The following is a 144,179-nucleotide window of genomic DNA, read 5'->3' as shown; positions in this document are numbered from 1 at the left end:
GCACAGTTTTGAGGTAGGGCTCGGATGCATGGGTAAATACATCCCACACCCCTGACACGCACACATCACCCACAGGGTACTCCTCTGTGCCAGGGTAATTTAATGATACACCTACACGTTCTGTTGCTTGCAACATTCCAGCGGCCTGTCACTTTGCATTGCTCAACAGATATATGTGATAGATGTTGATCAATCACATGATTTGATGCAGAGTTGCATGTTCAAATTACCACCTGCTCCCATGGGATGTCTTGTCATGATGCATATCACAGCTGTCTGTTATGACACCCTGTGGTGTGACCAGACTGACAGTAAATCATGGTCCACAGACCACTGCCCTGAGTAGCAGGTGTGATAGAGATGCAATTAAACTTGTATGGTATAAGGGGTTCCACTGTACTCTACATGGTGAACAACAGCGCATGTTGGGTCATCATGTAGAGTTTGTCATTCTGGAAATCTGAAAATGATATGTCCGTAGCCACCCCATGTGAACAGTTATGGGCATATGTTAATGCCAATGAGTGTGCCTGTCTGCATACCATGTCATGTATGTGCATGGTAGTTGTTTAACATGTTTATCCAAAGCACCAATCTGACCTGAAAGGCTTATAATTGTCCATTTGTTGATACATGAAAGACACACACCATGTTACGCGCAGCATTGTGCTGAATACTGGCACAGACTTTATCCTGTCTGTGTACTTGAGACATGTATACTTGTCTACACTTGCGCCATCTGTTTTATGAGGAAAGACATGCCAGCTACATCGTCCACTCAGATGTGGCATGATGGCTCTGTTGCTCCTTGTGTCATACGAGATTTAGTTTAGGATGTACAGGTTCTCAGTCCACACATGCATGGTCATGACCTATGACCCATCATTATGGGATAATGTTCATAGAGAGGGACTTATTCACAAACAATGACACCTATCCTCGAGGCATTACTGTAGGGAATGATTGTTACATCTACATGCTACTCCTGAACCTTGTACAACCTTCATAAGTAGGAAATGTTGTATGGGCTCCACATTTGCACAGAGAGCCTCCTAGGCATCATTGGTGAAGCGTCACATTACTGGCATCTGTGTCTCTACTCAGTTCTGGCCTGCAACCAGTGAACCCCATGTAGTGGTGGTGTAGCAAGGGTATGTGTTACAGTGGAGTATTGCATATGTGGATACATCTGTGATTGATCCATGCCATAGATAATGTGTACAGTATGGCACACTCATGGTAGATGCATATGTCAATGTTCCCTCTTCACTATTTAAGGCACTATTGGTGTGGTGCTGGTGCAAGGGGAAACCAAGGTGTGTGGCCACACATGGCAAGGACAAATATGGTGCTCAACATACACCCATGAAGTGCAGTAGCAGTTTTCATTGTATGAGATGACAGTGGCCATTGCCTGACAGTGTCAAACAAAACCACAGTCATTGAATGTTTGTCACTCACTCATGGCCAGTCATCGACTGACACGTCATATGACAATGTCATGTGAATGGTACTGTCATCACAGACAATGGGCCTCATTACACGTAGGGTTTACCGTACCAGTATTTTACCGCTATCGGTAAACCCTTACCGCCTTACTACGAGGTCCCTTTGCGGGTTGGTGAATTTAACGCCTGCTTTTGCAATTTGCGGTGCCGTAATTAGCACCTTCCCCATTCCCATTATGCGCTATGGGGCAAAAATGGGAATGGGGAAGGGCAATGGGGGAAGGGTGAATTACTGCCCCACCAACCTTGGAATAGGGCGGTAATTCCCCTTCCCCTTAGCACCTTGGTCCACCGCCGTCCATGTAATGAAGCCCAATGTCAATTTACAATGCATATTCCTGACTTCTGCTATGCATACAGCAGGAATCCCACATTGATGTGGAGCCCCATTCATGTGACACAGCACATGTTAACAGTCATACGTGTGGTCACTTTACTGCCAAACACAGTGAGACCTACACTGAGAGGTTTGTGATTTTGACAGCACAAACATCTTTGCTGCATACATATCATGTTGTTCTTTGTACATAGACTACGCTCCGCACAGTGATGCAATGGGCCATACAGCCGTGGTCAGGGTACATGATTGCATTAAGGTGATATGTGGCAGTGGTTGTCATGTTGGCTGGATGGAGTGCATGTCAAGGGTGATGGAATGCATGTATGTCGTGTCCCAATGCTGCCACGGGAGCACTTTTCAAAGGATTTGAGCGTTTACCATCTGAGGCATGTAGCATATGTAGTGATGGTGCTAAATGGTTGAACAGTCGACATGTGTGTATCACCAGGACATGTTTTTCCAGTTCTCAGTTGAAATCATGTTTTGTGTGTCATGTTTTATTGTGGTAGTATCTGTGGATTTGCATGGCTGACTGATGGCATGTGATGGACTTCAGCATTACACTGCCCTGTGTGCATTACTTGTCCTCTGGATGCGTGCTGACATGACAGTTGCATGGACCATCAGTCAATGTGAAAACCACTTTTGTACGTCAATGTGCCCACTGACTGCATGGACAGGACCAGGGGGGAGGCAGGGTGCCGCATGTCAGCAAAAACTATACATCCATGGCTTAACGCTCATAGTGTGAGAAGTCACAATAGCAGATGCTTGCATGTCCTGCCATGTTGTGTCTGTCTGCACTTCAATGCACTTGTGCAATTTTTGTCACGAGGCACATGACTCAAAATGTCATTCTCTGTCCATGTGCAGGTGAGGATGCACCAGATGAAGCGGAGGAGGAGAAGGAGGAAGAAGAGGCATTGGTACGTCAGACCACCAGTGGAGGCCATGGTGTTGTTCCCCATGAAACCCCACTGGTGCCATAGATTTGGATGCGGAACCAGATGTGTTTGCCTCACAGAGGGAGAAAGTGAGTGCCCCAATTGGCAGATCAGATGGGGCCATTGAGCCTGCGGCTGTGCAGCTGGCTTCACAAGGCCAGTTACGGCTGGCTGGCCATGGCCAATGAAAACCAGGCTTTGGCACTGCATGGATTGGATTACCACCACAACCGATAGCAGATCAACTGCAGGATGGGGCGCCCAGCACACCCACACCTCTTGAACAACTGTGATGTCTATGAACCCATGCCAGGAATTTTTCTTTTTTTTTCTTTTTTCGCTCATGTGGATCTTGACTAGCACTCTCCCCTTCCCCCTCCAGGTTGGACTTTTTTTCCCCCCATTCCAGGATGGAAATATATATATTCATTTTTACGTGAATGGTGTTATGCTCACCTGGTCTCTGCGGAGGCATTGGGGCATGGTTGCAGTCCTCCCGGGGGTGAGGTCGCTCAGGTCCGACTTTGCCCTCTGTGCTTATGTGGTGACTGGTGGTAATAGGTAATGCTGCTCGGGATTGCTCCTGTATGGAGAATATGGGGCGTGAGTATGCCAGCTTGTGCGCCTGATCCCCTTCCAGACACCTTCTCCCAAACCGTGATACCCATGGGATGCGCTGTCCCTGGAAAGCTCACCAGTTGATCAGTTTTGGCGAGCACTCGGTCCTGCTGCTTCTGGCAGGGTCGCTTGTTTGATCTGGCCATGTTCCTTCACTGGTCGCTTGCACGTGGTAGTCCATTCCTGCTGCGACTAAGCCTCTATAATTCAGGTGAGTGTTCCTGTTTGCCTTTCTCTTTCCTCGTCTGTTTTTGTTGTATTGTAAAGTGTGTTGTCTTGGATTGCTGTCCGTTCCATTTTTGATGTTTGCTTTTTTGCTTTCTTCGCTTGCATGTGATGTTACTGGCCCGGCAGAAGCTGCGGAGCTCGAGGCGACATACGCAGCAAATGAGGAACGAAGCTGCACTGGTACAGTAGCTGGTAAGTTGCTAACTGGGGGGCACGCAGGGTTCAAATGCGCCCCAACCCTAGGACAGATGTTCTAACCTTGTCTTTCTTCTTCTTCAGAGGGTCCGAGTTTGAGGATGCGGAGTGCGTTGCTGCAGCGTCGGGATCAAGATCACTGGATGTCAGCAGATGAGTCTGCAGATGAAGCGATGAAGCACCGGTTTCCTGGAGGGGAGTATGTAGGAGAACACCTAGTTTCAAAGGTAAGTAAACTGTTCCAAGCGGCGGTGAGCGTCACATTGCACACAAGTGCACAGTAACGCAAAGCACTGGCCTTAAGGATGGAGCAGCTAATATTGCTGAGCTTCTGAAGCCACACCCACCAGGTTCAGCCTGCTTGCCACACTCTGCCACACCCGATGAGTCACACATGAAGACCAGGCCTAGGGAGCCACACCGGAGGAGTCAGCTCATGAGGATGTTCTCTGGAATAAAGGCTTTCAGCTCCTGGAAAGTTCTTGGAAAATAAAAGCACTCCTGCACTGAAATAAAGTAAAAGCACTCCTGCATTGAAATAAAGTGTTCCTGCTCACATCTCTATATGAGCCTGGCATAAAAGGCACCAGGACTGAGCCCAACCAGGGCCCCTGTATTTATAGGTCCCAAAGGGACTTAAGTGAGTCAAGTGACCCCTTGCCCCCATCACTAGATGGTGCTTTGTGTTCTGGGGCCTGTGGCCATGGCAAACGGTGTGATCTGATGTTTTTTTTTTTTACCCCTTGATCGGGATAGACCCTATTTTCATATTTTCTAAACCCCTGTCCATGATGGAGGCATGTGTTGCTTTGTCACCCAATCCAAGGCAGACTCATGTTCGTTTAGTTGTTATTTGCTTAAGAAGGGTGCTGTTGCCTTCTCAGGAGGACAACAGGATGGCATGTGGAGGTAACAGTGAGTTGATGAAATATTGACACATATGTGCTGTATGCATAATTAGCAACTGTGGCTGGTGAAATACAATGTCCCATGTTGTTGCAGTGATCCTGATTCATCCGGGGACTCCACTCCATGGGAGGTCCACCCTGCGCCCTTTTACGTCACTAGGCCCTATGCCCTCTGCAGACACTTGCCCTCCTTTTACAAATTTGGAGTTACAGTTTCCGGTGGAAGTGGTGATGGAATCTCATCAGGCCAGCTCTGCCAGCAGATAAGGATGTGCACTGTCTCTTGTGTTGTGTCTGTATTATTAGTCACTACAGTCGTTGCATGCTTTCCACATATTAGCTAGCTGAGGGTGTAATCATTGATGCACTTTTGTGACCTGAAACACGTGTATAGGAGCGTTGGAAATGTCATATCATATCATATCACTTACACAACTGATGAAAAAAATTGAAAGGAATTGTGCATCACATGTCACACTTTAGCAAATGGCAGTATTTCCCACATACTGAATGTACATGCTAATTAACAACATGCCTTCTCTGTGCATCTGTACTCTGTGTTTTGGTTCTCCAACACTTGCATCACAGACTCTGATGATGTCTCCTTACTGCCACCCTTCTACTCACCCAGCCCCATGATTCCTACAGGTACTGCATGTGTACTACCTGCCACTCTACTCTTTGACATGTGCCACTGCGCACTCCACTCACTTATTGGCTCACATGACCCGCCATGCTTCTATTCCACATGTAAAACACTGTCCATTGTCAGGGATACACATGCTCGGCTGGTCTGCTTAATGGCATTGCCTATGGGGACACAGTTCTGGTTATTTGTGTACATCGATGCCACAGGACAGGTTTGTCACACTTGCATAGTGTACCACTGACAGACTGCTCCTGTGTTCCCCAATCAGATCACGTGTTGTACATTGTTCATTTCTGTATGTTCTCTATACCTGGATGTATTGTTTGACATTTTTTCACATTACTTGTTGATCTAATCTAGCACTGTGAGTGACTTAACAGTATGTGTGCACATTGTGGGCCCATGCTTGTGGTACATTGTCCACTCCCCTCAGCTTGTGTTCATCTGTTCTCCCTGTAGGTGTTCCAGTGCACCCTGGGATCCATGCACTCTTAATGGGACAGTCTCGCACAGGGTGTGTGTTCTGTTGAAGGGTGAGTAGACCTCTTCATATTGTCCTGAGGTCCATTTACAGTGGTGTCCAATGGGGGCGGGGGTGGTGGTTGGTGTAGGGTATGGGTATGTGGTTGTAGGCAATTCTTTTCTGGGATGTTGCAGACATGGGTCTCTTTCTGCTTTGCATGCCATGGTAGGTTGTGCATGTTTTTTTCTTTGATGTGAAGCTACTGTTTGACCTTTCACAGGTGGCCTAACTTTGCCAGCCGTCCCTTCTCCATCACCCACTTTTGCCCTTCCTCGCCCACTACATTTGCTATTTTTCCATATATGTGCCTTCCAGGATCTCTGACTAGGCTGCTTCTTTTACAAGTGGGCATTAACAGAAGAAAACACATATCACAACACAGAAGAGAAGCACACGTTCTAGCAGTACAAGCAAGAATACTGCACAAAACACCCACCATCACTCACAATGCCACGATCTATCACTGCCAAAACCTCTCACACAAAAACACTGCCAGAACACTCAGATCCAGTACCAACACACACTTCACCATCCCACGCTTCACTTCTGCTAGATCAGGGAGCTCCAGCTTCCCCAGAGCAGCCCCACAAATCTGGAATTCACTACCCACCAATTTATGCAACGAAACTTCTTACCTAAAATTTAAGAAACTACTAAAAACCTGGCTATTCAACAAATACTAATACTTCATGGCCTGCACACCCACACCACCTACCCTACTGTGTCTTCTGCCTTTTACTCTTGTAACGTCTCTCTAAGTCTATAAGTAACCAACCAGTTATGTAAACAGTAGTTTTTTTTTCTGTTGATAAAACTAAATGTGTAACTAAATGTGTAACTGTCTGCATGAAAATGTCAAGATGCCAAATATACTTGTAACCTATGCCATGATACCTAATGTTTTGGGGGTAAAATTAAATGAAATAAATAAAAATACATACATAAATAAGTGTTCATGTCTCTGTCTTCCTCTCTTGGCCACCATCTCTCTGCCCTCACCCACTGTGATGTCAGACATATTCATCCTCATCTCCCCACCAGCCAGTCTCCTCATTGCACTGCTTTTCCCCCCTAGCCCTCTCTCATGTTCTCTCCTCTCCACTGCTATACATTCATCACTCTGTGTTCTGTATCCCTCTTGTCCCCTGTCATCCTTCTCATCAGTTACCACACTTGTACTTCCACTCCTAGGACATCACCTTCTCACTTGGTGTCCTTTTCCTACCCTGCATCCATGGTTGACAGAAAAGGCACACATGAGACCTGATGGTGTGTGTGTGCAGAATGTATATGCTTGCAATAAGTGTCCCACTTGGGCCCACATACCAGGGCTGAGTGACACCTGTTTCCAGGGTGCATCTCGTGCTGTTCTTGTAATGTGTTTGCTTTGCTGCCAGTGATTTCTCTGTTGGTCAGTTTTGCTGTTGTGATGTTGATGGTTGCTCACAATTCGTTGTTTGAACTTCCACAGGTTGACACTGGGTGGTGTATGACTATTTCCTTGTTCCCTAAGGATTTGTCAAGGCTACATTGATGTAATGCATGTCTTTACAAGTTCAAAATGTTCCTTCAGGAGGGATGGAGTGCAGGAAAGGCAGGTAGGTAACTTGTGCGGGTGAGTTGAGGGCACTCAGGGTGGAATGTGTCATGTTGTTGGTGGCAGAGAGTCTGGCACTGTGTGGGATTATTTGTCATTTCCTTGTACTGAGGTGAGCGGGTCCAGCTTCATGGGTGCACATGACAGGTGGTGATGGTAAACTGGAGTGTCTATGCATGCTGTTTTATCAAAACAATCAGGATGGCACTGGTTAGGGTGATTGTTGTGAGGGAGGCTGTCACTGTAGGGTGTTTTTTGATGTGTTGTCATGAGGGTGGCAGGTCTGGCTGTATGTCTGCTGGGACAAATGGTGATGGGAGTGCTGACAAGTGTTTTCTTGGAGTTTCCGCATGTGCCTTACCTGCAATGTGTCATCCCGTTAACTGAGCTTTTCCAGTCATGTTTACCCACACGAACAGTCCACTCTTTGTTCCTCTGCCCCTTCTGGGGTTCTGTTACGTGGCAAATCCACACACAGCATACCACTGATGTCAATTTGGGAGATGTCAAGTTCACCACAGACACCAGGCAAACTCCATTGGCAAGGGGTTGTTGTTTGCCACAGTGCACATGTACCATGCACAGTACACAAGCAGATATTTTGCAGCCTGTTGAAAGCTGCTCAGTGCATCTCAATGCTCCCTTCCATTCCAAGCACATTGGTCCCCATTCAATCTTGTCACTGTGAAGTCTGCCTTCCCTTCCTCTTGCCTTTTGCTTACTTCCTTTTGAGTGGCAGAGTCATTAGCCTCTGTTTCTCATTCCTTTCTCACATCTGAGTGTCTCTTTCATGCCAGTTGTGTTTACGCCATGCATTCCTGTATGTCTACTGCCTCTGCCTGCCTCTGTGAACAACTGCCTTCTGCCTTCAAGGCAATAGCTGATATGTTTGCATCACATCATCCTGGGCTTTACATCATCGGCTCCTCTGCAATTGTTTACTGCACTGTCCCACTGCAACATCATTAATAGGCAGAAGAATCTACTCAGCACCCTACTAGTAAATCCATCAGTCAAAATGACACAACACTCACTGAGAAGGACATCAAAAAGATTGTATTAGAACTCAAACCTACATCATGTATCTTAGAAAATGTTGAATTCATTGCCGGAGTTGAGGTATCCGAAGGGAGTCCGGGTCCATGTGTACTGCTGGCCCCCAAAGGTAAAAGCCAGCTTGTATTGGTCCTCCCTACTGACAGGCACAGTCCAGTATCTATTGGTCAGGTCTATTGCAGTGAATACCTGTGACCCCTGGATCTGGGCAAGCCCTTGGTAAATGTAGGGAAGAGGCCATCGGGAAGAATGGACCCGTTTGTTGAGCTCCCTAAGGTCAGCGCAGAGTCTCCACTGGCCGTTTGGCTTCAATATTCCCAGCACCGGATTATTGAAGGTGCTATGGACTGGACGGATTATTCCCCGGGACTCAAGGTTCTTAATTATTTCAGTAAGGGACTCCATGGATGCGAGAGGCAAGCAATATTGCTTCACGAACACTGGAGTTATGCCAGGGTCCGTGGGAATTGTTGTTGTGTGGATGTCGGTGTGACCACAGTCATATGAGTCTACGGCAAAGAGTTCTTGGAACTCTCTCTTCCACCATCTGCCTGAAGCCTGGAAAGACTTCTGGTTTTGCTATCTCAGCGGCCTCCTCCAGCTGGGTGGAGAAGTCCCTGGTCAGAGTGCTGATTTGGACTGGAGGCTTCAGGTGGGAAAGGCAGCCCTCATGGGCCTGGAAAATCACCTCATCCCTTCTGAAGTCACAAGTCACATCTTCCTTACCATAAGGGCAGGAAGTGTACACCAGGAAGTTCCCCCCATGCCGGGTAAAGATCCTGTCTGGTGTTGTGTTGTCATCACTGTCACTGTCAAAACAGTCCTTGGGGATTGGTCCTAACAGTTAATTTCCTAAATTAATGGAAAAATGTCGGTATCAACCGCCATTCCAATAATGGTGCCTGCGGCTAGAGTAATACTCTTTAGGTCGCTGTTATCCGCCTCTATTCCAATGGTGTCATGTTCTTTGTTGACTAATGGTGTTGGGTTTACCCCCAACCCTTGCTGTTGGAGAAAAGCATTTAGATGAATATAAGCATCAGGGTTTTTCAACTTTTGTCCTCTTTTAACTTTCACTTTCATTGAGAATTGTCAGGTCCTTTCTAGGATGGTGACTTCCTCTTTAATCTGAATTTCAACTGCATAAGGTATCAATTGAGCTGACCTAAATGCTTTTTCTTGATCAACAAAGCCCATGGGATTATCCGCTAATCGGGACCAAGCTTTGAAGTTTATTAGGTCCAAACTAATGGCAAAGCGATTGAGAGTGTCACTGCCTAAGTAAAAGGCGGCAGTGATGTCTCACACGAACCAACAATTATGGACTATGCTCTTGTTGCCAATGGAGATTTTGAGCATACACCTGCTTGGTAGGAGATGTTTGGATTGGGTGTTTCCATATCCATTTCCCATTTGTCTATCAGTTTGAATGTGGGAATGGCTGGATCTTTTGGGAGTTGGCGGAACATGGCTTCGCTGATGAAGCTCTTACCGTTGTTCACACACACTCGCGCGAGAACAGGGTCCTTCCCATAATTGAACTGAACAGGGATGAACAACTGCTCTCCAATTTGCTGAATATCAGCCAGGCTCTGAGCTGATTTCACATCTTTCTGGACTATCGGAGTGGGAATGTCGGATTGTGGATTAGTAAAGAATTTCAGAGTGTTTCCTTCCAGTGTGGAATACCACCTTAAACTGGAAGGAAGGTTGATTTTCAAAAATAGAGAGGACCCCCCGTCACCAGTCTGTTGTCCTACTGCTATCACTGTCACGTCTGGAATTTGGTTGTTCTGGAAGTGAAATTCTACTTGGTCAGATTTTTGTTCAACCATGTGGCAGGTGCCATTTAAACTAACATGGTTGACTCTCTGTTTTAATTTTATTGGTCGGCTAGTCTGGGTCCAGAGGACCTTGTTTATGCAATCTATTTGGGGTGACAACCTTCCAAGGAGGTCATTCCCTAGTAAACAAGGGGTGCCCTCTGGAGTCACTACTATGACCGGGTGTTTCACCTTGTGTCGCCCAATTTTGATGTCCAAATCTGCAGTACCCTCGATGAGAATTTCCTTCCTGTCAAAGTTCTGAAGTTGTCCAGGAAGAGAGGTGAGAGGAATACGGTAATTCTCCCCCCTTCCTGTGCATTTAGTTCATCAAAGGACCTTCTGGAGAGAAGAGTAGCTTGGGATCCAGTGTCCACCAGTGCCAAAATTGTACCCTGCCCCTGTACTTGTACCAGGGCATAGTATCTTCCCTCCTTCTCCTCAAGGGGGCATAGATAATGCACATGTTTGGACAACTGGTGGGCTAATTTTCTGGTTTTGGACATTGAGAGAGAAGAGATTTGGGCAGAGTTCGTCAGGGAGTTTTGGGAATCTGAAAGAAAAAGTTGGCAATTGGATATTGATGCGGTTTTGGGTTCCCCTGGTTCCGTTTCTGGGCCACCCCCCGCCCCTTTTTGGAGGCAGTCACCAGGATGGGTTTGAACCAGTGGATTTCGGTATTGTTGGTTCTGGGATAGAAGGATGGGCGGCGACAGTTAAATCCCCACATCTACCCAGTCTGGATTGGAATCCCTTGGGACCCATTTTTCCTTGGGAGGAGTTCCCCCATCTCTGAAGGAGAAGATCCTTTTCCCAGGATCCTCTGAGGATACCTCTCCATCAAATTGGAAGACCTGTACCTCCTCCACAAAATGGGTCTGTTTGGGTCATTTGTTTCTCCTACCTCCTCTCTGCTCCTTGGGTGGCAGACTTTCAGGGGTCGGAGATTTTGTTTCTGGTTCCTGGGTTTCCAGGGGCTGGTTACAAGTGGGGAAGGAAGCTTCCTCCAAGGCTTTACACCCCCCTTCCCCTTGTGCCTCCTCCCTTGGAACTGGTGGGTTATCGGGGTGCTACCCCCGTCATTGCTCTGGAGCACCAGGCCCAGAGTTTGGGGCATTCTGCGCCGGCATGCTCATCTGAGGGTTCTGTTGAGCCCTCAGCATGTGACCCAGATCCCGTGCCATATTTTGGACCTGGCGCTCTAGCTGTGAAACCCGCTCAGGCTGATACGGGGTTCGGTTTTCTCCCCTGGGGTGATCCCGGGAAGGGTAGCTATCCCTTCTCTGGTAGTACCCCGGGTTGGGAAGATTCGGGTACCCCTCCACGCTTGGCCTCCCCTCTCCCGGATTAGGTGTTCTGGGCTCAGGGAATTGGGGAAAGAAGGATGGATGATTTTGGGGTTGGAAATTGGGTGGATACCTGGGAAAACATTTCTGCCCAGGGTTTGGTGAATTTCTGCCCTCGTGTGGGAAGTTAGGAGGGAAGTTCCCTGGGTTGGGTGCCTGGTTGTATCCCCCCCTTCTTGGGCTGGAGGAGTCCACACATACCCCAGGATGGTCAGTTTCCCTTGTAGCAGGGACTTACATAGTCAGGGGAGCGAGGGACCCCATTTGTGGGACTACCTATTTGACTCCCTGTCTGTGACTGGCCCGAGGGCCTACTGGGCTGAGAATTATTCGGTGCAGGCAGGTTATTAGGCCCCCCATCTCCAAATCTAAAATGGGGGCAACCTTTACCTCTGCCACATTGGCAGCAGCAGGGGTGCTGGTCGGTTTGGGACTTTTCTGGGTGTTATTTTTATTTTCTATGGGCTTCTGCACCTCATAGATTTGGGGAGCCTGTTCAATGACCCAGTCTAGTGATCTTTTATCGTGAAAATCTCTTACTAGCTGGGACATGATGTATTTGGGCAAAGCATGGAAAAATGTATTTACAAACTCTTTACTGTCCCTGTGCACCTTTCTGGTAGTTTGCGCAAAGGCACGCTTCAATTCCTGCACAAATTCTTGTTGGGCCTGATCCTCCCCACATTGCAAATTGTAGGCTGCCTTGCAAGACTCTTGGGGATTCCGGTGAACAGAAAAATGTTTCAAGATGGCCGCCCTATATGTGGACCATCTTGAATGGTTTTGATCCTCCAGCCCCGCAAAGAAAGTGGAGTATTCTGGGGAGAATGTCCATTTTACATACTGAATGCAGCTACTGCTGTCCTTCAAATGAAAAGTCTCCATCATTTGCTTGTAAAGCTCCAAGTGTTCCCAAACAGAATACTTGGCGTTCTTGTGATAAGGGGTGATGACACTCCTTATTGCCTTAATCTGTTTTAAGGGGTCCTTAAGCAAGGCCCTTTTTGCCTTATTGGCCTTTTTTGGTTCGGGTAACCCTGGTCCATTCATCCTCTGACTCAGAAGCACTGCTCCCAGAGGTCTGGGAATGGCTGGCAGAATGTGGGGACCTGGTCTCCTGTGTCCTGTGATGCTCAGAGGAGTCTTCAGATTCCTCTTCGCTGCCAGGATTTGATGAGTACCCCCCCCACTGACCTAACTGGGCAGAGGTTTTTAGGATGCCCTTAGTGGGCCTACTCTCCTGGGGTTCCCCACTAAATTGCACTGTACTTAGGTGCCCATACCCGGATGCCCGCCCATCTGTTCCTGGGTGGTACTGGCCTATGAGCCCCATACTTTTGGCTGGATAGTAATCTGCCAACCCTGTGGCCCTGTGCTCATGTGTGCCAGGGGACATGGGGGTGGCAGAGTGCAGGGACTGGGGGAGGTGCAGGGACTGGGGGAGGTGAAGGCCTCTGGTACTAGGGCTCCTGAGGTTATGCTCAGGTGTTTCCCTTTCCCAGCAAACCTCATCTCTATCAGCCCGTGCTCCCTGTTGCCATGCAAGAGCCTGTGCTTTCAGTCCCTCAGTTAAGGCCTTACTAGACTCTATCAGTCTCTCCTGCATGGCTACCTGTTGCTGGAGCCTATCATTGTGCTGACAGAGAGCCTCATTTTCTCTCTGTGCTTCCTGGTTGGTCCTGGAGTACTGGGCCAGTCTTTGCTTCAGGAGGGTTACCTCCTGAGTCCCATCCCTACTGGCATGTTCCTTTCTTGCCAGAGCATCTTCCACCCTCCTGGTGTGCTCTAACAAGTTCTGATGCTCTTTTTGGAGATCGCCCAGTCTCTGGAGGGCCAAGTGATTTTCTTCAATTTTTCCTTTTAATTGGCAGACTTCCTGGCCTAAGGTGTCCCTTTCCTGACTAAGAGCCTGCATCCGTGCCGCCATGTCGTCCCTCTGCCTTTTAAGGGCACCAGCTTTCTGGCGCTCTTCCTCAAATTCTGTCTGGGTATCCAGGTCTTTCAGAATCAGTTTGTTGCTCTCTGTCTTCTCCCTATCTAGGTGGCTTTGCAGGGTGACTACCTGCTCTGCGCATGCCCTATTGAAGTCCAGTTGTTGCTCCAGCTTTTTCTGGCTCTGCAGTAGGGCGCCCAAACCTTCGTGGTACTCCTTCTGCAAGGCCAGAAATCTGGTATCCTGTTCAGACTTTTCCTGTTGCAGGATACCCATACCCTCTTTTATTTTAATGATATACTGCCTACTCTAACTTTCTGACACCTTGCTCCTCTGCAGCCTCTGCTCGGAGGAGACCAGGTCAGATTGGGCCTTCTCTAATGCCATCAGTTGCCTATTTGCCAGATCTTGGCCTTCAGCACATTTGTCCTGTATGGCTCCCATATATAAATATAAATATGCCGCTATCCTGGCATTCTTGTTGTGCTCATCCTTAGCCTTAGGGGCCATATATAGTTCACTCAGGGCCTCATATAAGGGACCCTGATCTCTCTATGTATCTGACCAAGTTACAGTGACCTGTTGCGCGATTGCCTGCAGCCACACATTCTGGTCCTGTTCAGACCATTCACCTCTCACAAACAGTTTATGTAAGAGCTGCTCTCTAGCTATCTTCATATCTACCAATGTCGTCATTCTGGAAATTGATTTCCTTCCTGACTTAGAGAAGTTTGTATTTTATTTTGCAAAACAGACCGTCTCCTTAGAGCGTCCTTCTTTTGAGGGGTGGTTTTACAGTGTAACTCAGCGTGGTGATCCAACAGGATTTATGCATCCTGTCAGTTAGCACACTGTATTAAGCTGCACAAGTGGTAGATCTAATCCAGAGTCCCGGCTCGAGCCCCACTCTGTTAAGCGACTTCAATTCAGTAGTCCAACTAAGTCAGTGCCTAATCTGGGATGCCCAAGGGAAGCCCTTATTTATATATTTTTATGACAAGTTCATAGCTCTGGATGATAAACCCTTGTATAACGCCCCTCTCTTTGAATCCCCCTGACCTCACTGAGCCAAGAAGTAGGTTTGTTTTGCAAATTAAAAGATTTATTTTACAAATTAAACAATATATATATATATATATATATATATATATCACACTTTTATAAATAAATTAATATTTGATAGCACACTTATGAATATTACAGTGATCAACAATGGATATATTACACTAGCACAATTTTTTAATTACTTAGGAGTTGGTATAGAGAGAATAAAGTAGCTGAGAATGCTTTTATGGGTTCAAGGAAAGCCAATGATGGAAAAGAATGCAGCACAGAAATAACTGAGATGGTTTCCACAAGAGATAATATGATCACTTTTTCTTTTTAATGATTCAGTCCCCCCCTATGCAACATAAGGAGATGGAAGGAGAGCACATCATTTTCAGGAATACAATCAAATGCAATACCAATTCAGTTCCCCCCTAGCAAGCTTAGAACACAGGGATGATTTTTAAACACAGGCAAAAATACTTTAAATGTGATTTGCAAAGAAAAGAAAATATGCTAAAAATGATTTTAATTCCCTATAGGCGATTCAGGGTAGGTGACAGCTACTTTGAATTAGTTCAGGTCAACACTAACAATGATTCATGAGGGATTATCAGGTTAAAAACGAATTTGAGCAATGCAAGCAAAAGACAGCTATTTTTGACAGGTGAAGAAGTTTGAGCTAGTTTTCAATTCGCGGCACTTTTTCCGAGTGCGTCGAGCGTGAATATGGAAAAAACTATAAGGAATAGAAAGTCATTTCTGCGGTTCCAAAGATACAGACAATTTTGTGGAGGTAGATTTTCAGAAATGAAATAATGATTCAGAATGGCAAATGACACTTTCGCAGCTTTAAAATCACAGAATGGACACACAATTTCTATGATGCAGTTTTAAATAGGTGGAAATGGTTTGAATTAGATTATTTTTAAACTAAGAGATTGGTTTGCACAGCTCTGGCTGGCTACTCACACTATAAAATTGAAATAGGCCGTCAAGATCTGATCAACAGGTTTAGCTGCAGTTCTCTCTGATCTGCTGGGTCTCTCTGGATACAGCACTGCTTTCTGGGTTCTGGCACAGGGCTCTAGCCAGAATCAAACAGCTCGCCCGGCTGTTGAATAGTTTGGTTAGGTGGCTGGATCTGAGGCCTGCTGAGAAGGATTCCGCTTTTGGTCTAGGCTTCTCTGCTGCAAGTTCTGAAGTCTGGATTCTAAGTTCTGATTCTGGAGTCTTCTGGATATTGTCTGGTCCGAAAGAAATCAGTTTGAAGTGGAAAGCGAATCCTTCTACCTGGGTCTCAATGACTCCTTTTATGTCTTTTGAAAATGGGTGTGCGTGGGCATAACTAAGCCTGCCCCTCACAACTTATCATTGCCAAGTTCATTGCCAAGTTCTCCTCTCTCCCGTGATTGAATCTATGTTTGATCCAAGTGCATATTTATCTATGTACAATTTTTCTAATATTATATGTCCAGTTAACATATTTTCTGTAGCACCAAACCATCCGATCCCTGTCTTTGTAAGATGTCGTGTCCACTTCTGACAGAATTCTGCCCTTTTCATCAAGAACACAACTCTAAACCTTTCCAGAATTTACACAAGTTTGCGCAAGGAATATGGGCATCAAATGATAAAGTGTCAGATTTGTAACATACAGACATTTGGAGTAAGGCCCTATTTTCCGCTACTACCCCCCAGAACATACCACAGAGTCCTAACACCTCTTAACATGTGCACAGAAAAATCACAGAAATAATGATCTGATTGATATAATTTTGACACCTCCGTACTATGAATTATCCATCTTTTTAAAATTATGCTCTGACCCAGATGGGTGTGGTTTAGGTTCCAAAGCACATGGGGGAATTTCTGTCTGTCCCCGCCTCCAGCTCTGCTGGCTCACAGAGGCATTGCTCCTCCAGGTTTCTTCCAAGAGGAAGCTATTTACGAACCCCCTAATTTAACATTTGCCTGAGCCAAGGAAAGTTCATTGTTCTGTTTCCCTTGCAGTCCCAGGTGCCCCTCCTCTGATTCAATCAGAGAGGTGTGATCTCCTTTTGGTGGTGCAGCAGAAGGGAGGCCAGGCCTGGGAATGCAGTTGCTGGGCAAGTTTCCACTCCTGTCGGGGGTAGTTGCCAGGCAGAATTCAGTCCCCTTAAGCCAGGCTTTAGCCAAATGTCACTTTTGGTTCCAATTTTTCTTCATTCAAATCAAACTTACAATTTTTACACATGCAGCTAGAACGCTGATTCTAAGTTCAAAACTATGACATTTAAGCAGTTGCAACCTATGTTACACTCAAAAGTAGGTCACTCATTTATTTTAAACATTTCGATTTTAGTGGCTTTAAATCCCATTTCACTTAAGCTGCTGACATCCACAGCTCAGTCAGTTTTGTTATGAACATTATTTTAGGCTCTTCATCTTTCCAGATTTGGTATGCACACAAGACTTCATTGTACCAGACGTCTGCTGGTGTTCAGTAAGATTTTTGAATATCTTGCAATGTTTGAAATAGGCATTTTATGCTTGCACTCAGAGAAACAAAGGTGATTTCAAAGTGCTTTTTTGAGCTAACAGGCACTGCTGTTTTTCCTTTGGCACCACGTTTCACTCATTGCACTTCTGGCCCATCACGCTCGCACTGGTGGGTGGCAGGTTAGGTGACTATCTTGGTGTGCGCAAACTGCGTGGTTTTCCTGGATTCTGGCGCAAATGTGGACTTTTCAGCCATCTTGGATTTTCTAAGCCCACAGCACCAAATGTTGCAGCATAATAACTTGAACGTTGGTCAAGAAACCTGTCATAGTTGTGGTTAATTTACACCTGGATCATTTTAAAAGCCTTTTGAAAGGCACTTAAAAAAAAGAAATTGCAGCCTACAGGTAGTCCAAAATAATGTAGTCAGAACAATCTGCAATCTGGGTCTGTCAGATCATGTCACTGAGTCAAGACGGGAATTACCCCGACTGCCTATCTGCCACCACACTTCTCTTAAAATGTTGACCTTGCCATATAAAATGCCCTATCAAACAAGAACCCAGCTAACTGGTTAATAGATTAAGAATTCGTTTTTCTATTTGCACCCTTAGGTCCAGTGAGCAACTTTAACTTTCTGTACTCTGGCATAAGAAACTTTGGTGGCCGGTGCTTCTCCGTTCAGGCCCCTATTCTTCGGAACTTCATAGGTGTCAGCATCCAGAGCGCATCCAGTCATGCAGGCTTCAAAAAAGCTGTGAAGACATTCTTTTTTAATTCCAATGATTAGACTAAGAATTCAATAACATAACATAACATAACATAACATAACATAACATTAATCAGGGGATGTCATATTGTGGGAGTATTTACATGGTGATCCTGGGCTTTTAACCGTTCAGAGACCTCTTTTTGGGAGTCCTCTCAGTGTCATACTGACTCTGCCCAGATCAAAGTGTTCACACTGTCCCATCACTATGACAAGGGATAAGTGGTACCTGATTCTTCACTGCATGACACTCTGGGGGGGTATAGTGTAAGTGTGCGGGTTGCTTTCATTGCATTGTCGTGAGGTGGGCGGTACTGGCTGCATGGGTGAAGGGACACATGGTGATGAGTGGCTGGTAATTTCTTGTTTTCATTTGTTGCATGGCACACAGGGGAGTTCATAGTGCAGTGTAATTGGGTGCATGGATGTGTTGCCTATCCTAACCTTGTATTGTTTTAATCTACAGAGGCATTCTGCTGGGGGAAAATGGTTGCTGTGAATGTACAGGACTTTGCTATTGCATGTGTGTACAGGACACATCAATAGAGCTGGGTGGTTTGCAGGCCTACCGAAGGGGACATTTGTGCATTCCACGGTACAGCTGGTGCAGACTCACAAAGTAAAAGGTGTGAGGTGAGATGTGCATCTTTATTGCAGTGCACTTGCATTTCTCAAAGTCTGCATACCTATTTTGATGTGAGTGTGTATTGTAAGCATACTTGGAAATAGGTTGGCCACCCCACATGTATATTCTTGTGGAACACGCATACGGGGTCCAGAGCACTCCTCACATGTCTTAGTTGCTCATTTACATTTTGTACTGTGCCTTCCTACTTGTGTTTGCGTGTATGTAGTTTGGGGGTTACGTGTAGAATAGTGGTTGTTGTCCATATTACCGTGGTCAGGTACTTTGTTGCTTGTGTTGTGTGCTTTTGGGTGGACTGCTTGGACACTGTTGGTTCTAAGTGCAACAAATGTGTTTGTGATTTGTGCACAGCCCTGCAGATAAGGAGTGTATCATTCACTTTTACTCCCTAAAATAGGCACATACTCACAAAACAAATAATAATAGGGAGTAGAAATACTCTGAACAGAAAATATGAAAAAGACAAAAGGAATATTGTGCCCCTGCTTTCACTCTCACAGCTACATGGGTATGTTTGGCCCAGTGGTTCACGTAGCACCACATGTGTACAATACTATTTTAACTGCCTGATTGGAAGGAGTAAACATGTATATTGTGATGAGCATATATGACTAGGTGTAAAGGAATACATATTACCAAATGCATGCAGTTTTTCAGTTGAATGTATAATTGTACTCGCTTTTTCATGCCAAAGACCTGTTAGTAGGTAGGTGGAATAATGGGGAACACATTTTAACTGATGCAAAATCTCCAATTGCGTGTGACAGTGCTGAACAAACCAGGAAGTGCAGGATCTTCAGTGGTAACTGGCGCTTCACCTCACAGGAAGATAAAACGACTTTGCTCATCACTTGCTATCACCAGAAACTTTCTACCAAAGTTAGAACCAGGCAAATGCCTGCTTTGGCCCCAATGGCCATACCCAAGTTCATTGAGGAATGTGTTTGATTGAACGCTTCCTGCATTGTTTATTGATGTCCTGAATATGCTTCCCTCAGGTTTTGGTAGAGTATGAATATAGCAAAGTTCCTTGGGGGTGGCAAGAGCCTGTGATGAACAGAGTTTATTGGGAGTACCCTGAGTACGGTGCCTTGAGACGTAAGTGTATGCCTTCTCTTCCTGATTCGGCAAGGGACTGTCTGATGTTTGGCATAACAGTCAGAAAGTGTCTTCCTGTAGTCTTCACGCGCCCTGTGTGACAGGAGAATTTGAGTCAAGTCAAGTGATCTAGCGACCAGCAGAGGTTCTTTGTTTTCTGGCGATGTATTGCTATAAGAACATCATTCGAACCCTAAAGGGGTTACCCCAGATTTGAAACAAGAACCAAGAGTAATGAATTAAATTTTAAGTCGGCGCTTAAAAGTCTGAAATAAATCTATAATCAGCTCTTATTTTTTCTTATTTATCTTGTAGTTGGAAGTACACGTTGCTTAACTTTTCAATGATGCTAGGAAGACCTAGCACTTGATTTATGGAGCATTTTTAGAAGGTAAATTGTTTTAGCAGTGAACCCGCACACACTTTTGTCCAACCCAACTGGCCTGCGGGAAGAGCATGTCATGTTGTGGTCCACTGCTGGACAGTTAGATATGTTGCCGAACATTGTGATTATTAGTCCTCTATTTGTTTTCATGTTGACTGTTTTGATTGAGACAGTGTGATGATTTTTCACTTCACATATACAGCATTCAATGCCCTCGATACTTTGTTTCCATGTCTGCATTAATGTTTAGTGTTAATTGAGGTTTTTAAGCCTGCCGCTATCTCCCACTCCAGACCTACCTGTGGGCTTCTTACTTTCCTTGTTTCAGTTGTATGGCAAATTCTGTCAGGTGTCTCAAAGAACAGCAGCTCTCCCAGGAATATATTGATTTCAAGAAAATCTACCTCAGGGTCTAGAAATCAACCTCTGTCAAAATGAACGAACAACAGAACATCTATACAAATAATGCAAGAGAGAAACATGCTTTGATAGAACAGCTTCCAGCGAAATATCTTTCTATCAGTTGGCTTTCTTAATAGGTGGTAAAGGGGAGATGGGCAAGGGGTTGATTGTGTTGTTTCAATATATCATGCAGCATTGGTATAGAAGAACTGTTCTTATGTTGCATAAGTATAAGAGGAGGACAGTCATCAATACTACACAGGTGACCCGATCTATAGAGTAAGGAAAATGTAGCTCCCCCTGATCTTTTCAGGGGTCGGGGGTTGGAATTGCATCCCTCAGCAGCCTAGGCCCTTCGGAGACTGGGCATTCTACAACATACACAAAGCAAAGTGTTTGTTTCCAGTAGTACAGAGGCCAAAATGGAAGTCACATAAAGCAGCACAAGCACTTTATACTTCATGTTTATGGGGTAGGCTACCCCCAAAATGCCATAGTTTTTCCACCAACAAAAGGTGGAGTTAAAATATCACCCAGCTTAAAACCGTTTTGCTCTGTAAGGGAAGACATATATAAGTGGATCCCTGCTTTTACACTTTCCGTACCTACCTTGGCCCTGTGTTTTTCACCACCCTAAGCATGTTTTATCACAACCTGACTATTAGTCCATCCCCCTATTTGCCCAAACCTCAATCCTATGCACACTTTCTGCTCCACTTCCCTTCCCAACAGCCCAAACCTTTCATCCCCCTCTCCTTGCCTATCTTAGCACTGTGTCCTTGCCTGCTTCAACCCGCTTCTCTGCTTCACTTACCGATCCCCACCTCTGGGTCCAATACCCTTCCTACATATAGCTGCCTCTGTCTGCTCCACTCACACTCTGAAATCCCTGCTGCCTCTTGCCCTTCCCATTCCCCTTCTCTCGTGAGTCTCGCTCTGACTCTCGTACCTGGCTTTTGCAGAGTGCATATGCATCCAGTTTTCCAGAATTCAGAATGCAGCACCAAACAGGTGACTGCCCAAAAGGCTGTGCAATAGCACCTGGAGCGTTCCAAGTACCAAATGGTATTACCACAATACATTATCTCATTCCCAATAATCCAGAGAGACGCAAAGAATATTGCAAAATACTACTTTATTATCAGTTCTATAAAGTAGGGACACTTGGTGAGCAAACAGTTTGCAGTTCACATATTCTCAATGCATTTCAGTTACACAAAAAGTTGTATACCTCGACATACGTCAGCTATGATGTCATCCTATGTGGCTAACAGTAAAACCTACTGGGTAAAGGGATTGGTTAGGGGAAATGTATACCTATAGTTTATATTAATGTTAGTATCATTATGTAGTGCCCCTCAACTGTTAGGCACGCCTTGCACTACCTCTATGTAAAATAAAGATAACAAAATAAGAGCAGTGGATAGGCCCGTGCAACAATGCATGGTCCACCACTACATAGGCCCTCATGATCGGCTGCCACTCTCTTGCCAACCTTGGACATTTGGCTCGTTAGCAGCACATAAACAAACAAAACCCAGGTGCAAGAGAACAACATCAGAGTACTGCCTTCCTTAGCTAATTAGCCTATCATCTTTCTTCATTTAGGCCCTAAACCAAGACTTATTCTGTTGTCACTTACTTGTACAGCATATGTTTTTTCTTTTCTTTTGCATTTATGTTTACTTCATTGCTTCAATTACATATTCATTATTTTTATTATGTTCAGTGTGTCCCCATATCTTCTCTCTTTAGTGATGTCCCTTTTCATCTGTCAGAATTTACTTATAATTGTTCTATACCCAATGGGGTCTGCAGGCCAAAATGTACTGCATCAGTTTGAGGGTACATACGATACAGTTGTCTGAGCGCATAACGTCTCTCACCTCTTCGATGTGGTATTGGGATAATACCAGGTGTCTTGCACAATGTTTTTTTGCTGTTCTTCCAGAATGACAGCAGTGAGGGGGCGGGCTCTATAAATGATGTGCACATTTGCCTCTCTACAAGGCAATGCATCCTTCATGACAATGGAAAGGCAAAGCGAGTGAAGAGGGAATACCCAGAAATGATTGAGTGGAGACCACTGTGAAAACAGAGTGGGGACCACTTTGAAAACAGTGTTATGCATTCACTCTGTCAGTGTGCAGGACTCTGGATGACACGTTTCACTAAATATTTATCATACTTAAAAGTTATATCTAAATTCCTTTGGTGCTACACCTTTACCAATATGTTTATTATAGATTAATTCTGCAGTCCTCTTATCAGATGCAGTATCACACATTTAATGCTAACAGGAGCCTGACATAAACGATCCTGTAGCACCCCTTTCCAAAATGCTTGTTCCCATGTTTGACCCTTTGTCTTTGATCCTTCCCGCTCTCTGTCACCATCCCTCTCTGCTATCTTTTTCTCTACCTGTGGTGTCCCCCAGGGGTTTAACCTCTCTCCCTGGTTGTTCAACCAATACCTTGCACTCCTTGCACATTGCATCACTGCTCTCTGCCCCAACATTACGTGCTATGCGGATAACATCTAGCTCATTTTCAGGCTACCCTCTGCCTCCTCCTCACCTTCCCTCATCTCTGACTGTCTGTCTGCTATCCAGTAGTGGTGCGCCACCAACGACCTCTGCCTTAATGCCAGTAAGACTGAGATTCTCCTCAAAGGCACACCCGCTCCCTCCTTTCCTGTAACCTTTCCTCTCTTGGCCCTCTTGCTGCTCCCACCTGCAAGGATAAAAACCTTGGGGTCATCTTCGACTCCACACTCTCCTTCTCTCCTAACATCTCGGACATCTCTAAGAAGTCACACTACCAGCTGCACCTCCTCAGAGGTATTCTCCCTTTCCTCACCTTCCCCCAGAAGCTCACTGTCTCCAGAGTTCTGGTTCTCTCTAGGTTGGACTATTATAACAGCCTCTTTCTAAATCTGCCTGCTTCTACTCTCCACCTTCTGCAACTTGTCCAGAACAGGACTGCGAGAGTTGTCCTTGGCCTCAAGCCCAGGGATCGTATCTCTCCAGGACAGACATCTCTGCACTGGCTCCCAGTGGCTGCGAGGATTAAGTTCAAAACCCTCTGCATCAATACTTTCAACTCTCTCTCCCTAAATATCTTCCCTCTCGAGCTCTTCGCTCATTCGCCTCCAACTCCCTCAGGGTCAGTCGCTTCTCTAAGCAACGAGTTGGTGGTAGATCTCTTCCTTGGGCTAGTGCCTCCCTCTGGAACAGCCTCTATTGCTCCCTCAAACTTGAGGAGAACCATCTCCGGTTCTGGAAACACCTCGAAACCTTTCTCTTTGCTTCTGCTTTTTCTCCTGCTCTCCTCTGACCTCCTGGCTATAACCTGAACTGCATTGGCTACCTGGACACCCTCTGATCTCGGACACTGGTCCTTCCCCTGCCAGCATCACACACCTGAACTGGCCACCTAGCACCCCCACACTTGGGACTGTTTCTGTATCCCTACACTCCCCCTTCCAACCCTTGAAACCTGATGTCAGCACTTACCTTGCACTTGCCACTTGTTGGCTGTTACAAAATTATTGTTATCATCTTCCCATGTACAGCACTGTCCCTTCCCCCTTCCCATGCACTTGCGCGATCTGAATGACACCTGGCCTAGCAGGATCATTGTCCGTCCTCCCACTGTTCCCCTCCCTTGCCTCGTCGCGCCTCAAAACACTTGTGTATAGGTGCATTATAAATACCATATCATATCATAATATATCTTACCAATCTACTACTACTACTACTGTATTGTCATATGAGAGCAAAATTCAATACCTAGCCCCAGATCGCCTACCCTAATGTGACTTTACATCTTTTTTTGTTTTTCGGTGAATTCTTGTGGCACTTACGACACAAAATTGCTGAAACCATTGTTACAAAAGAGAGGGGGAATGGGTTTTCTGAACTGAGAATATCTGGTTGCAATAGCAACGGGAAATGCCATGACATGAACTGTAAAATCGCTGAATTCACTTTTTCCAAACTCCTCCGCCAATGACAAGTTTCATAACAATTTTCTCTCCAAAAATGCAGCTTGTAAGTAGCAAGTCGTGTGTTGGCCTATCCATTTTCCATCTGCAATGTGATTACATATTGGGTGTTTTTGGGCTAATTGTGAGAACAGATCTGTTTTGGTTGTCCTCCTGAGGCTGCCTTTCTATTCCCACCAACCCACCCGATGTTCACTCTTTATGCCCCCCAAAGCCACTCTCTCTACCCCCAACCACCTCACTATTACCCTCTCTAACCCCACCCACCCCCATTACCATTATATATGTGTGCAGGGTGGGTTTTGTTTGGGCTATTTTGGGCTATATTTGACAATTCCTGCTGACGTTGCTTTCTTCTTCGTGTTTTTGTCCCCAACCAACTACCATCACCACCCACAACCCCACCCACTCACCCTTCCCTACACATCATACCCACGCCCTCTCATTCTAGAACTACCTCTCTACCCCCAACCAATCATCACCCTCTCTACCCTCGCCCACCTATTCAGCACTCTTGCTACCCCCTACCCACCCACATGAACCACATCCTATCTACCACCACCCACCCACACCACCCTCACCCTGTCTAACCCCACCCACATACCTTACCCACACTCTCTCTACCCACACCCACCAACCTTACTCCCACCATCTCTATCCCCACCCACCCGACCTACCCCCACTTTCTCAACAAACAATTGCCCACCCTACTCTCAAATCTCTCTACCACTATCCACCCAACCACCCTACCCCCACTGTCCTTACCACAACCACCCACTCTACCCCCACTCTCTCTACAAACCTGCATTCTCTCTATCCCACCCAATCACTCCACACCTACTCTCTCTACCGCCAAACACCCAAAATACCCCAACTCTCTACACTTCCACCCAGCCTTCCCACATGCTTTCTACCCTCATTCACCCACTCGTTCTACCCTTGCCCACCCACCCATCACCAGCTCTGTCTGCCCCCACCCATCCTGCCGCCACCCTATCTTCCCCCAACCACCCAATCCACAACCTCTTTACCCCATCCACCCACCTATCCCCCGCTCTCTCTACCCCAATACACCCAGTCTACCCCCACTCTCTCTACAAACCCCCACTCTCTCTAGAACAACCCACCCACCCTAGAACCACCCCTAATTTTTCTTCCCAAAAAAAACATCTCCCACTCTCTCTAACCCACTCGCCCACCCTCCCCAGAATCTCTCTAATTCCTCCACCCTTAACCTCTGTGATAACTTAGCGGTTGGGGGAGGTATTCTATTTTCACCTCCCATTCCTAATCTCCCTTTGACCCTGACCATTGAAGGAGTTACCCTTCCACTTCCCCCTCTATTTAATTTTTCAGAAACTGCAGCTAATGGAGGCATTACCTGTGTCTGTATCATAACCACTAGAGTGGCCGCAGAAGAAAATTGGGGTTCGAACTCAGGGTTAGTATACCCTTCTGCGGGTGACAAAGGATAGCACCCATATTGTTGTGGTATAGAAGGAATCTCTTCACCCTCCTTTCTCGGCCCCTTCTCCTCAATTTTAACATTGTGTAACTATCTGCCCTTCTCATACATCCTACACAATTCTATTCTTCGAGCCATATTAGTTGAGATTTCAAATATTTACCTTATACATGAGAAACACCTTACACAAGTGATCAAGAGGAGTCTCCATTGTCCAAACCAGCCTAACTCTAACAAACATATTCCAAGGATCAACAATTTGAACATGAAAGCCGAACCGCAGCAAAAAAGTTTCTAACTAAATACTCCCATGTTTCTCCAGTTTCTTAAAATTCCCCACAATCACTCACCATTTTCAGTTTCACTACGATCACCTCCCTTAGCTGTTCACTGGTGATTATACTTCCCACTCTTACACAAAAGACAGCTTACTATCAAAAAACACAATTCCGGGACAACCCCTCTTTACCTCTTCTTCATCTCTTTTACAGCATTTTCAACTACAATCAGTGGAGTAACTTTGCTGAAAATGTTGGGAGGGACATGACATCTGAAGAAAAGCTGCCCCAGCCAAATGAATGGGGACAAAATGGTGTGCCATTAAAGTTGGGGAGGACAAACACTCCTGCCCCCCCCCTAAATGTATGCCCATGACTACAATGTTGTCTTTTTCCAACTGCAGAAATATACCCTTCACTACTTTGACTAAACAAGGAAAGAAAATAACAAACTAGGTACAAATAATGCTTTGGCGGGGTGATGGCTCGCACCGCACAGAGAAGCAGAATGAAGGGTGCCAAGGGTATACTCCAGAAAGCTATCTACGGGTTGACTCACCATAAAGATGCCACATCACACCTCGGTGAGGGCTCCACCCAACCAGAAAAGCACACTGAAGGGTATCAGGACAAACTCCACTAATTAAGGGCTATTAAGATACCAACTCACCCCTCCTTGTAAAATTACACACTAGGCAAGAGATATGCACAAAATGTCTGCCAACACAGAACAGTTCACACGTTCACCCTGTCAATCCACCAAACATCACCTGACTCCACACATACACACCTAATTTACTCTGCCATTAAACCATGGAACAAAGAAAATCCCCCTTTTTTCCCCTATCACCCTCTTGCTTTACCCTTCAAGGCACACTTCCTATAAATGTTCTCAGAAGTTCTCTGAGGCTGTGCTCAGTCAATTCACCCTTGCACAGATGAACCTCGGAACCACATATTTGGGGAGCAGACAGGCCTTTAACCAATATGGTGCCTGTAAACCTCTCCTTTTAACGTGCAAGGAAGACTGGTCCCCGCAGGGAAGCACCACATACGATTTATGTGGACAGGAAACTCCTGGCATCTCAGAAAGCCTGTAGATCACGTCTGGGTCACCAAATGTGGGGTGGACCTCCGAGCTCCTTACCCAAAACAAGCCCACCTCTTAAGTAGCGAGTGCACGTTTGTCTGTAATGCACATTTATTGTACAAACAGCCAGAAGGGTCTAGATGACTCTTCAGAGACCAAACTAACCAAATTCTCTTCAAACAACACAAAGGTTAAATGTTATATACATTTTGCAACATTTAACACACTCCCACATATTTTGTTACAAAGTCATCCCCTCAATCACGATTGGTAAGCCCTAAACAAAGAACCTGATTACCACCCATAAACCATTGAACAACTCTGTCATTAAGCATCTTTTGCACCAGGTTTATTACCTGACCCCACGTCGACCCTACCAGGTGGGCAGAGTTCCCTGGTCACTGAATAGCAACTCCCATGTACTTAGAAAGATTACATTTCCTCTTGACAATAGCACAAAGTCATAAAACCCTTGCCTGGCCACGATTGACCATCAGATGTTATCACAGCTACCTGAATGCAGTTAGCTGCCTTCCCCCAGCCTTCTCACTGGATCCACTAGCTTCCCAGGTCGCACAGAATTTGACTCGCCACACCAGGTTTCTGCGGCCCACACAAACCCCAACTCTGAGGGACCACGGTATACAGATTTGTGTATCCGCCATGTACCCCTTGTTCCCCACCTTTCCTAAACACATTTCCCTGAAAAACCCCATGCATGTCTGTGTATGTATGTTCAAGTTTACTGTGTCCTCTCAGAGTGGCTTCTCCATCCACGGATCTCCTTTCTCATGTGCGCATATGAAGCTCCTCGCTACACAACTGCATTGTGTTCATATTGTATTGGCAGACTTGTTAATATGTTGCTACACATGTCCAGATCTAAAATGTATGAACTATACACAAAGTAACAGTAATAGTAATGGACTACACTGGATACATGCAAAATCGCAGCATCGCACCAAAATCGGCATCACCCCAGTCGCCAATAAGGTACCCGGAACACAAACCCCTCTTTCCCATTGAAACCGTGATCAACCGCCCCACAAATGCAAAAGTTTTTTTTAAATGTTTTTTTTTTTTTATGGACAGGGCACTCAATGCACAGGTTGTCCACCCAGTCAGGATAACAGCCAGTGCGGCATTAGATATGGAAATATGAAAACGCAAATCCACCCCAATTCATTAATTGTCAGTGCTGCTTATTGTTTTATAAATGTTTCTTAGTTCTGATAATCATTAACCATGTTACTTATGACATTTAATAAAACAAGATACAACTAACCAGAAAGAACAAGAGAATCGCAAAACCGAGGCAACAGAATTAGCTCTACATACTAGATTATAAATCCTCGTGAAAATTAATATATGGTTCACACGTAAAAAACCATGTCCTATAAAATTTCCAATTAAGTCCAATAAATTGCCCTTTTCCAAAACATCATCATATTCATAAAACAGTTTGCATGCGTTCACTATCTTCAACGCAATGTGAAACCAAAGAATCTAAGGGCGAGACAAGAAGGGACCATAATGAGGTTTTCCATTCCCATACTTCCTCATCTACCCATTATCCTTCATTATTAAGACAGTAAACCTTACTCTCTCCTCTCACATATTAATGGCAGAGGAATGTGCTCGATTAGCAGGAGCACCAATGAGAACCTTTATAGTAGTTTTGGCCATCAAGTTACGATATTCCTCCAGCACATGCCTCAAACAATAAACACTTGCAATTAAAATAGATGCACGTGCATGTCCTATTTACTCTGACATAGCATGCTATTGTCTGTAGAACATTTATGTTTGGCATTCTCTACTCTACGTTATAAGGGGGCTGTAAGTCACCAACAGTTTTTATGACCAAGTAGATCAATGAGGCCAAAGGCACGTTCCTTAATAGGGTCATGTAATTCTGAGATGCTTTCCAATATCCTTTTTACATATGGTAGTGAATATCTTATTCCTTATTGTAGGTTGACAAACACTTTCATCTCCTTTAATGCCTGGCCTCTTGCTTAATGTGATGCAATAGATCATCCAGTTTACTATACACGTACTTAATATATAATTGGATTTGACTAATAAAACGCAACTAATATGCACCCTTTAATATGTTGCAGAAAAATAATTTTAGCAGTTTAATACAATGCATTAAAACATTGATTTTATTTGCACCCAAGGCTACAGATCTTCCTTATGCATCCTTATGGCTATTTACATTTGCATGTATCTATGCTCACATTTGGCCTCAGATCTGGTTTTCTTGCTGGAAACCTGAACAACACGTCATTTTAAGATTGATGGTTTTACTATATTACTCACTTTAGCTAAGCCGTCTATCAGAGGGCACGCCAGCGGTGGTCTGGCGATTGTGTCCAAGTCCAGATTTCAACTCAATCCTTATATAGAACATTTAATTAATCTTACATTCTTTTTGCCACATTTTGTTCATGTGGAGATTAATTGCCGAAAACTGTCATTATAAATGTATATGATCCCCCCACAGGTCTCTATACCACACAAACACAGAAGATAATCACTGAAGTACTTCTTCACTGGTATGAAAAATATCCAAAGAGTGACATACTGATAGTTGGCCACTTAAACGTAAAGGGTCTACATCTTTAACAGAGTTATTTTGGCAGCATTGACCGTCAGTGGTGGCAATATTTAGCTTACCACAGGTTGCTATGTCTACCTTTGGATTCATCTACTGCAATGACCTCACTTTTTCTTGATCTAATGGGAAAACATACTCCCACATTGACTATGTTATTACTGACCGAATGATGTGTAATCAGTGCAATTCAGTTAGAATACAATCTAATAATTATGGCAAGTGAACATAGCTGAGACGCAATGCTAGAATAATATTAGAATAAAGATCACATCCCAGGACAACCTAATAATCTGGACTGGTGCCAAGACAAAAGATATCAATAACCATATATTTACGAACCAAGAGAAATTTGATATCTGGATGACCCAGGAAGGATGGGCTATGGATGCTCTGATTGAAGAAAAAAAAAATCACTCACTGCACTCAGCTCAATAAAGTTAAGCCACTGGGTAAATCCCACAACTCATCTTTTTCCCCTTTTGATGTTTTGATTCACCAACAGAAATTGGATTATCGTAAAGCTAGGGCTAACATTAGACACAACCCTACTATGAATAATCAAGAGAAGAAATGGCATTAATTTAATGTGACAACTCGGTATAAGAACTGGTTGCGTTCACACAAACATTCCCTAAGAAATGTGAATTGGCTATTACTATTTGATCTATTAAAAACTAATTATAAACGTGAATTCTGGGCACACTTTAATGACAGAAAAACAGGGCTTCCTACTCTGGGATTAAGCCCAGTTTCTGCTTAAACCTGGAGTTCCTATGTCACTGAATTATTAAACGATCCTGAGAGTTACAATCATGTGATGATCACTCCTTGCATAAGACGCTGGGCCTCATTACGAGCTTGCCGGTCCGCATACAACGGTACCGGTAAGCATGCTGGTACCGTTGTATACGGACCGGCAAACTCCAAGTTGTGCTCATGGGTGCCCTTCATTCCGCCAGGACTGACCTGGCGGAAAGAAAGGCACCCGCGAGCACAGCATGTCGGATGCACCGGCACCGTTATAAACGGTGCCGGTGCATCCGACCTCCCCATTCCCATTGAGCCCTATGGGGCTCAAATGGGAATTAGGAAGACATTTTTTCAGCTCCAGGAATGGGCAAATACCGGATCCAGCAAGGCCATAATGACCTGGTAATTGCCCATTTCTGGGTGCTGGAAAAGTATGAATACCGGCGGCAGCCATGCCTGTATTACATGGCTACTGCCAGCCTCTTAATGAGGCCTATTGTGTTACCCTCTTTGACCTTGACCTTGATGACCTTAACTTGACAGTGAGTTATCTGGCTATTGCAAGACCAACCGTGGCTTTAAACAAGGATGCATATTGGTACCTATGTTATATAACTTACTGCTGAACTGCCTGATACCATCAATGCGGCGCACAACTTTCCACCTAAAATTAATGGAGGACCGATTAGTTGGCTCGCATATGGCGATGACACCATTTTATTTGACCAGACACTGATTGGTTCACAGCAGTCAATTGATGTTCTTTCAGCTTATGAAACAAACAATTCCATGATCATCAACCCCTCTAAAACTAAAATCATGTGTCTTGGTGGTTCTCTCTCCAAAAAAATGTTCTTTATCTGGAGACTAAACAACAGCACTTTTACTGTAGTGGAAGCATATTACTATTTGGGTTTCCGTATTAAAGTGAATCCCACTTTAAAATATGATGGGGCTTTGATGATCCCTAGAATCTGGAGAAAATGGAACACAGTGAAACAATACACAGTTAAGCAGGCAGGACATAACATTGTGGCGTTGCTGGCGATCCAATGAGTCAGCATCATTCCCAGTCTGCTTTACGGTCTCTCTGTATTGACTCCTACCCATGTTTCTAGGCTAGATGAGATTGAGGGAAAGATGTTACGATCATTTATTAAACCTCCTCTAATTGTGTGGAGACTTTAAGATAGGCATATATGATATGATATGATATTTTATTTATATTGCGCTCATACACAGGTGTTTCAGAGCACGACAAGGCAAGGGAGGGGAACGGGGAGAACGAAACAACAATCTTACTAGGCCCAGCGACATTGAGAACGTGCAAGTGCATGGAAGAGGGGAAGGGGGAAAAGTGCGTGGAGTGGAAGGAGAAAGTGGAATGTGCAGAGCAAAGGAGAAACAGGATAAATAATCATAACAAAAATAAATAAATAATAAAATCAGCACAACGTGGTAGTGCAGCCAAGTGGCAAGTGCTAGGTTTGAGGCAGCAGATCAGGTGGGTCTGATAAGTGCAGGAGGGGAAAAGAAAAGGGAGGGGGCTGTATTGGTACAGATGCAAACCCCAGTGCAAGGGGTGGGCCGGAGGCAGTGTGGCAGGGTGACAGGATGAGGAGCAGGAACCTGGGACCAGAGACAGAGGGTGTCCCAGTGCAAGGTGTCAAGAGAGCAGATCAGCAGGGGAGAGGGGGGAAGGCAGAAGCAAAGAGGAAGGTCTTGAGGTGCTTCCGGAACCTGAGATGGTTTTCCTCAAGTTTTAGAGTGCCCTTTTGATGTATAAGGCCTGACTTCGTTATTATCATTATGGTCAATCAATGCACTTTGCGTTATTTAAAGACAGTTTCAAGTGACATAAACTTAAATTGAGTTACAGAGCTTGATTGGTAAAATCCACAATGTGAAGGTAAAAAACAAGTTTCTTTTCTTGATTCACTAAAGTTCGCCTTAAACAATTTGACCTTCGTAGATATCCCTTTGGAAATGGATCTGACAACTCCCAATATTGACGTGACCTTGAATAAAAAGTGGGACGAAGTCTGTAACATATACAAGCCCTCTGATATACTGTGGTATAAGGAATATTCAAGTCAACGATTGGTGCTTGATTCCCTCGATCATATCTGACCAAATTCTGTTTTTTTCGAGTTGAAGCGCTTTATTTTGCAATTGTACCTAAACCTCCTTCAAACAGGAGAGTGACTTGGTGTTTGGAAGAGAATACTATTTTATTCTCGTCTATGCTGCCTTTGCGGGGAAAAAATAAAGCCCATTCGTCATATTCTCTCTCGACTTTAATGGGTATAGTAATGTTGTCGTTCATATCGATCAGATTGAAATAGATATATTCAGGAATATTCTGTAAATAGATTAATCAGTGATTATGACGGCCACAGATTATCATATCTGCAAATAATTGTTTAAATTGCTATGAACATTATTTAGTATTATATCTGGATTATTAGTATATCAAGGTGTTAACAGAGCACACACGATTTTACGACATTTATGATCTATGGTTTTATCCTGATTTTAATTCATTCTTTTGAAAGCCTGCATTGTATGTCATATTGTTTTTCCTTGTTATTACACGTGCTTAAAGCTTGCTGAATAGCCAAACACAATAAAGAATAACACAATTAAGTAAAAAAAAATAAAAATAACCAATAACATGGCGATTCTTGTTCTTAAGTATTAAACTCCAGCAGCAAAATAAACATACTCACATACACATTTCTACGTCAGAAAATGGTTGTAAGGTATCATAAAAAGTTTATTTTACAAGGAAGGAATTCGAAAAGTGTTGCATGTTAGCTAGGATTCGGCTCTATGCTAGCCTAAACTGCAGGCAATGTGACGTTACACATGAAGCACACACATCCCATTAGCAGTAGTGATGCCATTGTCTATTACAGGTCAGTAGTGAAGTCACAAATAGCCTGCAATAAGAGCATTATTTGCAGACTTGTATATTGGTATTGTCGCCGGAGGTATATTATAGACACCTGCCTAATCATTTCACAAACGAGAAGGCACGCCTGGTGGCATCTTGGATTGAGAGGGAACGTCCTGATTCCAAACAAATCAGTTGCACGAGACTTTTGTGTAATGGGCAGGGAGTGTCCAAACATGTCCTCTATTTTGGCTAGGTTGCCAGGACTGCCGTTTGACTCCCTCTGATCCCGTGACTGGATAAATAGGTGTGTAGTCTCAAAGCTGGACAAATATCTATTTGACAGAAGCGTGAACCTTCTGACGCCTTAATAGAGTTAGCTGTGGGTTACTCAGGCCACACACTTCGCTTCAAAATTGGTCTTACAGGACGCTGGACACTGACTTATCACTCATCTGTCAGGGGCCATCATTCTGTGTTGGGCTCCCTTTAGTGAATGTACTCAAGTGTGATTGATGCCAACACATGAGGATATATGCGCGTGGGCCACAAAATGAAACAAGATTCGACGTGGAAAAATATATTTTTTAAAAATCCCAACTCACAAATACATGCATTCGCAGTAATCTATACATGCAATAGAACAGCGATATTAAGATGGTGCCACCACTAACATGTGAACTAGTTAGTCTCGTCTATTAATACGAATTTAAATACAACATGGGATCCTAGGGGTGTCATGATGCTATTTTTTTTTGCACAAGGCTCTTCCGTGTCAACGTGATGCATACGTGAAATAGGTAAAATGTGCGCCGTGTAGCTCTCAAATAGTTACAATTCTTAGAGAGACATCGTTAACCCAGTTGTTCTCAATCTTGGTTTAGTGTAAAAAGAGACTTCAGAGGAGACCTGCATTCCATACTAAGAAGCACGTGGCAGTTGAGCACTACCTGCTGAGCTAACCTGTGAGTGGGACACATGCAGGATGTAGAGAAACAGGACAATGAGAGCGTCATGTGGAGCGAGACCTCCGAACAGAGTGCCTTGCATTTTCAAGAGAAAGAGAAACAGGCCCTCATTACGACCCTGGTGGAAAGGGGTTTACGCCGGCGTAAACCATGGCGCCCCTTTCCGCCTGAGTACGAGTTCCCGTAGCGCCATGGTGATTTTTACGCCTGCTTTTTGCAGGCGGTAAAAACCATGGCGCTAAGGGACCTTGTTGTTAATTACGCCACCGTAATTTACGGTGGCGTAATTAACGCCTTCCCCACTCCCATTATACCCTATGGGGCAAAAATGGGAATGGGGAAGGGTAAATGGGGATTGGGGACTTACCGCCCCGCCAAGGTCGGAATGGGGCGGTAAGTCCCCCAACCACCATGGCGGAGTTGGCAGCTTAGCGCCATGGACCATGGTGCAAATTGCACCATGGTTCTCCGCCAAGGTCGTAATGAGGGCCACACTCTTCCTTGCACTGAGTGCAAATCTTTAATGGCTGACATACATGGCGTTATATCTCCAATCACGAGGTCCAGAATCTATCACAGCTACCTCGGCAGGTTCTCGAAATCTCACCGACCTATGGTTTTCATTCTTATTTAACCCTAATCACAGTTGCTTTTCTATTTTAAACCCTGTCGTTTTACTTCACCCCCCTTTTTGAACCTCAGTCACCTGCATTATTCCCAGCAGTCGTCCCATATACTCCATGCAGAGGTCGTCCAGCAAATGCGTGCTCTTGAATTTCAGGTATGCGCCAGGACATCCCTTCACATTAAGCAAAACATTTCTTTCGACTGCTGTGTCCCTCAACTGTTTAATTCTCCGTTTAGGGTAGTGGTAAAATTGGAGGATGTTGTAAGGTAACTTGTGTCTAAATCATGTTCTCTTCGTCCCTTGTAATAGTCCACTGGAATACCACACAAGCTAAGTCGCTCCTGGCTCATAATCAGACAGTCATTAAAAACAAATGGTGTTTGGAAATTACATTGAATTTTACAATTTCAACCTTATTCCTAATGACAGTTCTGGAGTTCAAAACATTACAATGCTTTTTAGGGTTTTTGTGTGAATTTTGACGCAAAGCATTTGATTTAAAAGCTTGAATCTACTAACGCCATACAAGACATAATGAACATTTTAAAAATCGAGAATGGAGACATAGCAAAACTGATAACCCCTTTCCATAGCAATGGAAACGAGAAGACAAGCAGGCTACAGAAGAACCCTCGAGAAGAATGGTCCAGAATGGATCACCACATAAATTCAACACGAGTGACTTGTAGGGGGTTACCCATTAAAAAAAGGTAATATTGGAGATCACTGCCAGGATTATCTATAGTAATTCCCATGACCTAGAGCCGCTCCTGCATCAGCTGCCACACTCATTGGTGGTTTCCCGAGCCTATGGTGATGAGCGATGGCATTGTTGGCTAATACCGAATTAAAGCCTCACGCGCAGCCACTACGTTCCTCCCCACATCAAGGTTCTGTGTGTCCTACTTCTGTTCTTGTAAGGAAGCTCTCGACTGCGTCCACCCAACAGTAGATGGAACGGTCCAGTCCACAATGTGGAGGCGCCCCATGGACGTCACCAAAGGCCATTATCCTGCCTCACGTGATGGGACACGCGTTGTCCTAGTGCTGGTATCCATTTGACAGTCACCACTATTGATACATCATGCAATTCAGCAACAACAGGTACATACATTATTCAGACAATTTCCAGCTGGTGCTTAATGCAGTGCCCACAACACCCACTGTGTGTTATGCAACATACAGAGTTTCAATAATGGCAAAATCTACCATGCAGCAATATGCCCAAATGTCAGGTACAGATAACTACCAGGTATATGCATGCTGCATTTCTTTCTTTCAATTGATAACGCACTTACACTTAAACGCGATATAACGTTGAATACAATTAGTAAACGTGCAATGTATCTACTTCTTCCGAATATCACAACATCAGAGCACTTGAGGCTGTGTTCTGTATACTTCAGTGACAGTGACAATCGCGCCAAGCTTTTCATGTGTGTTGTTAGTGCTCAGCAGAGCTCTTTTCCTAGAGTTGGCCCCCATAAGTCTGTGCTTGCGCGCTCTTTGCTCTGTACGTCTCTCTCCAGTCCCCATTTCACAGGCAGGGACATTTTATTATGTGCATCTAACAGCATTTTCCAGGGTAAACGAGGTGGGTAATTCAGTGCTGCAGATGCATAGGCCCGTTTCCAGGAAAAACAATTTCCACAGTTTGTTACATGACTCATTGGGATTTCACGATACCCATTGTATATCAGTGTCTCCACTCGCTGCCCCGAGCACTCCTGCCACCATTACAAGTCTCATAAACCAAAGCATGCTCTCTGGTGCCTACAGAAACACATGACCAGGACAAACGCACACAAACCCAACGACTGCAGAAACACACGTCCCATGCATACAACCACAGCTGAAACAAACAATCCTCTATTTCCATCCACCCTCTTCTAGCGACTGGTAACCGTGGCGGGGCAGGTTCTGGTGCCACGGGATTACCCAGGGGCACATGTTAAAACTATAACACTATTTTCCGAGATGGCTAGTTTTGGCTAGCTACTGTTCTCTGTGGTGAAGCATGATTTCTGTTCTTAGGGGGCCGATTCATGGAATTGTTTCGCTCAGAAAATAGGCTACATGCGCCCAATCTGCATGCGCAACTCGGTTTGGTGATTCATGTTATCAAATGCGCTAGACTTTTCCTGGACTTGTGTGGATTTCACGCTAGCCTGGCACGCCTGTGCGAGCCGTCGAGGGCCTTGCGCGAGACTCGGAGCAGAGAGTGGGCATGGCCTGCGCAGAGGGCTGGTAAGGGGGCTGAACACCAGAAATGGGGAATAACTTGCAACAAAGTGGGTGTTCCCAGGGACGGCCTGCAGGCAGTCCCTCACACATCCACTATTCATGGACCTCATTTGGAGGTAGCCAGGGGTAGCAGCCGCTACCCTTAGCATTCCCCTTGCTTCCCCTGCCCCTGCCTATTCTACCACTGGATTTAGAGGCAGCGCTGGCAACATCAAGCCCAGTGCAAAATGAGCTTCAGAGGGGTGTTCATGTAGGGCTCAGTGATGCAAGCACAGCACATGCAGAAGCCTTGCACTTTCATGGTTGCTTTTACTCTATCGCTTTCTGCTCGCATTATATTTACCAATGTCAAAACACAAGACGTTTATTTCAGATCATACACCCATAAAACGAACATAGAAAACATTTCATACAATCTGAAAACAAAGACATGCATGTGCTCATCCAATCAAAATAGTGAAATCCAAAAATGATTTGTAGATTTGTTATAATGACATCATAGGGATAAAAAGAAACACTAATTGATATAAAGCAATGATTGTATTGAGATATTGCTCGCGATAATGCATGGGTACAGGAATAATAATTCACCTTTTTCTTGACACAGGATTCTGTTGCTCTGGTAACAATAATCAAGCTCCCTTAGCCCATGCTTTCCCCTGGAAGCTGCCTAAGGCAAACGCCACCCTGCGCTCTAGACACGGCTCAGTCCACTGTTTCTCAAAATCGCCAGTAGCAATGTTTTTCAAATGTCTGCATAGATGGGACAGAAAATGACGAAATGGGCTGATGTCTCCTTTTCCCAACAAAGGCAGACAGCAGTAGCTCCAACTGGACATCACGACCCTCAGTGGTAACATGATAAACCTTGCCTTAGTGGGGAAGGATTTGTGATGTAAATCCATAACAGACAGGTACCCAGCTGCCCCTCATTAGGAGAGAGAGGCAGACAGAGTGTTACTTGGGTTTGTTGAATGATTTCTTCCCCCTGAATACCAGCACAAAATAAAATGCATAACCTTAAAATTCAAAGTATTTTTTAGAAGCGTGTCCAGCATTTCAGTCTTCTCAAAGCACATCTCTAGATATGGGTTCTGATTAATGTAAGTCATCCTATACCAACTTGTGAACGAAAACACGTTTTTTAATTATAACCTTTGTCAAATTCTTTTCTTTATCCATCCGAACAAATATATAAAGACATGTTGTGTTGAACAACAAACAGCTTAGAATAGGTGTTGTTTTATTTAAATGACAGGAAGACGAGTTAAAATACAAGACTTTACCAAGCATTACTGTTCAGTTAATTATCCTACTTGGTAATCAGTTTCTTTGTTACTTAAACAGGGGGCCACAGCTGTGGTGGGAAGACTCTGTCTTTCATGGTGGCACAGCCAAGCATGTGGTTGTTGTGGTGGAATGGGATTTACATGGGCATGAGACTGCAAACGGTGTGAGATGGCTGCACCTGGGCAAATAAAAGTACCATGCAAACGATAATAACAAACTTACGATGCACTAGCCAATGTAAGGATTTACTTGGGGATTTGAACCTGCACTTTCCACATGATGGTAGCACCTGGTCATGTCAACCTTTGCCCTATTATGACTGTGTCTGAATTATGAGGATTTATCTGGCATAGCTACCAGGATAAGCACTTTCCACTAACATGGGGCATGCCCGCACCTTGCAGGAAAACCTGCAAGATCAAGGCATGCCTGTCTTTCTGAGGTTGATAAGTGGAGTTTTATTAGGTTGGAGAATAGTACTCAGAAACAGATAGGCTGACTGACTATCTGGCCTTTGAGGCTACCCTTTGCATATAGTGGAGACACCTGGGCATATACAGCTTTACCTGGCATGTGAGGCTATAACGGGTAAACCCTACTTTGCCGAAAGGGGCTGCACTTAGATTACGTTCGAAGCACCTTGGAAAGTGAGGTTGACTATGATGGCTATCTCGTCTGAGGCAAAACAGCTGTAATTCACTGGCAGTAAGAAGGTACATGAGGCTCGTATGAATGGCATATACAAGCAGTGTAACTGGTTTATGATGACACAGTTGTGTGTGCATCTTTGTAATAATGGCTGCACTGTGGCACATCACAACAAGACAATTTGCTTAATTAGTTGTTTATTATTGTATCTATTTTACAAAAATTGTAGATTGTATTTCCATCAGTGATGCAACTTCCTAGAATGTCAATGGGGTCAAAAAAGGTCTTGTGATGCCTCCTCATGTGATGTCACCAGGTGTGTGATGTCACTTCCGCCACCCCTGGCTTTTTAAAAAAATGATGTCCCTGCCACTACAGCGCAGCAAGGGAGGTATTCATGAAATCGATCGTGCAATGTCTTGGCTGGGAAATGCCCACGCAAGTCCTTCATAGGATCCACCACCCAAAGGCTGGCATACGCACATCTGTGCATAGGATTTTCAACGGGGAGGTGGGATCACATGTCATATTTCAGTGTGTGTGTACTCAATCGGGGTTACGATGTAACTTAGGGGTGCGCATATGCTGTGTCGTGGTGTGCAGGAATGTGTGTTTCTATGCACTTTTTCCAAGTTTTTGCTGAGTTACAATATTTTCTAGGCATGTTGTTGGTATGCCGGATACAGTTACGGGGGACAGAATTGTAAATGGTAGCATGTCCCATAAAGTTCAATATAGAAGGTATTCCCAACATCACTGAATGTCCCCTAATAGCGTCTCTGTGTTAAAGTTGAATCTAGAAAGTGTGCCAAATATCATCAGTGTGCTAAAGTTGAATCTAGAAAGTTTGCCTAATAGTGTCACTGTGCTAAATATGGATCTAAAAAATGTGCCTAATAGCGTAACTGTGGTATAGTTGATTTTTAGAAAGTGTGCCTAATAGTGTCACTGGAGTATAGTTGAATTTAGAAAGTGTGCCTAATAGCGTAACTGTGGTATAGTTGAATCTAGAAAGTCTAATAGTGTCACTGTGCTAAATTTGAATCTAGAAAATGTGCCTAATAGCGTCACTGTGCCAAAGTTTGAACTTAGAAAGTATGCCTAATAGCGTAACTGTGCTAAAGTTGAATCTAAAAATGTGCCTAATAGCGTAACTGTGGTATAGTTGAATTTAGAAAATGTGCCTAATAGTGTCTCTGTAGTATAGTCACTGTGGTAAAGTTGAATCTAGAAAGTGTGCCTAATAACATCAATGTGCTAAAGTTGGATCTAGAAAATGTGCCCAATAGCGTAACTGGTATGGTTGAATCTAGAAAGTGTGCCTAATAGCATCAATGTGCTAAAGTTGGATCTAGAAAATGTGCCTAATAGCGAAACTGGTATAGTTGAATTTAGAAAATGTGCCTAATAGCGTCTCTGTAATATAGTCACTGTGGTAAAGTTGAATCTAGAAAGTGTTCCTAGTAGCATCACTGTGGTAAAGTTGAATCTAGAAAATGTGCCTAATAGTGTAACTGTGGTATTGATGAACTTAGAAATTGTGCCTAAATGTACGCCCCCTGTCTTGCTCTTGTGCTTGATCACAGGCGCTTTACTGATAATCACCATATCAAACTACTACGCTTACTCTCCCATATGCACCATCATTCAACTAGAACACAGCTGTACTATGACACATTCGGTCTAGCTGTTCTCATAATTAATATGACCCCACAAACTCCACATCATCCTAATAAAACACAGCTAGCTGAGCACATTCCGGCTCGCTTAAGCGTCTCTTCAGGCCTAGCGCAGCCAGAACTCAGTCTGGGTGTCCACCCTCCAGACTGAACACATCCAACGGATTTCCTCAGCACCACACCTACCGCTAAGAAGCAGCTTTCATTCAACAACGACACCAGCTGCACACATATCCGGTGTGCCCACGCACCATACCACATGCTCTCTCAACTGTCTGAACTGGGGTTCCTGAGGGCGTTCAACCTACCAACACTTTGAGATCATACCAATGATACATAAGGCACTATATAAATGCCAAGTAACATAACATAACATAACATAACCTCACGCACTATTTGAAGGGTATGTGTATTTGTGCCTGGGGGACAGTGCAAAGGTAGCTGATCTGGCAATTTCCTGCTCTGTGTGTGGTCATGTTGGGGGCATTCCAGCTAAGGTTACTTTGCGCAAACAATCCATGAATATGTCTTGCACGCAGTTTTTCTTAATCGCACAGGCTCGAGCATTTTCCTTTTCGGTGCTCAGTATTGCATGATTTCTGTGCATCATTCCATGAGTCAGGCCTTTAATGTAAATGTGCACTCATAGTAATTAATGTTTTTGGAGTTATAGTAAGGTCCAATTCATTATTTACACATGAGTCTTTTTTGGAAAGTTCAAGATACAGGTTATCTGAATCACATCTGGGTCCTCCCAATTTTGCAAAAAGCATAGGGCACACATACAAACAATTATGCGTACCGGTTTACACAATTTGGTCAAGAAGGGCAATGAAATTTGAGCCCCGATTATATTTGAAGCAGAAAAAACACAATCCAAGTTTTACTGCGGTACTGGTAAGCATGCCGGTACCGTAGTTCCAGGACCGCCATTTTGCGAGCTCTGCTCGCGGGTGCCGTCTCACCCGCCAGGTTTTTCCTGGCGAGTGTAACAGCACCCGCGAGCAGAGCACGTCGGATACACTGGAACAACTCTGAATGTGCCGGTGCATCTGATGTCTCCATCCCCATTCAGCCCTATGGGGCAGAATAGGGATCGGGAGGCCCTTGATTCCGGCACCCGCAAATGGGCAATTACCGGCTCCGCCGAGCTCGGCATGACCCAGTTCTTGCCCATTCGGGGGTGCTGGAAAAAATGCAACTCCGGTGGCAGCCTTGCTGTTTAGGCTACCGCCAGAGTTGTAACGAGGCCCTATGTCTTTTGCATAGTTATCTTTAAAAAGATACAATAACTTAGTTGGCTATTTTTAATAGCCAATCTGTGTTTTGATGAGTGAGAGACTCGGAGGCGGCCTTTGTTATGTTGAGTACGAGCGTAGGAGGTGCGGCTTGAGTCTGCGAGTGCGCGAGCCCGTGAGCACAGCGCTCAGCGTTGCTGAAGGAAGCAGAAGGGAAGTGCTGCCGTAGCTCCGATGCCCCCCACTAGCTCCAGTGTACTGATTATCAGTGTACTGATTATTTACATCAGCATCAGCGGCCCCCCTGCACGTTGCCTAGTAGTTGGCAATCGGCGGTGAGCAGAAAAACGGAGGGCGGCTCGGAGAAGTGAAATCTCCTTATCAGCAGAAGCGTCCAGGCGAGGACTTGGCACTTGGTAAGATCCATTTTAAGGAAACCCGGCTACTCTTTTCCTTTCGCCTCTGGGCCGTTTTTTTTTTTTTTTTTTTTGGCCTCTGCAAGGCCTTAGGTCCTCTTTCGGAAAGGACCATTCTGTATTTTTATTAACCATATTAGGAGACTGTGGGTCACCCTTAAAATCTGGTCTCATACACTACACATAATCTGCTCCCTGTGACTACTTGAACTCCATCTGTCTATTGAACTCTCATTCTTTATAAAACTGTGTCTTGTCGTCCTGATGTTTTGAGAGCTGAGAGCCAGAGTCGGAGCTGCGAGAAAGAGGGAGTTGTGAGCCGCAAGTGAACTGCTGTACCACGGCGGGCTGGTGCGACGCGGTGCAATCCTTGCATCGCCTGATGGCTGTAGCTGCGGATTGAGCGAGCGTGGTGTCCTGAGTGTACCAGTCTCCAGGGTGGGCGAGTGATTTAGACACGGTCGACAATCACGCAAGTGCAACCACGCAATAATCGTGACACCTTTGTGCTAAAGCTGCTCGCTTTGTGGCCGGCCCCGTGGCGGATCCTTTCTACAACTGCACTGCAACACTCAGATCAAGGTGTTCGCTAGTACTGTTTATATGCCAGTATAGCTGTGACACTTATTGAGACCTTGTTCGAGCTAGACCGGGGTCACCTACGTGACTAAGTGGGGCGGTAAAGCCACTGAAGAGGGCCCCTTTTTACTGTCAGACTCACAGTGGAACATAACAACACTAGTCACTATCCCTTTAGCTGAGAGCTCCAGGGTCACCTCAGAGAATCGGGTCTGAACTTTTGAGACTGTGAGTACTGTAAGGCAATTGCATCTACTGCGACCTTGAAGCTATTGTTATACAGCTGAGCCTACAGAGTCCATAGAGGAACAATACCAGACAGCTCAGTTTTACATATTGATAACGAATTAGAGTGGAATAATCCTATGCCCTCACGCAAGAAGCTCCAAGCACGCTATAATCTGCGGCAGCGGAAAATAAGGAGTAGCCCAACGAACAATGAGAGAGCAATGGACAACGAAAAGCAAACAAAGCCAACACCAGTTATTAAAGGTGCAATAACAGATTTTTTTACAGTGAATTCGCACCCCGAAAACAATTCTACCACCATGGATGAGGGGGAGGCGATAAATATTGACCTACAGGATCAAGAGAACTATGGAGATATTGACAACAACTCTCTACTGGAGTTATGCCTCTCCATGCAAAAATCGATGACACCAGCGGTGATCAAAGTATTACAACCGGCTCCGAGAGATCTAACAGAGGAAGCTACTCAATCCTCGAGTGCTGGCTCTATGAGGTTATCAACAACACCAAATCTAAAAATCCACAACGACTCTGAGCTGGAACTTAGAGAGATGGACGCAAGAAGCATCACATCTTCCAACCCCACAGACTTGGCTGAATTACAATCGTCGGTCGCTTCTGTACAGTTTGCACTCAAGATCCTGCTAAAAATGTGTGGACGCATATTGGAAACCACATTAAGTCTGCATACACAAAACCCTGCTGCAGAAACAACTACTGTCAGACCCTCGAGGGAGAGTTCGGTTCCAAATCCAGCGGCAACCGAGACAGTGGAAAACCTGGAAAAGTCCCCCAACACAGTTAACACATTTGAAATATTTCAATCTCGTAAACAGAGGAGACTAGCCAAAAGAGCAGCAACGAGAAAGAAGGATCGTGAGGTGATACCTCTTGTATTAGAGAATGATACATTAGGGAAGAACAATAAAAAAACCAAGGAAACCAACCTCAGGCGGGGGTACACGCAAGAAGAAGCAAGCAGGTTATTTAACAAGCTGGGTACTGTCAGATGATGATGGGGACTATGAAATAGAAGGTGGAACCGCACCTATATCTGTTATAGCTGATACAGAGCAGCCTGAGGAGTCTTATGTAACTGGTGGTGAAGGCAACATACCAGCCGACAGAAATCTAGGCAGAATGGAACCTGTGGTCAACTCTAAGAACAAGGAGGTGCCTCCTAAAGAGAACAGGATATGCCTCATTAAAAATCTGTACCAGCAAAGCGAGAACAGCTGGCTTTCCAGATCTGAGTTAATGACTAGATTTCATGCAGTCCCTCAACTACGGGTACTAAGATCAGATGACTTCGAATTTGTTGAGCCTCTGCAAGTTGTCAATGCTAATGTCTCCGCCATTCATTGTAAGTTTATTTCCTCCGCCCAATTGATACGCAATTATAAAGAAAGCCTTTGAGATGTCGACATTGAAGTGGATGCCGATCCAGACAAGGAGGATCCTAAGTGGCCACGTAAAACCCCCTCAGTGATAAAAGAAACTACCGACGGACTACCCAAACTGAAAAGTGATCAGGTAGCGATAGCTGATGTCCAGAATGTGCTAACCTGGCTAGCATCAACACTACCGAAGGTGGGGAACTCAAATTGAATCCCCTCACTAGTATCATGGAACTGCAGAGGATTCAAACATCTATTAGCCCCGGCAGGTTCTCTTCAGCTCCTAACCGAAAATATTTGTATATGCCTACAAGAGACCTAGTTAAGGGCACCTATAATACTTAATGGCTATTCAATTTACCAGTCCCTTGCGATGAAAGGAAGGAGAGGGAGACCTTATGGAGGACTGATTATAGGTATCAGAAATACGGTTAAATCTAGACAGCTGGAGACAGTAGCCAGCGACAAAGTGATTGCAGTGGAAATAGAGAGCATAAGTGATGGATGTAAAGAAAATATGCTCATCATTAACCTTTATAGTCCACCTTATGGAAATAGAGTTGAACCCCTCCAAGAAGCAATTCATGAATTAATAGCGGCGTGGGTAACTGTTCCGACTAACAACTCGGTAATTATTGTTGGGGACTTTAACTGTCATATATCAGGCACAGTAGGTACTACAACCAATCCCTTTTTGAATCCAATTAATAATATGAAACACAAAATCAAAGATCCAATTGGTGCCTCTTGGCAGACCTTTTTCAATGAATGGGAAATGGAGATGATCAATGGCAGAACTCCTAGCGACAACCCAGGAAATTACACCTGGCATAGTGGGAAAGCAAAAAGTACCCTGGACTATATATTTGTGAGCCCCCAGATGGCCCTGAAAGTAAGAGATTTGAAGATCGCCTCAAACGATTGGAGCAATCATTCTACCTTGATGTTAAAGTGCACTATTGGCTCGCCAACCATACATACTAAACCCCTGGGGGATATGTCAACTAACCACTCGGGTACCCGAATATGCTGGTCTGATAAAAACATAAACGCGGCTGGAAGCATGGTGCAAACTGTGGATGATAACATACTGTCCCAGCTCCAAAACATGTCCATAAATGAGATGGAACATTGGGCCGCCACATTTTCCTCTATACACGCGACATCTGCCACAAACCAAATAGCGACAGATGTTAAAACATCAGTAATATACGACAAAAGCATAAGAGATGCTAAACGCAGGTTAAGAGCAGAAATTCGACAAGCTAAATGTACCAGTAAATCCTTTGGAGATTTCCACGATGTATGCAGAACTCTAAAAAATAAATATAGAGCGTGGATTAAAGCCAAAAAACACGAGCAAAAACTTAAGCGATGGCAATTTATGGTTCAAACCATATGCTCTAAAAACTCGAGAAGCATATGGTCTTTACTCGGCCAAGCAAGGGGTAGCGGTAGTAGGGATCTGATTAACCCGATAAGTGCAAATAAATGGACAGATTTCCTTATGTGCCGAAATATCCCCAACGATGAGGTGGGCAAGCAGGTAGAAAAAGTGACACCAAGTTCTGTCCCTTTCAGCATAACAAGTGAACACCTAATCTATAAAATTAAAAAGCTTAAGTCATCTAGGGCTCCTGGGCCTAATGGCCTTTCAAACGCTGTGCTGAGGAGCCAGCCGGAATTCTGGGCTAAATTTGCAAGCATATTATTTGGCAAAGTATTGGCGGTTGGGAGAATTCCTGAATCATGGCAACATGCCTATTTAATACCAATCTTCAAGAAAGGTGACAAGAAAGATCCCTGTAATTTTAGACTACTTTCAATGCTAGACTGCACAGGGAAGCTTTTTGCATCACTTTTATTGAAGAAATTGGAAGAATGGGCGACCAAAACTGAAATACTTAATACATTTCAAAGTGGCTTCCGAAGAGGCTATTCTACAATCCACAATATCATCATTTTGGACACTCTGCGCTCAAAAGCCATGAGGAAAGGAAATCCACCATTATATGCCTTGTTTGTAGACTTTAAAGCCGCCTTTGACTCGGTCCGCCGAGAAAAATTGTGGGCAAAACTCGAGCTATTAGGCTGCCCTGAGATCCTTCTGTATTACTTAAAATTATTGCATGAGGATAACACAGTGGCCTGCAGACTTAGTACTCAGGGGGATTTGACAGCTAGGATTCCACAGAATTGTGGCGTCAAGCAGGGATGCGTGACGGCCCCATTTCTGTACAACCTGTTTACATATGATCTACCAGGTGCAATCTTAAGTGAAAATAACTGTTCTCCTGTAGTCGGCACTATCCACTGCGCAGTGTTAGCGTATGCATATGATTTGATAATTATGGATCATACATTCAGCGGTTTACGGAGGTCCGCTCCGAATCTATGGGAAAATGCTGCAAATAACGACCTAATTATCAATCAGGAGAAAACTCAGGTGATGGTCTTTTCAAATAAGAAGATTGCATGACCCAGACTAACACTGCATGGAACAGAAATTAAATATACCCAGCAATACAAATATCTTGGGGTCGAAATAGATGCCAAGCTGGGCTATAACACCTGCATCCAAATGAGAAAAAATCGGGCAGCTCAAGTAACGTCGTTGATCAGCCAATTTGCACGACAGAACTGTGGAATGTCACTATGTGGAATCCGTCAAATCTATACACAGGTATTAACTCCTATGGTCGTTTACGGGCTGGAAGCGCTACTGCAAATGGACCTAAGCTGGCTGCAAGTGATAGAGGGGAAGTTCTGGAAAAGAATTCTAGGTCTCCCTCAATCTATCCCAATGGCATTGCTAAAATTGGAAGTTGGGGTTTCCTCGCTAAGGTCCATCGTCCTGAAAAGGAGAGCAGAACTTTATTTAAAGATATCTAATCAACCAGAATCTCGGCTATTAAAAGAATTTGGCATGGAAATTACAAAGGAAAGCACCAAATGCCACCTGAAAAAGGAGACTGAAGCCCTCCTGAGGACAATATGTTGGACCATGAGTGGAGAGAAGTTCACTGATCCCCAAAAAAAAGCTCTATCCAAAAAAATTGATCTTTGGGATTGGCTAGAAAACTACGCACATCTTGACAAGCTTCCAAAATACAAATTTATTCATTACATGCTCTACTCATTCAAACAAATGCAGCCATATTTAACCCTTAGTCCTTCTAGCAGACCCAGGCGATTTCTACTCTTACTGAGGGTTGATAATCTGCCGCTGCTGACTAACAAAAGCAAATATAATGGTCTATCTTCCACAGAGAGATATTGTAGACTCTGTAAGGTCAAGGGATGCAAAGAAACAGCTAAACATGTACTAACTAGTTGTGTAAATATGATGGACATTTACTTAGTAAATTTTGGCAACTTTGTCCACGATATGGAGTTTGTAGGGGAAGTTGATTTCTGGCATCGCCTCACAAACACTCAAAGTAAGCAGCTGCAGATTGCCACCTTTAGAGTATGGTTGGATATTGAAAGAACTCTGAATATCTTTGTATGAACCTGTTAAACACTATGGCATTGACTTCTGCAGAGACTTATGATCCTTTGTTCCATGTACCTCAGTATGGGTAATCGTTATTAATGTCTAATGATCAGAAGAACAGTAAGAGCAATAAGTTTTAAACTAAGATGAGCCTAATGGTAACTTAACTCTACTTTAGTTAGTCAGTATTAATATGTAATATGTAATAGGTTTTTCTTCTTTTTTTTTCTCCTTATGCAGTATTCTTTTATTAGTTTTATATTCTATAATGTATTTATATTTGATCTTATATAATTTATCAGTATGTGAAAAGTTTAAATATAAACTGTAACACATTATTAATAAATAAATAATAATAATAACGCTGACTTGCAAACTCCACAAATCCTGCAAGGAAGCATTCTGAAATGTGATAAGAAGTCTGTATAGAAACTTGGCAAACAAGTCTGTATAGAAACTTTTGATGCACAGAAGAGCATAACGTTAATGATATTAATGTATATTTGCAAAAGAATTATGCAATGTCATGAAGTACATGGATTAAGAAAGTGCTTCTGTCCCTCTCGGTGTATTTTAATATCAGTGGGTTTCTGAGATAGATGAAAACATGGCTTATTGTACAAGCAGAACACATTTCTGGGGCTCCATGTAATTTCAACGCTGATTTTTATAAATATATTTTTTTAATTATGCCCCCCAATTTCCCTTTCCCCTTCACTACTACCCCTGTCTCAAGCCCCTCCATACCCCATTTTTACCAGGTAACCCGCAACTCCTTCTACTTTTTGAAATATTTTTGAAGTAAATACATCAAAGTAAATTACTTTGAAGTAATTGCTTGCGTTGAAACCATGGTATCCCATTTCTAGCCAGGTGGTGATTCCAAGCAGCGACAATACTTCAAATAAGTAAAAAGAGCTGATTCAGAGACTGATTGACGGAACATCTTTCTGAACCATCCAGTGTCAGGCTTCAGAATACAAGAGTACATATCTCCATACCTCATCTTGTCTGACAGGCATCAGTGTTTTCACATGTTTGAACAGCTTTAGGGCCTGATTTACAGATACATGTTTTAATGATGCAATCCTGTTCACAAGTGGTGCTGCAGGAGAGCACTAGAAGCCAAAGCCACCCCAGTGGGATCTATGTGATTATTGTGAAAATAAAATTAAGAATCCCAAAATACAATGTTTTTTTTTTTTTCCCCTCCACCCTGCTACCCCACCAATACCCATAAACCTTTTTTATTAACTTTACTCACCACCCACATTACACGGTCCACAGTAGCAGCGTTTAGTTATGGTTAAGTTGTTATACTCATAGGAAGAGCACTTTTTCAGCGGTTTATAACTTCGCTCCCCCTGGAAAAAAGTATATGGTCGAGTCTGAATGGGGAAAAACTTTGTGCACGGCTACAGGCCGAATGGCTGGACAGATTTTCACCAAATTTATGGCAGGAGCGGGGGCTTGGGTCAGAAAGCTTGCTTTTGTGTGTTCTGTGGAAATCCAACCAGTAAATTTGTCTCAAAGAACTGAAATGTACGTCCCAAAAAAGTAGTGATATCTGGGTCTGCTCCGCGGACCCATTTCTTTGTTTGATCCACAGACAGAAGTGTCATTGACTCGCGGTACGGAATGCTGTCGGAGATTGGACGCAGCTGGTGGTTGGCTGGCGGGATGCGTGATGTACGTCAACATTTTTTGGGAAAGCTGCCATGGTATATCAGAGGACAGTGCGGCGACGGAAGGGTCTGGAAAATGTACTGTATGTAATGCGTTGGCTGCAATAAGGGAGGGAAGGGGTTGGGGAGCGAGAGGTGGTTAATGTGACATATATAGTTGAGAACTGTGTGCGGTGTTTGGAGGCAGCTGTCGAAATGGCCAGATAGCTTCTGCCGCAACCTGTTTGCGGCAAACTCTTTTCATGTTGGTTAGGAGTGCTGGTGCCAGTGGTGCGTATGTGCATAGTGGTAGTTGGTGACATGCTGACATGCATGATTGCATTACGTTGCAGGGAATGTGTGCAAGGAGCACACCCACTGGAACAGGTTTGATAGTGCATGAGGCATCTGGTGATCTTTGGAGAATGGGTGTGGAGCACATTGTCGATGTGCTAGAGCACTACAAGTGAGTTGCAAAGCATGTATTGTGCATTCCATGGTTGTTGTGATAGTTGCAACATGCTACCGGATTTGGTGTGCAGCAGGAGATGGTGCAGTGAGAAGTTGTGCAGTGTGGCCACAGGGTGCAGTGTGTATGTAATGTGAGTATGGAAGTGGGTATGGTTGCATCTTATATGTGGTTGGTTACTCTGCTGTGTGCAGATTTATTGAAGTAGGCCCAATATTGTGCAACTGTTGTGCATAGGTTGCCAGCAACAAAATACTTTGTAAATGGCAGTGCCTAGGGGTGATGCAGGCTGTGGTATGTTTGTGGATTCTGCTAAGTGTGACATGTTTTCGTGAATGGGTGTTTTATCGTGTGGGGCAGTTGGGTAGAAGTGCTGCTACGTATGTTACTTTTGCGCATAATGTTAGGTGTCCACATGGTTGCTTGCTTGGATGTATAGTGTTTTCGTGGGTGTGGAAAGGGCTGCATTGTTGTGTGCATGGCCAAAGGTGTGCTAGGTGCCTCTTAGGATCTTTTTGGATGCTGCAATTGTGCATTATTTAGCAGATGTTTCTGGTGGAGGGGCTTTGCAATGCAACAAAACGTGTACTGAGAGTGTTCAACAGTAAATATGGAGTGGTGCATAGAAATGACAGTGTGCAATGCAGAGGTTTTGTATGTAATTGCTGCATGCGTATTTCAAAATTTGACAGCACGGCTTTACTGGGCCGTGGCCATCACTGCAGATGGGAAAGTGCACGTGCACATTCTGCCATAGTGAGCCGGGTGGAAAGGGAAATTGAATTGTGGGAAATAGGCAAGTAGGAATTTAGGGTGTTGTTCAGAGGAAGGGGTGGTAACATTTCCTCCAAAAACTGTGTGAGGGTAGTTGAGATGGAGAGATGCACAGTGCTTATCGTCAGTGATACCTTTGTGCACCATCTGCACAGGTGTTGTGTGCAAAGTGATGTTGCTAGTAATTTTGGGTTGTAAGGAGTGGATGCTCTCTGGGCCTGTCAGGGTGACTGCAGTTTCGAGGGAATGGGTCACCTTTGCAGATATGTGGCATCCGTCACGAATGTTGACTTTGTCGTGCTGCGCTATGGAAGTCTACATTTGGGTTACATGTCATGTGGACAAATTATTTGTCACCTGAAGAAGTTGCTGACCGTAGTGATGCATATTTTTCCTATTGCAAAGATTGTTTATTTATGCATAAGACCAAGAAAAGTTTGGGTCCATGACGGTGTAATTTGTCCACAGCCAGAGGTCCGAAGGTGTGCTATAAAAAGAATTATGCATGGGTTTATGCAGACTGCTGGCATGTTCTCCACCGACTATAAGATCATGAGGTCGCAAAATACGAAGTGGTTCCGTAGAAATGGCATTTATTTGAGCACCATTGGCAAGCCTTTTTCTTTTACACTGTGCAAAAGCATTGACCAGAATGTGGTAAAAATGTGACGAGAGGCAAACAGAAATGCATATAAAGAGAACATTTAAAAAAAGATGCTGGCACGCACGTCACCACATCCAGGTTGACTATGTGGATGTATGTGGATGGAGAAATTGTGCACACTTTCATTGAACTTTGTAGTGGACATGCTTTGGAATGACACATTTGTACTGTAAATGTGTAACAGTACATTTCAAGTGTTGTACAAGAGTGACAGTGTTGGATGATGGAGACTTTGATGCAACTAGTGGATGCATGTGTGCCTATTTACACGTAACCCAATGAAGTAGAGCTGCAGAGAAGATATTACAAAGGGAAGGACTGCTCCAGCTTTACAAGGGTGCAGCCCTCGCAAATCTTTGGGAGGCACACGTGCCCAAATCTGCCCTTTACACCACCTTGCCCAATTTCCATGGCAGTCTGGGATTAGCCAATCAGGTAGTGTGGATGTGGTTAACAGGAAGGGGAGGTGTAACTGTTGTACATTATATTCTGTGTACTGATGGCAGCTGACATGGCGAAACGCATTGTGTTGACTGTAGGTGATCCCTTTGTCATAGATCTGCACAACTATGCCCTGCAAAGCTTTGGAAGGAATGGACGCATTGTGGAACGCTGTGTATGAGTGTGGTTTTGCCTATATGCATGCACTTTGCAAAGACCTCACCACTTTTCCAGTAGCAGATGTCATTGTCATCCATTATGGCGGCCTGCATATGGGTTACCTGCCTTGCTTACATTTGTTCCGTAGACTGAGCAGATTTCTGAATGTTGTGATGATGCTTTTTTCCCACCGCCAAGGTGCTTTTCTTATCCATAATACCACGAATAGTATGGCCTACTGCTCATGGATGTTGTTCCGAGCCAGACGCAGGAAGGTGTCATCAACAGAAGCATGTATACTTTTTTGTCTGCTCATCAAATGTTCTTCTGCAACAATGACCTCATTAGTTGTGGAACTGTGGAGTGTTTCCAAGAAAATGCATTTTGTTGTCACCCATTTGCAATGCATTTTTGTTTGCTCGTCTACAGGCTGCGGTGAATAGTTTAGTGTACTAATGTGAGCAGAAGAAATCATAAAAGCTAATTAAAACCAAAAAAAGGTGTTTCCGTAGAAGCAACTAAACAAAAAAAAAGCAACCGTCTCTTTTAAGAGTCGCCCTTTGCCACGACCTACCCCTACCCGGGTTGCAAGTCATTCCCCCATGCCTGCACGCAGTACGAAAGCTACATCTGGGTTTTTGCGAGTGGTGGCCACGAAAGAGGAACTGTGAGGATGGTCCAATCACATGGACATACCGCGACAGACTTGGGAACCCGCACATGCCACATTGGGCACTTCTCACCATGCTGGCCTATGGAAATGGGACTGCACCAATTGTCCTATCAGGTGGTGCTCAGGGTGTGCATCACAGGAAAGCACACCAATAGGAAGAAGAACTTCTCCTGCTGTGCTGGGCTTCGGCCCACGTGATACTTGGAAAAAGGCATGTTCCACATTCTGCGCTTCTCAGCAGTTGGCCAATGGAAATGGGACCATGGCCTTTGACCAATCAGATGCTCAGGGTGTACGTCCAGGAAAGCGCTCCAATAGGGAGAAGGAGTCCTCCTGCCTCACCGGGTCGCAGCCCTCACGCTCATTGTGGAAAGGCATGTGGCACATTGCGCTTCTCACCAGGGTGGCCAATGGAAATGGGACTATGGGTTTTGGCCAATCAGGTGCTCTGATTGTGCGTCACAGGAAAGGGCGGCATTCAGTTTCCAAATTACTTTGTGTAATGCGGCTGGCGAACATGGCAAGATGCACAGTTTCCATCATAGGTGATGGCTTTGTGGAAGATCTGTGCATGTATGCCCTCCAAGAAGACTTTTCTGGCAATTCGGTTTGGAGGGAGTGGACGCTTTGTGGTGTAGTGCCGAATCATGCTGTTTCGGTGGACTGCTTGTAGAATGTCGACGCGTGGCCCATAAGGCAACTGTACATTTTGTGATCATGCACTTTGGAGCCTTCTTTTTGGGTTACATGCCTTGTTCCCGTGTTTTTAGTCAACTGAAGATTATGATGAAAGCAGTGCAGCACATTTTTCCTACTGCTAAGGTGCTTTTCTCATGTATATCCCCCGAGAATAGTGTGCAAGTATTCCAATGATTCCTGTCACCAGCCAGAGGTTGGAAGGGGTCTCATCAACAGAAGCATGTGTGACTTCTTGAGTGCTGCTGGAATGTTCTCTTGTGAGAATGAGAAAATTGGTTTGCGATACATACACCATTTCAAGGCAAATGGCATGTCTTTCTCACACAGTGGCAATGGAATGTTATTTCACAATCTACCCACTGCAGTGAAGTCCCTATTATAAGAATGCAAGCTGATGTTGAAAACACACATTTACGTATGAAGACCGCAAAAACAGTGATTCTACGGAAGCACCTTTACAAAAAAAAACCCAAAAAACAAAGGTTCTTTTAAGAGCCACCACACCTAACGATGTCCGCTCCCCTGGTTGAAAGTTTTTCCCCACTCCTGCGTGTGCTCTGCAGAAAAAGTCTGCAAATATTGCAATAGTTGCAGGGTGCATGTGTTACATATGCCCCTTTTGCAGAAGCCGGCCATAGAAATGGGCCTGCAGAGAATACGGGATTGGCCAATAAAGTTTGTGGGTGTGGTATGTACCGACAGACTGTGGTACATGGTGTTTCTTGACAGAAATGCAGAGGGTGCAGTTATGGCTGTATGTTTCATGAGGCACAGTGTGCCGGATTTAGGGGATTCCAACATACATTGAGTGAAAGTGAATGGAAAACACTGTGCTGTGGCTACTCATTTTGCAATCTATCATGTGCATGTGTAGTGCTATGGAGTAGCTATAATGAATTGCCAGATTTAGGTTTCTCTTTGTGACACTTTGGTGACAAGCAATCATGCCGATGTAATTGCTCTTCATTGTGCAGGGAAAATGGTGCAGAATGTTACACAACCTTAAGTGCCGTTTGCGATGAAGGAGGCACTTGCCCAGTTCATGTGTTTGTTTCAGATCTCTTGCATACGTTTCTATCGCATTATGCAGCCACTGATGTGGCAGCATCATTGTCTATTTGGTCCGTGAATGCAAACAGCATGTTACATTGCAAAGAAGAGTATTTGTGGCTTTGATTGACATGTGCCAATAGCATCCTTCGCCCATGAGACTATGACGTTTCACAGCACAAATATTTTTCCCCAGCTATAACGTTTATCTTACTATGCCAGCCATCCATATTTTTGCACACCCCATCTAAATTGGCTTGGTGCCCTTCTTGAAAGTAGTGACATTCGTTGGTACTTAGTGTTGCACTGTGACTCTCTTGAAAATGCCCTGGAACACTGAAAAAACTCTTTGTACAGCAACCCCTTTGTAACCGATTGAACTACAGTGTTCATCACACTGCCACGCCTCCCGCCCTGCATGCGTGCATCAGCAATTCTGTTGTTGATCTGTGAAAGGTGCTTTCTTTATTTACCTTTTTCCCATTCACAGATCATTTTCATTTATTATGGTGTTCTCACACACGCCACAGAAGGAACGTCAGGAAAGGTCTGGTACAGAAGGAGAAACACCTACCTGGATACTATAGGGGACGTGCAGGGAGACAGAATTATTGGGTGGTCTTCACCTACATAGGTGCCAGTCATTGTAATGCTCCCGTAAGGACTGTTCCCACGCCCTTCCAAGTACCTTCCCTCTGTACAGTAGCGCGTTGCAGTACATGCACAATACAATGCCCTTTGCCGGGTAAGGATCTGTAGCACGGCATATGGTTTGCAAATGTTGTTTTACAGCCCTACTGCCCTACAGGAGTGCCCCTCTTGTTGCCCCCAGCTGTACATGAAAGAACACTGCGTAGTTGCTGGAAGGGCAGTAGCTTGCCCACTGGTCCATTGTGCTTTAATTGCTGTTGTCGGCACATGCAGTAGAAACTCTTTATGCTACGCCATTAGTGTTAGGGGCAACATTCACGGAAAGACATACATTGTGGAATACAAGAATGTTTACAAGGACGGGAAACACAGCTTCATTAAGTGCATCAGGAAGCCATTTATTCTGTAAGACCCTTGCAGCTACAGTGCTTTTCTAACCAGCACTAAGGTGGTTGTGCTCGGAATATTTTGCTGTTTCCTTACTTGCCTTTACATGCACTAGTATGTGTGTGAGGAAGGTGCAACAGCTTTGCCATTTTGCAGACTTAGTACAATAGTACAAACTGTCCCACCTGCAGTAACTTGTTTTCTTCAAATGTATGACCGGCAGGCAACCTCTTGATACTTTCTGTCACACCGTTGAGTGCAGACACAATGGGCCTCATGACGACCCTTGCGGTCCGGAAATAACGGTGGCGGTAAACCCGCCGCCACCGTTGTTTCCGGACCGCCTGATCCCGACCCCTGCAGGCGGGAGGTGATGTTGCCGCCAGGTCTGACCTGGCGGGTTTAACACCGCCCGCCTGCAGGCGGACGAGGAAGCACCGGCAGCATTACAAGATGCTGCCGGTGTTTCCATGATCCCGATTCCCATTGAGTCCCATAGGACTCAATGGGAATGGGGATTTACACCATTCCGCCTCCGTGATTCCCGGAAAGCCGGGGTTGTGATGCCCCGGTAATTCCGGGAATCACGGAGGCGGAATGGTAATACGAGTCCGGCGTTAACCAGGCGGTTTTACCGCCTCGGTTAACGCCGGACTCGTAATGAGGCCCAATGTATTTGTTTCACGGGAAATGGAAAGGCAAACAGCAGATATATGAAAGTAATGCGACATTTAACACAACCACGTGACAATGCAGGTTGCTGTTCCTTGTTTACCAGTTGCTTTTAAACACTTAGGAGTACTATAGCCACACATTGGTAGGTTTGCAGAGCCACCCAGATAGTCAGCAGCAGAACTTTAAATATGGTAGCCTACTGCATGAATCTGTAGGGCTAGCAACGGGGTCAGTGTTACCAGCATACAGTGGATGACCTATGCATGGGTCTAGGTGTGGAACGGAAACACGTGCACTTCCACACTACTTAAAAGTGCATTTGAAGGTGCGGCCATGCGTCCACTAATGAAGTCCTACGGACACTTGCAGTGTGATTGCACATACGCCAACCAGGTGCAGTGTTCCTAGGAAACGTCCATATTGCTCATTTGTAGTCATCTCTGTCAGTACTGGGCGGCACAGATTTATCATGCCCTGTTAACACAAAAAGAGAGCCTACTGCCACACTAAACCAAATTTACTATGTATATCTATAATTGGTACGATACACCAACACTATTCGGAAAAGTAAGGGGTAGCGCAAATGGATACATACACCAGACAATTTTCCCTTTCCACACGTTTATCATGAGGGCAGCCAAGGAATGAGTAACAAACCTTTTTTAACTGGACGTTATGGTTATGTTGCCGTACAAAATACCTATCCTCTTTACAGAAAACGCTATGCTAAAGCAATGTTCCGCTTACAGTGCCCAACTGAAAATATATGAAATTCACTAATAAAAACTTTGTTAAAGGGACATTATGGTTAAGTTGCTCTAGCAAAAACCTATGACATTCTATGTAAAAACATTGTTAAAGGGATGTTATGGTTACAGGAAAAAAATAAAACAAACAAAATTCAACAGTATGGCAAGCTAAACAACCATAATTCGTGACACCACTGTGCACTGCTAAAACTAACAACCATAATATCAAAGATGACATCACAGATGTCATTGATGACATCACTGATGACATCACATGTGAAATTAATTTTGATTTTAAGTCCCCACAAGGGGTCGTGTTTATAATGTTGGTAACATGATGTCAGGGGGAATTGTATAATGTGAAAGATTTAATAACTAGCTAACAATTCAAGACTTCCTACACACTTGTGCTAGTACAAAGAATACATATGAAGACTCACAATGCATACAAATCAGAGGCACATAAAGGTAAACTAAAGTAAGAAAGAAAGAAATGGTGGTCAGTCAAAATGTGGGAAAAAAAAGTTGAATGACAAAAATGTCGAAAACAAAATATCGAAAAAAAAGTCGAATGTATTATTTTTTTATTTATGTGTATTTTTTGGGTTCGGTAAGTAAAAAAAAGGGGTCAAATAAAAAATAGAAAAAAGGGGGGTTGGGGGGAAACCCCCATTGAGGAAAAAAAACGTATTGAAAAAGAAATTCGACTTTTTTTTCGACATTTTTGTTTTCGACCAAATGACTATAAACCGAAAGAAACAGCATCTTCAGAAAATGTTAATAGCATTAAAGTTTATTTTCATGTATACAAATGAATTGAGTGTTTGAGGCCTGACTATTGCCCCATGTATGTGCACCATGAGCTGATACCAAACCCTAAAATATGAAAAGGCTAACGTCTAGATATACAGCACCTTTTGAATTTTAATATTCTGACTCTCAGTGACCAAAACCACCAGGCCTAGATATTCCAGTGACCAAAAATAAGTGAGCCACATATTTGATGTCATCAGTGATGTCATCAATGACATTTGTGATGTCAGCTTTGATATTATAGGTGTTAATCTTAGCAGTGCACGGTGGTGGAGCGAGTTATGAGTGCTTAGTTTACCATAACTGTCGAATTTCGGGGAGGTTTTGGTTTTACCTGTAACCATAACGTCCCTGTAACAACGTTTTTCCATAGAATTTCATAGTTTTTTGCTAGTGCAACTTAACCATAATGTCCCTTTAACAGTATTTTTGTTAGTGAATATATGTATAAATATAGATATATTCACTGAAAAAGAGCGTTGGTACAGGGACGTTATGGTTCCAAGTAAAACCGGAAAACCCCTGAAATTCGCCAGTTATGGTAAGCTAAGTAATCATAATTTGCGCTACCGCTGTGCACTGCAAGGACTAAAACCCAGGACATCAAAGATGACATCACAAATGTCATTGATGACATCACTGATGACATCACATGTCCGGCTCCCTCTTTTTTCCTTTACTGACATATATAGGTCAGTAACAGAAGCTAAAAATTCAAAAAGTACTATATTTATAGACTTATACTTCAAATGTCTTCTTATGGTAATTCACTTGGAGTTCACTCACAGCATATGAAACATATACATAGGGGAAAACACAGACTTGGAAGACAGCAATGCTTTCTATGTATGAAGATGATCAGTAAGGTTATTAACACTTTTTTTATAGTTCTGCTGTTTTTTCTATTACTGTACATTCCCTGGATATGCTCATACTTGTATACATTGTACTCACACTACTTTCCTTAGGATCTAATCACATTATGTGATACGCATACATAGGCAAGTAGTAGCTTTGAAGCAGAGCAATCATTTCTGTGCATGAAGATAATCAGTTAGGTTATGAAGATTGTCTTGTAATACTGCTGTTTTTTGTTTACTTCATTTTCTCTGTATATGCTCATATTTGTATGTGTTGTTGTCTGTGTTATGTTTGCAATAATGCAATTGTGCTATAAGTGGGTTTTATTAGGTACTTATTAAATGTTTCACAGAAAGCAGTTATCATTTTACTATTGAACATGGCAAGATTATTAATATTGCACCTCCATCATGTATGCTGCACACAATGCCTATATTTCTACAAGAGTAGCTTAGTAAACTGGAAAGAACTTCAAAATAGAATGCTATTTGTATCAATGCATTGCTGAATGCACTACGTACCTCATGATATTTATTCCAATGATCTTTGACACTTTTTTATCAACATTACAATAAGAATCCCTGGTACAGACTTTTCGTGAAAAGTAAATGCACATGTCATGTCATCAATGACATTTGTGATGTCATCTTTGATGTCCTGGGTGTTATTCCTTGCAGTGCATGGTGGTAGCGCGAGTTATGGTTGCTTAGCTGACCATAACTGGGGAATTTCACGGGTTATTACCATAACGTCCCTGTAGCAAAGTTTTTTCACTGAATTTCATAGGTTTTTAATAGCACAACTTAACCATAATGTCCCTTTAACAAAGTTTTTTTCACTGAATTTCATAGGTTTTTAGTAGCGCAACTTAACCATAACAGCACACCTACGCAGCAGTAACAGCAAAACTTAGCAAGAATCTACTGATTACACTACATTTATTTTATATATTTATAAGCTTTCTGTATTAGATACACTAACATTTTCTTTTTTTTTTTTTTTTTACACAGAAATGTCTACTACTTCGGCCATGTACCCAAGACTATAGGCCCTGGCCACAACCACTGCAGCATAACACACCCATACAAACAAACACTTAACAAATAACCACAACCCAAAAACCACAACCCAAAAACATAATACATCCACCTCAAAACCTACCCACTTCAGTTAACATTCTAAAATATAATTACAACCATTGTAGAAACTCTTCAATATATACCCTTTTCACCCAATGCTCTTCTAACGACCCAAAACCAACATCATAGTAAACTAAAATAGCCAGTAGTGCGCCTAGTGTTCATTATGTCTGTGGACACTGTGAACACATCATAGCCTTCTCCCACCTAAACAAATACAGCATTTGACTCATCTCTTACTCACCCACCCTCTCCAAGCACTCATACACAACGACACACTTCCTAAAATTGGATTTATGCTCACTTCAGAGCATATCCGCACATTCAATATGGCGGGCGCATCGAAACAATTTGACGCACCTCACACCCCATCCTAGCCAATCAGAGAATACGCCGAGTTTCCGCGGACACGATGTAAGCTGATTATCCAATCGGTGTCCTGTCCACGGAGCGAACAGGGAAGTGTGTCTGTGGAGCGGACATAGATATCACTAATTTTTGTTGCCTTCCATTTTGGTCATTTAAATAAAAACTACTGGATGGACTTACACCAAATTAACAAAAGCACACCTTTGGGACCAAGCCTACGCTCCTGCCCTCAGATTTGGTGAAGAGTCATGCTTCAGGCTTGCTGAAAAGCGTTAAGTGGAGCAAATGTAGCACATGTGACTCCTGCATTTAAATGGGTGATAATCAGGGCTTGTACAACTGTTTGAAACCAGGGGCATGGATGAAAGGTTTGTCTTTTCGGAAGAGCACAAGCTGGTGCGCTGCTTCTTCAGTTTGTTTGGCGATGTGTGCTTTGAAATACAAGTCAGCGTTATATCTTTCTGCCCTCATTTTGGCCACACTAATATAATGCTCAATAGACTGCCTGACAATGCCCATTCATGGAATTCTCAATCCCTGTCTCCGTGACTACCTGCCTGCTTTACTACATCAATTTCCTTGGACCAAGCCATTTAATGAGCATTGCGTACCTACAGCGGCAGGTAACTAACACTTAGCTCCCGATTCATGGAAAAGTGTGCATTAACCCCGCAAAGGTAGCGCGGCAAGAACGAGACTGCACGAGACTGCGCACCCAATTTTTCTGCACACTATGGAGGTAATTCATAGAATTCGGAGCACAAGTGGCGCACGTGGCTGGTGCACAGTATGCGCGTGCAGAAGTCTGCGCCAGCCGTGTGCGCCAAAAGCCATTTCAGCGCACAGCGTATTCATGGATTTCAACATCCATTACCAGCCGTGGTGCAGAGTGGCGCAGCGACTCTGCAGCAGCGCCAGTTAAGCCCCCAACCCCGCCCCGTGCGCCATGAACAGCGCACAAATCCAGGACATGGCGCAAAGGCCAGTGGACCAGTATACAGTCCCCCAACCACGAAAACGCTTGTAAAACTTCCCGCGCACGCCCCAGAATACACGTACCCCTCCCGCGGCAGCAAAAACACATGTAAAACTCCCCGTGCACCCCTCTGAATACACGTACCCCGCTCGCGCCAGGTAAATACCATAGAAAAAGCACCCCCCCTGTGGCATGGGCTGCCTGTGGGACATGCCCAGAGTGGATGGGGTGCATGCGTGTATTTGGGGGGTGCGCGGGAAGAATCACACGCGATAGGCCTTGTGCGAGCGGGGTACATGTATTTCAGGGGTGTGCGGGGTGTTGCACAAGCGATAGGGCTTGTGCGAGTGGGGTACATGTATCTTGGGGGTGTGCAGGAAGTTTTACACGCGATAGGCTTTGTACGAGCGGGGTACATGTATCCTGAGGGTGTGCAGGAAGTTTTACTCGCGATAGGCCTTGTGCGAGCAGGGTACGTGTATTTCAGGGGTATGCGGGGTGTTGCACACGCGATAGGCCTTGTCCGAGCGGGGTACGTGTATTCTGGGGGTGCGCGGGAAGTCTTACACGCGATAGGCCTTGGCCGAGCGGGGTATGTGTATTCTGACAGGTGCGCAGGGAGTTTCACACGCGATAGGCCTTGTGCGAGTGGGGTACGTGTAACTGGGGGTGCGCAGGAAGTTTTACATGCGATAGGCCTTGTGCGAGCGGGGTACATGTATACTGGGGGTGCGTGGGAAGTCTTACACGCGATCGGCCTTGGCCAAGCGGGGTACGTGTATTCTGAGGGGTGCGCAGGGAGTTTCACACGCAATAGGCCTTGTGCGAGCGGGGTATGTGTATCTTGGGGGTGTGCAGGAAGTTTTACACGCGATAGGCCTTGTGCGAGCGGGGTACGTGTATAATGGGGTTGCGGGGAAGTTTTCCACACGGTAGGCCGTGTGCGAGCGGGGTACGTGTATTTTGGGGGTGCATGTGGTGTTGCACACATGATAGGCCTTGTGTGAGCGGGGTACGTGCATTCTGGGGGTGCGCGGGAAGTCTTACATGTGATAGGTGCAGGTAAGGTAAGGTAACCCAGAAGGAGACTGCGCCCAATATTCAATACTGAAATATATTTATTTTCGTACAGAGTGCCCTTTAAAGATGACACGTGTTTCGGTCTGCCTTCAGACCTTTTTCAAATCAGGGCTATTATCCTATCATAGCACCATATGTTAATAAAAATAGATAAATATATATGAAAAATATATATGAAAAAACATTATATACAAAAGTTCACATTTTTATATTTCAAATGCAATCCATTTTGAAGTTAATCGGATTTAAATAAAAGAAAAAAATAGAAATAAAAAATAGAAATAAAAAGCCAGACACAAAGAGGGTGGGGATAGGGGATGGATAAGTAAGGAATGCAAAAATATACGTAAACAATTAGTTAGAATTGTGCTAATTATTATGCATCCATTAAGGCCATAGGTAATGTTAAGTATTTTACCTTCAGAGTTCTATAATACCCCTGTATCATTTTGATGGGTTAGATCCCTATGAATAGGAGAAAATTTTTTCTAAGTGTCATTCCTTTGACCCATTCATGAATTCAAGACAATGGGCCTCATTACGACCCTTGCGGAAATGGAAAAATGATGGCGGAAATGCAATACCGCCATCGAACACCGCTCGTTGCGATCATGACCCGTCACCGTAAAGTACGATGCCATTAGCGACACCGCAGTGAACGGCAACGCTAACTGCACCAAGTACGCGCACGCGCGCCTTGCAAAACCGGAATCACCGCCATGGCGCAACGGTACGCGAATTCTGACCCTAGCGGACATGTACTGAACGCCATCAAGCACGTCGTAAAGTACCATTCCGCCATGGCGAGAAATACGGCAACGCGAACCAACCGTAAATGGCCCACTGAGTGCCTGTACTCCACTCCCTGGCCTCATTGCACAACTCCTGGCAGGCGCAATGTACTCACACTATGCAACCAGTGAAATCCACTATTCACCCATGCATGCCAACGTAGAAAAGCATGCAGGGGCTCAAAGCGCCCCGTGAGTGGGCATCCATGTACGGCATGTCACCATAGCCGTACTGACGCAGCACAGGCATGTGAAGGTACAACACATCAAAATGAAAATCAAGAACACATGACACAAAACAACAGTAGTCCCCCATCGCTTGCCACCAGCGCAAGGCAACATCCACAACAGCATCCTGAGGGGGATTGCACCAGCCCTGTACTCATGCCAGTAAACAAACCAACCATCAGCAGAAGCATGTACCACACAAGTCGGCAGAGTGACTGAGCAGCCAGGCCCATCCCAAGAGGGGCCGATGGGAGCTGCAGGGCACAGATGGCATCAATACAGAAGCTATTCCAATGGACATGACCCCAGTCCCCCTCCAACAAACGCACGCAAACACAGTCACCTGTGACCAGCCACATTCTGAACAACCCATCATTCCACCAATCGACCTGGCTGACAGGCACCAGTCGGCCAAAAGCCAATCCCCCGCCCCTGAACAGCACATCATGTAAACAGACACAATGGCAGCCTCTATCCGTGACCATACTGTGCTACGTAGGCAAACGCGGCCAGTACTGTACCACACAACTCAACTCAGAAGGCGGAACACAAAGCAGATCATCACGCAATACATACCGCCACAAAGCGAAAATCGCCACATCACCTGCAAAGAACAACGCAACACGACAAATATCGGAATACAATTTAAATGCACATCCAAATGACAAAGGCCCCACATCAATTTGCAAAATCCCACCAAAACAACCATCATCACCGAGGGCTGCATCTGCAATAATTGACCGGCTTCCACTTGTGTGACGCCCTGTACCATCATGGCACACAGGGCTTACATCAACGTTCCAAAAGGCAACATGGAAGCGGCAAGAACCGCAGGTCCGTCCCATGAGGCAGGCACTAGTCGAGCTGAAAGGCCGAAATGTTGCACCTAGCCACCAGTACAGCGTAAGGGCATGTGGCCCATTGGCGATCGTCCCATATGATCGAAATGGTGCTCCACTGATTCACCCGAAGCTGCAGGAGTCGAGAGTAAAAACCATCTGGAGGAGTGGCGTAGAGATGGCATCTGCAATAGGGCAGGAGATACCTGTCACCCAAAAGAAACACAAATCAACCGATTGCATTACGGGACTCATGATGCATTACAATCTTCATTCAACACACCAAATCCACACCCATATGCATGCTAGCCCACTCCAAAGGAATATACACACCCCTAATCCAGTATCGAATCACAACGAAACCAATCGAGCTAAATACACCATTGGCAACGTCGGTTACTGTGCATGCGTCCGTCAAGATAGAACCCATGACATGGGATTAGTAACGTGCCTAGACACAAGTGTATGAAGGCGCGTCGAGACAGGGAGGATCCGACAAGGGCAGAGAGACGTATGTCCCACTATGGCAGCCTTGCATCACATAACGCAGGGGAAGGGGAGTGAACCAAGAAACCCATGTACATGGCAGACCCTAAACGGATTCATCAGTCCATGCATCCACACATCATTCCCTCATCCCGCAATGAAAACGCATGAATATTCACTCACATAATATGTGAAACTTCCATCGCGTCTGTGCGTAATGCAGTCCGCAAAAACCACTGTGCCCCTGGCCGGATCTGTAGTGTTGTGAAGCAAGATGGATTTGGGAACGTCCTGCCTCATCGTCCACTACGCTATTGCGCATCCCAATCAATTCATATCATTCATTGCCTGCTCGTTATGGGCCATGTCCCAAGGACATTCTACAATAGAACGTTACATTTCCAGCCAGACCTGTGGGCGTATCCTCGCCGCTACTTCAAAACCAAAAATGCTGGCCTTCGAATTCCTCACTTGCAACATTACGTCGAAAAGGCTTCTGTGAACGCTTGCATTCACAATTACATCAATGTAGTGCGGCTGTGTGTCATGATGCTAACTGGCTGCAATCACAAATGGGACGCCACGCCCGTCGGTGAAGTACGTTACTGTGCTGCATGAGGGTCGGCCATCGATCGAGCCCTACATACCACTGACTCTTCACAGGTATGTAAGCGGCTGCAATCATAGCATGTGTAACAATGGGAGCATAGCATGAAAATCAGTCAAAGTACATCACACTGCCATCGGGATTTGATACATGATTCCAATCCCAAGATGCCATGCGGCCAAATGCAGCCTTACGTGCGGGCCGTGCTCGACCAGAAGGGATTGCATCTGCCACAGATTCATTCAATCAGCACAGGTGGAGGCCATACAGGCCGACAGCACATATATTGCAGACCCAAACCCCTCCCACAACCACTCCCACTCCAAAATGCTACCGGCAGGACTAGCGATGTTGGGCCTGGGGTACCAGATAGCACTGCAAGTGCTACAACTACAAGAAGACGACGAACAACAACAGGTACAACAACCGGGCGCACAGGGGAGACGGAGGAGGAGGAGGAGGAGGGCAAGGCAGGGTCAGCAAGGCCCACAAGCACTGCCACCACCACCACGCAGGCGGCCCGCAATCCCACGCCTCCGAGCCGATCCGTTCAACCTCACTGCTGAGCAGATCCACACCCTCTACCGTTTGGACCGGGACACCATAATCGCCATTGTGGACATGACACATGCTGACCTCGTGAGCATGATAGATAGCCCAACCGCCATCCCACCCCTACTGAAGGTGGTGTCTGCACTCCACTTCCTGGCCACAGGCACCTACCAGCACACAGTGGGACAGTTGCATGGCATTTCACAGCCACTGTTCTCACGGACACTCTTCCAAGTGCACGATGCCCTCCTGAAGCACGCCGACGACCACATCACACTACCACGCACGTACCAGGAGATTACCAACGCTAAAGTGGGATTCCATGCACTTGGCGGCATCCCGGGTTGCATTGGTGCCATCGACTGCACCCATGTTGAATTGGTTGTCCCACATGCCATGGAGGTCCAGTACCGCAACCGGAAACAATTTCATTCAATCAATGTGCAAATGGTGTGTGACTCCAACAAGATATTTACGCATTGTTGTGCCAGATTTCCAGGATCTACCCATGATTCTATGGTCCTGAGGAACACAAGAATACCACGCTACATGGAGCGACACGCAGGGCACAGATCCTGGCTACTCGGTGAGTCTCATTTCATGCATGACATCGTGGCCCATTTGATGCGTCAATGACCTTGCAGGGGGGGGGGGGCTACTTAGCACTATCATTCCACTGACACCCTTTATTCGTCTCATACAGGTGATGCCGGGTATCCACTGAAGAGATGGCTCCTTACACCAATCCGGAACCCACAGAACGAGCATGAGGAGGACTACAACCATGCCCACTCACGTACCCGTGTGGTCATTGAACAGGCATTCGGCCTACTGAAGGCTCGTTTCCGCAGCCTCAGCAGGTCTGGCGGGGCACTCATATACAGCCATGAGAAGGTTTCTAAGATGGTCATGGCATGTGTCATGCTGCACAACATGTGCATACGTAGGAATGTGCCCATGCCCCCTGACGCTGTACTGCATGCACCTGAAGATGATGATGATGATGAGGGTGGGGATGTGGAGGCACCTCAAGGAGTCCATGAGGCACAGGATGCACGTGCAATCCGACAGAGCATCATAGATGCATGCTTCTAGCAACCACGCATGGTGCCTATTACACGGAAAGGGGACCTGTGGCACTGTGTGTGTGTAGTACAGGCACATTGTGGACTGTACGCCTATGAAGGCCTCGTACGCAAATATCAATGTCCACACATGTCATTGGATGATAATGAGGTGCTGTATTGTTAATGTGATTTGATTTATACACCCTATGGACCCGCCACCCAGTGAAGCCCAACACACCCCCTCCACCCTACTACCTCCCCCCCCAACACCAGTGTCCAAATATGCATGCTGTCCGTGGGTAGACGCTATTGCAAGCCCCCTCTACGGGTATCAGGGGCACCCCTGCCCGTGGAGCGCAGGTTCCTGCCAGATCTGCGTTGGGGGCTGCCCTGGACGGAACTTGCCACGGATGAGGTCTCTGCCTGCTCGCGTCCATGCATGTCTCTGAGGGTTTGTGAGAGCTCCGAGAGCACACGGCGCACAGCAGCAAGTTCAGCACAGACGTCTTTGGACGTCGCATGCAGTTCCCCCCTCAGGCTCTCGGTGCTTTTCTCCATTTGTGCTCTCAGGCTCTCGGTGCTTCTCTCCATTTCTCCCCTGAGGCTCTCACTACTTTTCTCTATTTGTGCCCTGAGTGTCTCGGTGGATGTTTCCATGGCTGCCCTGGAACCCCCGCATTCATTTGCATGGTCCTTGAGTAGCGTGGACGCTTCCTGCTGTTGCTCGATCAGCAGGTCGAGGGACTGTTGCCTCTGCTGGGCCATGGACATTTGCGGTGGTGTGACAGGGGGGCTGCTCAACACATGTTGCCTTGGCACAGGACTTGTGGGGGTTGGCCAGTCGTCGTCTTCAGGGTGCCCCTGCGTGGTTTCGTCATGGTGTAGGGGATGGAACATGCAGGGGGATTGGGAAAGGTCATGGATGGTACCTACGTCGCCAGCACTGTTTTCCGTGTCGGAGCATGCTGGCATGACAGCTGTGTCACCTATGGTGCTGCTACCACCAGAGGCGGTGCCATCAGATACGTTCTTTGGGGGGACCTGTGGTGCTGGGGTTGTGGACTTGCTGGCTGCTGGGGTGCCTGTTGCAGTCCCCTCCAGTGTGCTGCCACTTGATTCCTGCTGCTGCCGTGTCTTGATCCTTGCACCTGAGGTGGAGGCTCTTGGGACGTTGGTCCTGGCCCTCTTTGCAGGCGTGCTGGTAGGGGTGTCCTGCAGCTCGTCGTTGGTATCGGACCCTGTGGTGGAGTAAAGAGGGGCGAGCGTTAGTTATGGGTCTGTCGGATTTGGAATGGCAACGTATCAAATGCATTGGGGTGGTACATGAGGCTGATTTGGGACTGGGCCTTGGAGGTGGTCTCATTTTCGTGTGGATTGAGGATGCATTCATTTGGCTGCCTGCAGTTAGGGGGTGCATGCTGCACATGTAGGGGTTGTTTATGGCTTCTTGATTGATTTGTTTGTTCATTCTGACTTTTAGAGGGCGCTGTCAGGGCTAAGTATGTATTGCACTATGGGGTCACATGGTACTGCACATGTTCGTGGTTTGTGGATTTCGCATTGTTTCTCTTGGCCAACCTACCTGATTCTCCGGATGTCGGCACTCCTTTCTCCATCCCTCCGACTCCCTCTATGCTCTCCATTCCTATGGTGGAGGCGCAGATTTCCTCCCAGGGGGTCAACTTGATGGGCGACTCTGAACCCCCCCCGGTAGCTGTGGCGATGTTCCTGTTCGCAGAAAGTATGCTGCGTACGCGGATCCGCAGGTCGTCCCACCGCTTGCGACATTGCTGTGGCGTGCGGGGTGTTGTCCCCACCGCACTTACGCGCTGTGCCACCAGGACCCATATGGCCTTCTTGTTGGCAAGGGCCGTCCTGGTCATTTGACTGGAGAAGACGACGGCGGAATTTTCCTGTAGGGTCTCGGTGAGCACGGTCAGTTCCTCTCGGGAGAAGTGTACCTGCCGCTTGCGGTCACACGCTTTCTTGGCTACCTTTCCCATATTTATTTTTTTAACTGGGGTTGCTAACGGGTTGGGATGTGTGTCAGGGTCGGATTTTTTATGGTTGTGTTGGGATTCGGATTTTATAGTTGTGCGGCGTGCTGTTTCCCGTTCCGGCCACATGCTTTTACTTCCGTTTCCGTATATTTACGGTGGCCGTAATTTGCGGTGCACGCTCGTTACGGTGACCGCTCATTACGGTGACCGCTAAGATGGGTGGCGGTATTGCACCTGGTGCAGCGTACGGCGGCGGTAAGGGCCGTTTTGGGGTCATTTCCGCCATCGCAGCCTTTCGGATTCCGCCATGGCGTAATGCTCGTGCCCGATGGGTCGTGATTGGCCGCACTTTGCTCCTTCGTGCAATGGCGGAAACGCTATTTACGCTGTTGCGGTCCGGTCAGTCAATTTCCGCCAGGGTCGTAATGAGGGCCAATATATATGTGTTATCATCACATTTATCCCATCAGACTGTGGAATGTAATAATACGTCGAAGATACTTCTGTACCTAGGTAAACTGTTACGTATTATCGTCACTACCAATATAATCGGTCTTCAAAAATGCGTCATATCGGAGTGCGGACTCCTCCAGATGACGGCTGTGCGTGTACCCGTATCGCGTACCCGTTTTAACTTGTTCTTATATAAATCTTGAATTTTTAGATGGTCTCTTACCTTGGCTCTGTCTCCGCGTCTGATCGCGTCTGCAAAAAATCTCGAGGGGGCGCCATGTTGGCGTCCTCTCTGTATATAGTAATTAGCCCAGTGTTGCTATGGTAGCTGACCTCTGGTAATGTCCTTTGTCTATGTTTACGTAAGGGACAGCGTGGCGGCCATATTGTACTATACCCCACTAACCATGAATTCTGGCACAGTTTACACTGTTCACTTCTCTTATTTGAGGTTATTGGCACTAAATGTACATTTTATCTCAAAAATAAGTTAAACGTCTTATAATATTTTTTTATTTTTTTTAAGAAAAGTTCGAAGTAAAAGATAAGTACTTCGCTTCTATTATGCGTACTTCAAAATAGATTGTCAAGCCTCCATGCCTGTTTCCTTAGGCATATTACGCTTGATTTGTGAGGAGGCCGGATGTATTATCAGCATACATGATTGCCTTCTTAGTGTTATTTCAGTTTTAATAAATTATTGTGCTTAGTATTTCTAATGCTTGTTCAACCACAGTCTGGAGGCTATTATGATTAGTAATACCCAATATTAAAGGGCGGGTCTGGGACCTTATTCCTTCCCAGTTACTATTTCCCTTTCTGTAGTGTATGCTAATGACAACTAACATTATATAGTGGGCAAATCTCTAATCCTTTTTTCCTTTGATAATGTTCACGATAACAATGTCATAGTTTCAAATCATATCTGCATGTACAAAGTGAGACAAGTTACTACAGAAAAGACACCATTTAATTGTCTGTGTTAAGACCAAAGTTCGTGGTATTCAGTTTGCAAATTATTTTTGCCTCTGTTTGTCTTAGTTTCTTCTCCCTGTCTCCTCCTCGTCTTCCTAGTGTCACTTTTTGTAGACCAATAAACTTGATGTCTGCTTTATTGTCCATTTGATGCTTCTCTTGCCAATGACATGCCAACGGTAGTTTTGGATCTTGACTCCCAATCTTCGCCAGGTGTTCTCTAATTCGGGTTCTAAGTTCTCTGATCGTGCTTCCAATGTAGATCAAAATTAATAAATATATTTCAGTATTGAATATTGGGCGCAGTCTCCTTCTGGGTTACCTTACCTTACCTGCACTTATCCTTTTTGGGTTTTTCTTGGCATAACCCTATTACCCAGTGAGACGCGACCGTTGGTATACAACATAACTGCCTTTGAATATAAGGATACAACTATTAGAAAAATGTCGCCAAGTTAGACCCAACCGCCATAGCCAAGAACTTTTTGGAAAACTACTATTCTCGGGTTGTGGTCAACGGCTGACACTATAGAAAATATGGCGGAATACCTAAAGAACAGGCAGGAAGAAACTGCGAATCTTTTTACACCGAAGGGAAATAATAAACATGCATTTTTCAACCCTATACAGAAACAGGAAGATTTACGAGCTTTATTCTACAAATTGGAGAGACTCTCCAGAAAAGAAATTGACAAGTATTGGGAGATAGTATCCCTGGAAAATTACCTAAAGAATGAACTCATACCCAGAGGGTTGCGTATTTTGATCTTCCCGAACTTTAATAATGATCAAGACAATGACTTGGCGGAAAGGTGGGAAAAAAATTTGAATGGAAGCGCAAATAAGATGTTGGAACTTCTAATTGAACATGCAACACGAGAGCACAAAAGAACTATAGTTTTGATAGATAAAACTAAAAAAGAAATTGAAGAGAAAAACTCACAAGAAGCAACAAAAGAGAAAAATTATAACACTATGCATGATATTCTAAAAAATTATCAAGATGAAGTAAAAATAAGAAAACTAAGGAAACACTACAGAGATGAGAGGGATTATAAAGAAGACAGGGTATATACATTTCAAGCAAAGTATAATACACCTATAAAATTTGGATCTAAGACTAGCACACCAAATACATCATCCGCTAGCTCGGAGGCGGACTCAGAAGGGGAAACACCGATTTCAGATATGATGGGAGAAGCAACAAATACAACAGGAAGGGAAGACAACAGGAATGGGAGATCAACCTCTGGCTTTATGAATCAAATTAGAAGATACAAAAAAGGTAATAGAAACCTTATACCTAAACAGGTCCGTTTTCAATTACCTGGGAGCACAGTACCAACAACCAATACACCAGGAGGAGAGGAAGGAGGGGGGGATCAAAGACAAACAGATCAAGGACTGTTAGAAAACACAAACAAAAGGCTCACCAGAGCAACCTCAAAAGAAATCAACAGAGTGAAATAGGGCATAATCTAATCCTTAACCTATCGAGTAGAATAATATCTACGGAAGAGAGCCAACTACTTAATAAAGGACTCTCATTTGCCCCTTCGGCGCATCTTAATGAAATTGACCTACACATTGACTTATTTAAATTTGTGAGAAAATTGAAACTTAAAAAATTCTTTGCTACGAAAGTATCAGGAAATTACCAACAGCAACTAAGGAACATACCAAGTGACCTGAGCATCAAAGAAATAGAAGAAATACATCTACTTAGATCCATCACAGAACCTGAGGATTATGACATCACTAATGTATTACGAGATCTATCTGTGCAACCTGATTTACTACCAACTAAAGAACTGAAACCAAGATCTAGATTTGTACCACAATTCACAACAGATAATATTATAGATACCTTCTATAAAGCAGTATCACAAGACCTCTATCGGATAGACCAAAGAAGGCAACAGCCGGAAGCCAAACATAATCTCACCAGGAAAGAACAAGAAGCCCTACGCAAATTGGAGACCGACCACTCCATAGTAATCAAAGAAGCGGATAAGGGGGGCAATATTGTTATTATGGATAGAGAAAATTACATTAATATGGCTATGAAACACCTAAATATCCCGGGTTGCTATGAAATACTGTCTGGAAATCCGATTAAAGAAATTACACAGAATTTGGAATTGAAAATCTATGATTGGCACCGTAAAGGTCTTCTTACGGATAATGAAAGGAGCTATCTCCTAGTCAAAAACCCTACCACACCAATTATGTATTTCTTACCGAAGGTTCATAAGGATTACGACCTTATACCGGAAGGCAGACCGATCCTCAATGGAATTGGCTGGGCAACGGAAAACATTTCACAATATTTAGATAACATCCTAAGACCGAGAGCCATGAAATTGAAAGCGTATCTTAAGGATACAACTGATGTACTCATCAAGCTTAAATCTTGGAGTTGGGAAAAGGATTGTCTACTAGCAACATTGGATGTAAAGGCACTGTACACATCGATTCAACACACATGGGCACTAAAAGCAATTGACCATACCTTTAAGGAGGACTCTGCATCAATGTATCACCAGATTCAAATGTTAAAGGAAATGTTGAAATCTTCTTTTGAATACAATATCTTCAACTTTAATAATACATACTTTAAACAAATAAAGGGAGTTGCAATGGGCACCAAATATGCCCCTGCCCTAGCTAACATTTTTATGGGCTTCTTTGAAGATACAATTATCTATCAGGACAAAGCATACCGAAGAGAACTTGTGCATTGGTTCAGATATATAGATGATGTTCTAATATTATGGAAAGGAACAGAAGTGTTGTTCAGAGAATTCCTGAACAGGATCAACCACAACGATATGGGAATTGAATTTACAGGTGCATGTGATGCAAAAAGTATTAACTTTCTAGACCTTACAATCTATATAGAACAAAACCAAATCAGAACATTTACATACAGGAAGCCCACGGAAGTGAACTCCACGTTACACGCAGCAAGCTGCCACCATAGACCGACCATCCGGAATATACCGTCAGGGGAATTCCTAAGAGCAAGAAGAAATTGTCAAAAAAATGAACACTTTGAAGAAGAATGTAAGTTACTAAAAGCAAGATTCTTGGATAGAGGATATTCGGAGCAATGTGTCAGTAAAGCCCTGAACAAAAGCTTATCGATAACACAAGAGCAAACGCTACTACCAAAGAACAAGGAACCAGACCAATCTACCATTGCATTTATAACTAAATACAGTAGTGACCAAAGGACCTTAAAAAGAATTCTGGCCAAACATTGGTATCTTCTAAAATTGGATGACAATATTGCTAATTATGTGGATGATAAACCTAGGATAATTTTCAAAAGAGCGCAAACTTTGAAAAATAAATTAAGCCCTTCAAACTTACCGGAAAAACCAGATAGGGAGGGAACATCCAATTGGATGAAAATAACAACTAACGGTTTCAGAAAATGTGGGACATGCACAATGTGCAAATATGCACACCCAAAAACGGATGAATTTTGCAGCACCAACAATAAGACCTTGAAGATAAGACAATCCATCAATTGTAGGACAAAATATGTGGTCTATGGTATCATTTGTGTGTGTAATTTGATCTACATTGGAAGCACGATCAGAGAACTTAGAACCCGAATTAGAGAACACCTGGCGAAGATTGGGAGTCAAGATCCAATACTACCGTTGGCATGTCATTGGCAAGAGAAGCATCAAATGGACAATAAAGCAGACATCACGTTTATTGGTCTACAAAAAGTGACACTAGGAAGACGAGGAGGAGACAGGGAGAAGAAACTAAGACAAACAGAGGCAAAAATAATTTGCAAACTGAATACCACGAACTTTGGTCTTAACACAGACAATGAAATGGTGTCTTTTCTGTAGTAACTTGTCTCACTTTGTACATGCAGATATGATTTGAAACTATGACATTGTTATCGTGAACATTATCAAAGGAAAAAAGGATTAGAGATTTGCCCACTATATAATGTTAGTTGTCATTAGCATACACTACAGAAAGGGAAATAGTAACTGGGAAGGAATAAGGTCCCAGACCCGCCCTTTAATATTGGGTATTACTAATCATAATAGCCTCCAGACTGTGGTTGAACAAGCATTAGAAATACTAAGCACAATAATTTATTAAAACTGAAATAACACTAAGAAGGCAATCATGTATGCTGATAATACATCCGGCCTCCTCACAAATCAAGCGTAATATGCCTAAGGAAACAGGCATGGAGGCTTGACAATCTATTTTGAAGTACGCATAATAGAAGCGAAGTACTTATCTTTTACTTCGAACTTTTCTTAAAAAAAATAAAAAAATATTATAAGACGTTTAACTTATTTTTGAGATAAAATGTACATTTAGTGCCAATAACCTCAAATAAGAGAAGTGAACAGTGTAAACTGTGCCAGAATTCATGGTTAGTGGGGTATAGTACAATATGGCCGCCACGCTGTCCCTTACGTAAACATAGACAAAGGACATTACCAGAGGTCAGCTACCATAGCAACACTGGGCTAATTACTATATACAGAGAGGACGCCAACATGGCGCCCCCTCGAGATTTTTTGCAGACGCGATCAGACGCGGAGACAGAGCCAAGGTAAGAGACCATCTAAAAATTCAAGATTTATATAAGAACAAGTTAAAACGGGTACGCGATACGGGTACACGCACAGCCGTCATCTGGAGGAGTCCGCACTCCGATATGACGCATTTTTGAAGACCGATTATATTGGTAGTGACGATAATACGTAACAGTTTACCTAGGTACAGAAGTATCTTCGACGTATTATTACATTCCACAGTCTGATGGGATAAATGTGATAATAACACATATATATTGTCTTGAATTCATGAATGGGTCAAAGGAATGACACTTAGAAAAATTTTTCTCCTATTCATAGGGATCTAACCCATCAAAATGATACAGGGGTATTATAGAACTCTGAAGGTAAAATACTTAACATTACCTATGGCCTTAATGGATGCATAATAATTAGCACAATTCTAACTAATTGTTTACGTATATTTTTGCATTCCTTACTTATCCATCCCCTATCCCCACCCTCTTTGTGTCTGGCTTTTTATTTCTATTTTTTATTTCTATTTTTTTCTTTTATTTAAATCCGATTAACTTCAAAATGGATTGCATTTGAAATATAAAAATGTGAACTTTTGTATATAATGTTTTTTCATATATATTTTTCATATATATTTATCTATTTTTATTAACATATGGTGCTATGATAGGATAATAGCCCTGATTTGAAAAAGGTCTGAAGGCAGACCGAAACACGTGTCATCTTTAAAGGGCACTCTGTACGAAAATAAATATATTTCAGTATTGAATATTGGGCGCAGTCTCCTTCTGGGTTACCTTACCTTACCTGCACTTATCCTTTTTGGGTTTTTCTTGGCATAACCCTATTACCCAGTGAGACGCGACCGTTGGTATACAACATAACTGCCTTTGAATATAAGGATACAACTATTAGAAAAATGTCGCCAAGTTAGACCCAACCGCCATAGCCAAGAACTTTTTGGAAAACTACTATTCTCGGGTTGTGGTCAACGGCTGACACTATAGAAAATATGGCGGAATACCTAAAGAACAGGCAGGAAGAAACTGCGAATCTTTTTACACCGAAGGGAAATAATAAACATGCATTTTTCAACCCTATACAGAAACAGGAAGATTTACGAGCTTTATTCTACAAATTGGAGAGACTCTCCAGAAAAGAAATTGACAAGTATTGGGAGATAGTATCCCTGGAAAATTACCTAAAGAATGAACTCATACCCAGAGGGTTGCGTATTTTGATCTTCCCGAACTTTAATAATGATCAAGACAATGACTTGGCGGAAAGGTGGGAAAAAAAATTGAATGGAAGCGCAAATAAGATGTTGGAACTTCTAATTGAACATGCAACACGAGAGCACAAAAGAACTATAGTTTTGATAGATAAAACTAAAAAAGAAATTGAAGAGAAAAACTCACAAGAAGCAACAAAAGAGAAAAATTATAACACTATGCATGATATTCTAAAAAATTATCAAGATGAAGTAAAAATAAGAAAACTAAGGAAACACTTCAGAGATGAGAGGGATTATAAAGAAGACAGGGTATATACATTTCAAGCAAAGTATAATACACCTATAAAATTTGGATCTAAGACTAGCACACCAAATACATCATCCGCTAGCTCGGAGGCGGACTCAGAAGGGGAAACACCGATTTCAGATATGATGGGAGAAGCAACAAATACAACAGGAAGGGAAGACAACAGGAATGGGAGATCAACCTCTGGCTTTATGAATCAAATTAGAAGATACAAAAAAGGTAATAGAAACCTTATACCTAAACAGGTCCGTTTTCAATTACCTGGGAGCACAGTACCAACAACCAATACACCAGGAGGAGAGGAAGGAGGGGGGGATCAAAGACAAACAGATCAAGGACTGTTAGAAAACACAAACAAAAGGCTCACCAGAGCAACCTCAAAAGAAATCAACAGAGTGAAATAGGGCATAATCTAATCCTTAACCTATCGAGTAGAATAATATCTACGGAAGAGAGCCAACTACTTAATAAAGGACTCTCATTTGCCCCTTCGGCGCATCTTAATGAAATTGACCTACACATTGACTTATTTAAATTTGTGAGAAAATTGAAACTTAAAAAATTCTTTGCTACGAAAGTATCAGGAAATTACCAACAGCAACTAAGGAACATACCAAGTGACCTGAGCATCAAAGAAATAGAAGAAATACATCTACTTAGATCCATCACAGAACCTGAGGATTATGACATCACTAATGTATTACGAGATCTATCTGTGCAACCTGATTTACTACCAACTAAAGAACTGAAACCAAGATCTAGATTTCTAGATTTGTACCACAATTCACAACAGATAATATTATAGATACCTTCTATAAAGCAGTATCACAAGACCTCTATCGGATAGACCAAAGAAGGCAACAGCCGGAAGCCAAACATAATCTCACCAGGAAAGTACAAGAAGCCCTACGCAAATTGGAGACCGACCACTCCATAGTAATCAAAGAAGCGGATAAGGGGGGCAATATTGTTATTATGGATAGAGAAAATTACATTAATATGGCTATGAAACACCTAAATATCCCGGGTTGCTATGAAATACTGTCTGGAAATCCGATTAAAGAAATTACACAGAATTTGGAATTGAAAATCTATGATTGGCACCGTAAAGGTCTTCTTACGGATAATGAAAGGAGCTATCTCCTAGTCAAAAACCCTACCACACCAATTATGTATTTCTTACCGAAGGTTCATAAGGATTACGACCTTATACCGGAAGGCAGACCGATCCTTAATGGAATTGGCTGGGCAACGGAAAACATTTCACAATATTTAGATAACATCCTAAGACCGAGAGCCATGAAATTGAAAGCGTATCTTAAGGATACAACTGATGTACTCATCAAGCTTAAATCTTGGAGTTGGGAAAAGGATTGTCTACTAGCAACATTGGATGTAAAGGCACTGTACACATCGATTCAACACACATGAGCACTAAAAGCAATTGACCATACCTTTAAGGAGGACTCTGCATCAATGTATCACCAGATTCAAATGTTAAAGGAAATGTTGAAATCTTCTTTTGAATACAATATCTTCAACTTTAATAATACATACTTTAAACAAATAAAGGGAGTTGCAATGGGCACCAAATATGCCCCTGCCCTAGCTAACATTTTTATGGGCTTCTTTGAAGATACAATTATCTATCAGGACAAAGCATACCGAAGAGAACTTGTGCATTGGTTCAGATATATAGATGATGTTCTAATATTATGGAAAGGAACAGAAGTGTTGTTCAGAGAATTCCTGAACAGGATCAACCACAACGATATGGGAATTGAATTTACAGGTGCATGTGATGCAAAAAGTATTAACTTTCTAGACCTTACAATCTATATAGAACAAAACCATATCAGAACATGTACATACAGGAAGCCCACGGAAGTGAACTCCACGTTACACGCAGCAAGCTGCCACCATAGACCGACCATCCGGAATATACCGTCAGGGGAATTCCTAAGAGCAAGAAGAAATTGTCAAAAAAATGAACACTTTGAAGAAGAATGTAAGTTACTAAAAGCAAGATTCTTGGATAGAGGATATTCGGAGCAATGTGTCAGTAAAGCCCTGAACAAAAGCTTATCGATAACACAAGAGCAAACGCTACTACCAAAGAACAAGGAACCAGACCAATCTACCATTGCATTTATAACTAAATACAGTAGTGACCAAAGGACCTTAAAAAGAATTCTGGCCAAACATTGGTATCTTCTAAAATTGGATGACAATATTGCTAATTATGTGGATGATAAACCTAGGATAATTTTCAAAAGAGCGCAAACTTTGAAAAATAAATTAAGCCCTTCAAACTTACCGGAAAAACCAGATAGGGAGGGAACATCCAATTGGATGAAAATAACAACTAACGGTTTCAGAAAATGTGGGACATGCACAATGTGCAAATATGCACACCCAAAAACGGATGAATTTTGCAGCACCAACAATAAGACCTTGAAGATAAGACAATCCATCAATTGTAGGACAAAATATGTGGTCTATGGTATCATTTGTGTGTGTAATTTGATCTACATTGGAAGCACGATCAGAGAACTTAGAACCCGAATTAGAGAACACCTGGCGAAGATTGGGAGTCAAGATCCAAAACTACCGTTGGCATGTCATTGGCAAGAGAAGCATCAAATGGACAATAAAGCAGACATCAAGTTTATTGGTCTACAAAAAGTGACACTAGGAAGACGAGGAGGAGACAGGGAGAAGAAACTAAGACAAACAGAGGCAAAAATAATTTGCAAACTGAATACCACGAACTTTGGTCTTAACACAGACAATGAAATGGTGTCTTTTCTGTAGTAACTTGTCTCACTTTGTACATGCAGATATGATTTGAAACTATGACATTGTTATCGTGAACATTATCAAAGGAAAAAAGGATTAGAGATTTGCCCACTATATAATGTTAGTTGTCATTAGCATACACTACAGAAAGGGAAATAGTAACTGGGAAGGAATAAGGTCCCAGACCCGCCCTTTAATATTGGGTATTACTAATCATAATAGCCTCCAGACTGTGGTTGAACAAGCATTAGAAATACTAAGCACAATAATTTATTAAAACTGAAATAACACTAAGAAGGCAATCATGTATGCTGATAATACATCCGGCCTCCTCACAAATCAAGCGTAATATGCCTAAGGAAACAGGCATGGAGGCTTGACAATCTATTTTGAAGTACGCATAATAGAAGCGAAGTACTTATCTTTTACTTCGAACTTTTCTTAAAAAAAAATAAAAAAATATTATAAGACGTTTAACTTATTTTTGAGATAAAATGTACATTTAGTGCCAATAACCTCAAATAAGAGAAGTGAACAGTGTAAACTGTGCCAGAATTCATGGTTAGTGGGGTATAGTACAATATGGCCGCCACGCTGTCCCTTACGTAAACATAGACAAAGGACATTACCAGAGGTCAGCTACCATAGCAACACTGGGCTAATTACTATATACAGAGAGGACGCCAACATGGCGCCCCCTCGAGATTTTTTGCAGACGCGATCAGACGCGGAGACAGAGCCAAGGTAAGAGACCATCTAAAAATTCAAGATTTATATAAGAACAAGTTAAAACGGGTACGCGATACGGGTACACGCACAGCCGTCATCTGGAGGAGTCCGCACTCCGATATGACGCATTTTTGAAGACCGATTATATTGGTAGTGACGATAATACGTAACAGTTTACCTAGGTACAGAAGTATCTTCGACGTATTATTACATTCCACAGTCTGATGGGATAAATGTGATGATAACACATATATATTGTCTTGAATTCATGAATGGGTCAAAGGAATGACACTTAGAAAAATTTTTCTCCTATTCATAGGGATCTAACCCATCAAAATGATACAGGGGTATTATAGAACTCTGAAGGTAAAATACTTAACATTACCTATGGCCTTAATGGATGCATAATAATTAGCACAATTCTAACTAATTGTTTACGTATATTTTTGCATTCCTTACTTATCCATCCCCTATCCCCACCCTCTTTGTGTCTGGCTTTTTATTTCTATTTTTTATTTCTATTTTTTTCTTTTATTTAAATCCGATTAACTTCAAAATGGATTGCATTTGAAATATAAAAATGTGAACTTTTGTATATAATGTTTTTTCATATATATTTTTCATATATATTTATCTATTTTTATTAACATATGGTGCTATGATAGGATAATAGCCCTGATTTGAAAAAGGTCTGAAGGCAGACCGAAACACGTGTCATCTTTAAAGGGCACTCTGTACGAAAATAAATATATTTCAGTATTGAATATTGGGCGCAGTCTCCTTCTGGGTTACCTTACCTTACCTGCACTTATCCTTTTTGGGTTTTTCTTGGCATAACCCTATTACCCAGTGAGACGCGACCGTTGGTATACAACATAACTGCCTTTGAATATAAGGATACAACTATTAGAAAAATGTCGCCAAGTTAGACCCAACCGCCATAGCCAAGAACTTTTTGGAAAATTACATGTGATAGGCCTTGGCCGAGCGGGGTACGTGTATTCTGAGGGGTGCACAGTGAGTTTCACACGCGATATGCCTTGTGTGAGCGGGGTACGTGTATCTTGGGGGTGCGCATGAAGTTTTACACGCGATAAGCCTTGTGCGAGCGGGGTACATGTATACTGGGGGTGGGCGGGAAGTTTTACAAGCGATAGGCCTTGTGCGAGCGGGGTACATGTATTTCAGGGGTGTGCGGGGTGTTGCACATGTGATAGACCTTGTGCCAGCGGGGTATGCGTATTCTTGGGGTGCGCGGGAAGTCTTACCTGTGATAGGCCTTGGCCGAGCGGGTTACATGTATTCTGAGGGGTGTGCTGGGATTTTCACATGCGATAGGCCTTGTGCGAGTGGGGAACGTGTATCTTTGGGGTGTCCAGGAAGTTTTACATGCAATAGGCCTTGTGCGAGTGGTGTACGTGTATACTGGGGGTGCGCGGGAAGTCTTACAAGCGATAGGCCTTGGCCGAGCGGGCTACGTGTATTCTGAGGGGTGTGCGGGAAATTCCACATGGGATTTCGCTGTGCGAGCAGGGTATGTGTATTCCTGGGGTGCCCCTACGCGAATTGGCAGTGTGTGTCCTCCGAGGTGTGACCTCTCCCTCCTCCCCAGGCCCTGCAGGCAGCCCACAACACAGGGGACTACCCTGCACCCCTGGCCATGCCCAGTAGGCAGCCCATCCACCCTGGCCATGCCCATCCCCAACACGTCATCACGATCCGCAATCATGGGCCATATGGCCACCCAAATAACACCCCACGCCACCCGAGTCCAATCAAACAACCAAGTATTACATCCACCCCACATTGAAATCCCCATCACATGATACATCCCAAATGGCAAGTATGCACATCAACACATTTCCATCACACACACACAATGGCTGCAAGTGATTGAGAAAACACACATCGTGACATGCATGAAACCAAAGAGAGAATACCACACATTGAAGTATGAAATAAAAATGTATTAAACACAAAAGCAAGGGAATGAAATGAAACACACAATAATGGAAATGATAAAGAAAAAGCTGCATGTCCAAAATCTAAAATAAAAATGTGTGAAAGCAGAATCCAAATCAATCCAAAAGCACATGGGTCCAAAGTGTCTGTCCGTCAAAACAAATCCAAAGTGAAAAAATAAGACAAAACCATTGATCCATGGAAGAAAATAAATAAAAAGAAGTGAAATCCAGTGTTGAACTATATACAAAGTACAAATCCAGGGTCCATGAGCCCAACCATTGAAAGGAAACCTATAAAAAACCCTACCTAATGAACAGCTATATACAAAAAGGTGGGGCATTGTCCAAGCGCCCCAAAAGAAATAAAAACAGAAAGGAAACCTAACACTAATTAACTATATACAATGGCGGCGGGCAAGTCCTACGGCCGACTCTGTGATGTTCTGGGCCAGGGCACCATCGAACTCCATGTCAATGTCCCAGAGGCGGACCTCTCCCCTGTCCCTGAGGTCTCGCAGGGATGCAGTCATGGCCTGTTCCAACTCGCTGCGAATTACCTCCAGGCACTCAGCCCGCCTCAATGTCCTGCGCATGGAGAACTCCGCCATCACCATAGTGAGCCGTTCTTCTTCCGCCTGCCACCGCTCCGCATCTATCCGCTGGCCCAACCGCTGCCACAAGGAAGACACTCCCATTCCAGGGTCCTCCTGCCCTCCGGCCGATGCCTACCCCTCTGATGTTGATAGCCCCGAGCCATAATGGCTCCCACCTTGAGCCTGCTGCTGCCGTCCATGTGCCCTGCCTGATGGTGCCGGCACATTCTCCATCTGCTGGTCTCCAGTTGGTGGCGTGTCCACCCCTGCTGGACCTCCGACTCCCGACTGTGGCAGGGATGTGATCTCCACCAAGCTGGCTGCGTTGGTCGGGCCAGGTCCACAGGGGGCCCTGGTGGAATCTGGGCCGGAAGAACGACTGGCGCATAGTCTGCACAGAAGAGGAAAGGGCCGCCAGAGTGGTCGACACATGTAGGAACCCTCCGACCAGGGCCCCTCCCAATTGGGCCACGTTGCCACAGAGCTCTTTGTGATGGTGTGCGTGCTCCGCCCAGGAAGCATGCACGTCATCAGGAATGTCACATGTGCGTAACGCAACACCAATCAGGACGGACTCCATACGGTCACGGGTCTCCTCGTCCGCAGATAGTGGAGTGCCAGAGGACGTGGGCCTCCCCCCTACCTGCGGACTGGCCTGGGACGTGGCATCTCTGCTGGTGCATGGTGGTGCAGTCACAGGGTCAGGGACAGTGACATGCACAGGCCCCTCCGTGGTGACCTGTGCTGCCTCCTGTCCCTGGCCCTGGACTGCACCACTTTCACCAGTGGTACCACCCCCACCAGGCCCCATGTGCGGATCAGTAGCGGCCTCCTCCTCCTCTGTGTACACCACCAAACTGGATGGCTCTGCACCGTCTTCTACCATCTCAAGCCCCTGTGGTGGCTCACCCGCCCCTTCCCCTGCTAGGCAAGTGCTTCTCCAGCAGCAGGCGACACTGTCCACGGCCCGCTCGCTCATGCTTGGCATGGCGGCCTCAGACATGGCACGCCAGGCTGAAATGGTGTCTTTGTGTCGAACAATTGCTGCTCACGCAGAGGCACACATGGAGGCCATGAAGGTTGAGTATGCTTCCCTCAGATCCACTCTGGGTGTGCTCATGATGACCCAGATGGAGCGGGCAGAGGAGAGGTTTGCGCAGCTTGAGTGTACCATCTCGGCTGAGCTACATGCTTGCCGTGAGGTGCATCAGTTGTCCAGCCAGGCCTTACAGGAAGAACTCTGTGTTACACGTGTTACCTTGCAAGAGGAAGCACGCGTATCACAGGAGGTTCTGCATGCAGAACTACGTGTCATCGCCGCACAGAACCAGGCTCACCCATCTGGCAGACTTGCTGCCGATGAGGGGCAGGCTGTGCCTAGGCGTGGTCAGGCTCTTGTGCCACGTCCTCCTTTTCAGGAAGAGCCATACTCGGGCGACGAGATATCTCCCACACAGGTCATGGCGTGCAGCCGTTGAGCCCATGGAGTTTTTGTTTTGTCTCAAAATCATCGCATGTGGGAGTTGAGGTGCACCCTGTACCTTCCCCCTCCTGGGTGACTCCTCCCTCGGGTCGTATGTGGCCATTTTTGATTTTAGTTTAGTTAGTTAATATTAACTATTTGATAGTTATTTTAATTAGGTTATGTAGGTTTTTCATTGTTAGTTTAATTAGTTAATATAGTTTAATATTGTCTCTCTATTGTGCATTCATGTGAGCGTGTGATGCTTTGTGGCTTTTGAAAGCATCCACTGTCTGTTCCAGCTGGGCCCTTAAAGCTTGTCTTGTGTATGTGTTTGCAGCTTGGGGTCTTGACTCACATAGGCCACTCCTGCTTCCCTTATCCATGGGCTTTCTAGGATGGTTCGGTGTAACAAACATTTACACAAGGGCTTTGGACCTTCGTCATAACGGATGCCTGTCTGCTGCTGTACTACTTGTGTTAACACCCCCAGTGAGGATTGGTAGCGTATTATCCACCCCATGTCTGTAATCAATTTGGGTGAGTATGTGATTGATGTCTCCATTAATTGATGTGGATTGTGATGTATTTTATTTACTTGCCTGTATATGTGCTTGATGCACTTCATGCTGTAGACAGTAGCCTGCACCCTTGGCCTATCAAAGTCACACTGATGGTGGGAGGAGTTTGGATGTAGGTCTGTAACCTGGCCCAGTGACAACCAGCATGAAGACACACACACAGGGAACTTTCCAGCCTTATTTATATCTTTTATGCCCTTTCTGCAGGGAAATGAGCCTCCACACTACCTTTGGCAGCAGACACAGGGACAAGTAATCCTGATAACTGGCCACATTTGATGGTGCAGACGTGTGCATGTGTGCGCAAGCAGAAGCACAGGGCTTGTGCTCAGACGTCTGACAGAAGCAGACGTGTTTCCAGGAGCTCCAGGCAAGGTGAGCAGCACAAGGGCCCACACCACAGCCAACCTTCCACCAGGCCACTTGCACATGCATGCTAAGTGGCACCAGTGCAGGATAGCTTTGCCAGGCATTGTTGGAGAAGCACACAGTACAGCTGACGTGCGTTGAGGGCCAAATGCCAAGTGGCTTTACAAGTTGTCAAGGGCACACGCAGGGGCCATCGAACATATCCTCGAGTAACCCCTGCTCCATTGAAGCAGAGTTATTAGGGCAGTAGCGTTCCTAGCCAGAAACTGATCCAGCGCACAGGGACACCAAGCGAGGCACAGACTCGTGTGCAGTGCATATCATTTGCATGTGCAAATTGCCATGTGTACTACCTATTGAAATCCGCGGCTTCCAGAACACAACTTGTACTGAAGTTTCACCTCGCTATACGCGTATAGCAGCTCACCCAGGGACCATTGTATCAAGTGTGATTCTTGACGCATTGATCTTCCATTTCCCACGCGCCCAAATGCACCTGCCTTACTGCATTGACAGTGTATGAACCATGAGGGGGCCAAGCTAATGTATGGGTACAAAGCAGACAGGAGTGTTTGTTTGGGGAGAAGTCACTTACTTTGGGGCATGGATGGTGTTGTGTGTGTGTTGTTAACACACATTCAGATTAGTAACTCACGCTCTCTTTGCAGCATTGAACTGCTCCTGTTACCAGACCTGAGAGTACGCAGGCAGGAGGCCAGCACTCACCCCACAGATAAGTCTCTCTTTGGCCTGTATTTGACTCATTTGGTACAATGTGCATGAAGAACATGTTTTTTCTGATTGAGTATGTGTTATTGTGAGTAGTATTTTTTGGTATTTTGACTACTTTCCCTTGCCAATCCAACTCCCCTCTCTTGCCCCTCTTTCCGGTTATCCTGCATACTAATGCCTGTCCAAACAAAATATACCTCACCCTCCTTCCCCGCCGGGGTCTCAGAGGCCTGTCTAAGTTTGGCCTTGCAGGCACCCAGACGACGGAGGGGGTGGTTGGTTCGCGCCACTCCTGCGCCTGGACACCGGAGCTGTGACACTACCCATCATTTGTTGCATCCTCATTGTATGTTATGTACCGTAAATGGTACCATCCTGTTGGACCATTGTTCAACTGTGCTACCTTGGTTGTTCTATCATTGTGCTTGTACATGTGCTTTGACATTTCCTGCTACTTGAAGTCATCTACTGGAGACTCTTCCAGGGTTTTTTGGTGCCTGCAGGCTTTTTCCCTGGTTTGGGGGCTTGGCTCCTTGGAGTTCTCTGCGATTTGTTATTTTTACAAGTCAAGGTGTCCTCTGAGGGGGCTGGACCCTATTTACATGCAAGCTGAAACATGGAGACCAAGGGGTATGGTGATCCTGTAGCCAGGTAGACTTGAAGGAAGAATGCTACATACCTCAGACACAGTTGTTCAGAAGGTCACAGTGATGTGTAAATGAGGGAGGGCCTTTTGTTGTTGGACAGTTGGCTTGGGCTACAGCGTTTTGGGCACTCAGACATTGTAATTGTGGGGTACTATGTACATGATGTGTTCTGCTGGTCAATGCCTGTTCCTGTGTTGTCTTAACTTTTCAGGTGTCAGGGGATTGGTGTGGTTTGACATGCTGGGGTGTTCACATGGGCAGTGTTCACATGTGATGTGTACAGGACACTGAGGGTCACTTGATTTCACATGCCTATATTGAGTGCATGTCCCTAATGACACACACAGTTGCACAATGATCCACCACATGTACAACCATCCTTCCATGGCCACAGGTGCACACAGATTGCCTTCTCGGGCCCGGTGTCCCTGCAGCGCATGATGTATTACCATCTGGGTATCCTGTACATGCGTCATTTGGTTATGTATTTGATTTGTCCTTTTCATGTGATGGTCAAGGTGTATCTGCAACACAATGGCTGCTCACTGTGCTGTGTGCTGAGCAGTGTGTTGCAGCAGACACACACAGCACACAGGTTTGGGAGTAGGGATTTTGCAGTGCCCAATGTGCATGTGAACAGGCATTCAGTGTTGTGTTCATGCTATGACTGGTGGAAAGAATTTGTGTCTGACTTTGTATGTGTGGGAGGTTGTTGGTCAGTCATTTCATCTGATTCCATGTTAGGCTTCATTGTCTTGGGCCAGTTTTCATTCATGACATATCACTCCGTATCTTATTGGTCATGTGTTGGGCTTTTGCTATTGCATGCCATGTCATGTTGTGGCAGACATGGGTGATGTGGGTTGGTAGGGTTTGGTTGACATACCAAGGATTGTCATGGACAGTTTTGCAGGGGGGGGGGGGGTGATACACACCTTGCATGTGTTCCTTTTGGTCACACAGGATTGGTTATGTTTAAGTAGCTAGGGATGCACACCGTGTAGCACTTCCGTGGCAACATTCTCAGGGTGGTAAGGTTCTGACAGTTGACTGTCTCTTCGTCATCATTGATTGTCACCTGGTATGTGCCAGGCCTGTGTGTACTCTGCATGGGTGGGCGTTTAGGTGAAAAATGTGTCCACAAGCTGGGTCCGGGCTGCCTAGCCACATGCCCTTTGCCCTCCCATGGGCAGCGCCTGTGCCTGTGGTTGGGGATGTGGGGGCACCACCATGTCCACCAGTACGTCCCGCCGTGTTGATTGATTGATTGATTGTATATTCATATAGCGCCTATACACAATGTGTTTCAGGACACATGCTGCCACAGTGATCCTGCACACTACTGGGGGTGCATATAGTAGCTGGCCGCCAGACCGGTCAAAGGAGCGGAAGCATGACGAGCACTCCGAATGTGCGCTCCACTATGCCGCTGGTTTCAATATGGGCAGCATTGTATCTTACCTGGGGTGGTGTGGTGGGGTTTCGGATTGGCGTCATCATGTGGTTGCTCAGAGGGTAGGCACTGTCCCCTGGGGAGGTGATGATGGTTGTGATTATTGGGGTTTGTGTATTTGTCTATGTGTGACATGCATGCATGTGCACAGGCATTTGTACTCACCTAGGAGCCATGTGTCGCCATGCTGGCCAGCTTCCAGGGCGGTTATTCTCTATATGAAACTGTCAAGGGTAGAGCCAGGGTAGTTTGCATAGACAGAGGTGATGATTCCCTTTGCATCGCCTACGACCTGCACGTAGATGGAATGCCAGTGCTTGCGGTTTTTGATAGATGTGGTTAGTGGCCCTAGGTGGACGTAGGGCCACATGGGTGCAATCTATTGCACCAAGCACTTTGTAAAAGCCCTAGACCACGGCCTGCCTTTCTGCAGGTGTTCTGCAGGTGTTCTGGCCATGTATATGTGCCTGCAGACTGAGGGGCGCGGAATGATGATTGCCAACACCTGGTGTAGGCAGCGTGACTGCGTGGCCTGTGAGACCCCCCCCACTATGGCAGTTGTCCGCTGAAATGACCCAGTGGCCAAAAAATGCAGGACATTGAGCACCTTCTCCAAGGGGCTCAATGCTTGGGAGCACAGGGTGGGGGATGTACGGTCATCTTCCCACTCCCTGACCAGGTCTAGGATGATACAGGGTGGAAACCTATCCCTGCCATAGACCTGGTCGTCAGGCATCCCAAAAAGGCTAGTCCGGGGAAAAAAATGTGGGCCCTAGCTATTTTCCTCCTCCTGCGGTGTCCCACGACCAGTGCTGCGACAAATGGGGCATTCATTGTAGGTGTATATACGTGTTTGTAGTTTGCGCACACTTTTATACTGTGCGCGGGGATGCTTCCCCCTGCCTTCGTGTGGCGGACGTGTTCACGCCTAGGCGCGTCTTTTAGCGTGCGTGGGTTTCCCATATTCGATTCCATGAATACGTGTTATTCGCGTGTGTGTGGGTGTTCTGTGTATGTTCCTGCAGTACTTGCCCAGTTATGTCTTCTTTTTCACACGTTATTCCCCATTCCGCGTGTTACGCCCCGTGTCCCGCCCCCTTTTTGGTGTGTGCGCCAATGTTGTGCGCTTTCCCTGTGCGCATCGCGCACAGCGTTCGGGATGTTGCAATGATGTGTGCGCCCGTGTGCGCCACGCACTGGTTTGGCACACATCCCAAGGGAAACATGCGCAGAGACTTCCATGAATCGCACGCTTGCACCAACTTGCGCCAAGATTTTCGGCGCACGTTTGTTCCATGAATCGGCCTCTAAGTGTATTCATGGAATAGTTCACGCAAAGTAAACGTATACACAATTTGCGGGGGGTACGCCCCCGACATGTGCCCACACAAATCAAAAACAGCCAGAAACAGCTACCTTTGCATGCTCCCCAGGTGCAAATACATGCACCCTCAAACAGTGTGTGGTGTGCCCAGTGAGCAGGTCCGCATCTCGGGCACCCTGCAGGGTGTCCCATGTAACTTTTACCGGCACCCCAACAACATGCGTACAATTTATCTTAACTTGTAAAACTCGGAAAATCTGTGTGCAAACCCCCATAAACCATTCCTGCACCTAGCTGCCCTGTGTATAAGCATCTCTAAATTAGATTAGAACTCCTATAGGACTCAATGGGAATGGGGATTTACTGAATTCCGCCTCTGGAATTCCTGGGACACCAGGGCTGTAATGCCCTGGGAATTCCGGGAGTCACAGAGGCGGAATGGTAATACGAGTCCGGCGGTAACCAGGCAGTTTTACCGCCGTGGTTACCGCCGATGACTCCTTGTAGCTTGTCTACTGGTCTAAACATGATGGACTGATCAAATCAGAGGGGGTTTTCTCTTGGAGTTTGAACTTCTTATTGGAGTCAATTGGAAGACGCATACAATCATTTAACCAATCAATATAATTATGAATTCACAGAAATGTGAGTGTGCTCTGGGATTCTGGAAAGTTTGCAGAAAGGAGAATCCCGGCCCATGTGAATGAATGCTGACGTGGGATAACACTTTGAGATTGTGGGAAGACCTGTTCGGAGGAAGCTTTAAGCAGATTTTTACCAAATATGACCAGATTCTCTGAGAAGAATGCCTAAGAAGAGACTGGTGTGCATTGCTAAATGAGTGAAATCTGCCTGGAACAGTGAGATGCCATCTCAGTTCCGCTCCTTAAAAGGAAAACCCAAAAGTGAATATTGATGCCACAATCAATTATATGTGTTCTCAAGAATCCTTTATGAGAAAGCACACGGAAAGGGGTGGCACTGGGAGGAACGTCTTTGGGGACTGACATAAAATAGAATTCTGTGGCATTTTTCAGCACAAAATGCACCTTTCTATCCGTTAAAAGCCACAGCAAATGGATAACTATTTTCAATCGTAAGTATATCATTTCCTGCACAAAGTGCACATTGTCTTTTGACAGTGGCAGAATAAACAAAATACTGAGTATTCACAGGTGTATTTGAAACAGGAGCTGTGGACTGGTATACAACGCACCACCATTTTACCGTGGGTTATTTCATATTCAGCCTGTGGAAGCTATAATCATTTGAAAAGAGACAATTGTAGAACAGCCATATAGTTCTAGTGGGATGTGAGAGGGATTGGCTTGTTCACATCCATTCCTCAGAAAATAAAGCAATTTAAAATGACCATTTATACTCTTCTAATGACATTTGCGCAGAAGGCAGAGATCCTAGTATGTCATCGGTCCAAAACATCAAATTGAATTGGGGGATGTTTTTGGTCATTTAAGAAAATCATAATTTTATTTTAATATTTTGTGACAGAATTTATATGTTATCCTCTCTAAAAATGGAAGAACAACTTCCCTCAACCTTAGTCTATAGGTTATTAATGTAACCTGACATGGGGGGTCCTGGGAGTCCCTCTGCCAGACAATAGTCCTGGTTACGAGGGACTTACCCAGAATCTTTAGCTCACTATCTTTCACAGAGAAGAAATATCCCAAACATATCAGTCTTTGTCCTGCCCTGGGGCAGTCCAGCACCGAAATGCTAGGCAATTCTCCTCTGAACAAGAGTACCAACAGCATCCCCAGACACGTGTTTCGGTCTGGTTGGACCTCATCAGTAGGGAGGAGCTGTGCCTCTCTAAGAATAGTGAGCAAGGGGTCCATGTCTGGATTCCCCTAGTAACTTAGGGTGAGACCCAAAGTTACTTAATTATGCAAATTGACAAGGGGGGTCCTGGGCGTCCCTCTGCCAGACATTAGTCCTGGTTATTAATGTAAACTACCATAGTCTGTATTTTACATATATGTCTGCACAGAAAAACAACAGTGCCATATAGATTTACAACAATACTAGATCAATTACTAAACAGATTTTGAATATTTTATATATATGTTCGATGTTGAAACCTTCTTTCTAATACTGACACTTGTCGTTGATGTTGAAGAAAATAAATGGTTTGAAATCATCTGCAATCCACTTACTTGAGATAACTGGGCCAAGCTTACTTAAAAATGTTATAGGATATAGCTCTGCCGGGCCCCATTTTCTTGTGTCCCATCACTTGTCTGATGACAACCTCACCCTCTCTGTTATGTCCAGCAATGGGCATCTGAGGTTAAAATATTCAATCAAAATGCGTGCATGATGAACACAATCATCATGTCCTTGCCTCACTATTTGCACAAATTTGGGCTCCAAAACACAGACCCTTTGAGCAACGTAATTGGTGCACTTGGCAGTGAAATGAGCTTTAGGGATGACCTACAGCCCAGCCTCCTCCCTAGCTGTGATATAGCTTCTTCAAGGATTTATGCTGCATCCAACTTAGTGTATTTTAATGTGCATACCTCTCATGTGCAAAGGGACCAGATGTATTAGTTGGTTGGGCAATCTACACCCTATGCTGAACCAGATTTGCAGTTTGGCCACTTACTCCTGCAATTCAGAAATATCATTAATATAAGTACAGCAGTGGGGGGTATTTTGGAATATCAACCATCAGTGTCCTGCGCTAGATAAGCAAAGGTGGCAGCTGAGCAGTGGAGTAACGAAGTGATAGACCCCCTACTCCGGTAAGTATAAGTAAGTATATAGGGCTCAGAAAGAACCCTGCTCCACTTCAGGTCAAGCGCCACAAAATAAAAATAGTACAAGGGGTTGTTGGATTTTCATGAAGTATATTTAAACAGACAGTTGCCCTATAGAGACACGTGTTTCGGCAAATTACTCGCCTTTTTCAATCAGGGCTAATTGGTGAGAGATATAGTTCACTTTTTCAAATAGGGTGGTGAATTTCATGGGGTCAATCCCGCCTCACAAGAGGTGGTCTCCTTCACAAGCGTCGGCGTCTGGAAGCGAGCAGTGGAGCAGGGTTCTTTCTGAGCCCTATATACTTACTTATCAATAATATAAGAACCACGCTGGAAAATCAGAACAGTCATTTAGTGTACAATTATAAAATAATAATAATAAAAAAAAAAAAATATATATATATATATATAGAGAGAGAGAGAGAGAGAGAGAGAGAGAGAGGAATTCATATGCTGCGACCCTAGCTGAAAAGCAAAGTTGTGTAGCACTGTACAGGAGTGGGTATCAGTCACAATGGTGGTATTGGGTTAGGGTAAATGTCTAATACCAAAAGCATAATCTGAAATGAACACTTACTCAAACCTGGTGCAAATGAGAGGATATGGGCCACTAAGCTATACAACAACAATGCAAACAGGTCAAACAGCTCATCAAAGAGTCAACATCTGCAATCATGCACAAGTCAGGTTGTGGAGGTAAATAAAAAAGCAACAATGACCATATTTGCTATAGAACCATAGAAGAATTAGTATTCTACTGCAAGTCATTCTAATAGCACCTGTGTAAATTTGAATCTTGGTGTGTTTTTTTTAACATCTCTGCACCCAATGTTGCATTGCATTCTGTGCTTCCTGTGTACATTCAAATCTTGGTGTGTTTTTTTAACATCTCTGCACCCCATTTTGCATTGCATTCTGTGCCTCCTGAGTAAATTCGAATCTTGGTATGATTTTTTTATTTAACATCTCTTCACAAGTGTGCAAATTGCATCTGTTTTTCCTGCTTCCCTTGGCTATTAGTCCACTGGCAAGTTTTTGCTCTTACGGTGCTGTGCAGCCCCTACCCTATCTTCCTCCCATCCTCCGCCAACCCTGTGGCACTCACAATATCTCCTATCTTGTCTAACTGCTATGCTATCACCTATCCTCCCACTCTCACAAAGTCTGGAAGAAAAAGCCTCAAAAAAGACATCCTGAACATTAACCCTGGCCTCCCTATCGCAGACAACTATGTCAGTGCAACTTACAGTCAGATTTTCACTGATATCTTCTTTTCTGTCCCCTCCCCTGATCTATGGACTCCTTCTCTTGTCTCTACTCTCTCTCCTCACGCATCTTCACCCACTAATGGTGGCATTAGATGGGAAGTACTTTTGGTTGGCTTCTCATCATCCAGGTGTATCATTAATATCTATCACAATGGCCCTATTTTGGTTCAGGGTCCTCAGCCTAACCTCCTCTTCTTTGACTAGTGCTTACCGTCCCTCATCAACTTCCTTCCCACACCTGCTACTCCTTCTTCTTCCACTCTCCCATATCCCCCTCCTCCAACTAGTCCACCACACCTCTGCACCCCTCCTTGGAAAACTTTCAAAGACAGTGACCTCTTGGATCTAGACATGCTTAACAAGTGTTCTGCTATCAAAAAATCTGCCAATATCTGTCTGTTCCTTGAAGACCTTGACGCCAATATCCTTGCTCTTTCCAGGACGTGGTTCAATGCCAGCTCAGTCACTGCTTTTGACTCTCTTCTCCCTGATGGCCTATAAGATCATCTCCAAACCTCGTCCTAACCGTGCTGACGGTGGGGTCGCCATGATCTTCCCTGAGTGGGTCCCTTCTTCCTTCATAACCACACAGCCTTATTCTTTCTTTGAGAGCCTGGTTTGTAAGCTGGTCATCTCTCCTACTTCCTCTCTGACCATTGCCACTATCTGCAGGCAACCGGGATCTAACATACTGTTCCTCTCTGAATAGGCTGATTTCTCCCCTTCTCTCCTCACAACCACTTCTAAATTCCTTCTCCTGGGTGACTTTAACATTCACCTCAACTCCACAATCACAGTATTCACTCTCTTCCGAGACCTCTGCAACTCGTTCTCCCTCTCCATTTTCCCCTCTGGCCCTACTCACTTGGCTGGATACACTCTCAATGACTTCATTCACACTGATCATTTGCTCTCCCCCCACTCATCACCCGACTCTCCCGGTCAGACCATTCTCTCCTCGCCTCTCACCATGGTCCTCTCTACCATCTGATCACACTCCCACAGCCCTGCCAAACACTTTCATAAACATACATGAGATGAAACGTGTGTCAGCTGCAGCCTTCACATTTACCTTCATAGACCCTCTCTCCTCACTGCAGACTCTACCTCTTATTCTTATTCCGTTCTCAGCAACCTCAATCTTGCCATCATTAATACTCTTGAAGAATTCCTCCAAGCGTAACACCTGGTATGACTCCAAACTGGCAGCACTGAAACGCAAGTGCAGAGCTGCTGAACCGAAGTGGCAGACACCTGGCTTCCCCTCTGACTAACTGGCCTGTCACCTTCTCTAAAGGCAATACAGACTCTCCATTCGCACCAAGAAAAGGGCCCACATCCAGGCTTGCATCTCTGGTGCATCCAACAACACGGCTGAACTCTTTCAGATATGCAAGGAACCAGCCAATCCTACCACAGTCTCCACTTCACCTCTTCCCTCCCATGCCCTCTTTAACGCATTCGTCACACACTTCACTGTTAAAAATCAGGATATCCTGAGCACTCTCACTTACCTTTCCCCCTCCCCTGGCCCAACCCCTGCCTCCTAGGATCTCCTATCCCCCTTCTCCCTTTCTCTCCTATCACACCAGATGAGGTCACCAAACAGGTCTCCCCCTGTTGCTCCAGAACCAACATGGACAATATTGGCGTTCTTGCTCCTGCACTCGCTAATTTCTGCAACCACTCTTTTGCTACTATATTCCCCCTCACCCTTAAGCACTCCCTTGCATGCCCCCTTCTGAACAAAACTTTGTGCAGACCTGTCTTGTCTGGCTAACTACCACCCCATCTATATCACATACTTCCTTTGGAAACTCTTGGAGAAGCTGGTCTTCCCCCAACTGGCCCAGCACACTGAACTTGTTGGTTGCATATATGACAATCAATCTGGATTTCAAGTATCCAGAGACACATAAACTGCTATTCTGAACACCTATGAAGAACTGCTGGCATCTCTTGATACCAGCTCAACTGATGTTCTCATCCTACTTGATAGCTTCTCTGCATTTGATATGGTCAACCACTTTATCCTCATAAAACGGCTCCACAATACCCTAGATATCTCGGAGCGGGCACTGGACTGGCTGACCTGCTTCCTCAATGGCTGTCCATCCCAGGTCATTCTGGGCTCTTTTTCCTCCCCCATCTCTATCTAAGCCTGCACCATCCCCAGCATCCCTTAGGGCTCCAACCTTTCTCCCTAGCTCTTTAACATCTTTCTTGCTCCATGGGCACACATACTTTCCACCATCTTCCCTAACTTCCAGTGTTATGCAGATGGCAAACAACTCCTCTGCAAAGTTCCCTCTGATCCTCTCCTTACTTCCTCCTTCATTCCAGACTGCCTATCTGCCATCCAGTCCTGGTGTGCCTTCAATGATCTCTGCTTCAATGCCAGCAAGACTGAGAACCTTTCCATTAGTACTCTCTCTTTCCTCGCTCCACTCTGGCAACCCTCTATGGGCTCTGCCCCGTCTCCTTCATCTGAATCTATAAACCTTGGAGTCATCTTCGACTCCTCTCTTTCCTTCCTCCCTCACATCCCGGACATTGCCAAGAAGGACCACTTTGAACTCCAACTCCTCAAAGGAATCCATCCTTTCCTCACTTTCCCCCAGAAGCTCAATGTCTCTAGAGCTCTGATTCTCTCTAGGCTAGACTACTGCATTAGTCTCTTCCTTGGTCTACTCTCTTATTCTCTATGAGCCCTCCAGCTAATCAAGAACAGGGCTGCAAGATGTATACTTGGCCTCAAGCCCAGGGAGATGCATCTCTCCTCCCCTAAAATCTCTCCACTGGCCTGCAGTTGCTGCACGGATCAAATTCAAATCCCTCTGCATCATCCATAAGGCTGTCTTGGGCCGGGGGCCACCATATCTACAACTGGCTCTCACTAAATGCTCTCTCTCCAGATCTTTACATTCCTCCGGCACCAATTATCTGTGGGTCTAGCACTTAGCTAAACAGCGAGATTGGGGACAATCTCTTTCCTTGGCTGGCTCCCTCCTATGGAACAGTCTCCCCCTTCCTCTACATCTTGAGCCGGATTTGCTCAAATTCCAGAAACTCCTCAAGAACTTCCTTTTCACCTCCTTTTTCCCCCCTCCCTTCTTCCTCTGCTAAATACCATAGTTGCCGAGATTGGCGACCACAGCTCTTCTGCATCTACCTGGTTCCTTGCCCCACACACCCAATCACCTTCAGCCTCTGCCTGTTCCCAGCACTTGCCTTGGCACCCATTGGCCTGTTCTACCTCAGGCCTGCACTTACTTATTTATTGGCAGTTGACCACTCTCACCAAGTCACTTAACAGCTGCTTACACCCTAGCACTTACCCCTGATGTACTCCCAGCCCTTAACTTGCACATACTGAATGCTCACAAGGCCTAGTAAGACTGCCTGTATCTTTAATTGTTATATTTGCATTTCATTCCCATGTTCCCTCCCTGTTGCCCTGTGGGTGCTTTGAAACACAATTTGCTTGCTTCATAAGCACCTTACAAATGCACAATAAAAATATAAATGCATACATAAATAAATAAATACTCCAGTGGTGCAGCAGCCCCCAGATTACAGTGACTAACATTTACATCAATGCATTTGCATCAGCACATTTGCATCTGTTGATATACATCAGTTTATCTAATTTTCATGGAATAATGAAACCTGATGTAAAAAAATGGTATAGTGGTATACAAAATTAAAAAGGTATGGAGTATGGTGGCCTTGCCCCCATTTTCTGTAATAGGTACAAATGCACTGAGGCAAAGTCACTTGCACAAATTAAAATGATGTAAACACAAATATTTAAATACAAAGAAACCTAGCTGCACATGGCTACAATACATTCAATCTTGGTTTAACTGTCGGATGACCTAGAACCCAAAAGAGAGATTTGAATAGCAATACCTTCATTGTTCTAGCTGCTCACTTTCCTACCTTTCTGTGAAGGTGGCTCAGTTCTGGGCATTGTTGGACTTTACTGTAGGTTAACATACTGCTGTTTCTCCAACTCCAAAAAAGAAATGCATGGACTCCATAATCTGCTGCATAGAGCAGCTCATCATATCCCCCTTTTACCTAGCTGCTCTCAATGACATGAAATTTACTTTTGATGCCATTGTTTGATTCACTCATGTGGTGTGGACTTTGGACCACACACATATGGCTTCTATACAAATCAGGCAATAAAGGCATGGCTTCTGGACACACTACAACAGCACAATTCACTAAGGCAGCGCAACATAGCTACAATAAGTCACTCATCAGAATCTAGAAAAAACATTTACTGGGGTTTAGGGTGATTAAGGTTTTTTTTTCAGATTCTCTAGATGATAGAGGGATGTGTTGGTGGTGGGGGGCATTTCAGCACTACCCTGTCAAGCTTTTGTTGATCACTCCAATGTACTGTTATAAATAATATTGGCCTCAAACCCAATGTGCTCATGATTGAGAAGAATGAAATTTGGAAGTGGTGTGATGATGGAGTAGAGGGCTCATGGACACAATGGACACCATGTTGATGGGGTTATGCAAAGAAAAGGATAGTCAATGCTTTTATTCAGCTTAAAGAAGATACCACAAAATGTTTTTCACTACCATCTCTGTGATAAATGCCCTCCTACTAGGCAAATCCTCACAGGTGTTTCTTTTAATTTTAGACATCTAGCTGAACTGATTCTATATAAAATGACAGTCTACCAAACAGTCTCATTTTCATAATATGCTAAGTGCCTGAAGGATGGTGTATGAGGTTCGTACCTGGGTGGGCCTGCTTGCTGGCCCATCAGGTGCACATCTGGATCACTTACCAGCCAAATAGTAGCCACACATGTAATCTTTCTGCTGTTTATATTCTAATGCCAAAGTAGGAGCTGTTAGGAAAAATAACCACCTTCATACATAAAGATAACTGTAATTGGAGAAATGTGTGCAATTAATACTGGATAGCTACTTCTACATATTTACCTTTGAAAGCCAATTGGCAGTGATAAAGTGAATTAATATTACACCATTGTCAAGTGGCACCTCTGACCATAACAGCACAAAAGCTATTAGTCTGAGTAAATATACAATTAATTAAGATGACTATTAAGCACAAAGTTGTACACATGCTGAATGGGGTTCAGTATACAAATGAAACCCAATGTTAATTAGTCATATCTGGTGACATTGCCCTAGCCAACTACCTATTATAAGATATGTGAACCTAAATATAAGGATGCCTACACCCAAATAGTGTTGCTCTGGAATAAACAGAATTATAGTTATGGCCACCTCATTGATAACAGTTGAAAGTATTAAAATGTATGTGTCTATCGTTGGAGCTGAGCTTGTTTGTGGCTTAAGAACCACAACTTACACTTGGAATGAGTCAACCGGCATCCTCCTCTCACATAACTGATGCCACTTGGTTGCGCATCTGGATGCGCAAATGCAGGAAGACATTTGTTCCCACAAATGTTCTTTTTCACATGTCATACATGCACAAAAATAGGACCTCTAAAGTAGGGCTTAAACCAAAACAAACAATTGGAGCCTGAGCAGCCAGGGGTGATTAGTCAAGGGTATAGTAATTGCAGTAATTATGATTTGTTCTTGGGGATTCAGGGAATGGGTGGTGAAAAGGCAGCATGGCTAGTAGAAGATTATGAGGAGAACTTTCACCATTTATGAACTCCTAGTATGCTTAGTATCTACCATCAAGCAACACTGCGAGAGGCACTGAAACCCTGGAGAAGCTGAACAAGAGGAACAAGAGTAGGACATACAGACGGAATTGTTGCCAATATCATCCTAGAATATGTATTGGAAGACAACAATTACTTACTCGGATTAATCCATAAATGGAATGGAGATCCCACTATGTTCATTATTTGCAGCATTTGTCATGTGTTAAAGCCTCATTCCATAGTAGTAAATGGAGGACAATCAAGGAATGAGAGAAGCTATTCGATCAATGTTCTTGAGTAGCAGAGAGAAGATTTGTTGGAAGAGGTAGGATCCAACCTGCTCATGAGAATCAGAGTGCAGAATACTCTGATGTCCAGAGGGTGCCAAATTGTCTACAGGGGGCTCTTTTACTTTCAACCTGTATGTGAACAAGCCTAAGAACTGGTCATGTGCTACTTCTAACCAAATGATCTCTAAACCAATTTGACCTGTTGAGACAACTGTTCAACAACAGTTGAATCAAAGTATCTTCATGCAGCTTGCAAAGCTTCAACCATCAAGCTTGTTTCAGACCCCTGAACCGAGTAATTGAGCAGAGTCGATCCAACAACTTTGGAGAGGATGTCTCTTTGACAAGCAAAACTGAGGAACCTTAATAACCTCAACACAGCATAACTAGACACCCAGCTTCACACCATCATTCTACAGATCAAAACTGTTGAGCCTCCTAATTTGAAGACGCCACTCCAATCCCTGAGCAAAGTCGAGACATTGGGCTGCCCACACAAAGTTAATGCTCTGCTAACTGAGTACAATCTAGCCATCTCCAGACCTGCACACATCCCCTAGATGTGAATATCCATGATGTGGAACAACCAACAAGTACTAAAGTAGAGGACCTGTTGACTAAGTAACATTAAAAGCCATTCTGAGTACCCACACCACCTTTCTATACCTGTTTTCTAGAGGAGGTTAATTCAACTTTCCCTATGTTATGCCTAAAACATTTTAAAGGCTGTTTTTCTTAATGAACTATGCATGTCTGATATCACACCTGCCATAGCATTCTAAGCTGACAAGATTGATCTGACATTGTTGGTAGTGTTTTTAGTATATTCTGAGTGTGTTGAGTATGTGTGTTTCTTTTGTACAGACTTGCTTGGTTATTTGTCACATCCTTTTTTGAAGTGTGCTCATGTGCGTGTTTGTGTTTATCTTTGTGCATGTTCTTGTGCATGTGTGCGTGTATCTGTATGTGTGTGTGTGTGTGTTGTGTGTGTGTGCGCGCGCTACCTGGGTGAAAATTCCATGTTATGAACAAATAACATGCAACCGCATGAAGAAGAGTCCAGGAAATTGCGCCTTATTTCAAATACTTTAATTTATTTATATTGATTTGCTATCACACTCGCCCTTGCTTAACACATGTTTCGGCCATCAAAGGCCTTTCTCAAAATAGGGCTTGGACAAATTGATACTTAGATTTAACCCACTAGGGTGTTCAATGATTCCTCACTCTTCGCAATTATAAAGGGTTAAATCCGTTGTTAGTCTGCTGGTGCCTCGGAATAAGATGAGATATTATGCCCAGTGTATCTGCCCACTCTCTGCATTATCTTGAACCCCCAGCCTGAACCTCTGAACTAACAACTGGAATAAAGCTAATTGAATGAAGGACCTGTGGCTTCTGAAATGTTATTCCTCAACCATATTTCTCAGAGAAACTAAAAAAGGTCCTTTGTTTGCAACTAGCATGGTGTGAGGAGGCCTTCAAGGAGAAGCACTACCCTTAAAGTGATTCACAACATTACCAATTATTTAGAAAGTACCATCTAGCACACCAAGCAGTACTTGACCAGAACATCAATGTATGTGTCATCATCGACCCATACAATGCTGCAGAGCTGCCTTCTTGTGAGAGCCAAGGGAATAGTCGATCCCATCCAAGGTGAGACATACTGTCCAGGAAAAGCAGGCTAAGGAGAAATGTACCCCATACAAGGTTAATCAGCCCTCCAAGCAGGAAGAGTGAGGGACATTTCTGCCACTCTAGATGAGCACCTCTCAGGAGATTTGAGGGACAAGTGAGCATTGCCCCCAGTGTTGACGAAGCCAACTTTTGTTGAAGCATCTTCAAGATAGTAAACCATCTTTTCAAGAGATATTCACCACATTGAAAGGGGATATTCATTCCACTACAGAATAACGGTACAAATTTCGAGCTTGGAGGGACTGGGAATATCCACTATAATACAAATGGGAAAACCACCATGCTCGGAGGGACAGAGATCATCGTCTGCTGCAACATTATCTAAATATGTGTCAGCAACTACGACCGGCTAGTAAGTGAACTATTCCTACTGTATGCCATGGACAGTCATCTCGCATGTCATGTGGCAGATTATGGTCAGTCTTCTAGTGTGAAGTTTATGTACATTGGTTTTTTTTGGATCTGGCCGTGCCAATGGCCTTCCATGCTGCAGTCTGCTGCTGAGAGATCTGCTTCTTAAGGTAAGAAACAATGATGCTACTGGTGGTCAAGAGAGGGCATCTTGCTCATGGTGCCCATCCATCTGCTTCCCTGCTGACTATTCTCACTGCAGAGGGGCTTGGAACCCCAACTCATCCTTCCCACAAGCACGAGTGGCTTGTGAAATTCGACATCTTTTAAAAATAACTGTTTGCAGCAAAAACTGCACATATGTGCGTAGCCACGACAAATAGTTAATTCCTGCAAAGGGTTTTCAGTCAGAAAAAAAGGTGAGGGTGGCATGTAAAGGATGGGTCCTGGAATTCGGACAGGTTTAGAAGATTACCCTCACATTGTGTGTTGTGTGCCCCAGTGATGCCATTGGTTCTGTGCGAGTTTCAGACCCTTCATACAATGTTTGCTGCAATGAAGGCCTGCCCGGCTGGAAACCTCCCCGGACTGTGGTGGCTATAAGTGCTTTTTAATACCATTTGGGTACATGTGAAAGTTTCCAATGATTCAGATGTCAATTTAGAGAGCACTTTCAAGCCACTGGAATTTAATGCCACTATTCAACAGAACAACCCTACAGATTCCTTCCCTCGTGTAACTCTTGGTAACAGTGACCCAATATTGGATAGTAACAGTTCAGTAATGTAAAACAATGGTGATTCCATAGCCATGTTTATCTTGAAGTAGTTAGGTAGACCTATCAGTTTCAATCCAGTTATTACCTAATAAGCTTCTATTGATGTTTTGGCTGGGAGTGAATGTTATTTGTACCAAAATGAAATTTCATTCCACAGTCTCATAGGGTGATTTTCGGTTACAGGGGATCCCCTCTATCCACGCCTATAGACTTGGGAGTTTTCCACTAGTGAATTTAAAGATGGCTTCACAAAGGTGTGAATGATGTTTATGTGCAAAATGTAATGACAATCCACAAGCCATCAGTGGTATCTCACAGAACACCTCTTGCTCATGGGTTTTCGACAAGTCTGTTCAATGTGCAGAATAAGCTGAATGGATGGGCATTGAGTTTACCCAGGGCGATTCCGTGATGAGGTGTTGAAAGGTGTGAGGTGTGGCATCCAGTCCTAAGGGCCATGTATTTGCACTGTGAAAGAGGGAGGTGTTAAGAGTGTTACTTGGTTGAGAGTCAGTTGGTTTCTGGAAGCTAGATGGGATGGTGTGCTAATTTATATATCCTTCTTATGGGTTATCCTGAACCTGTAACTTGTACCTGTCATCAGAAAACTGGAATAAAGCAACTTGATTGAAGGGTATGGACAATGCATGCCCAGATTAGGCTGCATCTAACTGAGCCACCACAATGGCCCCATATTGGGTAAACCGTATCAACCCCAATTTGTAACACAGCACTATCCTCTCACTCAAAAAAAGACAAATCTCACCCAAATTAAAGATTGTGGGAGGAATTTGAATTTTGCAAGTTAAAAGCTAAAATGAACAGGCTCAGTGGAGTGGGGAGGAATTTAACTCCCAAAGGAATGGAATGTGGCCCTTTGGTTTTACAGCAAGGCATGTAAAATGCTTAATTGTCACATGCATTCCACCACCACATTGAAAACTCTACTTGTTAAATCCCAACAATGTAGAGAGTACATGTTTTCCAGGAGAGGGTTGTCATAGTAACGGACCAAGCCCAGAAAGCAGCATGGGCCGCAGGACACACAAGGAATCCCTACACCTAGATGCGAGCAGCCCCGTGCCCCTCGAGTATCTCGATTTATTCACAGCAGCTTGTTTTTTTCCTATGGAATCCACCAGCATCCGGACGTTTTGCAGCCAAAATTCAAAGGCTCCGAACAAAAGCCTATTACATCCTCTTCACCCACATGAGGAAGTGCAAATAGGGACCCCTCAAACAGGAAGATTTTTCAATCCTGCTTTTTGTGCCGAACAATTAAGAATCACTGTTTTTGTGACCAGAAGGACCCTGACCAGTATCTGGTCAAGCCCGGAAATGTACATGTCCGTGATGCAGAAGTGTGTTTGAAAATGGGAGGCAATCCAACCACCCCATGCGACTCTGTATAGATGAAAATGAGGCCACACACTTCTCTTACCCCTGTCTAAACAGCAGGGAACAAGAGGTTCCTTCGGCCTGAGGAAGGCTGAATATTGATGCCGCCAATGTTGGCAAAACCGAAACTTGTTCCCAGTGCCTATCCACCAGTTTCTGTATTTAGTCTAAAAATGATATATTTGTAGCACTGTATAACTTCAACTTTATCTATAAACACACACGTTGGCAGCTTGGCAGATCACTAGCAGGATCATGCATTGACCATGCTGTTAGTCTAGAATAAGTGTTCACATTCTCTAAAAGAACAACCAGGTTAACACAAAATTGTATCCTGATGTTTTACTAATTAGTAGGAAGAATTCCACTATCTAATATCATACACATTTGTTTGATGATTGTTAATGTGTTATTCTTTTCTCTTTTTTGTTAATCAGTTGTTCTAAAATCGCATCCTTGAATGTTTTCTTTATCCCTTTTTTTTAAGTTATAATTTTTCTATTCCTCTATGTTGGTTTGGTCTAGTATATATGTATTTTTATCAATTTCTGTTTAGAAAACAAGACTGATTTTGTTGTATGAATTTGGTTCTCTTTTTCTCCTTTCCTTCTTGTTTATTGATTGTATTAATAATAGACTGTTGACTAAATTGTAGTTAACCTTCATTGTGTTTTCCTAATAGTGACTCTTTGAGCACAGAACTCGCTCCTTTCCAACTATGTTGAAAAATAACAATCAAATTTGGATTGTCCTATATGTGGATACCCCTCCTTTGAGTTAATCGAAAGTACGAGTTTTAAACATAAAAGTTGCCATTTCAAGAGTTCCTCTCTTAAAACAGTAATCACTGCTGACCCTTCCCCTGTGCTTGGGGAATTACACATACTCATGGGACAGAAAACATTGTGCCTACCAGTTCAACTAACAAATCGGAAATGTATATTCAGATTTCTTTTTAAAAGAGAGTCAACATATTCCATCCTTCATGCACAAACTTCCCTGGAATCATAAATCAAAGAGTGACATATGTAAAGGTGCTTGATTCTCACTGTTTCCCATGTATGGAGCTCAATATTAGCCACTTGACACACTCTTCTCCATACAACCACACACCTGTGCTTCTCTCATAAAGACTGCTATGTAATTATGAGACCTTCCTCATGCTCAATTCCCTCTCTTCTTTTCTCCATTTTTCTGTCCACTGTTTTACTTCTCACCCCCGTGATATACTCCATGCCTATGTATTGTTCCACTTGACCCCATCCTCTCAATCTTCTCACAATCCTAATTCCAATAACCTTGTGTTTCCTCGTATTTTATCCTGTTCTTCCTCTTCAGTGTCCAACATACTTTTGAACTCTCAGCCCATTGTAACAGAGCTCATGCAACTCTTGACCTTTTTCTTTAGCTTAATCTGCACTTTCTTGTATTATTGAGACATGGATTTCCCCATCTAACATGTGTACCTCTCTTTCTGCTCCTCTAATACTACCTTTCTACAGCCCCCATCCACATCACAAAGGTTGTGGTGTTGGTATTCATTATCACTCTTCATGGCTCCTATCCCATTGTTGGCCTCATCAGCCAACATCCTCTTCCTTTGATTATCATTTTTCTTCTATTGCCAAACCCCAGTCTCTTTCCTTTCTCAAAATCAATCGACCCCCTGTCCCTTTTCTAAATTTCTATTCAGACTTAAACCCTCTCCTCTCTATAAATCTACCCTACCCACAACGTCCCCCTTCAACCTTCTCTGTGAATTTAATCTTCACATCACATTTACTCATTGTCCTTGTCCACTCCTTTCTTTTTGCACTACTTTCATCTTGGTCATATTCTTCACCCGCCGACTCATATCTTGGGCTGCTCTCCTGACTCCATCTTCTCTTCCTTAGTGTCTGATACCCAAGTTACTGCTTATCCCATTATTCAATCTAGCATGTTCTTCTTTCCTTTTCCCCATTTCTACCCTCAATTCAATCCCCGGCTCCATCAGCATCCCGTTATTTTTGGTGTGATTTATACTCTTTTGACTCGTTTACATTTCTTTTCTTATTGACCTCTTCTCTACCTCCTATTGACAGTGTTGATTCTTGTGCACCAGTTAAAGCTTCAGTAACTCTTCGAAATAATCTTCAATCTAATATTTATCGCTCCCAATATTTCTCAAATTCTCATAACCCAAACCTATTCTCCCACTACAGCCATGGCTAATTCCTCCAGGTCTTACTTGAAGAGCTTCCCTGCAAAAGGCAGAATGTCATTGGACAACACATATCAATCCCCTACTGATTTATCCCTCGGTTCCACCCTTCACTCTTCATATGTGTCATGAATCCTCGATTCCGCCCATCTGGACGACCTGGTTCCTCAAGCACTGTTATGCAGCATCCATTTTTACTTTCAACATGGCCGAAGCGATTGGGAAACATACGGTCTAGTCTCCTAGTGCTGCCTGTAGCTTCATTGAAAAGAGACACACACCCGCGGCTCGGCGCGTCTCAACGCTTGGCCTGTCTGTGCTCTTCTCTCCGGCAAGTTGTTTCCTGGTTCCCTTTTCCTTTTTCCTGTCTACTCAACCCCCTTGCCGCTGCTGAACTTTCTTGGACTTGCTTTTCCTTCCTGGTTACTTCACTGCCCCTCCTGAAATCCTACCTGGAACACAGAACTCTCTCCGGAATACCGTCTCCTCCCTGGGCAGGAGTATGGAGTACCCCCTGCCTGTTACCTGCCTGCAGACTGGCGTCAGAGGAAACTCGCCCATTCCTTGACAAGACCCGAACCACCAGAAAAAAGGAGAAACCTTTGAACATATGAAAGAGGACATCAAGAAACAAACAGATGAGCCAAGAGTCTGAGGATTCTGACAGTTTGAGATGCCCACAACCTAACATTGTACCAAAAATGGAGACTGCTCTACAAGACCTCATGAGAGGAATGCAGGAATTATCAACAGAGGACCAGGCTGAGAATGCTGCTCTAAAACATCATATTCTGTACAGGGATTCGGCATATCAGGAGAGTGCATCAGTAGGAGGCATTGTGGACAAAAATAATGGCACCCCTGAGCATTGCGCTCTTTCCTTGATTCATGTCTGGTACACTTCACGTTTAAACCGTATTATTTTTCCACTCCCAGGGCCAAGGTGGGCTTTGTTATTTCCCACCTTTCTGGCAATGCACAGGCTTGGGCAATACCCCTGGTGTCTGCGGGGGACCAATTCCTGGATAACTATGACAATTTCATTGCTGCCTTTAAGGCCATGTTTGTTGACCGCCCAGAACAGGTGTATTCTGCTCAAGAGAAACTGCTGGAATTTCAACAAGGAAATCAAGATAAGTTGTCTTATTTAACTCGCTTCAAGAAATTGGCTAAAGATGCTGACTGGACTCCCGAAGCATGCTTTACCTTGTTCTGAAGTTGGTTAAATGAGGAAATCAAAGACAAATTGGCCAGAGTGGCCCACCCTGGTTCCTTCCAGGCCCTTTTGAACTTGTCTTTACAAATCGATTTCAGGATACAAGAAAGAAAAGCAGAGAAAAGGAAGACACAGAATCCTCGACTGAAACCCTTATCAGAATACCCCAGTCCCAAAGAGTCAGCTGCATCAACCTCCACAGAATCTGAGCTCATGCAACTGGGTTCTTTGCGGGGGCCTATTACTTCTCAGGAAAGGATTTGTCAGATCAACAGTGGGCTGTTTATGTATTGTGCCTCCGACAAACACCTGGTAAGAAACTGCCCGATAGCCCCTCCAAGATGTTTGGGAAACGCCAGCTCCCGATCCTGAATGGAGCCCAGCATCGGGAGACTGATTCTTGCTCCAAATCTTCTCTATTCTTGGACTCATCCCCAAAGAACTCTTGGTGGTTCTCCAGGTTTCCATGACTACGGTCAACAAGGAAACCTATTCCGCCCTGGCCTTGGTGGATTGTGGAGCTATGGGCATCTCCCTAGATGACACATGGCCACTGAAACATCAAATCCTGAGAGAATCCAAGAACATCATTCAGTCAGTTGAAGGGATAGACGGAAAACCATTATCATCAGGACCAAATACTCAACAAACCATAGAAATCTTGCTTTCCATTCACAATCACCAGGAGCCACTACGATTCGACATAATAAAAGCAGCTCATTACCCAATGGTTCTGGTCATGCCCTGGCTACAAAGACATAATCCATACATCAACTGGGCTGGGGGATCTTTATTCCTGGGATCTGAGTTTTGCCTTTCACATTGTCTTTCCCGGAAGATTAAACACACCATATCCACTGACAGTAGAATCCCTGAACAGCAACCTATCACCGTTTCTAACATCACTGAGGTACCTGAAGCCTATCAACAATTCTAGGATGTGTTTTCTATGGCCATTATAAAGTCCCTACCTCCTCACCGACCTGAGGATTGTGCTATTGCCCCCAGAGAGGATGCGGTCATTCCCTTCAGGAGGATGTTCATCCTTTGGGAGCCCAAGAAAATAGCCCTACGAGAATACTTGTATACCAATCTAACCAACAGAACTATTTGTCCTACCAAGTCCCCTGCGTCTCTGTTCTTCATTCCCAAGAAGGACACTAAGGAACTCTGACCATGCTTGGATTACCGGGGTCTAAATCAGTGTACCCTGAAGGACCGATATACCTTACTGCTCATATCAGATATATTGTAAGCCTTACGTGGTGCAGTGATTTTCACCAAGCTGGATTTATGGGGTGCTTACCACTTGATCTGTATAAGAGAGAGCGATGAATGAAGACCGCCTTCCGAACACCTTTTGGAGATTTTGAATACTTAGTCATGGCATTTAGTCTTGCTAATGCCCCTGCTCTATTTCAACGCTTTATGGAACAAGTATTTTCAGACATGTTGTTCCTGTTTGTAAACGTCTATTTAGACAAAATATTGGTTTACTCCAACAACCCAGCCTTACATCAAGAACCTGTCACCTTAGTTTTGCAAGAAATGCATCTTTCATGTGGACATGGTTTGATACTTGGGATTCATGCTGAGTCCTCAAGGGGTGGCAATGGATTAAGCTAAGGTGGAAGCCATTCTTTCATGGCTGTAACGCTCACCTGATTCCCGTAGAGGCGCCGGTCTTGACTGGGCGTATACCGTATCTTCAAAGGTGATGTGTAACACACGGCTGGCTCTTTGGGCTGGACCTCTGTGCACTGTATGTCTGACTCGAAGCGTAAGATGTCTGCAGATAGAAAATATGGGATTAAGGAACTGGGTTATTGAATGTCTCTCTCTCTTCTTCCCTTTCTCTTCTCCTGTAGAACCCCAAAGGTTAACGCTCTCACCTTAGGTAAGTGAACGCCGTGCTCTCCATCTGCCTCGGGGCAGGGTGCTGTAACCAGTTTCTTCACTGGATAAGGGGAGCAGGCCTCTTGACTTCAGAGGACTGCTGTCTGTCGTTTACTGCACAAACGGTAAGTTTCGAGTAATTCTAATGTCTTTAAAGTCTTTAGTAATGATGTTTCTTGTTTTGCAGGGTTCCGGCGATGGCGGATGACGGGCTGAAGTGAGTTGAAGATGGAGCCCGTGTGATGAATAGAAGCGCCTGGAAGCACGTAAGTAAGCGCTTGTTGCCTGCTTCACGATGCGCTCTAACTGTCTTTTTATTTTGCAGGTACAAGTTCGGAGCGGCTACAGGGTGCCGGAATACCCACTGGGTTAGATGTGGAAAGGAGTAATGGCACGTGAGTATTAAAGTTCCCCAATGTCTTTAAACGCACCTTGTTTTGTCTTTCAGATGCGAGATGCAGCGCCGAAGGCCTCCGGAGCGTGCGAAGAGTTGGTAAGCTTTTGTCTTTCAGATGCCGGAATGCAATGTGAAGACCTCCGGAGCGCACGAAGAGTAGGTAAGCCTTTGTCTTTCAGATGCCGGAATGCAGCGCGAGGCGTTGGTGACAGCCGATGGACCAGGTAAGTGAAGAGCTGTCACTGAAGACCGTAATGCTAACCTGTTCTTTCTTGTCTTTATAGGTGTTGCTGAAGACTGGATTCAGGATGGTAAGCCTTTTTCCTTAGGCCCAGGATCAGATGCAGAAGACACGATGAGCGTTCTGCTGCAGAGGATGCAGAATAACGCAAAGCAAGATTCATCCATCGGGTGTGGTTTAAATAGCCTCCTGTAGTGCTTAGGTGTCTCCTTCCACAGCCACGCCTAGGTAAGAAAAGAGTTCCTGCTTTCCAGAAGAGTTCCAGTGTTCTGAATCTAGGGAGTGGCTCCTGCCCCACCCAACAGGAAAAGTAGTTCCAAACAGAAGAGGATCAGAGGCTCAACTGGCAGGCAAGTAAGCAGCATGGTCTGCTGCAGGTAAGTCCACCCAAGCATTATGAGCCCGGCGCTTCCAGCGCTGGGACTGGGCATATTTATGAGCCTGGTGCCACTGGCGCCAGGACTGGGTCCAAAAGGTCCCAATTGGGACTGGTTGGCACTCGGAACCTTGGTTATGGATCTGCTTCCAAGGGAGTTGGGAAAACCCTGACCTTTTGGAAGCAGAGATCATGACAATGGCCCACTCCAGCCTCAGTTAAACATGTACAGTCATTCCTGCGACTTGCTAACTTCTATAGGAAGTTCATTCCAATGTTTTCATCCATAGTTCAACCTATTGTTTGTTTACTGAAGAAGGAGACTTCCTTTCACTGGTCAGCAGCCCAAGAGGCCGCCTTTCAGGAGTTAAAGTACAAGTTCACTCAAGGACCCATACTGGTTCAACCAGACACAACTAGGCCCTTCCTGGTAGAGATGGATGCCTCGGAATATGCAATCAGGGCAGTGTTAAAACAAGAATCGGAGGACAAACATGAACACCCCATTGCTTATTTGTCTCGGACGTTGCACCCTAGCGAGACAAATTATTTGGTCCTGGAAAAAGAACTGCTCGCCGTTCGACAGACCTTCATGGAATGGCATCACCTCCTCTTGGGTGCCAAATACCCAGTACTCGTACGGACCGATCACCGGAGCCTGCAGATCTTACAATCAATGGAATGTAGAAACCGTCGTCAAGCTTGTTGGGCCTTCTTTTTTGCTCAATATCAGGTCCGCATTCAGCATGTACCCAGACCATCCAATGGAATTGCTGATTCTCTATCCAGATGATCAGATTATGTACCAGAAGAAGCACACACCTTTCCAAAGATGTTTCCAGACACAGTGTCCACAGCCCAGGCCAACACGATTTTAGACAACATACAGGCTGAGACCCCGACTTCGGACCTTTGGAAGGAATACTCCAAAACCAATCACTGGGCCCTGTTTGTCAAGGATGGCTACCTTTTTCAAAGACAAGAATCTGGTTGTCCCTACACAGATCACAAGAACTAAAATAATGAACCTTTGTCATGACATGTATCATTCCGGGCATCGTGGAATCAAGACCACTCTTCAAACCATCCAGAGATAATTTTGGTGCCCAAAGATGATCGAAGATGTACGAACATACATACAGACATGTGCAGTCTGCAACCAGAACAAGACCGATAACAGAAAACCGCCAGGATTACTCCATCAACCGGACCTGCCATCCCGACCCTGGGAGATGATAGCCACAGACTTTATCATGGATCTTCCCCCTTCCAAAGGCCACACCACCTTTATGGTTACTACTGACCTATTTTCCCACATGACCCACTTCACTCCTCTGTTGAAGTTACCTTTGTCACAAGAAATGGCAGGGATTTTCATGACACACATCTTTCGGCTACATGGTCTACCTACGAAAATCACCTCGGATCGTGGACCCCAATATGTCTCCAGGTTCTGGAAACGCCTATGTCAGCTATTGGGTATACAACGTGCCCTATCATTGTGATACCATCCTCAGACCAATGGCATCACCAAAAGTTTAAATCAAACACTTGAACAGTATTTACGATGTTTTGAATCTAAAGTCCTGGACAACTGGTCAGTGTTGATCCCGGTAGCTGAATTTACCTACAACAACTCTGATCACTCTGCAACCAAGACAATTCCCTTCTTTTGCAACCAAGGATTCCACCCATCTGTTCTGCCCACACTTTTGCCTCATACCACTCTTGTTCCAACAGTTTATTCCTGGATAGCGCAATTGGTCTTGGTACACAAGGAGGTAAAGGAACTTCTAGAAAAAGCACGGGTGGACATAAAGAAATATGCAGAAACCAAACAGAGACCTGGGCCTATCTATGCCATCAGTGATAAAGTGTGGCTGTCTTCTCGACAATTGCCCAAACACCTGAGGCCCAACAAACTGGCGCCATGCTTCTACGGACCGTTCACTTTGACAGAAATCATCAACCCTGTGGCTTTTTGACTCTGACTACCGGAATCCTGGAAAAGAATCCATCCTGTTTTCCATTCGTCCTCATTGAAACCATATCACCAATCAACCAGGGCTCCTCTACACTCCCCCCTCTCGGTGATTCATTGACCACTTTCACTTCCTTCTCTAGATCCATTTTGTTATGTTCTTCTGTATTCTCCTTCGCTTCTTCTCTTGGGTTAATTCCTTCTTCATCTTCTGGGTCTACACATGAAGGTTTGAAGAAGTGTCTCTTTGGAGTCTTTATTTTTATTACTCCTTTCAGGATTCCTGCTGTTCTTACATGTTCGTCTTTATTCCATGTCATTAGTTGACATTTTCCATTTGGGCTGCAGTAAACCCATCTTCTCACATAATTTCTGTGCTTCATGGGATAGAGAAACTTTGTACATCCTGGTGCGCGCCTGCTGGCCTTCACAAAGTCTCTTATTTCTTCGTCAGTCAGATCTTTGGGCTTCCATCTTGGCTCGACATCAATCATGATCTTCATCCCTATAGCTTTCTTTGCAGTCTTCTGGCTTTGTGATATTATAATCTTAATAACACAACATCCTAGTAATATCATTGCTAGCAGTGCTCCCACAAACTTAAATATGTCTGCCATCCATTGTGGGACCCATGAGAACAGTGATCCAAACCAACTGTCATCATCACCTTTGCCAGTTTCATCAATCATTTGGTTCTGTAATTTTATCAGCATACCTATGGCCTCAGTTAAGGTTCCATTCTCCTCATCGTGTAATGGTATGAACGTTCGCATGATTCTCCTATTTTTGCACAAACTCCTCCATCCTTAGCTATGATCATGTCAAGCACATATCTGTTCTGGAGAGTCATCAGTCGGATGGTTCTTAATTCTTTGTTAATTGCATTAAATCCTTTTATGGTCGTGTTAATGGTCTCTAGTAACGCCCATCTGGTTATCTGCAACCATTTAGTATTTGCTCAAACCTGAAATCTTGGCATGAAAATCATTGCAAACACTGATGAGGTGAGGCTAAACAGCCTGCGTTCGTATGGGATTGCATGAAAGGCTTCTTCTGATTTGACAGAGGAGTAATTCTCTCTCTTCATTTGGGTTGTCAGTTCCACAGATCTCTTCTTCCTCAGGTGAGCATCTGCTTTCGGGAAACTGTCAATATTTAGGTCACTTTTTGGGATTACCAATGCTGGAACGTGGACGTTCACTATCGTGCATATTCCTCCCCAGTCTTGTGGCAGTCTGATGTATGCTTTGGATCCACACGCCCAATAATGGTCCATAATCACTGCAGTTCCATGTACCATTCCTGGAGCATCAAAAATGTGTCCACAGTTCTGATTCTCTCCCATCTTTCTTGTGCCCTTGTACCTGAAACACAATTTTGGGCTTTCTAGTGGCACTATCTGCAGGGGTCCTCCTCTGTCTTCGACCCATGTTAGCAGTTTTGCAAGTTTCGGCCATAATGGCTGGCATCCGTTTCGTACTATGTTGATGGTTGGCTCGTAGTGACCGAAGACCATCCATGCTCGGCATATCACTACTCCTTTCTCTCATCCGTCTGGTGAACACACTGTTCCCCAAATTTGCATTTGGCCTTGATTCTTCCATCTCCGAGCTTCTTCTGGAGTTTGTCCTTGGACATTTATCTTCTGATTTGCTTCTCTTCTAATCTCTGCTCCTTTAACTCCAGGCTCTTCATACCTTATCACAATGTGTTTCATCTTTCCGTTGTTTCTTGTCTTTATGTCCTGGACATAGTCGTCTTCATTTGGATTGGTTGATTCAGCTGCCCATTTCAGAGAGGCATCACTTCCCATGAAGTGACCTCTGGTCTTGCGCATTGCTACCTGTGACATACAGTGTGCTGTTTGGACATCAATTTCTACAGCCACGAAGATCTTGGATCTTCCCCATGCTGTATGGTAGGAGTGCACATACAAAGCATTCCTCTTCTGAACTTTGTCTTCCAACTTCTTTCATGTGCTGGTACCAAATGTTGTTTTCCAGATGTGCTGTGCTGTCCAGGTAATTGTTTAGTTCATTGTCATCTCCATGCATGCTTCTCTCGATTCTTAGTGTTTTCCTGCAGTTGGCTATGACTACATCCCTGAAGGCATCTGTATGGCTTCTCCTTGCTGGAGGATTCTCAGGTATCTCGGTCCATGGTGCAGGCCTTGTCTGGTGTATGGCTGTGCAGTGGAACTGGTGCTTGTTCCTTTCGTTGGGAAATATATATGCTTTGTAATACAGTTTCTTTGGTTTTGTTCTTCAGTTCCTCTTGCAGCTTCCTTGCTCTGGCTATGTATGGAAACAATGAATCTACTATCCATTGTGTCCATGTAGAGAGTTTCTCAGAGTTGGCTCTTGTTTTCTTAAGAGTTTCTGGTATGACGGTTTCTGTTGGTTTTCCTCTTAACTCTTGTTTTCTCACAACGTCTGCTGTGGAGTTTCTTATGGTGGGCAGTCTTTTCTTCTCTGCTGTTTGTGTTTGTGGTTCTGTAGTCATTGACACTAGGCCTGTTTCGTGTGCATTCAGTGTTTGCGTGCGTGTAGTTGTCAGTGATGTTACTTCATTCATCCCTTGCCGACCCTGTCTCTGGCTTTCCTTTTCATTTGTTACCATAAGAGTGTGTGTATCACTGCTAATCACATTAATTTCAAGTTCATTCACTCCACCATCAGATTTTCTAGGGACTGGAATGACTATGTAAGGTCTGGGTGTTTTTGTGGGTCCTATGCGTACATCATTAGGTGGGTGCACTAAATTTGGAGCGCTTGTGCACAATAAAGAATGTAGTTCTGATTGTTAATGACAATAAAATAATGATGAATATGGTGCATAGATACATTATTCCCCTGTAAATCAGGTGTCAGCATTTTCTTCCAGAGAAGCGGGGGTGTCTCTCTTCTTGTGGGAGGACCAGGTTGCTGCTCTGGACTCCCATCTTGATCCTTTGCCAAATGTCAATGTTAGTATTTCCTTAACCAGTGTCGTCTTTTGAGTTCTGTATTTTAGAGTGTCAGATACTCCACAAGTGTCCCCCCTCTTGCAGGTAACGAATTGTCTCTTAATTCAGGATACAGTTCCTTTGCTAGGCTATGGGAATAATCAAAACAAATAACACTTCAGTGAGTCCCCTTTACTGTGCATGTTCAAAATAGGTGAGCTCCCAATCCACCCCCCTGATTTGCTTCAATCCTGAGGACATGGTGTATGTTGGTCAGACATGAAGAGTGAGGACAGAAATATCAAATGCAGATGAAGTTCTTGATGCTGCTTCCTCGATCTGTCCCTCAGCGAACGTTTTTCAGAATCTCTTAAGATAGCTCCTCTGATGGTTACAAAGTTCCACTTGAAGTATGATTCCATGCATGAGCATTCCCATCTATGCAACATTAGTTGGGTCTCTGATAAAAGTGAGGACGTCAACATCGATTGGTCTCCCCACTAGCTCTGGAAAGTCAGTAACTAGGCGAAAAAGGACTTTGTGTGCCAACCTGTGTTATGCTCACCTGGTACCAACAGGGACGCCACGCAGCCAGTTGGTCGCTGGTATCCTTCTCAGTGATTCCCTGGTATGGTTCTCGGTGGAAGTTCCACCTGGAAATACAGGAGGACTGTGTTTAGGACTGGCCGACCAAGGTAAGTTTTCCCCCCAAGTCCCGTATGACTTCAGCCCCTCTGGGCCCTCTTCTCACCTTGTTGTAGAAGTTGGCGTGCTCTCCATCCTGCTTTCTGGGCAGGGGCGCGTTGTCTTTCATGGGCATGTGCGGTCCAGTTACTTCACTGACAGCGGGCCAAGTAATGTCTTTCAGGTAGGTCTTATTGCTGTTTATTAAGTTGTTATTTTTGCATGCCTTTCTCTGTTTGATAACGTCTCTTTTTATCTCCCTTAGATGTGCGGAGTGTCCGCCTGGCAAATTGGCTAAGCTGGGCCTCCCCGGTAAATGATGGCGCACAATAAGAGCTATGATGCGGTAAGTAAGCGCCTTGCGTAGCGCTGCAATGTCTTGTCTTCGCTGACCTGTGTTTTCTCCCTTTTTGGTAGGTCGTGGTGTGCTCCCAGCACGTGTGGATTCCTGGAGCGATGCCGGCCAAAAGGCGATCAGCCAGGTAAGTCTTTTAAGCAATTTGTGGTTGAAATGTCTCTAATACCTCCTTTAATGATGTCTTTTCTTCCTTTTTCAGGTCCTTTGGTCCAGGCGGAGCACAGATCCAACTGAGCTACCCAGGAGCTGGGAGCAGTGAAGGATGGAGATCGCAGGTAAGATTCTGCTGCTAACGATGTTCTTTTGTCTTTCTGCAGGTTCTGATTTCCATGGCTCGTGAGTAAGCTGGACACAGTGAGCATCACGTTGCTAGCTGCAAAGTAATGCGAAGCGTGTTGTCTTGTTCGGGTGTGGTTTAAATAGCCTCTGCAAAGTAGTCCAGGTAAAGTAGTCCCTAGGCCACCACACCCAAAACACTGTACCGCATAGCTTGGTTCTTAGGAATCAAGCTATGTGGATGCCTTCATGTTGGATGAAAGCCTAAATAAAGTAATTCCCTGAGCAGATGTCTTTCACTGTGTATGAGCCTGGCGCCAAAGGCGCCAGGACTGGCCCCAAGAGGGCCTGAGACGTGGATGCCAGGTTTTATTTGAAATCCGAATCCTGATTCCACCTGGCCAATGGGCTTGCCAGTGGGAATCAGGGCTGAGCATTGTGACAACCTGCAGTCTTTTGGTGATAGGAACATCTGTCCTGTCTTTGTTGAGGTTCAGGATTTTATGTTCTTTCCCTGATATAAACAATGTCTGCACTGTCCGGTTGCATGGAGTGCAACCAGAATGATTATCTTATTTAAGAAATGGCTCAAATGTTCTGTATTTGTTGGATCTCGAAGAAATGTGAGTGTGTCTGTTTCTAAAAGCAAAAGAGAAATATCGAGGCTGAGTACCATCAAACGGAAATGCACCAAACAAAGGCGTATAAAGATTCTCAGATCTTTATTCAAATAACTGTACAGTCTACAAAGGAACAAAGTATCAGATAGCTAGCTGGCCCTCAGTACATCACAACGAATACCAGCCCTTTTGGTGTGAGAAGTGAGAGGTACTGGACGTCTACATATTCACATCTGTTATACAATTCTCAATCGCAATGTCCAGCCCCTCTGCAAGTTAAGTATTCTCGGTCTAGGGTTCTTGCCGAGTTCGCCTCTAGTTAGTCCAACTATATGCATGTGGATTACGTCTAATTTATAAAACAACAAGTCACAATGGCAACAGTGTATCTTAGAATTTGACATTGAGCCTTAGTACATTTGTTATACAATGTAGTTCAACAAATGCTCACATTCAGTATTTAAACAACATTGTATTCAATGTATGTACACGGATCTGACTTGTTGGCGCAAGTAATCCTTTAATCTTCAGCTTAAACATAGGACATGGACTTATTACACGTCCCAAACATTTAGCCTATGGGCAGTTTAGGCATTAACCTGTGTAAAGGTCAGGACGGCTAAGGTTATGAGCAGGAGAACACTGTCCACCATTTTAGAATACAGAGTGACTTTGAGGTGGAAATCAAAATGGCGGATAGACCTAAAATGGCATCTAGGTCGATCTAAGGTCAGAACCTTGCAACGCGGATTTCTTCACAGAGTGACTGGGCTTAGGCCGATATATACAAAAAAGGAGGCACAATATGATATCCCGTTTAACAAACCCTCATTTGGCCTAAGCCAAGCACTAAACTACTTCTAGTTTCTTTACGAGTAACTCCACGTCTCAATGTCCATACATCCTGAATCACTATTGGAAATATCAAATGCCATGAGGTCAGATACTAAGGTTTCTTTCAGCACGAAATGATTGGAGATCTTCTCTGGGGTGTATACTTTATGACCTACTGCACCCATCGCTTGTGTACAACATCCTCCCAACACCGAACATATACCGGGAAGACATTGTATACAGCAGCAAAGAACCAACAGAATACCTAAAATAATCATCAAGACTGAAAGTAACTTCCATCCCCAAGATCGTAGGAGGTCCCAGAACCAAGCGCTAAGATCCCAGTTTCCCTCGGGAACATGCACTTCTGAACTAAGGACGTGGAGATTTTGAATTGCTCTGACAATCGTTGGGGAGGAATCTGGCACGAAAACGCAGCAAGCGGACCCCACTAATTTACATACCCCACCACGTTCAGCCAGATGATATCTAATGCCATCCGGTTCTGAAGTGCCACTAACCTTATTGCTTTCTGTTTTCTTTTCTAACGTCATATTATAGAGTATGCCAGTACTCTCACTAGTCTCCTGATATCTTCTGAGTTCAGTATTTGCCCCCAAAATGGCACAAAGGATTTAGCTACATTGACCAGAACTTGTGCTAAAGTATCGCCATTCTCGTCCCACCGTGGACGAGCATTTGACATTTCTACAGTGCTAGCAGTGAATACCCCGGGTAACAGAATCCCTAAATAACAAGTTCCCTGCCAATCCCTGGGTAACCATGGAAATGCTACATTAGCGCAACAAAGTAAACAGGTTCGTCTACATACAAAGGTCTGTTCTCACTAGTCAAATTCACAACATTGGCACAACCTTTAAAATCACCCATTGACTGAGTACCATTCCTCTGAATGCCGAAAAAAACTGAATCGGGGCTGTGGTTAACAGTATAAGAAGGTGGCCTGGCATCCCTATTATCAAAGATTGGAAAGGACAGGGCAATCTGTTAGAAGGCCCAATAGAAGCAACATTTGGCTTGCTGCTATTTGCGAAGAGTGATCATCCGAGGGGCGTCAGAACATGTTTTTCAAACTCGTTCAAGTTCGTCACATCAAGGTTCCCTGAGATGCTATCGTTCCATCGGCCAAAGAATAGTGCTCTAAGAGAAGCATAGCAAGCAGTTGTCAAAGGTAAAGGATGAATACACCAACCCAGCCCCTTATCCCCGTGTTGCGGTAGATGCGAACAAACCCAACAGTTAGACCTATTATTAATGGTATGTGTATCATTCATGATGAGTAGCAGAGTGTTGTTGTGATAACTCTGTCTGTGCTGAGCTGAGATAAAGTATGCAGCTGTGCAAAAGGAGTAGGAACAGTGGGTACATTTTCAGTGGGTAACACTTTTTCGAGCAGATGTACTTCTTCCAGATACCAAAATCCTAAGGCAATGACTATTGTAAAACCAATCAACATTATCACTAAGCAACAATACGTTTTTGGGGCCGACGCATTTGAATGTTCATTCCCGTAGCTGGTCACACAGTCTCTTATCCTTTCCGTAGGAGCGGGAGCAGTTGCAGGCATTGTTCTTCAAACAATTTTCACCAATGTTTTTTGCTGGTGACCTCCAGGCCGAGCGTCTTCTTAGTCCTTTCACAAACCCTAGCCAACAGAATCCCCTTCTACACAAATGAATGGGCCAAAAAGGCAAGCCCTTGATGACTTTTCTTCTTCGAAGGCACAGCTGAACCATGCAGTAAGTCTATTTCCTCGGACGCAGATCATACCTTGTGATCCCTGGTACTGAGTGATCTGTGAACAACGTGTCGTCACTTCACGTTGGAAGCGACGAATCCAAAGCAGGATCTGATGCGAGATCCAGAACAAATTCAAAAGACAAAACTGTTGGAGATGGTGGAGGTGAAATGGCTGTTTCCCCAGGCCTCACAGGCTCAGGGAGAATCTCCGATGCAGCCGCGATGCTGTTTACTGCTTCTTGATCGTTGGTTGCAGTACTGGTGAGGGTGTAACCAGGTGGACCTGATGCGGGCCCCGTCAACGAGGTGCAAGGCAAGAGGATCGCTCATCCAGTCACCCGGCCATATGCTGTGGCCGGGACCCTCGTATTTCACAGGTAAAGCCTCTCGCACCTGGTGATAAATCAAATACAGATTTTTAGTTAGCTGGCCACGCTCTCCCCACCACCCGCCCACCTATTATTTGCGTGATACGAATGCCAAATAGCTCTGTCTTCCACCTACAGCATCTATTAATAGATGCCCGTACCTACCTTATACCTGCCTCTGTGATGCCTGGAACCAGGGACCCTTGCCGCCGCTCATAATCTTAACACAGCCGCGCACGAATCCTCACAGACCTTTTCACTCTGCGCCACTGTGATCTTGCTCGCATGGCGTTCCTACGATCCCGGGCAGGGTCCCCTACGATCGCGCTCCCCACAACTAGACATAAGTCCTCGTGAACCCCAAACTCAGGTGAACCTCTCCACTCTTGTACCCGCACAGTCCTGGCATACTCTAAACTAACAATCCGCACATGCCTCTAAGCTACCGTCAGATTTGCGAACTAAAGTGAACCTTGCCTGCACATACACCTGAGCCCTATTGTTTGGTTTTTGCATCTAGGTGAACTCTGCCTGCATAGTCCTTCTTGCACATGATTTTAGCCTTACTGTCTGATTTTTGCATCTAGGTGAACTCTGCCTCACACAGTTTTTCTTGCACATGCTTTTAGCCTTATTGTCTGATTTTTGCATCTAGGTGAACTATGCCTGCATAGTCCTTCTTGCACATGCTTTTAGCCTTATTGTCTGATTTTTGCATCTAGGTGAACTCTGCTTCGCACAGTTTTTCCTGCACATGCCTCTAGCCTCATTTTCTGATTTTTGCATCTAGGTGAACTCTGCCTCGCACCGTTTTTCTTGCACATGCTTTTAGCCTTATTGCCTGATTTACGAATTCTGGTGAACAATGCCATGCACATGTATTTAGCCCTGCTGTTTGACCTTCGAATCCAGGTGATTATTGCCTTGCACACGCACTCTAGCCTTATTCTTTGAATATTGAACCTAGGTGAATACTGCCTTATTCTTGCATTTCAGCCCTGCTCTCAAAATCCCGCTGCCAGGTGAACCCTGCTAGCATATGCATTTCAACCCCACTCTGTGAACTCTGAACCTAGGTGAACCCTGCCTGTATCGGCACTTTAGCCCAACCTAGAGCTCTGAACTTAGACAACATCGTGCTCGTACAAGTAGCTCAGTGTAGATACTAACCTGCATCTAGCGTGCCTACCTTACCTTAGCAATGTGCGTTTAGGTCACCCGACCTATACCAGCAATCACTATGTATTTGCCGCTATTATACACAGTTCTACTCAAAACTATCCTCCACTCAATTACCTCTCATAGCATGAGCACAGCTCAGCCACACATCCAGCCACTTCATGGCAATGAACCCCCGGAGCTAAACAACATGACCCTTAAACCATGCAACCTCCAACAGCGGAACCTAAGACTCCGCGCCAGACTCCCAAGAATCTATGACCCTTTAGCCAACTTCCAACTGCCAATTAACAACAACAAGCACACCTTGAGTGCCCCTAATATCCCATCCTATACAGCTAGCACTGGCCAACACGGACTACAACTTAACTGCTGAATCTTTAGAGATGTCCCATCAACTAAATGCCAACTCAAGGCCCCTATGCCCTCCAACCATCCCACCACACCGGGAATAAAAGGCACCCTATTAAATGCCAGATCCTTGGTAGCCCACGCCACCGAAATAGCAGATACAATCCTAAATGAGAACCTTGACTTCTTGGCCATCACAGAGTCTTGGCTCCATCCTGCAGCAGGACCAGCTGTTATGTTAGCCACCCCCGACAATTACACCATTATTCGCACGGACCGCACAACATCTAGAGGTGGTAGCCTAGCCATAATTGTGAAAAACAGCTTATCCCTTAGACTCTCCTCACCACTCAAAACTAACTCCTGTGAATCCCTCACAGCTAAACTCATCGTTGCCAACAATCAAACCGTTACCATCCACCTGATACATCGCCCACCAGGCCCTATAAGCCCCTTTGAGGATGACCTTACGAATCTACTATCTGACAACTTAAAGAACTCTACTCAAAGCCTCATCCTAGGCGACTTCAACATCGGATTTAACGACCCACATGACCCCAATGCCCTACAAATCAATAACACCCTTGAGGAGTTAGGATTCTCCCAAAAGATCTTAGTTCCAACACACATCAAAGGTAGGACCCTCGATAGGATTGCCGAACATAACTGCCCTATCAACATCACATCTATAATGCCCCAGTTATGTCTGACCACTATATGCTATCTTTCACCATAGAAGCTACTATTCCTACCAACAATAATACCTTAGCCCCCATTGCACCTACCAGAAATAAGAAACATATCACCCCAGAGAATCTTATTCTCCCTACCTTAAACACCATTTCAGATCAGACCGACCCAGCCGCAATGGTAGAAATATACAACGAAGTGATGCTCGCCTCTCTGGACACTATTGCACCACTAAATGTTAGGAAGAGTAAACCCCGCCAACACCTTAACACCTGGTTCACATCCCAGCTCAAAGAAATCAGACATAAGAAACGCCTCAGCGAAAAAACCTGGAGATCTGACCCATCAGACACCAACAAAAACATCTTAAAGAATCTAGCCACCTTCTACAAAAAAGAAATTATCCTAGCGAAACAGACTTCTTATAACACCCGTATCACCCAAGCGAAATCTAACACAAAAGAATTATTCACCATCCTGAAGGAAGTCGAATCCCCCACCCAAGTCCCCGATTCTTGTATCAAGGACAAGAACTGGTGCACAGGTATCCAAAATGCCCTGGCCGACAAGATAACTATGCTTCAGGCGAAGATCAATAACTAAAAAGTGTCCATAACTGCACCAAACGCAGTTAACCTAAACCTAACCATAAACCCTTCACCAACTCTGAAACCGTTAGACAACACCCCCTTCCACTTTCGCAAAGTATCCACCAGAGAAGTTGAGAAAGTAATCCTCACCCCCAAACCTTCCAATTGCCAGGACGACCCATGCCCAGCCCAAATCATAAAAGATGCCGCCCGTGATCTCTCTCCTTTCATTACTAAACTTATAAATGCCTCTTTCACATTAGGCACCATACCTAGCAACCTAAAAAACTCCTGGGTCCTCCCCCTTCTCAAAAAGCAAACTTTCGACCCCTCTATCCCAACCAACTATCGCCCGATAACCACTGTGCCAATCCTGCTGAAAATACTAGATAAAGTTGCCTACCAACAAATTCAACACCACATGGAACTAAACAACCTCCTAGGAGTCCGACAGTCCGGCTTCAGACCACAACACGGTACTGCGACTGCACTCCTAGACCTCAAGGCACAAATAGACACACTCAGAGATAACGGCACAACCTCACTCCTACTACTCCTTGACCTTTCTGCCGCCTTCGACCTAGTAGACCATACAATACTTTGCAATCACCTGGTCTCAGCAGCCCGCTTCTCCCAGGAAGCAGTTGCATGGTTCCAGTCATTCCTAGACAACAGGACAATGTGAGTATTCTGGCCCCTAGCAGCCGCGGACCCCGCACCCATCTCGTGGGGAGTGCCCCAAGGATCTTGCGTATCGCCCACTCTCTATAACATCTTTACAAAGCCCCTTTTGGATGATCTAGACGGTCTTGGTATCACCTACATTAATTATGCAGACGATACACAGATCCTCATCCCGTTGACGGGAGATTATGACAAGGATTTGGCCTTTGTAAACAGAGTCTACCTCATCATCCAGGCATGGATGGCCTCTCACGGTCTATGCCTGAATGACGACAAAACCGAATTCCTCCTCCTGGGCACCGCCTCCAATATAAAAAAACTGGGCACCAAATATGACTCCTTCATAATTGACAACAACACCATCGCTGTAGCCAAAGTAGTTAAAACCCTCGGTTTTTACATAGATTCCACGCTCTCATTTGACAAACAAGTGAATGCCATGGCCTCAGCTACCTCTTATACATGTAAGCTAATCAGAGCAGCTAAGCCATTCCTATCACCTAATAACTGCGTCATCCTGGCACGAGCATTAATCTTATCGAAATTAGATTATTGCAACGCCCTCTACATAGGCAGTAAGAAATACATCACCTCTAAAATTCAAACACTGCAAAATAATGCCCTGATAGCCGCCCTCAACTTCCCTAAAAATGCCCATATATCAGACCTTAAGAGATCCACCAACTGGCTCTCTCCTAAAGATAAAATCCTACTTAAAACAGCCTCCCTCACTCACAAATGCCTTAACCATGCAGCCCCGCAATACCTAATAGACAGATTCACTAGACAAACAGCTGCCCGTCCCCTACGAAAAGCCAACTCTAACCTCCTACTAGTACCGAGATTTAAACTCACTAAATCTGGCGGGAGTAGTTTTGCTGTTAAAGCAGCTCAACTGTGGAACTCACTCCCAACCGACCTAAGAGAAGACCTTCCCTACCAGAAATCAGATCTAACCTGATCCAATGGTTGAAAGCTCATTATGTCTAACATCTCGCGACCCTTATTTAAGATTTCATGCATATCTGTATTTTAAACTACTCTGTATATTTGTCACATCTGCATACTGTAAATTTGCTGTACATACCCAATGTTCTTTTGTCTCTACTTGCCTACAGCACTGTAACCATAGCTGTACACCTGTTTATTTGCAACATGTAACCTAAGGTTAACAATCCTCTTACTGCCTTCGCGCCCGCATACCCCCGGGTCTGGTGCGCAATATAAATAAACAAACAAACAAAACAAACAAACAATAGTCAGAAAGAAGTACATTTTCGACCTTGCACAAAGAACGGGGCCTGGTGACATTCCAAATGTTAGCTGGCCTGCCCATGACCACCTCAAAGGGAGAGAGCCCAGTCTTAGTTTGAGGGGTCGTCCTCATGGACAATAAAATGACCGGTAAGGCGTCCGGCCATTTTAGTTTTGTGCTGGCACATGTCTTAGCGAGCTTGTTCTTGATGATGCCGTTGTGTCTTTCTACTAGTCCAGCACTTTCTGCGTGTCTGGCTGAATGGAATAGTTTATCGATCTGTAATCCTGCGCATATCTGCAGTATTACAGCAGCGATAAAGTGTGGACCATTGTCCGACCAGATGACTCTTGGCAAACCAAATCTTGGAAAATATTCCTTCAGCATGGTCTTTGCCGTGGTCATGGCTGTGGCATCTTTGACGGGGAAAGCTTCAACCCATTTGCTAAAGGCACAGATGAGAACTAATACGTACTTAAAATTATGACAATGCTCCATTTTGATAAAATCAAAATGAATCACCTCAAAGGGGACAGAAGGTGGACCAAAACTACCCCTAGGAGTTGATATGCCCTTTCCCACATTGTGCTGCAAACAAATCATACATCCCTGAACGAATCGTTCAGCTACTTTAGGGATTTTGTCATTTACCCACACATTCTGAAACATTTTGGTAACCTTACAAGCACAAATATGGGTAGGACCATGAGCCATAACAACCATCATCATAACATATGCGTCAGGCAATAGTCATTTCTCTTCAACCTTGTCCACCCAACACCCATCATCATCCAATTTTCCCAAGTCCTCAGCCCATTTCTTAGATTCTTCTAACGTGGCTTCAATATTCTTTACGGAACCAATACCCTCGTCCAAAGTACAGGCATTTGTGGCTTCCCTTGAAGTATACATTTCTGAAGAGAGATCAGTGGCAATCTGTTTGTCTATCTGGTCAGCGAAAGCATTACCTTTTCCTACATTGTCTATGACCTTCTGATGTGCTGCGCATTTCATGATAGCTAACTGCGTAGGGAGTGCAAGCACTAAGAGTAGCTGTACTATCAAGGAGCCATGTTGGATTTTAGTACCATGTGAAGTCAAGAAACCTCTTTCTGCCCAAAGTCTGCCGAAGTTGTGAACCACCCCAAAGGCATACTGACTGTCAGTATATATATTTACTGTAACCCTTTCGGAAAGTTCATAAGCTTGAGTTAATGCTATAATCTCTGCGGCCTGTGTGGAGTTATGCGTGATTCTTTTGGTCTCCACGACTGTGCTCAAGGTGGTGATTACGGAAGCAGCTGTGGATGTACCATCCGTAAGTTTGAAACAGGAGCCGTCACAAAACAGCTCCCCAGCGGATCATTCAAAGGAGTGTCCTTAAGGTCAATTCTGCCTTTAGTCTCTTGTTCTGTGGTGTAAAGGCAATCATGTGACTCTTCATCACTGCAAGCAGTACCTTGCAGGAAAGGTAGAAGTTCAGCCGGATTAAGGACACAACACCTCTTAATTTGGATGTGCGGTGCAAACAAGATCAATTTGTCTCTCATTAATCGTGCAGAGGTGAAGTGTTGTGTTTGTGTTCTGTTTAATAGAATATCTACAGAGTGAGGTACCATCAGGGTAGAGCATGGCCTAGGACCATTCCCTTGCTCTATTTTACAGATGCAGCAGCAGCAGCGACAGCTCTCAAACATTTTGGCAAAGCGCATGCAACAGGATCAAGGGCAGAAGAAAAGTAGCCGCCCAGCCTATCCTTCCCTCCATATTCCTGTGTTAATACAGCCAAAGCACATCCATCACATTCCTGCACATACAACACGAAGGCCTTTTCATAGTTTGGTGTGTCCGAAACTGGTGCAGAGCACAATGCAGTCTTGAGCAGATCAAATGATTGCTGGTGTTCCAAGTTCCACGGCAATGGCGAAGAAATGCCTTTCTTCGTCAAAGTCAACATTGGTTTAATCACTAAGGAGAAATTCGGGATCCACTGCCTACGGTAAGAAGCCATTCCTATCAAGGCTCTTACTTCCTTCTGTGTATTTGGGACAGACATGCTAGAAATTATTTTTATCCGTTCAGGCGTCAACCTTCTTCCCTGCTTTGACAGGAGATAGCCTAAATAAGCGACCTCCTGTCGACAATATTGAAGTTTTTTAAGGGAAGCTTTGTGTCCGTGTTGAGCTAGATGAAAAAGCAGCAACACAGTGCCCTCCTTACAAGCGCTCTCTGAGTCAGCAGCTAAAAGCAGGTCATCAACATATTGAAGCAGTGTACAAGTAGAGGGCAACTCAAGGGTATCGAGCTGCTCTTTCAAAACCCTACGATAGATGCTAGGTCTTTCCGTGTAACCTTGCAGTGCACGGGTAAAAGTAAACGAGCGTCCCCCTAAGGTTAACGCAAACAAGTATCTACTGTCCTTATGTATAGGGATACTAAAGAAGGCGTTCTTTAGATCCACAACACTAAAGTAAGTAGCTGAAGCCGGAATCATGGTCAATATTGTTGTCACATAAGGCACAATAGGGAATTGTGGAGCAATGATCTTATTGATGGCACGTAGATCAATAATGAAAGGAAAGGGAATCGCATTATTGCCTTTTTTGCACACGGGCTAAATCGGACTATTGCACAAACTACCTGCAATTTCCTAAATCACCACTCGATGCACAAAATCGGAGACAATGCTTTTCAACGCTTGCTCACCATCGACGAGATCTTATACTGGGGAATACGTGGCAACTTCACTCCATATTTCAAAACAATCTTAACAGGCTCAATTTGCAAAACACCGACATCATTGTCATCAATCGTCCACAAACAGTACGGAAAATCTCTAAATTCCGGCAGCAAAGGTCTGGTCAAAAATTGAGAGACAGAAAGTTGCTGTGGTGAAATCGTCAAACGCACTCCGTCAGAAGAAACATGAATTACCACATTAAATTCCTTCAACAAATTCTCTCCACAATTTGTGGTCAAAAGGAATGGACAGTTGTCCATAAATAGACCCAAAGAAATAGGTACCGGCGAAGAAACCGGACAGCCGACTGGTGTGCCAGAAAACCCTATAGAAACATTGGTTTGCCCTGACAGTGGAATGTTTGGAACCCGCGAATGGTCAATGGAACACTTCTGTGCCCCTGTATCTATCAAGAATAGATGTTTCCTATTACCCACTAACATTTCAACTTAAGGAACTTTCTGATTAATGGGAATAGGCGTTGGTTCCAAATCCTGCTTTGGGCAATCCTAGCAAAACAGAATGTCGTCAAAAGGAAGTTCTTCAGAGAAGTAAGCAGCAGAAGGATGGTCAAAAATGTTTCTATTATCCACACTCGATGCCTGATTGTCCTGCGAAAAAGGATGCTGTGAATCTTGTGAAAACTGACTTCTACCAGGGCCCCTGACCCCTGGGCGGCCTCTGGATCGTCTACCCATATTCCCAAATGTGTTATTTGACCTCTGCTGGAGTATCAGGCATTGGGCACGCCAATGACCCTCTTGTCTACAATAAGCACACTGGTTAATGTTTACAGGACCCAAGGATGCATTTCCTTGTGGAACGTACTGACCTCTAAATTGCAAATTACCCCCTCTAGGGCCTCCAACAATTTGCTGCGAAAGTACTTTTGTCTTTAAGTCACCTTTTCTCTTTTCAACTCTTTCCTTTTCATTATTGACACGATTCCCGTAGTACCATGTGCAGTACTTCTGACTAAGACTTCGCTTGCCAAGCGCTCTCAGAGGACATGATCTGTAACTGGATGTCAGATAGCAATCCACGCACAAATTTGTCCACGAATAACCTTTTCCCAGACTCTGTGCTTAAGTCTTGTCCACTGTAATCTGAAAATACTTGTTCCAACAGGTTGAAGAACTCGGTAGTGTCAGTCTAGAAAAACTAGACACCCCTCGAACAGAAGGTAATGCATGATAATAGGTTGGCTGAAGACCAACCGCCTCATTTAAAGTATTAAGAATATATGCTCATTAGTCATTACGTAGCTATTAGCTCAACTAGAGTGCAACCATTTTAATATGACCAGAATTGCCATTTTGTTTTCTCTCTCTGCTCTCTCTAACGTTGCCACTTTGCCTCATGTAAAACTGCTTTGCTGTAGATAATATTTTGCTTCAATGGTCCAAGGTTATGAAATACATGTTGAAACATTACGCTGGAGAGCCAGACAGAAATGCCCGGTTCCCTCCCTCACATATCCTTGAAGGCAAGGAGCAAGGCATTTTAATCAGTACACGGATGCCAGCGAGTCTCCTTAAAAGAATAGCGATGTACAAAACTAATATTAAAAGATTTGAATTATGCTCTTCTTACGGCCCCCCTTTCTGAGCACTGTGAGGCCCCAGGGATCAAGCTGACCTCTAAAGTGTGAATAGAAACCAGGAGCTAGTGAGGCCTGGAATGTGCCAGTCCCCTAAGCGCAGCTTGCCCATGAAAACAGAAGCGCTGTGTTCTCTCAAATAAAGAATGGTGTCTGTAAATTCGAGATTGCAAACTGTTACTAAATATGGTGGTCTGAGGTGTCATATTCGTCACCATGATCAATCATCGCCTCCAATTCAAAGGAATGAATTAGGGGCGGCATCGAATGTGTCTTTACTGATTATAAGATGCTCATTTTGTATATATGTAACTGATACATTTACGCTCTCTTGCCCCAAGGTCTGTTAGACACACGTCGCGGGGCGTGGGACCATTTGGCCAACTGGGACCTCGTGTCTGGTGTATCAGTTCGTGTGTGGTGATTGTGCCTCATGGGCCCCTTCAAGATGGCACACGAATAGGGAGCCTCCCCAACTTGTTCCATTGTGTACGTTGCAAAAGAAGGAAGGCGGTAAGAATGGCAAGGATGGGAGCGATCGAGCTGGAATCAAGAGGTGTTCGGGCGCCCTGCATAAGTGATGAGATTCCTTGCTGCATATCTGCACACAGCTGATCCCTGATCGACAACCCCGGCCAGCGAACAAGGAGGCGAGGGTCCCGAAACGAGGCCGAGCCAAGATACGCAGACACAACGTCATTGGGTCAGTATACGGACGAATTGTGTCTTGAAAAGACAAATTGACTAATCAGATGAGTCGTGCCCCGATTTGTAAGTGATCCTGATATTGGTTGAGAGTTGATTTTGCAAAACCAAACACCCAGAGTAAGTTTGAATAGCCAAGGGTAAGGTTAAAACATGCCTGGGGTATTGTCCACCTTAGCAGGGTTTTTCCGCTGCGGCGAACAATCTTTGGAAACTGGCCAGGTCGCGCCTCCGGGGGGAACGCCGGCTTATGATATGTTTGTGAAGTATGGTATGGGAGCAATAATGTTTTGTGAAATTTGGCATGAGCAAACTAGAAAGCAGGAATATCTTCAGTGGCCGAGTAATGGTAGTTTTGAGATGGATCGGATAGATAATCTGGAAAAGGTTTTGATAAGTAAGAAACCACGCCCTGCGGCACTTGATATCCTTAGGGACTGGAGGAGGGAAGCAATGCTCCGATTTAGAAGTAGAGAGAAACATGTGCGCAGGCATAAGTCAAAAGGGGAGAAAGCTGAGGAAAAGGAGGAGGAGGAGTGGAGTAATAGTTTGAGGAAGGCAAGTAGACGCGACCAATTGAATATTGAAAAAATATATCCACAAAGAGAGCTACACTCGACAGACGAATTAATAAACAAAATATTAACTGAAACAAAACAAGGCCTGAGGGGACAGACTAATATGACTACGTCAGTAGCTGCCGCTCAACCCCCTCCCGTTGCTCAGCCCCTCCCAACCCCAGCACGGCCACAGGCTGCATCAGTAATTGCACTGCCCACTAGTCAGCCAGCCAAGAGTGTTTCGCAATTATCACAGCCCCAACAGACATCTCTCACTCTCACTGCCCCCTCCATATCTCCCGGTCAAGAGGGTGCCTCTGTCCTGACCGCCCCCCCATGAGCGAATTTGAACAAAGTGAATGTATGAGAGTGACCCGCAGCACGGAGAGAAAGCGTGAGCTGCAAGATCAGGCGGAAATGTATATAGACGAGAATGATGGGGCATCCACGCTAGCGTCACTGTATGACTTCAGAAGGAACAATGAAAGACAGGTAATGTTGGAATGCATGGGGGAATATCTGTCGGCACAATGGAAAAAGTTGATTGGGAAGTTACCACCGCAACGATTGTTGGATTTGAATGCATTAGCCCGTTGTAGAGGGAGAGATGAAGAAATAAAAGAACATGTGAGCAGACTGTTTGAACTTAAGAATGAACTTGATAAGGAATATTCCGAAGTACTTGCTACACCAGGGTATAGGAGGAAGGATATTGAGAGAGGTAGGAAGAAAGCGACGGGACCTTATAAGCAGAAATCTTCGCCACCACCAGGTCAGGTTAGTGGTGTATTAAAAGTATGCACACGTGAAGCGTTAAAGTGGATTTCAGATCCTAGTATTCCCGCAGTGGAAATACATGGAATATTTGATGAATATTCTTTACCGATGAAAAGGAAAGCACTGCAGACAATGGTTGAATATCTGATAAACAGAGATATAAGTGAGGAGAAAGCCAGCCCCCCCCGAGACAATTGCAGTATATAAAAGGGAAATGGAACGAGGGACGGGAGAAACAGCCTTATCCCTCGATCTGGGGATATTGTTGCATATGAGAGAAGGGGGAGGAACAGTGATTGTGGCATTCCCCATGAGGGAAGTGCCCCCTACCTGTGTACCAAAGGTAGATACTCCGCGGTAGGTACTACGCCAGCTCAGGTAACTCCAGCACATTACACATCCCAATATGTGCACATCCCCTTCTCTAGACAGGAAGTGAATAATATAAAATAAACGATCCCTGACATACGAAAAAATCCATCAGGTTTCTATAAAGAAGTAGAGTCTTTATTGCAATCCTCAGTGTTCACTATGAGTGATATAGATCTAATATTCCCCGTAATTCTGCCAGCGGACATATGGAAACGAATAAGGAAGGTAGATGATGAGTCAGCCTATGGCGCCACTTGGGCAAATTTAATACAGGAGGATAAAGATAAAGATGTGGGTGCAAAGCCAGGGCCGAATATGATAGCATTGCCGGCACGAATAGTACAAAATTTAAAAGAATTTGTCCCAGAGAAAAGAATTCAATGGGACAAATTGACTGCGTGTGTTCAAGGTAAGGACGAGCTGGCTACAGATTATTTTAACAGATTCGAAGAAGTATTTACAGATTTCAGTGGGCAGGATGTAAGCATGGAAGCGGGAAAAAGGTTATTTGTTGACAAATATGTGAGAGGATTAATACTCCCGATTCAAAATGTAATAATGACATCAGAAAGTGCATGGCAAGCAAAAACGCTAGGAGAAGTATTACACATGGCCCAATATTACGAGAATCGAGTAAATACCGAAAAAGAAAGAGAAGCGAAGGATAGAACGAATTTGAAAACTAGAGTGTTACTCCAGCAAGTATCAGGACACAACAAGGAAGGGGAAAAGCACAGGGCAGGAATAATTTAAACATGCATGGAGGGCCTTTGGGATTAAATCAATGTGCGTATTGCAGAGAGGAAGGACACTGGCGAGCGCAATGTCCACATCTGCGAAATAGAGACGGGTATGGTCAGAGAAGGCAGCACAGAGGGCACCCAGGAACAAATGGCCACAACAGAAACCATATGCAGCAGCACGAGAATAATCATGGGAATGGTGCACAGAATCAAGGCCAGGCTCCAAATCAAACTACTTTTACCCAGAGTCAAAATCAGCAGGGTATACAAAATGGAAATAGAGGAAGAGGTGGAAACATTTTTGATACTCAATCGGGTGCATTTTACAATAATAGCAGTGACTACACTTCGGATGATGTGTTGTTACCGCAATAGGACAGCCCACGACAGGGGTCAGAACCAGTGTCTATTCCTGTGAATCAGAAAGGACCCTACGTAGAGATGAAAGTCGAGAATGAAGAGCATAGATTCCTCGTAGATACGGGGGCACAGAAGTGCTCGATAGACCATCACTTGGTTCCAGATATACCTCTGTCAGGGGTGGGGAAATATCTCAGTAGGGTCTGCAGGTACCCCAGTAATAAATCCTGAGTCCAAATCAGTAAGCATTTGATTTGCTTAAAACTGGGGTGTGTTCTGCTCCAGTTTTGGGCACGCCAAATTATAAAAAAGGTTTTAGGTTGTTTGTGCATGAGAATGAAGGCTGCGCGTTATCTGTTTTAACGCAGGAACAAGGTGGAAGAAATAGGCTGTGGGGTTATTTTTTTTCTGCGCTGGACCCTGTAGCGCGCACTACCACGATGTTTGCGAGCTGTTGCAGCGGCTGCTGCGTCAGTGAAACAAACAGAAGGGATGGTATTGGGGCACACTTTCATTTTGATGGTGCCACATGCCATAGACGTTCTACTCAATAGAACGCAGATGCAACACCTCACCTCTGCTAGATTAACCAGATATGAAATAGTGTTGTTCGCACCCCACATTAAAATTATGAGATGTAGCGCTCAGAATTGATGCCAATGCCCGAGGAAGACATTGGTGGAAATGAATCACCCCCACATGATTGTTTAATGGTTACTGAGGAAGAAACAAAAGGGAGAATTGATTTAACTGATACTCCACTAAAAGAAACAGATGGAGAACTCTTTTGTGACGGTTCCTGCTTTAAATTACCTGACGGCACATCAACTGCCACATATGCCATCACCACGTTAAAAAGCATTGTAGAGAGTAAAAGAATTCCCTACAACTCCAGCCAAGCTGCAGAAATACTTGCCTTAACGAGAGACTGTGAGATTTCTGAAAAACTAATCGTGAACATATACACTGACAGCCAATACGCCTTTGGCATGGTTCATAATTTTGGCTGACTGTGGGCCGAGAGAGGTTTTCTAACATCACATGGGGCTAGAATCCAACATGGTCCTTTGATTGCACGATTGCTGTCTGCACTTACGTGTCCAAAGCACTTGGCGATAGTAGAGTGTGAAGCACATAAAAAGATGACATGCAAGGTGGGAGTGGTAAACGCATTTGCAGACAGAATTGCGAAACAAACTGCCACTGATTTGAACATGAAAATGTTAACAGTACAATCGGAGGAAGTACCCTGCATGATAGAGAATGGAATTGTCACTTTCAAAGAGATGCAGGCGGAAGCCACTGCAGATGAAATACAAGGGTGGGCTGAGGGCTCTGCAGAATTGGATCTGGAGGGTTGTTGGGTGGACAAGAAGAGCGGGAAGTGGATGTTGCCAAGTGCCTATGTAAATGCAATGGTTACAATGGCTCACAGTCCCACCCATATTTGTGCAAAGAAAATAATTCAACATCTAGCCACAGTCTGGGAAAATCCACTCATAAAAAGAATGCCGAGAGGTTGGTACAGAATTGTATCACGTGTCGACAACACAATGTGGGGAAGGGAACGGTGACTCCAAACGGCAGTTTTGGCACTCCCTCTATGCCATTTGAGGTGAGCCATTTTGATTTCATAGAAATGGAGGGATGCCAAAACTTGAAGTATGTTCTGGTGGTCATATGTGCGTTCAGCAAGTGGGTGGAAGCATATCCATTGAAAGACTGCACTGCCATGAGCACGGCAAAAGTAATGCTGAAGGAGTATTTCTCTTGCTTTGGTCTGCCACGTGTCATATGGTCAGACAATGGTCCGCATTTTGTAGGTGCAGTAATAATGCAAATTTGCGCAGGTTTACAGATTGATAAGCGATTCCATTGTTCGAGACACCCGATGTCGGCCGGTCTTATTGAACTCCACAACGGAATCTTGAAGCCAAGATTAGCAAGATCTGTGCAGGAAGCAAGCTAAATTGGGTAGATGCATTGCCAATAGCGTTACTGTGTATGCAAACATCTGTGCAGGCGAGAACTGGGCTCTCCCCGTACGAAATGATCATGGGGAGACCGGCGAATGTTTGGTGTGCACCTCAACCGAAAAGGCTGAGGGAAGTGGAATATCCTGTACTTAGCATTTATTGTGAGCTGTTAATCCAAAAGCTGCATTTGATTCATCAGCATGTGCAGGAGGCGCTGCCTATCAGATACACTGGGCCAGGACATGCATTGGAGCCAGGAAACTGGGTGCTAGTGAACAATATTGAACGGAAAACATCGTTAGCACCCAAGTGGTGGGGGCCCTACCAGATCCTCCTGACTACGCAGACGGCAATACGGGTGGATGGACGAAAGGCGTGGATACATGCCACACACGCCAAGAAAGTCCCACCACCACTTGACACTTTGGCTGATCGGGAGAATGACCAGAAAGAGACAGCGGTTACAGAAACGAAAAATACAATTGCCAGTTCTTAGCCACAAAAACTGCCTGATCCTGAAAGAAAGCCAGATGAGATTGCCATACAGGAGGAAGGGCAAAGAGTGTCCCAATGTTGTCCAGCAGATTCTGCATCACTGCTGGCTGACATCAAGCGCATACCTCTGTGGCGCCCACCATCTTCCATTGAGCCACAGCCTGCATCGTCGCCTGGGCACCCATCATCATCTGCCATTGTGCCCCAGGCAGACTCCAAACTTGAGACCGGAAGTGCACCCGCACTATTTGTCGATCACACGATACTGGGAGCAAATCGGTATAATCTGCAGAGCAGAAAAAAGGAGTGATCCCATCTTCATGTTTTTGTGGTTTTATCGCCTCTGTTTCCTATTCTCTGATGAAGTAGAAACAGGAGGCCTAGAGGAGAGTGGCGTGAGGGTTGTGCAAGCCAGACAGCTCAACAAACGCAACTCCTCGGTGCTAAATCCATGTGCCCGGAACCCGAGCAGACAAGCGGGGAGCACATGGTACACCGGCAACTGCTCTGAAACTCTAGAGCAATGTGCGAATGCACAGAGATCTTGCCAAGCGACTAAGCAATCCAGGCTGATAAGAACTGGCATGGAAAGACTGTAGACATTTATCAAACTCTCTAACATTCCAAGAAGTGCATCGACAGGAGATATCCACGACAAGCACGGTGGAAGAAGAAGGATGAGAGAAGATGCCGGAAACCAGCAAACGTCCCCTCCTGCACCAATGCTGATAATGAGTTAAACGCAGTACATAGAAAGGTGAAAAAAGGACATAGTCGAAAGAATTGTATGCTGGGTCTAACAATAATAATGTGTATAATGAGTATTCTAGCCCCAATATTGACCGTATCAGTATTATGGTACCTGGCGGAAATGCACCCTCTAGAGGTACACTTGCCTATTGTGAACATTTCCACGGCAGAAAGCCCAGTTCATGTGATTTCCTATACCTTGTCCCCAATGGAAGAGAGACATAGGGAAGGGTATGGGAACAACACATTACTTTTGATAATGAACATGACACACTCAATACTAAGAAAAAACAACTGTTGGGTTTGTGCCCACTTGCCCCAGCATGGTGGTAAGGGAATAGGATGGTATGTACAGCGCCTGCCATTGACTTCTGCATGCTATGCCTCTCTGAGTGCTGTTTGTACCCTCCCTGTTTTACACGTGCAAAAATAAAACAGACACTCCATGGACAGGGAATAAGGCAAAAGAGAGCGGGCTGCAAGAGTTCAAGGAAAACGTTATCTAGATCTCTGAGAGCGCTCTGGCAAAATTAATGTTACAGTACATTTTATAGGTACAATGGAATCATGGAAATCAGCAGTGATGTGCTTGTCCATCTCGCTTCAACTCCAAAGAACTTCATACAAACAATAACATTTATACTCAAAACTCATCATAATTGACGTGTAATACTCAAAAGTTAATAAGCATTTCTATTAGTTCAGAAAAAAGTAACTTTAATTTAGGTTCTATATCTGTATATGGTAATGGGATGAGGGGATTGGATAAACACTGTCAGGTGGGCATCTAAGCCCTTCCTTCAAAGTGACTATTATAGACGTCACAAAAAGTATGACATCTCATTGGTTCTACTAACTATAGGACCCTAGATTATTTGGTCCATTGTGATTGGGTTGGCATCAACCCCATGCATGTTCTTCCACTTCGCTTAGCAGCATGCACAACGGTCAGCCAGGTGCAAGGTGCCCCCCTCAGCTACCCGGCTTTCCTCCAATTAAGGTTACAATCAATCATCACTTCAACAACAATGTGTCAATTATGTTACTGTGGTTGGCCTCGAAACTGCATCTTCTGCCTGAGAAAGTTCTGCTATCTTCTCCTCAGCGGATGCCACGCGTAGGTGTGAACTCGTGCTTTTCCTCGCTCGGATGGTCATGTGATGCAGACACTGTGAATTCACCTAGTTTCTCTCGATTTGTGCATTTAATTCTTATTTGGCTTGCCACCTGCCTATGCCTCCTTATCTTGACCTTTCAGAGGCAGGATATTGAGTTCTTAAGTTTCAATTAGATGTAGCTACTGTTTGTTCCTTCTATTGGTATGACCCTGGCTCCTTTGGCATGAGTTGCATCTGCTGAATTTCGATTCAGCCATCCCTTCTCATTTAGGTAGATTATGATTCTTGTCTTGTTTGTCCTCTAGTAACCTTAGTTGATTCTGCTTTTTGTGCAAAGTGTACTTGCACTGGTAATACTGTGCCTTGTTTTGAGGTACATTATGTACAATGGCGCTTGCCACTCTATTCTTCTACTAAGCATAGCAAGCCGCACTGGTTTCTTAGCTTCTTGTGATTAAAGCATATGAACAGGCGTTAGCTGGTTGAATATCTTAAACCTTGCTTACAGCTTAAGCTTCTTCATGTTTCAACATTGTTCTCTTCCTTTACGTTCACGATATCTTTGTTCCTGGCATTTCGCCTCTCTGCATCATTCTCTGGTTGTCATTTCTTCTATCTACAAGTCAGTCCAGGCCCTTGTGATGCCACCATTTATCTTCCATTAAGGCCTTTTTGGCTTCTTCCATGACAGTACTTAAGCAATCTTTATTTCATCTCATTTGCTGGTAGGGTTTTCTTAATGGATACCTTACTGTCCATGGTGTTCTTGGTATAGGTACATCAATAGGTACTGATCTTCTGATGTGTTCTGGGCAGTGCCCTACTGCGGCTCTCTGCAGGTTTATTTGCTCATCATATGTCACATACCTCGTTGTAAATGTTCATGGTACATCAAAATGGATGATTGGAGTGCAGGCTTTATTTGGGACCTCTTCTACACTTTCAACATGGCCAACACCGTTGGAAAACACACTGTCTAGTCTCTTAGTACTGCCTGTAGCTTCATTGAAAAGAGACACGCCCCCACATCTCAGCGCGTATCAACGATTGGCTTGTAAGTGCTTTTCACTTCGGCAAGTTGTTTCCTGGTTCTCTTTTAGTTCATCCGGTCTACTTTGTGTGTTAGAGGTCTATTCTTACTTCCTTTCTGGTGTCAATCTCTCATGACGCTCCTCGCTATCTACATTTCTCATGGAGCTGCGCAAGCCGCTGCTGAACTTTCCTGGACTTGCTTTTCCTTCCTGGTTACTTCACTGGCCCTCCTGGAATCCTACCTGGAACACTGAATCCTCTCCAAACTAACGTCTCCTCCCTGGGCAGGAGTCTGGGAAACCACCTGCCTGTTACCTGCCTGCAGACTGGCATCGGAGGAAACTCGCCCATTCCTTCACAAGACCCGAACCACCAGAAAAAAGGAATAACCTGTGAACATAAGAAAGAGGACGTCAAGAAACAAACCGGTGAGCCAAGAGTCTGAGGACTCAGATTCTTAGAATATGATTCCCACCTGATTTCTCTCACCCTTTCTCCTCAGTATCATCATCTCTTTGAACTGTTCACTCTCATTCTTCAACCTTGTCCACAAGATCATTCCCTTTTGTCTCCACACACAGACTTTGCCAACTTCTTATTCACTAAGGTTGCTAACGTATGCTCCTCATTTACGACTTTTTCATATAATTCTGCCATCACATTACCCTTCAGTTGCTCCTTCTGTCCCTCTTTACTTTCCTCCCTTTCTTTGAGTCTGACACTTCAGCATTCTTACTTCGGTCTCATCCTACTACCTCACCCGCTGATCCTCTGCCTTTCACTCATATTCTTGCTATTTATCCTCAACCCATTCACTATCTTACCTGTCTTCACAATCTCTCCTTGTGTTCTGCCACGTTTCCTCTATCCTTTAAGCAAGCCATCTCTCCCCTTCATTTCTCTCCAGAGTGCTAGAACTTGTTATCTATCCTCAAGTCTCTTCTCACATAAGTCTACATTCCCTGCTTCCTCCTACCACTTAATTCTTAAAACCATACGTTTCATTCGACCGAAACAGCACTTCTCCATCTTTCTAACCCTCTTTTATTCTCATTCTTCTTGATCTATCTGCAGGATTCAACATGGGTGACCATCCTATGCTTCTTTTAGCTCTAGCGGCTGATGAAGGATTATCTTAATCAGAAACGCCTCGGGCATGAACAAAAGATCTGATTCTATTAGGAACACTTTCAAACACCAGGTTTGGGACAATTTGTGTGCATTGTAAAATTCTAATATATGGTGATTAATACAAACTTCATTGTATATACCTTATTGTATGAACATGGCCAATGCTCCAATTATAATGTTATCAACATTTGATTTGTAACTTTGATTTCATATTTAATTATGATTTATGATAACTTTTTATAAAATACATTTTGTAAATCCTTATATAACATGTTTCTCACTAAGTTTTAGTGGGCTCATGTTCAGAAGAAGCTTCGGTTGAACAGTTGATCCCGACATACGTGCGTGAGGAAATCTTTACTGTACTACTAAACCCAAATAAACCAGGGAGGAATGTGGGTTTTACAGGCCTCTGTTTCTGATCAACATCCATATAGATATAGTTGCTTAAATATTAGCTAATCAATTCATGCGGTAATAAGACTCATAATTCACTTAGCTTACGGCAACTATTTAATATCGTGGCACAAACTGACCCAAAGGCACATGCTATGGTGGCAGCATTAAAAATGCAGAAGGCTATTGACTCAGTTTCATGACAGTATATGTATGATGTTCTAGCACAGTGTGGGTTTGGGCACAAATATATGTCATTTATCCGACTGCAATACTCATACCCATCAGCCAGAGTCTGCACTAACAGGTTATTATCATATCCTATTTCAATTGAAAGAAGTACATGGCAGGAGTGTTATCTCTCTTCACTTCTATTTGCTATAATTATTGAACCTCTGTCAGACCTTATACGGTATAAACAATCACGTTGGGGCATTGGGATGGTGAGAATCTCTGACATCATATCTCTATACACGTACAATGTTATACTATTTGTCAGGAACCCTTAGGATAACCTTGACCCCATCATGCAAGATGTTGTAAACTTTGATACCTTATCTGGCCTCCATATAAATCATGGTAAATCAGAGTTATTTCCACTGACAATGTCGACCCAGAAACCACAGGCTGCAGTAGTCTTCACCTTGTCCCTGAATAACATAAATGATCTAGGGGTTGTGGTGTTTAAGGATCCTGATGTACTACAGATGGTAAATATGGTAGCTAATTCACCCATTTATCCACAAAGTTTCAGAGTGTGTCCCGACTCCCCATCTTATAAGCAGATAAAACAGCCTTATTAAAAATGGTTGAACTACCAAAATGACTTTCCTCTTTAAAAATATCCCGGTGTGGCCAGGGCGCTAATTCCTCAAGGAACTCTACTTGTTACTTCAGACGTACATGTGGCATGCAGGGGCTGTGCGCCTAAAGTGGCCTATCCTAGTTAAACCTTATGAAAACAGGAGCCTCTATGGTGCCAAACTTCCAGTTGTACTGTCTAGTGGTGCAGGCCCAGTATGCAGCATATTAGTACATTGAGGACACTCTGTACCCTCATGTGCAGATTGAGAAACATGCAGCTGGTGAGAATGACCTCAGATCCCTTATACTTGGTTGTGGCTACTCCTATGATTGAAATTATGATTCAGTTGGAGCCACACTCTCCTTCTGGTGAAGAATCCTGTAGTTGACAAATTCTATATCACCATATTGTTGGGATTTCCCCCTGTGGAATTGTCTCCATCTTTCCCTTCCTTCAATGTAACAATCATCGATAGTTGGACTAGACGAGGCATTACAAAAATAAGGGACATGTATGTAAATGGACACTTTATAGATAATCACGACCAACCCTCTAGTCCCAGACACAAGGCACTTCTCTGGCTACAATAGTATAGGCTTGTGCACCGTTTCAATGGTTGTAGCAATAATTACCAGCAGAACCACTAGAGGACCTATGTCTAACATACATAATAAAGCAGGAGATGCCAAAATGTTGTGTCAAGTCTATATAAATTGATCCTCAGTCTCATACCAGACGTGATGTCCAATACTCCCAATATGTGTGCTAGAGAAATCAATATGAACTTTACAGATGAGAGGTGGCAAGCAATCTTCAGACTTACACGCAAGGTGTCCATGAATTCACATTGAAGTGTTGAATAGATACCACTATAAAGCTGCTAGGCTACAACAGTTCAGACAAAATGCTAGTGGCAACTGTTCCTGATGTGGTGATTGCAACGCCACATATCTGCACATGTTGTGGTCCTCCCCTAGGCTTGAAAAATTTACCGTAAGTGATTTCACAAAAGACCAATTTGGCCCGAGACAGCTTTATGCTTGTTCGATCTATTCGATAACGTAGCTCACACCACCGGCAGGTTTTTGATCAAAGGTCTTATATTAGTCAAAATGTGTGTTCTTTGCCAGTCAACGCATTCCAGTGCTCCAAGTGCCGAAAAATGGGTGAAGGATGTTCTCTGGGCCAATGATAAAGAGGAGCTGTTTATATCTCTATCACCTGCTGTTGGTCAACCGAAAGACATCTGGTCCCACTTCAGAGATTACCTGCTAACACTGAACACACCACAAACTTGACGCATATCAGTATTTCAATGTACAATTTTATTTATTTAATTACTTTATTTGTATTGATTCAAAAAAACCTTTAAAAAATGTAACATGTATATAACAGCAGTAAACATTTCAAAAGTTCATTCTGTGGACTACAAAAGCAATTCGTTTTTACATTTAAAACATATTCATAGCAATTTCCTTATAAATTCAAATGATCGTAAAGCCTTAATACATATTTAAAATTCATAAAATGTGTATTGCAAATATACAACGGGTCTCTCTACATGAGTGTGAATGGATACTTATTAAAATTAAGTTCTCTCTTTGAGTCATAGGGCCTCATTACGGGTCTGGCGGTAGGCCTGCCAGTGATAGTACGGTGCCGGCCCAGAAACACCTTTGTCGGTATGCTTACCGGCATCAGTGTTTCCGGACTGGCAAAGTCGTAATGAGGTCCATAGAGTCCATAGAGTCTATGGTTATGCCAAGGTGTGACATCAGATTAAGTGCTGCTGGTAAAGCCCCATTTTACCTCTGTTGACATATCTTCTTATTCAGACACACTTAGATCACTTGCCAGACTGAAAACAAAGTTATAGGCCCAGATTCAAGGTCAGTATTCAAACAATAATAGAAGAATTCATCGCTTTTTATTGCATCATAGTTTTATAATGTAGAATTTTAATATGCAATAGTTTAATGTGGAATCTTAGCATGCATGAGTCCTGTGTTCTGCTTAGAATGCTAGTTATGTAAGTTCCAGAATTTAGATGTGGAAGACAGATGACAAGATGCAGTTAGAGATGCTGTGAGGGACTTCCTCCCAATAAACTAAGAAATGATAATTAGTCTCACATCATTATTTGTGAAGATTATACAATAATTGGCGACGAGGAACTGTTATCAGAGGAAGTCCCTGGGTGTGTGCTGATACACGTGTATATGGGACGTGTCTTCACTAGAAGAAATAACAGATTACTTGTGACACGTAACCTGTCAGCTGAACCCAAGTGGGCAGTACGACGTATCAAATACAGAAGGTCAGTCATTGAATGTACATTGAAAAGTTGAGCTTACTGGAAGCGTATGCGAAAGAAACTGGAGTGCATTTTTTTAAGTTGCTCGTGAACTGCAGGCTGTACGTGAGCTGGCGCACTGGATGATTGAAGTGTCACAGATCCTTGCGCACGTCAGCGCGACTTGTCAGCGTTTAGCTATTGTACTTTAAAGACTTCGGCACAGTCCACTACCAGCACGCCAGGGCTCCATGTCACTGCGTGTGAGACGGCAACACGCAATAGAGTAAAGCAACTCTATGCGTACATTGCCTGCCTCCATTTTGAGGAACTGCATTTCTATGGTAACGTGTGATAACATGGACGGTTGTTTCCATTGAAAGCACGACACTACGAACTAATAAATGATGTGATGACAAGCCAATTGAGCTCAAAGAAATTCACGGCAATGTGTTAATGGATGAGTAATATGCTCAGTGTTTAATACAGAAGGGGAAAAAAAAAAAAATGTCTTCACGCTTTCTCACTTACAGGCCGATTCATGTAATTCCCCTCAAAAGTGTCGCACGCGGCTGGCGCACAGCGTGCCCGTGCGAATGTCTGCGCCAGCCGCGTGCGATAAAACCAATTCCCGCACACAGCGTATTCATGGATTCTCGCCTCCAAAAGCAGACGTGGCGCAGAGTGGCGCAGCGACCCTGCAGCAGCGCCAGTTACGCCCCCAAGAATGCCCTCACGCAAGGAAAAGCCATCAAGATCACAAAACCATCGCAAAGGGCTGTGCCAACACTGTACCAGTTTACCGGACTGGCAAAAGCGGGGAACGCGTATTACGGGTGTCGGGAACACGCATGCGCGAGAAGATTCACACGCGATCGGGCCAGGGGGAGCGTGTGCGTGTATTTCAGGGGTGCGCGAGAAGTCCTACACGCGAATGGCCTGGGTGCGTGTATTCCAGGGGTGCGCGGGAAGTCCTACACGCGAATGGCCTGGGTGCGTGTATTCCAGGGGTGCGCGAGAAGTTCTACACGCGAATGGCCTGGGTGCGTGTATTTCAGGGGTGCGCGGGAAGTTCCACACGCGATTGCCCTGGGCGCGTGTATTTCAGGGGTGCGCGGGAAGTTCCACACGCGATTGGTCTGGGCGCGTGTATTTCAGGGGTGCGCGGGAAGTTCCACACGCGATTGCCCTGGGCGTGTGCATTTCAGGGGTGCGCGGGAATTTCCACACGCGATTGGGCTGCGTGCGTGTATTTCAGGGGTACGGGGGAAGTTCTACACGCGAATGGCCTGGGTGCATGTATTTCAGGGGTGCGCGGGAAGTTCCACACGCGATTGCCCTGGGCGCGTGTATTTCAGGGGTGCGCGGGAAGTTCCACACGCGATTGGCCTGGGCGCGTGTATTTCAGGGGTGCGCGGGAAGTTCCACACGCGATTGCCCTGGGCGCGTGTATTTCAGGGGTGCACGGGAAGCTCCACACGCAATTGGGCTGCTTGCGTGTATTTCAGGGGTGCGCGGGAAGTGTTCTACACACGAATGGCCTGGGTGCGTGTATTTCAGGGGTGCGCGGGAAGTTCCACATGCGATTGCCCTGGGCGCGTGTATTTCAGGGGTGCGCGGGAAGATCCACATGCGATTGGCCTGGGCGTGTGTATTTCAGGGGTGCGCGGGAAGT

Source organism: Ambystoma mexicanum, chromosome 8, assembly GCF_040938575.1.
Source record: "Ambystoma mexicanum isolate Mex_15411 chromosome 8, UKY_AmexF1_1, whole genome shotgun sequence".
Lineage (NCBI taxonomy): Eukaryota > Metazoa > Chordata > Amphibia > Caudata > Ambystomatidae > Ambystoma > Ambystoma mexicanum.
This window is presented reverse-complemented; position numbering follows the sequence as displayed.